This window comes from Epinephelus lanceolatus, chromosome 1, assembly GCF_041903045.1.
Source record: "Epinephelus lanceolatus isolate andai-2023 chromosome 1, ASM4190304v1, whole genome shotgun sequence".
NCBI classification, from domain to species: Eukaryota; Metazoa; Chordata; class Actinopteri; order Perciformes; family Serranidae; genus Epinephelus; species Epinephelus lanceolatus.
The window spans coordinates 17,035,069-17,165,877 of record NC_135734.1 but is presented as its reverse complement, the minus strand read 5'-3'; the positions used below and the strand labels follow the sequence as shown (position 1 = coordinate 17,165,877).

Sequence of the window (130,809 nt, the reverse complement as noted above, 5' to 3'; positions counted from 1 at the left end):
ATCTAACTATTTATTTTATATTGTGCTCAAATGGTGCACATTTCCAGTACAACTGTGTTTAATCAGAGTACATACAAACACATCATTATCATTTCACAAGAGTACTGGTTACTCTGGATTTATTGGGAACTTGAAGGCCACCAGGCACATACATGCTGCACAGATGGTGTTATAATGGGAGGTCAGTAAGGTCCCAACTGCTTTGACAGGTAAATCCAGTTATGACAATGACTGGACCCCTTTGGAGTCAGTGAAAGCCGCAGGTCTTTGCAGTGTTGTTGTAAAATAACGGCCATGAGAGAACTGTGTGTATTTATGTGGTAAATATTTTAATTTGCTCGCCAAAACACACCATATACACAGCGAATATTATTAGCTGCTGACAGTCTTCACACACTCCGCCCCCTACAGCTCAACTCTGTTGGGTCGCTCCTTTTCGCGCACTTTAGAGTTTCCACATTTCCGACAGTACGTGAACGCAGCTCATCTCTTGAGTGGTTAGCAACATGGAAAGAAAAGGTAACGTTATAACTCACTTTAAAATGCTTTTAACACCTAGTACCCGACACACACGCATTTCTTCAACACATTTCTGTGGCAAAGTAATTCCCATATTGGTTTTAACAACTGTAACGAGCCACGTAACAGTTGATGAAAAGTAAGAGTGGACCATGCGCTCTGCTGTGTGTGTATGTGTGTTTTAACAGTAAGCTAGCCCGAGCTATCAGACTAACGTTAGCATCTGATTGTGGACAAGTGACGTTATGCGCCTAAACTTTTATTCAGGTTTAAAGCAAAAAATATCCCACGGTGTCCCCAAAATTATCAACAAATTTACCAGGGCTCGGTGTGATAATGGAAAAAACCTGTGTGATATTCGCAGTGAAAAGCACCAAGTTAGTGTTAGCGGCTAACTTAAACTACCTCCTCTGTGGGGCGACACACCACCAAGGCCGGTTTACTTCACGTTAGCTTAGAAGAGGCGTTTACTCCAGCTAAGTTACCTGCTAATTAGCTATTCACAGTTGCTAATGTAACGACGTAACTAGGATTTCTCCTTTACACCTGCTGCCTGGGGCGCAACTGTACTGTTCCTCTAAAATTACCACATAGTCATGAAGCTCTAATAAACAAAACAGCGAATTATATAGTCAAGTATTTTTGCTATAACTTACTGTTTTCTGTCTACTTTTTAGTACTCGCAATGCAGGCAAGGAAGAAGAGGACGAAGCCCAGGAAACCTGGCAAAAAGTAAGTAGAAAAACCTGCTTGTTTTCTTGTCACAGTTTACCCTCTCTGGTCCGGAAACACAAAGCAGGAGGTGTAATTGCTCTGAATCACAAAAGGATTGACTGCCAAGTAGGTTTTCACTTACAACGAATGTGCTTTGGTTTGTATGTGCATACATAAAACATACAATAAACTTATTAAGATGAATAAAAAACAAGGCAACGTACTGCAACACACAAGAACATAGATATAGAATCGAAAATATACAATAAAAATAAGACAAAGATAGTTTTTAATAGTACTATAACATAATAAGCATGGTAAATGGACCTGCATTTGTATAGCGCCTTTCTAGTCATCCGACCACTCAAAGCGCTTTTTACACTACGAGTCACATTCACCCATTCACACACACATTCATACAGTGGTGATCGAGGCTACCATACAAGGTGCCATCTGCTACTTTTTTTTTTTTTTTTTAAACTCACTCACACACCGATGGAAGCATCATCGGGAGCAATTTGGGGTTCAGTACCTTGCTCAAGGATACTTCAACATGCAGACAGGAGGAGCCGGGGATCGAACCTCTGAGCCACAGCCTATGAGGGGTCGGGTATAAGAATCCATGTCAGTGGAGTTCGGACCTTGCTGATGAGGCGCACTGCAGTCGGGAAGAAACTGTTGTACAGCGTGAGGTTTTTGTCCCTGATGGACAGCAGCCTCAGAGGGGAGTGTAACAAAGAGTTTGTGTCCAGGGTGGAGGAAGTCGGCTTCAATTTTTCTTGTCTGCCTCGGGGTCCTGGAGGTGTACAGGTCCTGCAGGGACAACAGATTACAGGCAGTCACCTTCTCAGAGGAGTGAATGATACACTACACTCTGCCCTTGTCTTTTGCTTAGCTGTATTTTCTCACTTGGCTGTAAGTTTGGCAACTTTTAATCATCTGCCAAAATGACATCATGTGATAAGGAGTTGTCCCACTTAATATCATGCAGCTGTTAGTGTGTGTTGTTAGGATAGAGTTATTGGCAGATCTAGCATCACAGTGTATCTGCATGTTTGTGACTTGCACCTTTACATTATTATATTATATAAAAAAAAGACGCAAAAAAACAGAAAGGAATATGACATTGAAATGCTCAAGTACGTTTTTCTGTATAGTAAGGAAGTCATTTAATACTATTTGAAACCGTGTTGATGCTGTCAGTTTGAGTGCTTGCCATAATAAGAGCCACTTTGAAAATTGCTTACAATGGTTCTATAAAGTGGACTCGAGTTGACATTTATAACACAAAAGATGAAGGAAAATTGATGTAGGTTTTGTTTTTATTTCAAAATCATCTGAAGTTACGTAAGCCTGCAAAAAGGGGAAAAAAGCCTTTTCAGATGCTTAACACAGGTGGAGACAGCAGGAGATAAGGGACCTTTTTGTTGAATGCAAATTGGATTTAAAAGCCTGTGTAAATAATACAAATGGCCTCAAGGCACCACACAACAACAAATCTTTGTGGCTGAATTTGTTCTGACATTATGAAGTCAGTTCAGTATTACAGCAACTCAATAAGTGGTGCAAAGAGGCTATATTTCACTTTGTGTGTACAATCGAAGCACGATTATTCATTCATTCATTGTCCGCGCTCCTCAATCACTTATCCTGTTCAGGGTTTCGGGTGTGCTGGACCCTATCCCAGCGGATACTGGGCGATATGCAGGGCACACCCTGGACAGGTCATCAGACTATCACAGGGCTGACACATAGAGACAGATAACCATTCACGTTACATTCACATTTACAGGCAGTCATCAGTTAACCTAACCTGCATGTCTTTGGACTGTGGGAGGAAGCCAGAGAACCTGGAGAACACCCACACACAGACCGAACTCTACACACTGGGTTTCTCAGTTTATTGTTTGTTATTGCTCTGTTCCTATGTGTCTGCTGCTGGGATGTCTCGGCTCTATTTGCTTATGATCGCCAAGCTCTTCTCAACATTTGAGTCTCTGACGCGTCGCTAATGCTGTTAAAGCATGAATTGGGAGACCCGACTGCAAGCCTCCCTCCTTTGCTGGCAGATATTCCATCTTACCTGCGCCGCTCACCTTGCGCCCCTCCCCGCAAAAAACGTCGGAGAAGACGGGGTAAGCACAGTGGTGTATTGGTGAAAGTCAAGGCTTATCTGTCGCTGTCCTGTGTGGCTGATCCTCGCCTCCTTCGTGGTGGATTTTGCTACTCTTCTGCCATCAGACGCTCAATACAGCTCAGAGGACCGTGGTTACGGATTGTCATTCCCAGCCCTCCCTCTGCTGCTGTTCCTGGCATGACGATGCCGCCTGGCACGCCGATGGATGCTGCTCCTGCTACTTCGCCATTGAGCTCTGCTTCTGCAGGCCGGATGACAACGCCAGTTCCGCTCGCTGTCTCCCATGGATCGTTGGCGGCCCCTGCCCAGTGTGGCCTGATGTCGGTGTCTCTTCCTGGGCAGCTGCGTGTGCCCAGAGGCGGCGTTGTCCACACAAACCTTCGCCCGCTAAGACGTGCCTCGACCAGCATGACTCCTAACGTTACCTTGAGGATGGCCTTGATCAATGCTAGATCCCTAGCAAACAAGACCTTGCTGAATGACTTTTTCACCTCCCGTAAGTTGGATTTTATGTTCGTGACGGAAACCTGGCTGCATACTGGTGAGTCCACATCGTTTTCAGAACTTCTCCCTCCTGACTGTACATTTCTCAGCTCCCCTCGGACCACCGGCAAGGGTGGAGGGCTAGCCTGTGTTTTCAAATCCAGCTTTCACTGCCAGCAGATACCATTTGTCACTTACTCCAGCTTTGAGCTGCAGCTTTTTAAACTTAATTCCTCTCCTCCCTTGCTGTGTGTGGTGGTATATCGTCCACCCAAATACAATAAGAATTTTATTCAGGATTTTGAAAACTTTCTGTCTGGAATTATGGTGGATTTTGATCACTTCTTAATTCCCGGTGACCTGAACGTTCATGTGTGCTGCGAAACCAGTTCTCTGGTCAAAGACTTCTTGTCACTGATCGACTCCTTTAATCTCACACAGTGGGTCTCTGGCCCGACGCATGATAAGGGGCATACACTTGACGTAGTGCTGTCTCATGGTTTGTCTATCTGTGTCAGTGAAATTTGTAATAGTGCTTGTATTTCTGATCACTTTCCTGTTATATTTTCTGCTACTGTCCCCTGCTCTGTTGTCGCTGCTCGTCCACCTGCACGCTGTTTTCGTGCTACAAATTCCAGCACTACGTTGCAATTTTCTACAGCTTTTAATGTTATATGCATTCTACTGTGGAGGGGTATGGTGCCCTTAGTGCTGAAGAGCTTGTTGCTCTTTTTAACTCCACATGCACTAGCATCTTGGACGCCATCGCTCCCTTAAGCATCAAACGCCCTAAGGCAATTTCTGAACCATGGATAAATGTCTCTATACGTGCTCTCAGACACCCTTGTAGGCGTGCTGAGAGAAGGTGGAAGAAGGACAAGTTGCATGTCTCCGTTGGGATTCTACGGGAGTGCTTATTGGAGTATTAGAAAGCGGTGAAAGCTGCTAAAACCGCTTACATCTCGCACCTTGTCTCAAACAACATTGATAAACCAAAGGTTCTGTTTAATGTTTTAGATTCTCTTGTTAACCCACATGCTACTGCTCCCATTGTTCCAACACCTGCTCTCTGTAATGATTTCCTCAACTTTTTTGTCGAGAAAATCTCTGCTCTTCATTCTGTACCTTGTCTTGCTGAGCCTGATCCCTCTGACCCTCCCATGTGCCCAGCTGTTTTTGACCAGTTTGAGCCTATATCACTGTCCTCTCTGTCAGATATAGTTCGTGGGATGCGGCCCACAAACTGCCTCTCAGACAGTATTCCCTCGCACCTTTTTAAAGAGGTTTTTGATTCAGTTGGATCTTTTATTCTTGTTCTGATTCATAACTGTTTTAGTTCAGGGTGTTTTCCTGCCCCTTTTAAACATGCTATAGTGCAGCCACTCATTAAAAAGCCCAGCCTGGACCCCTCTGTTCTCTCCAACTTCAGGCCCATCTCCAAATTACCCTTCCTGTCCAAAATGTTAGAGAAAGTAATTGCTGTACAGTTGCAGTTATTTTTAGTACAAAATGATATCTATGAGAAGTTTCAATCTGGTTTTAGGTATGGTCACAGTACTGAAACTGCTCTTTTAAGAGTGTTTAATGATCTTGTCTTAACTGTGGACTCAGGATGTGCTGCTATCCTGGTGACCTTAGATTTGACGGCTGCCTTTGATACTGTTGATCATAGGACCCTCTTATCACGCCTAGATCACTGTGTAGGCATTAAAGTTGCTGCCCTCAAGTTGCTACAGTCGTACCTAACCGACAGGAGTTTCTCTGTCCATCTGGGTGAATTCTCCTCAAATGTGGCCCCTCTTACCTGTGGGGTCCCCCCAAGGCTCCATTTTGGGCCCTTTATTGTTTTCTTTATATATGCTGCCCCTAAGTTCCATTCTCCGTAAGCATAATGTTTCTTTTCATTGCTTTGCAGATGATGTCCAAGTGTACCTTCCTTTAAAATTAAAATGTAAGGACTCTCTGCAGCCTCCGTTAGCTTGTCTTAATGACATAAAAACTTGGATGGGTCTAAATTTCCTGAATCTAAATGATAATAAGACTGAGGTTATTCTATTTGGATATCTGGAATGTGTAAATGACTCTGTTGGTGCTCTGGGCCCCCTGGCTTCCAAAAACTGTTCTTTTATTAAAAGCCTTGGTGTTACTTTTGATAGTGCTTTTAAGTTTGACAGGCAAATTGGTTTTGTGGTCAAAGGTGCTTTCTTTCAGCTTCGCCTGCTCGCCAAAGTAAAGCCCTATCTCTCACCCAAAGACTTGGAGAGAGTTATCCATGCCTTCATTACGTCTAGGCTTGATTACTGCAACTCTCTGTATGTGGGCTTAGATAAACGTTCTTTGCGGCATCTGCAGCTAGTGCAAAATGCTGCTGCTCGCCTTTTGACCAGCACGAAAAAACGTGACCACATCACACTGGTTCTGGCCTCTTTGCATTGGCTTCCTGTCCGCTACATTGATTTTAAGATTTTGATGTTTGTTTTTAAGATATTGAATGGTCTGGCCCCCCAATACTTAGTTGAACTCATCCATGTTCACACACCAGCTAGAGCACTGAGGTCATCAAATGAGTTGCTTCTAGATGTCCCGATATCTAGGCTCAAAACTAAAGGCGACCGAGCCTTCGCAGTGGCTGCCCCAAAATTGTGGAACAGCTTACCATTGTATATTAGATCTGCCCAGACTCTTGAGATATTTAAGTCGTTGCTGAAGACCCATCTCTTCTCGTTAGCATTTGACGCATGTTGAGCCGAACATTGCCGATGTATGGACTGTTTTTATTGAATTTTGTGCCTATTGTGCACTTTATTTTGTTTTCTATTGTTACTCTTAATATTTCTATGTACTGTGTGCTCTAATACTGTATTTTTCTATTTCTATAGTTGTATTTTAATACTTCAGTGCTTTCTAGATTGTACAGCACTTTGGCAAACCTCGGTTGTTTTAAATGTGCTATATAAATAAATTTGACCTTGACCTTGACCTAACAAATGTCGTAGCACTGATCATTCATAATTCATTTACAAGTTATCACCTGTTGCTGAGTCCTATAAAGCAGCAACAATGGACATGCTGAATCTTGTTTAGCAAGCCAAGGTTGAGCTGCGGTCAAAAACTGTAGGGAATTTATAACACCAGCAATGGCTTTACATGAACCATCTGTAATTAGAATAAAAATCCATTTACGCATCAAAAGAGATCACTTAATTTTGGGAGCATTCAGTGTCTCTGATAAAACAGTTAGCTACTGTTGTAAACAAAATGTTTGAATAAACTAGTATTAAGAAATGAACAGTTATTGATGACATTTCTATGAGCAGGTGTCAGGTGCACCTGTTAAGTTAGATATTGTGTTTATTTTTTGACACCCAGTATATCATTACTTCTGTTGGTGTTTGTATGTTTTCTCAGGCTAAAGTGGTCAGAAACATCTTGATGGGCCAGAAATGAACAGCAGCACATTAAATTCATCATGTATGACAACACTGCCAAAAACTGAAAGCAAACAAAAAGACCATTCAAACTAGCCAAAACACAAACCCACTGTGGTCTGTGTCCTGAAGTCACCTGCTTGTCCTACCTGCCTAACTTTGATTGATGACCTGCAGATTATGTTGATGATGTTGAACTCCTCAATTATTTCACCTGTCTTTTTCATCAACTCCTTCATTTTCTTCATTGATTACCACAGTATCTCCAACTAGCAAATCCCTGCTCATGTTGTCATGATACTTGAATTTCTAACTTCGATTCAATATCTAAAAAATATTGATAGTCAATACCATTTTCAATACCAAATTGACATTGAGGGCACACAATTAAAAATGTTTTTAATAGGTTGAATATAACAGGGCTATAACATGATTTTTGGACTTTTTTCCTTGGTTAGCAGCAAAGAACAAGAGAATGATTGTAGTTATCATTAACAATAATTAAAACTTTACATTAAGGAAAACCGTATTCTTCTTGCAGTAGTGCACATTTTTCAGTCTATGAAATTGTCACAAATTCAAAATGCAAGTAAAAAACAACACAGAATGTGCCGCAAAAGTCTATGAGTGAGTGAGAAAGTAAATTAATACTATTAATACTGCAATAAATTAGCATTCAAATTTTCAGAATTGACATCAATAAATGAATATGTCTGACAACTCTAATCTCTACTATTAGTCCTGTAGGTGTCCCTCTCACCCATTTACAGCCATCTCTTCCCACTTCTCTACATGTTATGAGACTCAACTCTCACCTGTCTGTGCTTCACTTAATTTTCAATTACCCTCACCAGGAGCAAGCCACATGAATATACCTCCATACTTTGATTCCTCTCACCTCCCTTCTCTCTGCCACCATGCCAGCACGCCTACCTCTTTTTTTCTAGATAGCTTTTATTTTTGCGTAGTTACTTAACAGTCTCGACAGTTGTCTCTTGGCAAATGAGGGGATCACAATATTAATCTCTTGGAAAGGGTTTTTTTTTTTTTTTAATAACTGCATGGCTTGACGCAGCTGCCTCATCACATGCTAAATTAATACTCACAGCTGGAGGACTAATCTCTCCAGCTGTCAGAAGGCTACTGTTTCTCTTACTTGACTTAGACAATGTTGGGAGGGTTAGCTTTAAAACGTACTCCACCATAGTTTACTGAATACATGCCCTAAAATCAAATTTGGTACTAATTCCATTAGATTACTTAAACTAAGTAGTGTTTTCTTTACTTCACTCATACTCGCCCTCTGTCCACACTGAATCCATTAAATAAGCTCTTCTCTTATGTCATGTAAACAAACCATTCAGGCTATCTATCAGCTGTGCGCTTGTCTGAGTACTTGTTATCTTTCTACGTTTGTTCTTTTTAAACATAGGTTTTATATTGTGATATTCACTGGAATTGACATACAATAAAGCCAACAGCAAGTAGATTGTTATTAACGTTGGCCATTTACTAGAAACTCTGTTTTCTTGCGATCTCCTTCTGACCAGCTGCCTCCTTTAGGTTTTTGTAGTTAAAGAAGAAGGTGCTGTATCAATTACTGAATCAGCCATTCATCATCATTCATCATTCATCGCCAACAAAAAAAGGTGGCTCTTAAGTAGTGATATAAAGGTTTCTATTGTTGGAGCAGTTTTTATGTGTATAGATAAGCTGTTCCAGAGCTTAGTGGCAGCCACTGCAAAGGCTTGGTCACTACTGTTTCAGTGTCTACTTTTGGGAATTTGCAGGAGCACCTGACTGGGCAACCTCAATGTTCTAACCGTAGCATGAAGATAGTTCTGCTAGATAAGGTGGCGCCAGACCATTTAAAACTTTGAAAACCAGTAGGGATAGACCGATAAGGATTTTTTTAGGGCCGATTCGGATACCAATTTTTTTACATCACCCTTAGACCGATTATGGACTGCCGATTTTCTTGAGCCGATATTTGGGGCCGATACTGCTTTTGCTCCCTCTATTTACATCAAAAAAATGACACAATGATAACAAATATTACAGGTCTCAAGTTTAAAATAAGAAACATTTATTGAACAGTAAAAAATACTAACACAAGATGGAAAGTTGAGGTAGAACAGGTAGAATATTATTATTATTATTATACATTCAAATAAAAAAAAGAGTTCAGTGCTCTTAAATCTTCCAGTAATGTCTTTATAAAATAAACAAATATTTAAGCTGAAGCATAAATAAAACAACAACTACTGTACACAGTAGGATTCGCTGCATGTGCGCTGCAGGGTCTTTCGGCAACACAGAGCTGCCCGTGGATGCCTGTCTGTAAATCATGCCAGGGAAAAATAAATCCGCGAACCCACGCGTGTATCGGCCAATGCCGATACAAGTAAAAAAACTCAAATATCGGCCTGATATCGGCCGGCCGATTTATCGGTCTATCCTTAAAAAACAGTGCTAAAACAGTTTTAAAAGAGAGTATCTGCAGTTAGAATTAGGGCTGCAAATTGTAAGAACTTTCTTACTCTGGTATTGATGAAATTAACAAACAGTCAATCAGTTGATTTAAGAAAAACATAAACTCTGCTTTTACCAAACAATACCAAATGTTTTTTTTTTTCAGTCAAAGCTCATATACTCTGACAACATTGCATAGCCTGTTGGATGAATAATTAAATTTCAAATGTTGATCAAATTCTTAATGACCAAATAATCAATCGTACCTTAATTGTTATCCTCCCTAGTCAGAATACTTAATACTTTAATTTAAACATAACTGTAATGAAGTACAGTCACTCATAGTTTGTGTTTTTCATACCTGACTTAGTTACTTGTATTCTATTACTTCCCAACCCTGGACTTGGAGCAGGGATTGTCCAAAGTCTGTCAACAACCTCCACCCACTGATGTACAGACAACTATCACTGCTTTACTTTGACACTTGAAATTTAAAAAATTGTGACGATTTAAAGGCAGGTTGTGGAGTTAAAAGGAGCATCGTATTTCTGAACATTTATGCACAATGACGATGGAAATTGGAGATCATGTTGGAAAGTATAAATCACACTGAATCTAAAGTATGAATTATTAATGAATGAGTTATGTCTGTGCTCATATTTGTCTTAGTTATTATGACTCAGAAAACAAGTGCGGTTTGTGATGCAGTCAGGAGCTAAGGGTTGTGAGGTACCTTAATTGCCTCCATGAGCTGCTGCTGACGGGGCCAAATCATCAGGCCAGACGAAAATAACTCCCTGTCGTTTTTCCGACATTAGCATGCACCTGTCTCTTTCACCTGACACAGTATTTTACCCCTCTATCCTCTTGACAGCGATGCTGTGCAAGATTTTGCAGTTGAAAATGCATAATTTCTGTCAATGACCATCAAGCAAGTGACGAGCATCCAAGCATAACTCGACTCCTCTCTCTCTCTCTCTCTCTCTCTCTCTCTCTCTCTCTCTCTCTCTCTCTCTCTCTCTCTCTTCTTCCTTCCACCCATTGCACTCCTTCCCTCCCTCTCTGTTGTGTCAGTCGCTCTGTTGTGGCTGCTGTGCTGAGAGGACGCAGCAGCCACACTCCAGTAGAAGAGCCAGGGGAGAGGAGAGCAGATCTGGTCCCAGACCTTTGCTTTAAAGTGCCACTCGTCTTTGCCAAGTTTAGTTCAGTATAGACTAGCGTGAAATAGCTGAGGCCAAGTGTCTTCTGGGTCATGTGGCTCCTGGACTGGATCTTCTCCATCAATACAGCTGTGGTGAAGCTAGCCAGCGGTCTCACATGCAAGTGAGTAGTGCATTAGTGGCATGTTTGTGTATGACAGAGAGAAAGCAACATCGACGGAAAGAGATATAAAACTCAGACTTTGCCCATGTCTGTGGTGCTTGTTGACTCTGTGATGAGGGGAGTAGTGTTTTGGTTCGTACATGTGTGCGCCAGATGCCAGTTTACACAGAGTTTGGCTGACTTATTGATGGGATGATCCATTTTTCATTAAGGAGCAGATGCTGACTGTTGCTGCTCTGCGAGGTACCTGACTACCTGCTCATGTGTTTTGCTTTGTGTGTGTGTGTGTGTGTGTGTGTGTGTGTGTGTGTGTGTGTGTGTGTGCGCGAGCGAGAACAGGACTGACGGTGTCCCCGGTGGATTTGCGCTGCCAGCTTTTGAAAGAGCTTATCGCCCACTCAATTGTTTTTTACTTTATTTCTGCATTACATTATTTTTTTCAGACACGAAACCACTTGTTTGTGTAACTTTTATGACTCTGATGTAATTTTGGGACTACATGTTTACTCAGGAGACTGAACAGGAATAGCCAGCATTGCAGAGTATTTACCAGCGCAGTTGCACTCTATTGTATTTTGCTTTTATCTCTCTCTCCATAGCTGCAGTTCATTACATAACCTATCAAATCTTTTATCATCTGCAGCCCACTGCAGCTCTGTGTCCCTCTGTTTCCCTTTTTTGCTCTTTGTCCTCACCCTGCAGGTTAACCGCTGCCCTTCTTTCCCATCCCATCAGTGGCAGAAATATATAAATATATGGGTGTGTTGATTGTGAAGGAGAGGCGCATTGCTCCAGGCCATGAAGATGTTGATGATTTTCAGCATTGTGAACTAAGAAAATCTGCAGTGGTTTAACTGGTGTTGTAGCATACAAAGCTGCAGTGTCCTGTCTGTCTCATGTTTTGGAAGTAAAAAAGTGTTGATTCTTGTATGACACAAGCAAACCTCCCCCAGGTGTTGGGGTGCTAAAGTGAAGGTGCTGCAGTACACTCATTTACGCTTTGTGTGCATTGCACCCTCAGTACAGTTACCTAGTGCTGCTGTTTCATTCTGCTGCCCAGGCACTTGTCATTGATTTTATCTGGAGCAAGGGGAGGAGGGGGCGACGACGTAAACTTTTTGGCCGCACTCCATCCCCGAGAGCTCTTTCCTCCCCTGTGCCCTTGTTTATTTTGCTCTACAGATCTGATAGGGCTGGATGGGTGGAAACAATGCAGCCAGGAGAAACCAGGAGACACTGACACACTCTGTCATGTAAGATGTGTGCACAGGAGTGATGGAGATGTCAAGTGGTTGTGGCTTTGTGTTAGATTTAGTTACTTAATTAGTTAATGTCTTTTTGAAATGTCGCTCTCCTTCACTTAATGTTTTCATTCATGTCATTGTAAAAGAAAAAGAACAGAAGAAGGCTAAACGGGACAGTGATAGGGCTCGAGCCCAAACACGTGTAAACCTCCGTCGGGCATTCACCAAGTGGAGAGAGCTGAGAGATTTGAAAGTTTTTAAAACTGATCCCGAGTTGGCCCTTTTCCTAATCGACAGGTATGTAATTTTTGTTTTTATTTAGAGAATATACCGCAACTTGTTAGACATTGTTTTACTTAAATATATGACGACATGGAAGTTATAAGCAAGCTAAATGTAACGTTAGCTGATGTGAACCGCTTTTGTCTAGTAATGTTACAACAAACGCCACAAAATTATCTGTGACTGTGACCATGAACACAAATATACAGCAGGCAGTTGTCCTCAGTTTATAAGAAATTCAGAGCTACACCAGAACATTTATGATTTTCCTCTCGCTCTCCAAAACAAATGCATGTGGTAATTGCCGGTTGCAGTCAAGATTTTACGAATGAAGCCGAATGCCGGCTGCAGTCAGAATTTTACGACACCAGGCTGTGGGTGCCATACCGCTTCGACCAAAGGGGGCACTATAATCAACGAAAACGTAAAGTTCTGCACAGCTGCTTTAAATATGAATGAAGATCCTGTTACTACTACAATAATTTCCCACCTAAAAGAAGAAACAACTTCTAGTGTAGTGTTTAGCGCCGCGGCAGTTTGCATGCGTCGCTCAGTACTACATCACATTTGTCTGATTGGTCTATCTAGTTGTGTCCAAGGCATTTTGCTCTGTGCCTGTTGATGCATCTTGGAAACTAAAAATGAGCTGAGAGGTTCTAGATTAGTCTGCTAATGCCAGGTTAGTAATTCTTCAGAGATAAAGTTTTTCACTTGTTAATAAATACATAAATAATGGTTTGGATTGACCAAAAAGTGTAGTTCTCCCAGTACACCAGGTCGTTTGATGCACAGGTGTTGCTTATCTGCAGAAGCTGAGGATTATCAGGACAATCAGTATTAAGTGTCTACTGGTGTTTTGCAGGCAGAGCTCACAAGTTTTAATCATTCTCCTTTCTTTGATAAAACTCCATCAATCACCGCCAGAACTGACATCACAAAAATTGAATCTAAGGAGGAGTGGCTGCACTGCATTAATTTAATTTATCCAATTTCCTATCTTGAATACATCAAAGATAGATGTTAATTTAATTTGATATGTTGCTGTGGACTAAAATGGACTTTAAAACTCACTGATAAGCAGATCAACATCAACATCACCATCAGACTCCACTGATAGCATGGCAAAACCTCAGACGTACCAGTCATATTCATTTAATGGCATACTACTGACAAAAACATGAATGACTAACGTGCTCAGATTGGTACTTGATCCACATAAAGAAGTACTTGGTGTTTTACGCTGGCTTTGATTGAGGATGTGTTTCACTCTGCAACCCTCTCTTCAAGTGTGTTAAGGCCAAAGATAAGGATTTATTCATCTTTTTTTTTGTTTTTTGAATAAATTGCTATTTAACTGAATGAATGATCCATGGCAGTGATTCAGTGATGAGGATGGGCAAACATTTGTGCCTCTGAAAATTACACAGGGTGCAGTCAGGAATTGTGTGGAGATTGAAAAGCAAGCATCAGGCACTTTTTTTTTAATAAACGCAATCTAATTTCGTCAATGTCTCAAGCGTGGAATGAAATTGTCAAATAGCAAATAAACCATTTCTAGCTGTGGGTTCCCTGCAGATTCCTCTCCTACATCTACGGGTTCACATCGTCTTGATTGTAAAGCCGAAATCTCACAACATGGGCGACCTCACACCTTAACATGAGGAGCGAACCCTGCAGAGGTTGGGGTATGATGCGCTTACAACAGTCTTGAGTAGTATAGCTGTTTCAGAACAGCAACAAAAAAAAAAAGATGAGTGAAACATTGTTGGAATGGCAGGCATACGTGACTGGGTTGGGTGGGGGTGTTCATGATGATGATGATGATGATGATGGACAGACAGAGAGAGGAAAGAGGAATGGTGTTGTTTTGGTCAGACAAGGAGGAGGGGTGGGGGCTGATGTCGTCCCTCACCTGCAATGCAGTGCTGGGCTGCATCACCCAATCATCTCCCAGCTGTCAGTGAAGGGGGCAGGGCCAGCGGCTGACGACAGCCAAGGAGAGTTCTCGGTCAGACAGAGAGAGGAGAGGGAGTGAGAGAGAGAGAGACAGTGAGTGTGTGGGAGAAAAAGTGAGCGAGAGTGTCAGCGAGTGTGCTCCAGGACTCAGCCTCAGTGTTCAGCCTGCAGCAGAGCTTCCTCATTTCTCCTCTTCTTCCTCTCCTCTCTGCTTGTCTTCACCCACTCTGCCCCTTTCACCCTCTTTCCTCCTCTTTCCCCTCTTCGCATTCTGTTTGTCACCCCTTCCTTTATAATCTCTGCTTTTCAGTCATCAGCACAGATCGCTCTCTGCTCCTCTACTCTACTTTTCAGTGTCCATCCTTCTCCCTTTCCTTTTTTTGGTTCTCCTTTTTTTCCTTGTGGATGGAGTGAGAGGGTTTTTTAACACCTCCACTCTCCTGTCCTCCACCTTCTATCACATGGGTATCCGTGCATCTTGCAGGTAAGAGCAGGTTTTGTGTGTAAGAGTATAGGCAGGCAGGCGTGACAACCAAAGGCAGTTGCAAGTGTTTTGAGTGTTACAGAAGTCCTTGAAGTATCCTGCTTTTTGTTCATGTTGTCTGGCCGTCAGAGGGCATTGAACTGTCCAACTGTCGACGTACTGCAGCGAGAGAAAAAAACTTGCATGCACGATCTTCAATGGCACGATCGTCTGCTGTCTTTCCGTGTTAAATGAGAGAATGCTCGTGCGGGGTTCAAAATGGCATTTTTATGTCATGCATATTTGCTGAATATTTCTCCCTAATTCTCGTGCTGACCCATCATTCTGTCCTTGCATCTCTTTTTCTGCACTCTACTTACTGTAAATAGTATTCATTTTGGTAGCTATATTTAGATCTAGACCTTGTCCTGTGATCGAAGGCCCATGTGTCAGTTTTTTTAAGCTTAATTCCGTCATATTTTTAAGGGATTTTAGCGAACAAAAACTCTGACATAGTTAAAGAACTATGAGTTTAATTTTAGTTCTTGAAAACACTTGAGATTTTTGTCATTTGTTTTGTTGTTAAGTCAAATGAAAGTTTGTGAAAATTTTTCCTCTTGTTTTATTTAGACCAAATATTTGAACCTCTCCATATCAATCCACCATCCTCTCACATTAGCCAGGCCACAAAGACGTACAGTGTATTCAGTATCGACGCTTTTCTGTCAGCCCAGCAGGTGCTACAGAAAGGAGGTCAGGTGCAAAGCACTAGGGCTGTCCCAAATACCATTTTTTAACATTCGGACCTTCGGCAGAATTTATAACGAATATTCAAATATTCGTTCAGGACCTAATTGTATTGCGGAGTTTTGCACAGCGGCGACAGGATCTTTGCTCTCAAACCACAAAAAAATCTGATGTCTCCTTCAGTACATTATTCTATGCTTTCTTTTGATTTTCACATTGGCTAGTCATCCTGTTTAATTTGTCTTCTGATTAAATTGGAACCGTCGAAACAAGTTGTAGGAAGCCTCTGCAAGTAATTGGTTGCTGGCAGACACTCTGTGCTGCAATAAAATGGTTAATCAGCAGTGCCGTGCACTGTAGAGCCGATGCGCTGCTGGTTCTGCCGGCCTGAATAGAATATAATGTCTACTGTTGTGTACAGCATTTATAGACTGAGCTGAGTAGTGATGCGCGGGTTGACCCGTAACCCGCGGGACCCGCAAATGGACCTGCAGGTCGGGCAGCAGTGATCGTCTGTTAAATTGGTCTGTAAATGATATTTTGACATTATTGGCTATTACTGTCATGGCATCCGAAGGTACTGATGCGTTGAGCAGGTTACAGTCCGCGGTCATTTTCAAAACTCACGCACTCCAAAAGAAACTTGTTGAAACTTTAAACAATAATTTATTGTACAAAACAGGGGAAACAAATGTTGACAAAAACGGTCCCATAATTCATATTAAATTCAAAAGATAACGAAAAAACAGCTACAAGCTAGAAGGAATAGTGATAAAGCAGTAAAACTTGGCATTGATCCACAGCCTCAGACGGATGTGCTCATGCGTGCTGTGCGCACAAGCTCAGTTGGTAGGATACTATATTTTCAAATTTTTAACAATGCAATTTAAAAGTTTTGATTTTTATTGATAACCTACATTTACCAACAACAAAAAGACTACATTTAGTACCAAAAAAAATGTAAAAATAAATAAATAAATAAATAAGTAAATTAAAGAACAAATATCGAATACCAAATTTTTATAATGAGTACCCTACCCTATTTGCTTTGTTTTTTTGGCACTGAATGGCCTGCACCTTACCTTTCGTTGCACTTGTTGCAATGACAATAAAGAAAATCTGAATCTGAATCTGAATCTACCCATAGAAACGAATATTTGAATATCCGAATATTTGGGTACAGCCCTACAAAGCACAATGAATGAAAAACAGCCAACATCTAATGACATGGATTAATGGATGAACATGATTCTTTTTAAAAACATGCTTTTTAATACATGTTAGTGGCCTTGTCTTTTTCTTTTTCTCCGTTTTTCTTCTTTAGTCAGTTTTTATCCTTTAGCTTGTGGCCCATATTTTCATTAGCAATAACATGAAAAGATTCTGTCACTTTTTGTTGGCTAATATTAATGTCAGCTGGTCATTATCTCATGTTCTAGAAGAGGTGTTGTAAAGAAAGGTGCTTGACAAATGTTTTCACAACTTTTTTTCCACAAAAATTACTTCTAAAGCAAAGTTTAAGACTATTTTTTGTTATTGGTCATTGCAGTCATTCTTACTTCTATTAAAGAACCTATCGGCTATCAGTCTGATGACGGTAAACCTCTGGGGGCAACAGCCAGTATTTCAGGGGTTGGGTCTAGCCAGCAGATTGTCACTATATAGACTCTATATACAGATATCTGCATATGAATACAGATAAATAAAAAAAGGCAAAATAGTTGTCTAACGATAGCCGATGGGTTCCGAGATTGCATTTCGGCCAATTCGTTCTGCCTCTTTTGCTCTCCACATGCAACTGTTTACCTGTTGCTCAAACATGATTGGTCAATACTACTCTGACTACAAAGGAAAACCAAAAACCTTTCGGATACTAAAATCTTGTCCCATCGCCTACAGATTCTGTTTACATATGCAGAATGTGTTGAAGAGATGAATGCCACTTTAAAGCTTGTTAGAGATGCAGTGAGCTGGACAGCGAAGAAGAGAATTGTCTTTAACATTTGAAGCACTAGAGATGAGGGAGGAGAGGAGGCTGACTTAGGCAGCGTTTCAGTATTTTTGTGCACTGTGTGCATGTGAGTAAATGAATAAATGCAGTGTTGTTTGGCCTTTGCCACGCAGTGTGTGGGCTGACAAAGTTCCTGCGAGTTAGCGCCACAATGACTTGAGCTACAATCACAGGCGAGCCCAGTATAAGACTGGAGGCTGCATATTCATCTTTAAGTAAATGTAATAGTATAGTGAACAAGAGCACGAAATGTAAAAACATTGAAGCAGTTATGGTGTCTACGCTCTGAAATGCTGCTCTCAAATGGAGGGAGACCCAAACATTTTCCTGGTTGAAAACATCCTGAGCAAATGATAATTTGAGTGTTCCCAGTTCTTCAGTGACACCTTTTCTTCTTTGAGAAAAATCTCACAGCAGATGGGTGAATATGTAGAAGCAAAACCACAGAACGAATAATGAGCAAACTCTTTTTGTCTCAGCTTTTTCGCCCAGGAGGATGCCTCCTACATGTATGAGCCAGACAGATATTATTGGCTGCTATTGGGATTATTGCAGACATATCTGATATAGTGTATAAATTGGCAGAAGTGCAAACAGAAGCTGCTTTTTATAAATATTTTACTCTCTAATGTTATTTGTGTTTCATCAAATACCCTGAATTGGTCAGACTCCAAAAAAAAAAAAAAAAACATTTTCTTTAATTCAGTTTAATCGAACTTTGAATCCTGTCCTGTCAAAATAGCAAATAACCCAATTTATTAATTCATCTCTTCACCCCTGACTTCAGCTCCACATTGTTAATTGCCTTTCCCCCCTTTAGGAGCTGTAACAAACAGTTGAGTTCTGCAGGCAGCTGAGCATGACACAGCTTTGTAAGCATACGAAGATGCATCCAAAGTGATCATTCTGCTGCTGCTGCTGCTGCTGCTGCTTAGAGTTAAGCCAATGAACTGATTAGCTAGACATGCTAATCCTAATGACTTTTCACAACAAAGCACATCACAACAAAGTACAAACAACCAAAGCAATCAAAGCAATCAGACTGTTTTTTTGTTGTTGGTGGTGGTTTTTGGCCTCCACTGTCACATTTCAGAAGCAATGGCTGTTCACACAGTTAAGAGTAAACAGTTTCTTCAGAGGTTATGTGGCAAAGTCAGCAGCTTAGACCCTCTCATAGCTCAAGAGATAATATGTGACTTGCTTTAATTAGCTCTAAATCCTCCTCAGCACATTCCAGTGTTTACTGTTCGACTCAGTAATTTAAGCTCAAACACCAAGTCCAAATTTGGCACACAGGACTGATGTGCTCTGTAAATGGCTCTGACAAACAAATCTGATTAGAACAATTTGAATGAGAGATTTCGTATGTAAGACCACCGTGTTGTTTACTTGAAATGTGTGTGAAGAAAAAACCATTTTGTTTGTGAGGCAAACATCTGTCTGCCCCGCATGCAGAGAACTGGATTTATTGCTGGAAGCTGTTCTTACCTCCACAGTGCACCACCATCAGCTCTCTGCAGTAATACAGTGCAGCATCAGAAGGACTCACGATCTTCCTTTTCTTCCCAATAAAAATGAAATAGTGGGTTAATAATGTTTTGTGTTAAGGCAGGAATGTGTGCTTGTTTACTCATTCTCGATTTTTCCAGATTTTGTATTTTGAATGAAGGCTTTCTTTAGTTTTTGTACAGCTTCTAGTGTTGAGACACCATGACAAAGCAAATAACAAGCCACATAGTCTATTTTGTTAAGAGATAAAAGAGGAAAGGTGTTTGTTTTCAGCATGAAAAGTTTATTTGAGGAATTTAGAAGATTTATGATGAATACAAGATGTCCATCCGTCCAAGCCGGTGATTGAATTTTGGCAAAACATGTTAATGCATTTATTGTGATGCTCTTCAAATTGGCTTCTAGTGGATGCTGGTGAGTTTCTTTGGCTGTTAGTGATTGGTTGATGAGTGCAGACGTGAGGTGTGTGGTGTTTGATGACATGTTTGTAACTCTGCGGTTTGGATTCAGTGGGAGAGATGGTGACGTGCTGTCTCCTCTTTCAGCACCATGGACAGCAGCAACAGAGCATAGCTATTCAGTTTGTCCAGAAACAAATAATTTATTTAATAGATCCTGAACTACAGAAGCGATGATGATGATGTGTGACAATAAGTCCCTTATGGCATGCTTTAATAACTGACGCAGGTAAAGTCGTGTTCCTAGTGAATAGTTTGTGCAGCTGGATGCTCTCCTGTGGCGCGCTAGTTGGAGTTACATGCCGCACCTTCATCTTCATTTCTCCTCTCTTGTTTTACTTGTTTGATTTCCAACTTGAATCCTGTGTGTGAATCTTTTCGTGGAAACAAACACAGTCTCTGTTACTCTCCAATGAGGTGTCCTATATGAACAACTCACCGGAGGATTGGTTTAATAATTTATTCCACTTTGTTCAGATTCACACAACACGGCATGCTCATTTAAGCATTGTGCACCAGTCACCATCAGTTATTCAACAATGCAATTAATGTTTAATGAAATTAAGTCTTGGTCCAAGGAGTCTCTTTGTTTAATAGCCTACTACTTGGTTTTGTGGCGATGTTCCAGCTTTAGTTGAAGCCGTTGGGACTTATTATGGAGCTGACTGACACCACAGATTTCTAAGCTTTAAAATGTACTTCTTCTCACTTTGGTCATTGACGCAATCGTACTCATTCATGCTGGTTTAAGTGAATTCCAATTCTACTCCAGGAGTGTGCTTTAGTGTGTGTCAGATTTAGGTATGATGAAAGTATTTCACGCTTGATTATACTTCAAAGCAAAAATGACTACAAGCTGAATTAAAGCTAATGTGTAGAAGGAGAGATATGATGTAAGGTTTTATATATAGTAAATCTGGATTGAATACAGGGAAAAAATGGAAGCCAGAGAAGAATATTAAATGGAAAAATGAAAGGTGTTAAAGCAAAAGCCCTCAGATTTTATAAAAGATAGTGAAGCTAGATGTTCTCTTCTTACAATCAGGGAGAGAGGCGTTAAAAAAAGTGTTCAATGAGTCCACTTTCTGCTCTTTTAGTGCAGGCTGCCATTTCTGTAACGGCTAAAATGAGTTTGGATTCTCAAGTGAGGAGAGGTGAGAAACAGTTTGAGTTGAAAATGGTCTCTTAACTCAGACTATTAGCTGGTTTGATCCACTAAGATTCTGCAGTGTTTCAAACAAGGTGACCGGTGTCTGTGTACCAGGCTTCCTGAGTTTGCATGTGCATACACACCTGTAGTGCATAATTCTACAAGAAAAAATGTCGGTACATTTCCTGGTACTTTTTTGTGACATAATTAGGGCTGGACGATTATGGCAAAAATAATAATCATGACTATTTTGGTTGATGTTGAAATCACGATTACTAAACACGATTATAAGTTGATTGTGTTGCCTTGGGGGGCAGACACGACAGCGTGACAAACTTTGCAAACAATTTCCTTTTGCTCGACGTCCGTCAACTTGAAGCCAAAATGTTTCCAGATGACTGAAGTTGTCCTACCTTTCTTCTCAACCAAAGGCTGCCTTTGTTCTCAATCGCTAGCTCCACATATTATTGATCCACACACGTCACACGCTTGCTGCTACTGCACAGGTGCATTCACGGTGCTTTTCCAGCACAGGAACTTACATACAGGTGCATTAATCGTTTTTCTTCGATTATAATGTTTTTATGATCATGAGAAGCCAAAATCGAAATCATGATTAAAATTCGATTAATCGTCCAGCCCTAGACATAATCCACTCTCTTATGAGTTTTTCTGGATGAAACAACACTGTAAACTTTTTGATAAAATGCCTTGCCTCTTAAAGTAGCACATTATGGAAATTGCATTCTTGGATGTCGACTATTTCGTCTCAGTGTCACACGATTTCTAGTCTCTGTGAGTAGAAATCCTACTGTCACTCTTCCTCCCTCTGCGTTGCCTCCCTTCCTTCAGTTTAAGCTGCTGTCTTGCCTTTTCTATTTCTTCTCACTCTTACCATCCTTCTGTCTCTGTTTGTCTTCCCCAATCAGACCAGAGCCTCATGGTCGTGGAGGCGGCTCTCAGCCGGGCCAGGCAGACTCTCCGCTCCCAGAGCAGGATGAGGAGATCCTGGGCTCTGATGATGACGAGCAGGAGGACCCCAACGACTACTGCAGGGGTAGGTGTTCAGTGTATTCAAGCCAATAAGACAATTTTAGTACACCGACATAGACCTTAATGTTTTTGTGTGCCTGTAAATGTGTGTAAATCCACAATCCTACGTTTCTCAAATCCACTTGCAGTCCAGCTTTGATCCATGTGAATACATTAACTGTCATACACATACAGAGTACATACTTGAACAGCATTGTCTGAACGTCTCTGCATCTGTCTTTGGTCAGGTGGATATCACCATGTAAAGATTGGAGATCTCTTCCACGGGAGATACCATGTGATCCGTAAGCTGGGCTGGGGGCACTTCTCCACTGTGTGGCTGGCCTGGGACATCCAGTAAGTTTCAGTCCTGAACCTGACTATATTGAAATGTAGATGATGATCTGTAAAAGTCATGAGCTGATTTCACCAAACCACAGCTGCTGCTACATTGCAATGAAGTGTGCTTTCTTAATATTGTAATACCTGGCAAAAAGAAGGGCCTTAAATAGTGTCTGGATCTCTTAATAGTAGCCGAGGAATACAGTGTGCATGCATAAGTATGTAATGTCCCGAAGCGAGGGCCAGGAGTTTCCACCCTGCCGCTGCCTATATATGTGTTATTTATAGATATATAGATATATATATGCTTAAGAATTCTGTAACCCTGAGCAGCACGTATTAAGTATCAGGGACCTATTAAAAAATAATAGTTATAGGTTCTAGTAAAGGCCTGGTGCCTTTTTTAGTTTAATGTCGTCGGACATTATTAGAATTTTTATGGAGGTTTGATGTTACTGTTATTGATATTGATACACATTTCAAGACAAGTTCATGCAGTTGTGATGAGTTAAACCACTGACTGTGTGTGTATGTCTTTCAGGGAGAAGCGCTTTGTGGCCATGAAGGTTGTGAAAAGTGCTGAACATTACACAGAGACAGCACTGGATGAGATCAAACTGCTCAAATCTGTAAGACGCACACAGTCACCAGGACATAAATATTTTCACAATGACTCACACTTCAGTTATTCCAGGGTCCACAACTTTCACAACCCTGTTTGTGTGTGTGTATTTTCCAGGTGAGAAACACAGATCCTAGTGACCCTAACCGAGAGAGAGTTGTGCAGCTTCTGGACGACTTCAAAATTTCTGGCATGAATGGCACTCGTATCCTTTGTGTTCCTAAAATACTGAAATCCTCTGTTCAGTTTCTTTAATATGCCCTGCACGTTCCCCCACACCTGTAATCAGAGTGTGAATGGTGGAAACAGCAGCACATACAACATTATCGTCCACCCTTTGATCATGTGTTGATGAAGTTGCAGGTTTTGCAAAGCAACATCTTGTTTATAAGCTGAGTTGTGTCCCTAAAATGGTGCATACTGACTAGTCTTTGCTGGTCGGCGCTGTCGTTCTGTGATGGAAGGGAACAGCACAACAAGAACTTAAATGCTCGGCATCCTTCCATTTTCTCGTCCCTACTATGTCAGTGTGACGGCTCAGACATACTGATTACACTCATTCCAGGCCAAATAGCTACTTTTAGTGCTGAACATCCAAGGGTAAGACTGCAGCACCTCAGGCCAGACATTAATTTAGCTCATCCTTGTCATTGTGCTTGAAGGCCACATTTGTCTGCATTACTTTTAAAGATTACCATATCTCAGCCAGATCTCTACCGCAATTATTGAGTTTGAATGCAGCAGTGACAAGATACAGTTTGAGCGCCAGTCATTTGACAGTCTTGAGTCTCCAGCAATTTTATTACACCCCCAGATTCACACTCTGCGCTGCTATTTGTGATTCACAGATGTTCATGTGACGTTGGGGTGGCTGTGTGCTTTGGCACCTCTTGTAGCATCACAGTCCCCCGATGCACCGACACTCCCTGCATCCCTGTCTCTCCCACGCCATCCAGTCTACAGCTGTGTGCTCAGGCAACATGCCCAGACATCCTCTGGAAACCGGAGTTAACTTTTGTGGTGTACTGATGGATTGTTCAGTCATGGGAAAACTTGAAAGGACATTCAAGTCCAAAGATGTGGGCAATGATGTGTGTGCAGGAAGACTCTGACTGTGTTTACATACACAAAAGATTCAGTTTTTTTAACCTTATTCCAAAAAAACAAACAATACTCCTATTAAACTCTTTGCATGGCTAATGAAAAGAAATATTCCACTAATATTCCTGTTTACATGCAGCCATGCATATTCCGATTAATATGTCCTTACATTTCGTTTATTACATCAAAATATGGAGTAGAACAGCTGTTGCTTGTGCCATTTTGCTTCTTTGCATAGAAGTAGGAATTTTTCAGGGATTTCCACCAGTGACAGACTTGTTGGATCATGAGAACACATCCTCTCTCTTTCATTTCTTCAACCACCCTCTTGAAAAATGTCGGCATTATCATATTTACAAACATCCAAAAACCTGTTGTTATCCAAATCTTTCATAATGTATAAAAGTAGGTGAGTTTCTTCCTCTGACCATCAACATGGGCTTTTCTTCTGGGCATGTGTCTGTACCCCAGCCTTGCAAACTGTTTGCTAGTTGGTTTGTGGACAAGGTATCCATGACAGTGTACAGAGCTGACTGTAAACAGGCAAGAGGCTGTGATGCATATTCCAAATGCACTGTATACATGTCAAAATAATGTTAGAAAAACCAGACGAACACTGACGTCTTGATCAGAAAATGCCACATTTGGAAAAAGGCCTAATTTTGAAAAAAAATCCAAACGCAATATGCTGTATGAAATTCAGAATATTCACAATAATAGGTGATATTGATGTGCATGTAATCATAGCCATTGATGTTATTTCAGAGTTGTTGTTTTTTAATCAAATACTTTTGGTCAGTGTCTAGTTCAGTTGGTGAGAAATACACAACTTAATGTGCTTTATAAATTAGCTATCCCTCAGATAATGAAACTAATCTGCTTTTGATCAAGAAAAATGTGCAGTTCTGTGTATGTATTCATATGTGCCATTATAAACTTTATTGGCTTCGGTCCATTTTAGACTGAGAAAGCTTAAAAAGCTTAAAGTCATTGTAGAAGTTGTATTCTGTTAGTCCTTGACCTTGTCTTCCTTCAGATGTGTGCATGGTATTTGAGGTGCTGGGTTATCACCTGTTGAAGTGGATTATCAAATCGAATTATCAAGGCCTGCCCCTACCCTGTGTTAAAAGCATCATCCGACAGGTACTGCACAGCTACACCGAAACTTTGTCTTTAAAGTGGCAATCTTGAAGATTTTAGTCCTGGTCAATTGGGCAACACCTGTAGTTACTATGGTAACAGCCAGTGTGGTTTGATACTACAGGTCACTGAGTTCTGGGGGCAGCAAAACAAATTTATGTCATTTTAATGAAGTCAGGCAATAACTGGCCTTATTCCATCATCCTGTGAGCAACTATGATCTAATTTAAGTCTGCAGACAGCGGGACAAAGTGAAAAGAGAGGGTTTCCCCAGTTCACTCTGGCCGCCATCTTCATGTTCTATTACTCTCAGCAATATTTCAAACTGATTCGCTGTCAAAAAATGCCCAATGACCATCTTTTTTTTGTACATCCTTTTTTTCTGAACGATAATGATACTTCTAATCTCACTGACACACACATTCCATTTCCTTTGACCCCTTCATAGTAAAAGTCAATTTGTGTTTCACCAGTTAAATGCTTTTAATGTGAAAATTGTCAGTTTGCATTACTTAATACAACATTTTTTCCACAAATATCAGCCCATGATACCCATTTAATTATACTGCAATTACATGAATACGCACATCAGTGGGCCATAGGCTCAATCACCGTTGTGTTACCTCATTCCGTGATAGACAGTGACTTAACAGACATTTATTTAAATAAAAATCTTCTCAATTATAACTTTTTATTTTTTTTATCATTATTATTAATAGAAAAAAAATGATCACTTCATATTTTTATTTGAATGCAGTGTCAGTTGAAACATTTGGAAGACACGTACTGGTGTGTCATCCTGAGACAGTTACCAGTTTTTCCACACAGCTGGAGACACATCAGAAATTACTTTGCTTATTCAAGTGTAGGATCACAGAACGTCCGACAGGTAGACAGTGATGTATTTAACTAACTAACTAACTTTTACTGTCTTTTCTGCACTGCAGGTTCTGCAGGGTTTAGACTACCTCCACACCAAGTGTAAGATCATCCACACAGACATCAAACCAGAGAACATTCTGCTGACCGTCAACGAGTCCTACATCAAGAAAATGGCTGCTGAAGCTACGCAGTGGCAGAAGACTGGCGCTGCTCCTCCCTCGGGTTCTGCAGGTCACAACCATTTTTATTTACCCTCAGCATTCCACTAAGCAACTTCTGTGGTTTGATGGGCATGTTGCTGACAACAAAGAGGTTTGCTGTTTAGATTTATCAGCAGGTCCCGTGCCTTTTACGAATGACTGGCATACTACTTACTTGGTGTTTACAACTAACAGGCGTTTTGATTAATTGATGTTTTTAATTGGGCTTTGTTTTAAGATTGTATTGTCAAGAGGCACAAACTGGACATAAATTGGGAATACCCTGACGTTCCAGCTCTGGTTTGATCCTCTTGTGTGTGTGATTTTAGCATTGAGAGACTTAAAGCATGTGGAAGTTTCTAATAAAAGGGAGAGCTTAGCCGTGTGTCAGTATGACTCACCACTGGATTGGTTATGGAAATTACTGGCTTGCTCAGACGAGTGTGTTACTCCCGCTGAGCCGGGTGCCACTGCAGAGACAGTCTATTAGTACAGCTCGGTGTGAATCAACTCAGCCACCCGAACAGCATGCTAATTATAGAGAAGCGAAGGATCTGCCACATGTCGTTCACTAACATAATCCTCTGATTTTTCCTGATTCCTACAGTGAGTACGGCCCCAGCAGCCAAACCAGTAAGTTCTGTTTTGTTTTGGTCTTTTTCATCAACGTATCTGTCATGTCACGATACAAACTCTGATTTTTTCGTCCCCTTTTTCAAGATGGCCAAAATGTCAAAGAACAAAAAGAAGAAGATGAAGAAGAAGCAGAAGAAGCAGGCAGAGATGCTGGAGAAGAGGATCCAGGAGATGGAGGGAGGAGCAACACCTGAAGGAGGAGAGGAGGAGGAGGATGAGGAGACAACAACAGAGACCACCGAAGACACGACTTCCTCAACTACCCTGTCTATGTCTGCCACATTGCAAGACATTGCTAGCCGTACTATCACAGGTGAGCGAGAGATGGGGGAAAACTGTTTGAGTTCAGATGTTTTTATTGATTTATTGGTCTTAAAAAAACTGGTTAGATGGTGTCCAATGTGGAGCTGCAACAGTTTATAGATTAGTTGTCAACTATTAAGTTCATCTCCAACTAATTCTATAATTAATTGAGGCATCTGAAATCAGTACTACAAGTTTGGGCAGGAGTTGAATAATCCCTGTTGTATTTTACCACAGACTTGACTCCCGATGAGCAGCCCCAGCAGATACTTGAGACAAACGAGCGGAGAGACAATGCAGCCGAGCAGGAGAACAGGATGGAGGTGAACTGCAATGGCCACGCTTCCACACCAGAGAGTGAGGCCAGTCCAGAGGTACAAGGGACCAAGCAGTCGACAGAAGAGCAGGAGGACCAACAGAACGCAAACCAACCAGAAACTAACACAGAGACCCAGGACACATTAAGTAACAAAGAGGAGCATCAGACCTGCAACGGTTCACCTGGAGAACCCGACACTGATGTGCAGCAGCTCCCTGCCTCCCTGAGCCCAGACTCTGTTACTGTAGAGCTGAAGGAGGGAGACAACGAGGAGAAGAGGGAGGAGGAGATGGACACTCAAGGGGAGACCAAAAGAGGGGATGACGATCAAGGCAGCCAGGATGGTTAGTTAAACTTTTTCCCTTTCTTTTACCAACAGTATGGTGATACAATATCTATACAGTGTATTATGCATCTTGTGGTTCCACGACTTGTAGCCATATGAAGTAGGAATAGACCAATATGGATTTTTTAGGGCCGATGCCGATACCGATTTTTTTCCATCACCCTTAGCCGATGACCGATTATGGACTGCCGATTTTCTTGAGCCGATATTTGGGGCCGATACTGCTTTTGCTCCCTCAATTTACATCAAAAAAATGACACAATGATAACAAATATTACAGGTCTCAAGTTTAAAATAAGAAACATTTATTGAACAGTAAAAAATATTCAACAGCTTTGTTCAACTTTACCACACATACTTTCAAATGAAAAAAAGTGTTTGGTGCTTTTAATTATACAAGTAATGTCTAAGAAATAAAATAAAAAATATTTTAACTTAAGCATAAATAAAACGACAACTGCTGTACACAGTAGGATTCAGCTTTGTTCAACTTTACCACACATACTTTCAAATGAACAAAAAGTGTTTGGTGCTTTTAATTATTCAAGTAATGTCTAAGAAATAAAATAAAAAATATTTTAACTTAAGCATAAATAAAACGACAACTGCTGTACACAGTAGGATTCAGCTTTGTTCAACTTTACCACACATACTTTCAAATGAACAAAAAGTGTTTGGTGCTTTTAATTATTCAAGTAATGTCTAAGAAATAAAATAAAAAATATTTTAACTTAAGCATAAATAAAACGACAACTGCTGTACACAGTAGGATTCAGCTTTGTTCAACTTTACCACACATACTTTCAAATGAACAAAAAGTGTTTGGTGCTTTTAATTATTCAAGTAATGTCTAAGAAATAAAATAAAAAATATTTTAACTTAAGCATAAATAAAACAACAACTACTGTACACAGTAGGATTCAGCTTTGTTCAACTTTATCACACATACTTTCAAATGAACAAAAAGTGTTTGGTGCTTTTAATTATTCAAGTAATGTCTAAGAAATAAAATAAAAAATATTTTAACTTAAGCATAAATAAAACAACAACTACTGTACACAGTAGGATTCAGCTTTGTTCAACTTTATCACACATACTTTCAAATGAACAAAAAGTGTTTGGTGCTTTTAATTATTCAAGTAATGTCTAAGAAATAAAATAAAAAATATTTTACTTAAGCATAAATAAAACAACAACTACTGTACACAGTAGGATTCAGCTTTGTTCAACTTTACCACACATACTTTCAAATGAAAAAAGTGTTTGGTGCTTTTAATTATTCAAGTAATGTCTATAAAATAAAATAAAACAACTAAAACAAAAGTACTGATCCAGCTGCTGAGTAAACTGCTGCTCCTCCTCATCAGTCTCATCTGGGGTTGGTCCATGTGCCCCAAGAAGGTTGGCATACATCTGCTCAAGCATGTCTGATGGACCAGTGACTTCCTCCTCTTCTTCCTCTGCCCTTTTCCGTTTTGGATCTTCTTGGCCTTGACCTTCTGAGGAAGCACTTTTCTGTTTTGCAGCCTCAGACAGAGTGGCATGCTCTTCCTTGATCCAGTCCTTTGCATTCCTCAGTGTGCCAGGAGCCAAGGCATGACCCTTGTAACGAGGATCTAGCAGTGTTGCAAGGACCAAGCATCTTGTTTTCTCTGCCTCCTCAAATCTGGCCTTTAGGCTGTTAAGCATAGTCTCTCGGAGTGTTCCGATTCCTCTTGTTTTGGCACCTTCAGCTTCCAGCAACATTTTCAGCACTGTGATGCAGGGAATGATGCATGAAATTGTGGAGTCAGATCTACTCATTTCGAGTGTAATCTGTTCAAGTGGGCTCAGTGTGGCAATCAGATTGTCCACAAGAGCCCACTGATCTGCTGTTAAGACAGATATTTTTCCATGTTCCCCTGCATATACATTAAGTGCCCGCTTCTGCTCCAGCATGTTCTCCAACATGTGAAGAGTGGAGTTCCAGCGTGTTGGCACTGACTGGATTATTCTGTGCTGGGGGAGGTCAAGCTCTTTTTGAATGTTCTTCAAACGCTGTTTGGCCAGCACTGAATGGTTAAAATGGGTAGCAGAAGATTTCAATTTGGCAACAATGTCTGCCACTGCTCGCTGGCTGCTGATCCCATCGTTCACCACCAGCTGAAGTGTGTGAGCACTGCAGCTGAGATCGGGTAGTTCGGCGAGCCTCATCCCTTTGATCATGTTGGCACCACTATCACGAAGCACAAGCACAACTCTCTCTGTTTCGATGTCCCAATGCTTCAGCAGACTGAGGAACATATCGCTTATGTATTCACCTGTGTGAGAGCCATCCATGGTTTTAACATTGAGGACAATTTGTTTCCTTTGCCAATCTTTGTCAATGAAATGACAGGTCAGGCTCATAAGGGATTCTGTCTCCCCAGACCAACAGTCCGCTGTAAATGCCAAATAAGGACCTGCATTGTCCAACGTGACCACCTCCTTGATTTTGTTCTCTACCTTAGTGTGTACATCTTCAAAAAGGTCAGTGCGATAATACTTGTCAGTTTTAAGGGAGTATCTGGGCTCCAGCAATGCCACCAACCTTTTAAAACCAACACCAGAGACAACTTTAAATGGTTGATTGTCTGTGGCAATCATCTCAACTATGGCAAGATCCACCTTTTTTGACCTGGTGTCAGAATTAGGCCATTTCCTTTGGGCATCGAACATCTGTACAACAGTAGGCTGTGTAGAACTGGCTGCTGCTCCTCTTTCATCCCTTTCTTTTACTGCTTCATTGTAGGCCTCAAGGTGGTGACGTTTCAGGTGGCTCCACATGTTTGAGGTATTTTTACCTTTTCCTTTTTCAGCCCCCATGCTCACCAATGAGTTGCATATGGCACACCGAGCCTTCCCTGAAGTGGGCTCAGTGAAGTGTTGCCACACTGGATTTTTGCGTTCAGCCATCTCTATAAAGAATAAATAAAAACACAGATTAGTATCAATCAGTATCAATCTTTTTGCATCATCTTACATTCATATCACCCAATATCATCACCCTTTCATCAATATCTACAACACAGCCTTGATGATGCATTGCTTGCTGACATTAAAAGACAGATATAATCTACTCATCGCAAAATGTCCTTTAATAGTTTAAGAGAAAACAATAAACCTGAAAAGTTGTCATTGACATAAAGTGCTTGATTTGCTCCTCCCCCACTAAGTGAGACGCCCCCCCCCCCCCCCTCTAATTATATTTGCAAGCACGTGTATTACATGCACTTCGCATTCATGTTTCAAATTTCAAAGTGGGTGGCAATATTTCAACTAAGTTTAACAGTTAAAGGCTTTGAAAGTTTAAAACTTACTGTTGTCCTGAAGCAGCTTCCAGGGCTGCTTTCACCACTCTACCAGTGGGGGAGGGGTAACGCTGCATGTGCGCTGCAGGGTCTTCTGGCAACACAGAGCTGCCCGTGGATGCCTGTCTGTAAATCATGCCAGGGAAAAATAAATCCGCGAACCCACGCGCGTATCGGCCGATGCCGACACAAGTAAAAAACTCAAATATCGGCCCTATATATCGGCTGGTCGATGTATCGGTCTATCCTTAATATGAAGCTTGTATTTAGTATTTCTTCTGAATATTTTTTCTGGATATGAAATCATATCAAATGTAGATATTTTTGATTTTTTTCTGCATCAGTTTTCACAGTGTTTAACAAGTATACAAGCGTGCGATTAAACACTTTACACTGAATTATACAAAATGGTTCATAATGAGATCTACAATTTTCACACTTTTGATCACCTTTAACAGCATGAAATTATCAAGAGCACATTAGTGCATATGCAATCTTAGAACCCGTCAGCTATCAGTCTGACGACGGTAAGCCTCTGGAGGCAGCGGCCTATAATTGAGGGCTTCGGGTGTAGCCAGGGGATAACCAGGCCAAGACTTCTTCTCACTTGTGCTGGCCATTTTGGCTAATTTCTGTAAACAGATATCTTCACATGTATGCCGATAGATAATTTTAAAAAGCTAAATCATCATCAGACAATAGCAAGAGTGCATTTTGGCCAATGTGTTTCACCTCTTTGGCTTTTCACAGACTGTTCACCTGCCACTCTAATGTGATTGGTCAATACAACTCTCAAAATCTTGTCCCAGTGCCTACAGGTTCTGCACACGTGCAGATATGTATAGAGATTAGTGCACATGAACCACAGTATGAACCAGGATTTGCTTTAATATATGCACACTAATGCAGTACGCATGTCAGTGACAGTAAAAACATCCATAATAGTTTTAACTGGAGTGGCACAGTAAGCGTGGGCTGTACAGCGTGTTCAGTAAGCACTGTAGGTGAGCTGACTGCATCAGAAAGAAGTGCTTATACATATGCATATGTGATGCATATGGATTATCTCAGTACGTCACTAACAGCCTCTGCTAAATAATTACCCAGAGGGTACCCTGTAGTGTTACACATAATAAATCTTTCACTGTAAACTGTCACACCTGCTACAAGAGCAGCCTCCACTCAGAGATACAACTCTGAGTCGTCATATTTAAAATGATCCTTCGAGTTTTGTTCTCAGTTGTTGCAATGACCCAGCGCAGTTATGAACAATCTGCCAGCTTAGATCTTTTTGGTTGTCTTCCATGTGTTTTAATTTTTCTGCCATCCTCCCCCTGCTTCTCTGTCTTGTCCTCTTATCTCATTGTCTCCTTCTCCTCTCTTTAACAGGAGCATCAGGCAATATGTTAGTAAACCCCCTGGAGCCTATTAACGCTGACAAGCTGCAGGTTAAAATTGCTGATCTCGGCAACGCCTGCTGGGTGGTGAGTACAAATTTACATTCTAATGAAGGGACTCTTATGGCATCCTTGAAAGGTTTGTCGACATTTTACCTGTGCTTTGAATCTGACCTTTAAATGTACGTAAACACCAGCACAGGTGTTACTTTGTACCTCAGCAGTCAGGATTTCTCTTCTTTTTCTTCTTGCAGCACAAACATTTCACAGATGACATCCAGACGCGGCAGTATCGTTCTCTTGAGGTGCTGACAGGAGCTGGCTACAGTACACCAGCAGACATCTGGAGCACTGCCTGCATGGTATAACAGACGCACAGAGCACCTGTAGAGCTATGAGGAGTTGATGTCATTAACACTGACTGGCAAGACAAACTGTGAAGTTATTTTAAGTGTTAGAGCCTGTGGAGTTTCACTGTAATCAGAGACAGTTTTATTAAGTTAATTTGTCATCAGAAGACAATGTGTGTGTCCTTCAGGTCTTATAAACATATTGAATGCATTTGCTACCACATAAAATATTTACAGTGCCTTTTTTTGTTGGAGCTGCATTGTTCATGTCAGCCTCCAGTTTTCTTCTCCTCTTTTATTGACTGATTGCTACTTGTTACTACAGCTACTGCTGCAGCCTACACTGTCACACACACACAGACTCAGCTGTGAGCATGTATATACACACATAATGTAAGATACAGTAAGCCACCATTAGTGAAAACAGGAGATGTTAGCTGACCCACAGAATGACTTCAGACCCCAAAAATATTAAGTGTTGTGACAACATTGACATGCTTTGAGATAAAGGAAAACAAAACATGACAGTCAGGGAATCCTTGACCTCACTGACCACACGAATGCATCTGTATTTGATTAAAACCCATCCATCCACCACTTATTGAGTTCATGTGTGTTTTTATCCTCAGGCCTTCGAGCTCGCCACTGGAGACTATCTGTTTGAACCCCACTCTGGAGAAGACTACTCCAGAGATGAAGGTCAGTGTCTGCTTCCCCTGAGACATCTGTTCCCAAAATGTTAATTCCTTAATCTAGAATTAAGACTTAAATCGGTATTAAAATGTCTTAAATCAATCTTTCAAAAGTCTTAAAAAGCTCAGACATGGAAAGTGGGATTTTATGAATCGTTACCAAATACCTCTCTCATTTACATCACACAGATCAGGATAGTGGAAACAATACTCATATTTTGTTTCCAGCTGGGATGCTCAGAGTTGATGATCTTCTGTCTGCTCGCTAGATGTAGCTGTATCCTGGACTAAATTGGGAAGTGCTAGTTCAACAAAAATTGGCTATTTAACCAAGATTTTGCAGCATGGCTGAAACCGGTACAAGGCAGTGAGGCTGGGTGTATTTTATTTAAAAAAAGTTTTTTACACTTGGCATGATGGAAATCAACGCGGTGGAATGCAACACAGAGTCAGAAACACAAAATTGACAAGAAAACCTGGCAATAAATGCCTATTATATCCAAAAAAAAGTCACGTTTTATGTTATGTTAAAATAAAATTTGGGCAAAATTGTCCCTAAGCCTAAGTAATTAATGTCATTTCGGTTAATTTCTTTATAAATTGGTCTTAACTTTCACTCCAAGTGGCATTTAAAAAAAAAGAAAAAAACTTAAATCTAACTTGCCTTAAGCTGTAGGAACACTGCAACTAGAGGGCTACTTCAATAGACAAGACACCCTGAAATGAGTATGAACTCCAGGTTTATTTGGGAAGGTGTAGACTTTATAGTGTAAATTGTTCCGAGTCCAGCACTTCACATTCATTGCAGTCGTCCTGTTACCCTTCATCAGCTGTGTTTGTATGTCTCTCTGCCTCCCTGTAGATCACATAGCGCTGATCATCGAGCTGCTAGGTAAAGTTCCTCGGAAGCTGATCTTGGCAGGCAAATACTCCAAGGAGTTTTTCACCAAGAAAGGTAAACACGCCCGCCCTGCCACCAGCTGTCTGCTGCAGCTGAATCCAGTTCATGCTTAAAATATGCTCAGGTGTGTTGGTGCAAAAGTTACTATTTCAGAGTGAGCACCTGATGGCTCAAGGGAACAGCCATCTGCTCAGTTTGAAGGGCAGAACTTGCAATGTAAATTTAGTACAGCTATTTCCAGTACATAGAGGTGATGCAGTGGAGTCATGCCAACCAAAAACACACATTGCTGATATAAAACCATAATTTTTCACTCTATATAATATGCAGTCTGCCAACACTCAGCAGTGTAATTACTGAAATGTAATATTTTCCCCCAGGCGAGCTGCGCCACATCACCAAGCTGAAGCCATGGGGTTTATTTGACGTGTTGGTAGAAAAGTACGAGTGGTCCAAAGAGGAGGCCCACTGCTTCAGCTCCTTCCTCCTGCCCATGCTGGACCTGGTGCCTGAAAGGAGGGCCACCGCAGCCCAGTGCCTCTCCCATCCATGGCTCATATCCTAAAGGCCAACTGTGCACACCACTCTCACCCCCACCCTCTTATTGTGAAAGGATAAATTAGGTTTTGGAGATCCTGGGCTTGGAAACAAAGTAAACAAACACGTTCATGTCCACGAGACCCTGTGACTGCATCGTACCTGCATCCTCTCATCATGGCTCTCAGAGGCTACCCACACACTCTCATGAATTCAATAGACTGCTGCCTGGTTTTTGTCCTGCTTTGGACTACGCTGGTGATAGAATACACTCATGGTCTTCTTCCTATATTTATGGCTCTGGCGCTGTATAGGACTTATCAACCTTGCTCTCTTTTTTCTGGACTCTAGCTCTTTCTCTGCAGCACATTATTCTCTGTATTTTTAGCTTTGGATAATCAACTGTCCGATCTGAAAGGAGGTTGCACTTGTCTACAAATGCAGAAAGCAGGAAGAAACGTAAAGACTGCCATCAAAACCACACACTGTTATCATTAAGGATATTAACAAGCCAAACCTGTGTCTGTTTGCCAGTCACCATGTTAGCCGTGCCAGCTTTTATGCCTTTGGCTGTCAAAATGTGTGCAAAGTGCTCAGAATTAATCAGTGCGTAATGCTAACAGCCGTTATGAGAGAATAGAAATGTTCTTAGCACTGTTGAGTTAGCTTTATCCTAACAACACTTTTGTACATTTGTATACAGGCAGAACTACATGATTAGAAAGCAGATGTTTCACTGGCTCATCAGAAATCAAGCTCTATTTTTTAATTAAAACCAAACTGTGTAATATCAGATTTTTCAAGTGTAATAGTTTCAGTGCTATCTCATGTCTTAAAAAAGCACTTATATGCACAAAACAATGTGAAAAACAGTTTTTTTCCTACTTCATACACGAGAGGATAACTTCATGCTGTTTCATACTGGGATCACTTTTTGCCTGTTCAGAAAGGCTTCATATAACATTTACCACATTAACAGTAAAACTCTGTGGATCGACACCCAGGGTGCAGTGCACCAAATAGTTGGCCTTCAGCCCCCCCCCCCTCTCTGCAGCAAAAGCTTTGCACAGCTCCTGACTGTCAGCAATGTAAAGTGAAGGCACAAGCTGAGAGGTTTGAGCTGTTTTGTTTTTTTTTAATAGGTTTTAGAAATGCCTCGAAGAATGTTGGTGGTAATTAAACTAAAGCTTTGTTTCAAGAGTTCCCACTGCACATGGAGGTGTTGGATTTGAAAATAATAGATTGTACTAAAAAGCAGATGCTGTAATAATGCTTTGAACCCCCTCAAAACCATTTTGTTTTTCTACAAAGTCTCCTCTCCCTCTGTTCATGTCTCCACTCTTCATTTGATTGTTCATTTTTTTTCTGTAGGTAATAAAAATAAACATTTTTCAAAACCGAACTGGATTGTGTATTGCCTTATAAATGTGCCACTGCAGTGCGCAGTCCTCAAAGACTCTGTATTAAACACATCATCATTAATCTAATGCATCATCAGGACATCTAGAGGGGAGATACTGCAGAGTGGTATCAGATTGTATTTTCACTGAGAGCTAACAGCTATGATTCAGGATTATATTGAGAAATGTTGGACATTATTTATCAGGATGTCACACTGGAATCACTCCAAAGGCTCCTTACATACATCACGGTTATTAGTTTGCATATTACATGATAAAATACAGCATTATAAAATGAGTACTGAAATACATATTACATATCTAACATCACACGGGGCAGTTTGCTCAGCTTTTATGACAATTCTCTCTCCAGGGTAACAAGGAGCTTCTCTGGTCATTTTGAATAATAAAATACCTGAAGGAAAAGTCGATTAACAGTCCTAAAGCTTTCAAATACATCGGAACCCCTCGAGTCAGTAGTGTTCCTCATAAAGCCTCATCCATCTCTTCCCTCTGTTGTCCACAGGAGGCTCAGGCGTTATCTGTAGATGAGACAAAAACATGACTTAAAAAAGAAGCTGATGTTACTGTAATTATCAGTTCAGACACTGACAGATTTGTGTCAGTAGCTCAGCTGGATTTCAACATATACACCTACTATTCAACAAGACCCAATAGTCTACAGTCAGCATGCTAACATGTTGATGTTTAGCAATTAGTATTTTCCATCTTAGTTTAGCATGCTAACAAAATACAGCTGAGGCTGATGGAAATTCAGGGTGGGGAAAAAATCGATACAGTATAGTATCGCGATATTTTGTGTGGCAATATTGTATTGATACACGGATGTCAAGTATGGATCTTTTATTATTATTTTGTTACTAATAAAATAAGCATTTTCATACAACTTTTGGCACTAGAAAAATAAAATCTATTGCTTTTTCAGTCCACTAGATGGTGCTGATGTCTTTTTCCTGGTGAGGTCAGCAGCGGTCTCAGCAGCATTTGGCAGGAACTTCATCAAAACAAAGACGGAGGTGCCGGAGAAAAAAATCAGAAATGTGCTGTTGTCGTTCATATCAAATGTCAGGACTTACTTTGGATTTTTTAAACGCAGATGAAATGGAGGACTTGCACATGGCACTTGACACATGCAATTTGCAAGCAGTGTCACATCAGAAGAAAATACTCACCCCACACTCCACCATCCAGAGGTAGCGTTAGCCGCTGACGGCCAAGTTACTGGTAAAGTGCTCCACCGAAAAATCAACCAACACTGGACACACGTAGCTTGACAAAACTACCATCCAACTCTGAGAGAGCTAAGAAAACAACATAGTCCATCACCTACTTCATGTGCAATCAAAAATATCATTGTAAATATTTTGTGAAAGCACCAATAGTCAACCCTACAATACCATGATATGGCGATATCAACATTGAAGTATTTGGTCAAAAAATATTGTGTTACTTGATTTTCTCCATATCACTCAGCCTTTGATTAAAGGTATTACAGTTCATCCTCTGAGGAACAAGAATGTCTGTATCATATTTAACGTCAATCCATCCTATAGTTGTTGAGAAATTTCAGTAAAAAAAATATCAACCTCGTGGTCGGTAAAGTAAGTTAAAGATCACCAAAGTCAGCAGGGTTCAGCCTCTGGGAACCGTGGATGTCTGTACAAAATTTCGTGGCAATCCACTCAGTCATTGTAGAGAAATTTAAGTCTGGACCAAACTGCTGGACTGGACAACACTGCCATCCAATTTCCTCAGTTCACTGAGACCTCAGTGAGTCATCACTTATACAGAGATCATTGAGGTTTCAAGGGTGCCCAGCCTCTGCTTCACCTCTTTCCATTTTCCCTGCACCACTTAAGCCAAGACTGAACCCTCTGAAACCTTTACCTTTCCTCCTGCCAACTCTATCATGCACCCTTTTCCTCCCTCTCTCATCTCAGCCTCTCAAATGAAACCCTCCATTCTTCATTTTCTCTCCAGCTAAATATTATCATCTAGCCTGCGTCATCCTCTCCCACCCCACCTATTTTTCCACCCTCCCTCCGCTCTGTTACCTTTCTCCTCCACCTGAAAGTCCTCCGGCAGCAGCTTGTCCTGTCGGCTGCCCAGGCTGAATGCGAGGAAGGAGAGGATGAGCGAGTCCATGATGCTGATGATGGCCAGGATGTAGGCCCAACGCACCGTGCAGTTGCCCAGGGTGTATTTGTCCGTCCGCTGGCCACACATGCGCTTCACCTCGTCCGAGTCCCAGCCGTCAGGATAGATCATACAGCCAATCACCATGCATGTGCCTGATAGACAGGAAGCCACCGTTAGTTTATTCAAATGCACAAACTTTAAACGATCTTGATGTGGGAATGTTACAATTACAAATAGTATGTATACTCAAGTGAAAGTAAGAGCTGCTTCCTTTTCATGTGACTAAATATGACTACTTTATTGCATCTCAAAGTGAAAAGTTGCACTTCCAACTGCACATTTATCTGATAGCTTTAGTTATTACATATTCACCAATGAAGATTTTTGTGTGCAAAACATCTCAAGAGCAGAAAAATAAAGGTCCAGTGTGTCGGATTTGGGGGCATATATTGGCAGCCCATATATTGGCAGAAATGGTATCACATTCTTAACTATGTTTTCATTAGTTTATAATCATCTGAATCTAGGAATCTTTGTGATTTCATCACCGTAGAATGAGCTGTTAATATCTACATAGGGAGTGAGTCCTCCTCCACGAAGTCTGCCACATTGTTTCTACAGTAGTCAAGAAGGGGCAAATCAAACACTGCCTATAGATAGGGCCATTCATGTTTTTCATTTTAGCTTTGGCCACTGTAGCTCTCCCACACACACCTGGTATGCAGACGTTTCAGTCTGCAATCTCACCACTAGATGTCACTATGTCCTACAGACTGGACCTTTAAAGGGCAACTATAACTAACTTTTTCATGTAAAAACACCAAACATTTCATGGTTCAAACTTCTCAGATGTGAGGATTTGCTGCTCTTCTTTTTCGTATTTTAATTTATTCTTTTACAATTGTGAGGCTTGGACCATTGGTTGGACAAAACAAACGTTGTGACGATGTCACTTTGGGCTCTGGGTAATTGTGATGGCTGTGTCTCACTATTTTCAGAAGTTTTTACCACCCAAACAATATTGAGAAATTAATCATCTAGTTAGTTTGCTTTACCTCAACCGAATACAGCAGTGAAATGCTGATTACATGTCAATTAATTAGGAATAATAATCTGATGATATACTATACAATTATATAACTCACAGAGAGCATTTTAATACTTTACATACATTTACCTCATTATAGTTACATCCTTTTTTCTCAGTGACATTTTTAATTTAGGACCTGTAATGGAGTGTTTTCAGTGTAGTATCATTACTTTTACATAAGTAAAGCATCTGAATACATCCTTCACAGCTGAATGTTTGTGTTTTATATAATAAAATGTTGGCTTGTAAAAGCTCATCTTGCTGCTGTTCATGATCAATATCACAAACCACCTCCAATGTTAGAGCAACAAAACAGCAAGACGGAGAAGTCACCAGAGAAATAAAATTTATATTCATTCAGGTACACACACACACACACACACACACACACACACACACACACAGGTGAGTTGCCTAGCAACTCCAGAGCATCTCAACTCCAGAAAGATGAACTCGTTCATCCATTATTGACTCTGCAGAAAGACAGCCGCCCTCGTGCCGTCCCACCTCAGCGTGCAGAGCCACGTGAAGTATCAGGTGATGAGATGAAACGTTAACACACAAACACACACTTTCACTTTCTTAGCCTCACACACGCTTTCACCTTCTCAAAAATTCTCACCCTCTCAAGTCACTCCCTTATTTCAAGATAGATCATCATTAAACTGCAACGCTCTTATCTTCTAATACAAGAAATTACATTTTCAGACAATTTAAAAACAATTAGGACTCCATTTTTTAATTTCTTAATTTTCCCCCTCACTTTTATCGTTGAGCTGGCTCAAATTAACTCTCAGAAAAAAACTTAAATATTCTTTCACTTAGGCTAATTCAAAGGGAATAGCTCATTGTATACAGCACATACCTCAAGATTTACTGATAATTTTAACTCAGTGTGTCTACCCCTCAAATGCAACATGGGGCCATATGAGTATCTTTAAAAACAAAATCATTTGCAGAACTTCTGCAATCGGACTCCAAAGTAAACCTTTCAGACTAATTTAGAGGCTGAAACAGCTGAAAAAAGATATGTATGTATGTGTAATATATGGACATAAAAAGTCTGGCATTCATTGAAGCACACGCGCGCGCACACACACACACACACACACACACTTAACAGCAGGTGTGAGGGGTCTGCAGAGGAAGAGGAGAGAGTGTAACAGCACACCTCCAGGTTAATCTCATTATTTGTTTCATTACAGGCTTGTCCTTTCACTTGCAGCTACATCTGTTCACAAGCTGCTTCATGTTTCAGGAACAGTGTCATGTTTCACCTCTGTCTGTGTGTGTTTGTGTTTGTGTGTGTGTGTGTGTGTGTGTGTGTGTGTGTTGAAGGGAACTGCTGAAATGTTGCTGGATGATCGTTCATGGATATTTCACTCTAAGGTCATATTTTACCAGACAAATCCTCTATTATGCTTCTGCATAACCTTGAGTTGTCTTGTATTTCTGTTTGAGGCCTGAATGTGCTCATGTTTCCTCTCTGTATAAACAAAGGACCTGCAGTTAGTGCTGCCAGGTGTCCTGAGATTTGGTTTAGCTCACTGTTGTGTCTTTCTACCCAGTGGTGGAAAGTAACTCAGCACATTGACTCAAGTGTTCCTTCTTTCATTCTGCTTTACACTTCAGCTGTACCAAAACAGAGGAAGAGATGGATTTTACTCCATGACATTTCATTGACAGCAGTGTGCTTAAAACCTCTGACCTCTGAATTTTGAACTGATATATTATTAAACTACTAAACTATGCTGTATCATTTTGAACACAAGACTTTTACTTGTGACAAAGTATTTCTATAGTGTGTTATATGCTACCTTTATAAAAAAGATTTGAATTCTTCTTCCACCAGTGTTTCCATCATATTCATTTTCACTTCTATGTGTCATTGCTTATTAATTAGACCAGGTTTTCCTGTCTTTTTCTTTATGTCTAAGTAATTCAGTATTTGTATAGATGACACCTTACACAACTTTTTCACAACTTCATACCACTGTTGTTTTACTGTTTTTACTATCTTAACTTGAATTTATTGAACTTGCACTCCATATATCTTAGGTATGCAGGGACTGTGTTGTGCCAGATAAATGTTTGTGTTCTTCTATAGTGTTATTTATTAATGTTGCAGCTTGATCCCAGAGAAACATTCTGCCTTGGACAGATATGTATTGATAGATTCATTGATTTTAACCTCCTGAGACCCTGTGCTCTCATATGAGGACATCACTTTTTGGGTTTACTTGACCTTATACTCCATTCTACTTAACTTAGACCTGTTGTCCTCGATTGTGGACACATTGTTGTGCCATCAAGTGGTAGTAAGAGCACAATATACTCATCCATATAAAAACAAGATGGCAGCCATCTCTGCTAAATCAGTCTGCAGCTGATCCTGACACAAAAGTGGACAAGGTCCAGGACCTGATCACATTTTATGGTTAAACTCGTTTATTTATGATTAATAATGCTTGTAGTTTGATATGGCAATGAATTTGACCAATTTTAGCAACAGTCACATTATTAATTAGGAGGTACTGGTTTGAAAACATTGGGGCTTAATTGTTGTTTGACCATGTTTAGTTTTCTATCAGGTCCTACTGATCCCTAATAGCTAGGAGAAATTAAAGATGCACACTAATTATATAGCTGATTAAACATCTCGTTTTAAACTCAGAAACTGGAATTTCCTTGGAGTTCATGCCATGTGAATAAAGTTAGACACTATGGCAAATGTTAAGTGTTAAATGAGCAGATAAGAAGCTTGTATGAAAAGTATGCTTGGCGGCAGGCATGCAAAGAAACTCAAAAAGAGAGACACATAATTTCTGAGAATAGGCCTACTTTGTAGCAATGAAAGTGTATGTATTTTTGTTTTATTTTTGTACTGCATTCTGAACAGATTATATATTTAATGTGCATCAAAATCTATACTGCAGGATTATGGTGCTAGTGGTCTAATCAGAGTGTGATTTAAGAGATTATATGTGAGACTAAATACATGCTTTTTTGTAGCAAGCAGCGCTTTTTGTGTGCAGCTACAAACTTTGGAGAGACCCTGGTGCTCACTGGAGGCCAGCTGCATCCAGGCGCAGATCTTGTAGACGCTCCCGGCGTTGCAGAAGAAGAAGAGGCTGAAGCAGACGATGCTGCCCACCACCAGCAGCATGGAGATCCCCACGAAGAACATGGCCGTCTTGAAGGCTCCGGATGGGATGGAGCCGAAGTCCAGCGCGCTCCCTTTGCAGGTGAGCTCCGAGGTGAGCGCGTTCCCAATGCAGTAGTGGAAGAGGCCAAAGTATCCGGCCTGCGGCGTGTTGACGCTGTCTCCGATCCAGTAGGGCTGGATGAACACCACCACGGTGATGACGGCGAAGGTGATGGTGAAAACCGTCCACAGGACGCCCACGGCGCGCGCGTTACGCACGTAGTTGGTGTGGTAGATTTTGGCTGCCTCCTGGGCCGGCAGCATGGCGACAGGCAGGGCCTCTCAGAGGTCTCTTGGATGATCTAACAAGTGGGAAACTTCTTCTCTTGAATTTTCTTTCCTCTGTAAAGATGTTAAAGAGTCACCAGAAAGAGCTCTTGGTTTCCTGGATCAAATATGACCGTGGACGCCCAAGAAGTTTCCTTGTTGTTAACATTACAAATGTCGCCTCAGATCAGTCTCCATAAGGTTACTGGGTACCACAGCATCAGTAAGCGGTTTCTCCAGTGTGTTCATGGATGAATGTTTCTCCCTTCTGTATCAGCTGGCAGTGTTTCGTCTCCAGGGGAAGCTGCAGTCCTCAGGTAGGCTGATGAATGATTTATGGTCAGATGATCCGCAGAAACACAGGTGGCAAGTAGGACTATTCTCCTTTCACTTTCAAGTCCATAAGCTGTAATCACTTTCCTTTATTTAATTTCTTTCAAATTTCTTTCTTTCCTTTTTTACATAGAATATTTGCTCAGATAAGAAACAGTATTCTAGATGCAGGTGTTAGGGTCAGACATAGGCCCACTAGTCCCTTCCAGTAGGCTCCTCTAGTTTCATGTTTTTAATATCTGTCAGGTCTTAAAACAATACTCATATAGGCTACCCATGTGTAATTGTTGCTCCTTGCTGACGCACTGCAGATGGATGTAATGGGTTTTGAACTAAAAAGACATTCACTTTAAAACATATCAACTTGAATTGACTGAGTGGATTATGTCCCCCATGTGAGGCAGGAATCTCCTCTCAGCCAGTAACCAATAACTCTTGACATGTGGGTATGTGAGTATTGATTTATGAAATGTGAACCTATCCTTTCAGTTGAAAGTAAAGACTGAGCCAGTGATGGAGAGAGAGACCCTGTGACAGTCTGAATAACATACTTGTATGTACTACCGCTAAACACTAGATGGAGCTGCAGAGCTTCAGTGTAACTACATCACCAGCATTTTCCCCATTTTGCCCCCAAATCACTCTTAAGAGAAGTCCTACATTTGAAGTAAACTGGAAGGATTTGAACCTTGTACTGCTACCAAACAGGCCAAATGTGGAGTTTTATGTGTGGTGTGGTGGTGGCACTGGTGTTGAGGGGAGGGGTCAAGTGTCAGCAGTTCGGTGTTGTTGTTTTTTTTTTTACTTTTGTATGTTAGATTATCTACTAATACATAAAGACATTACATTTTCAGACAATCTGAGACAATTAGGGCTCATTTTTTACATTTCCTCCCCCACTTTTATTGTGTCACTCTCTAGTTCACACCTTGAGTTGGCCCTAATTAACTCTCAGAAAAAACGAAATATTCTCTCACATAGGCTAATTCAAGAGAATAATTTACTGTATACAGTGCATACCTCAGGTTTTATTTATAGTTTTAACTCAATATTAGATTATATTGGAAATGTACATTTCTATACTATACCATAAATCAAGAAAAGTACGTAAGTATTTTTGGTGAAAACTACTTAAGTGTCAAAAGTGAAACTAGACTACTAGACTACTAATTATGTAATGCAAACTGCTTACTTTCTAGAGTGTTCTAATCAGGGAAGCTGGGGATGATTGTAAAACAGAAATAGTGGTAACACTTCCAATTTCTCCAACCAGGAACAGGCTACAAACCACCTGATTCACTCTGCATATGTTTAGTTTAGTCTTTATTCTTCTTCAGGTGAGGAATTAACACCCTATGGCACACACAGCCAAGTTTATAAGGAGAAACACTAATGTTGTGGTAAGAAAGTATTTTACTTCATTTATTTTAGTAATAACAGTGCATACTTTAGAGTTAATTTTATCAGATTTAAATATCGTTGAATACGTGTCTTTGTAGGTATCTTTCATGCAAGTTGGTAGGGCTACACACACACACACACACACACACACACAAGAATGCAAGACGAGTGCAAACACATACACAGACAACACATATGTAAGTGAGTGTATCTACTGTATATGTTGTTGTCGTTGTTGTTGTTGTCGTATGTCACTGTCATTATTGTAGTTGTTATTGTGGTTGTTGGTGTTGTTGTTGCTTGTTGTTGTTATTATTGTTACTATTATCATTACTATTGTTGTTGTTATTACAGTATTATTATTATTATTGATATGCGTATTGAGTGAACAAGGGGTAGGACCAGATAAGTGTATACTTCTTCCTACTCCTTTTGAACATGTAAATGAGATGTGAATATATTGTTTTCTTCTCTTTCTAATTGTTTTAATCAATTGCTTTTTTTTTTTTTTTTTTTTTACATGTTCAAATCAAATCAAATCAAAGGTACACACACAAACACTCAGCCCCGCCCAACACACTCACACAACAGTTATGTCACACATTATTTAAGTGTTGAATTAAAAGATTGCAATGTCTTAAGTTTAGGTCATCACCCTTATTATATAACGTAACATTTTACCCAGGCTGTGTTACAACTAACCTGGACTATTGTAACATTTTGCTTCTTGTGTTTGAGACCAAACCAAGCATTTTCTGTTTGTGCTACACAGATAACGGCTACACCATTTTGTAGCAGACACATCTAACTTTCATATATCACATTTTGAATGCACTGGCTTAAAAGGTTCCAAGATACTGACAGAAATGGTAAAAATGTTACAACCATCCCAAATTTCCCCTACATTATTGTATTAATTTTATTACTGATGCATGTGCAAGCACTTAAAAGTTTTAAGGGGTCAAAGGGGAGCTAACTGCAACTTTATATGGCTGTGTGGTTAAATCTATAACAATAAATCATATTTCATAAACTGATGATTTGTTCTGTAAATCCTAATCTGTGAAGTGACTATCAGCTATAGCTGTTAAAGAAATGTAATACACAGCACAATATAACCCTGTCAGTATGATCAGTTTTCTTCCTTGTTTTCCCGATGCTTTGTATTCACCTATTTGTATGAAATGTGTTTTGTGTCCTGTTCAAAATCCACATCATCAATCCTGAAACCAAAATCACCTGATATCTCACATCTTATGCCTTTATTGTGGCAACATTAAATGCTTATGTCAGATCAAGTACTTTGAAAATGCATGTTTGTGGTGCTTTGTTACAGTCACATCATATTATTATTTCCTCCATGCTTTTCACGCACTCAACAGCAGTGAAGTTGTGCTGCCGTCTGTAACGTAACACACTTCACTGTCACAGTGTTTTTCCACGTCTGTTCAGTGGTTTTGTTCTCAGTGTTGGCCCACATGAATATATTGACTTAAAGATGCCCTTTCACATGCATAATGCTGATACATTTGACCTTTTGGTTGCTTTCAGATTCTAATCATCCAATACTGAGGCCCACAAAGCTCCTTGCTGACTGAATAATATAACAATCTTAGAGCCTGATTTTCAACCTATTTAAAATTTAACCTGATACCTGTCTGTGATGTTTAGTTGCTCTCAGTTTTGTCTCACTTTCTTTGTTTTCTTACCGTTGATCTGGTACATGTAATAAGTTGATATATAGATCTGCAGCGGTGTGTTTGCACATGTCTTTGTGTGTGTATGAGTGTGGGCGCCGGCGTGTCAATGCACTTAGCTTTATTAAGTGATACGGCCCCAGAGTGAGAGGGAGGTTGTTTATAATCAAGTTATTCTGGAGCAGCAATCCAATTTTCCGATACAGAATGGAGTGAGATTTCATGTGTGTGTGTGTGTGTGTTTGTGATGCTGGGATTTAATGCATTCCTTGTGCATGCATGTTTTTGTTGTGTGTGTGTGTGTGTGTGTGTGTGTGTGTGTGCATGTCTGGGTTTCTTCTATGAATGCATAATGTGATCAGACATGTTAGTCACAGCTCTCTAAGTGGATACATTAACTATAATGTTCCATAACACTGCAAAGACAGTAAATCATGAGCAAGGCCCTGTTGACACTGGTCTGCTCACATACGGTAGACGTTATAGATAAAATGAATACATTCTATTCTACCACTGAAACACTTTTAGCAGAAGCTGCCTCCAGAAAGCGTTGAAGTAAAAACAGTGTAAAGCTGTGTAAAGTTGTAAAAGCTATCAATAGAGCTCATTCTATGGTTTCAGGGGGAATTCAGGAGTCTGGTGATGCTCCTTACTTTATCCTCCATCTCGTCTGAAGTGGAAGCTGTATGTATGTGTGTGTGATTAACCTTTTACACCCTCTTTAGGCTGATTCGCTCTATGAGCCTCTGAGAGCACAAAGAGGCTTTTCTGCTGTTTCAGCATCTCTTCCTGTCCCTTTCTGCACGCCTTCTTTAGAGGCTGTTTCCATAGAAACGAGGTGCAGGATGCCGCCAGTGAGATGAGAGGGGAGGTGATGGGGTAAGATGACAAAGAAGTTGAGAACATGAAACTAATTCAGTGACATGTTGCTACTAGAATGAGTGAAAGCTTATGATATTTTCAAATTCTGGTTCAAGGAAGTGGATTTTTTTCCATCTACAAATGTTATAAACACATTCACACAGGTACAAAATGTGTACAGAATGGACACCAAACATCTGAGTATCATGTAAATTATTAATTTTTATGTTTAAAGTAATCGTGACAGCTTGTTCCTGGAGCTGTGGGCGGGGCCACTGTCACAGATGGACTCTATTAGTCTTTTGTGAACATGTGAGTAACAGCATGCAGTGGGCTTTGGGCAGGGGACCAAAGAACAACCACTCCTTGTTGACCCCCCACTCCCCACCCCTCCGTCCTCTCATCTGACACACATACATACACACTCACACACACTCTGCCCTGTGATGCAGCACAAAATCAGTCAATGAGTGTCACTGCCTCTCCCCGAGGCTGCAGCAGCCACTATAACCCACCAGCCTCCATCCCAGCCGCCTGCCCACCCTGTCACAGCCCAGCAGGAAGCACCAGAGCTTGGGCAAGAAGCGGAGCAAAGTGTGGGTCAGCGTGTGCCCTGGGGAAGGAGGTTGGAATGTAGGTCTGCTCTACAGGGGATCATGTTCATGACTCATTACTGATCACCCACCATGGTTATATCCTTCTGTGGCTGGTAATATGTGAATACATAAATGCTCCACATGCAGGCTCCTCTGGACTCTCATACATACATCCTTAAAGTACAGTATATTGCTTTTTCAAAGCATCCTTCATGAACCCCAAACATTTGCAGAATGTCATAATGTTAACATGAACACATCCTGAAATTTGAATGTCATTGGACATTTAAAGTATTGTCAACTCGACTTTCATACCTACCAGTATGTAACGTCTGTCTGACGTAAGGGTCCAACGTCTTTCTGATGTCATTTTGACATCTGGTGCCAGCATGGTTAGCTTAGCGTCATGTAAAGACTGGGAACAGGGAAACAGCTATTCTCTGTTCGCAGGTGACAAAATCTGCCTACCAGCACCGCCAAAGCTTAGTAATTAACATTTTAAAACGTGTTTACCTATATATATTCTATGTACATGAATATTATGATTTATAATTATGTTTTTTTAATGGCAACTGAGTGTTCATGTAGCTATATAGGCCTATATGTGTACTAAAACTTGTGTAAAACTGACAATTTGTGGTTTCAGCTACAGCTACCTTAGTTGTATGCTAACCTCACAGAGATGACAAAACTCTAGGATTTATATATATATATATATATATATATATATATATATATATATATAAAGTGCTAATTTGTGAGCTTGAGAAGTGTTTGTAGGTGAATTTTGTTTCTTCTGGACAGAGCCAAGCTAGCTGCCCCCCAAACATGCCAGCATCAATTTGACATACAATACAGACGACAAAAGATTTTGATATTTTGTCGGTTTTAAGAAGTGCTGTTAAGTAACCAAAATCCAACATCTTCCAAATGTCATGCCAGTGTCATCTTAATGTAGAATACTGACATTTAGCCTTGAGGTATGCAAAACAAAACCCATCGTCTGCAGAATGTCATAATGTTAACGTCTACACAACGTCAAATTCTAACATTGTCAGACATTTTAAATATTGTCAACCCGATTTTCATTCCGACCAAAATTTAATGTCTGACCGGACCAAAATGAGTTTCCTCCGTGGGGTGGCTGGGCTCAGCTTTAGAGATAGAGTGAGGAGCTCAGACATCCACAGGAAGCTCGGAGTAGAGCCTCTGCTCCTTCACTTTGAAAGAGGAGTCAGTTGAGGTGGTTCGGGCATCTGATCAGGATGCCTCTTGGGTGCCTCCCGCTGGAGGTGTTTCGGGAACATACCACTGGTAGGAGGCCCCAGGGCAGACCCAAAACACGCTGGAGGGATTACATATCTCATCCGGCCTTGGAACGCCTTGGGGTCCCCCAGGAGGAGCCGGAGAGTGTTGCTGGGAAAAGGGATGTCTGGGGCGCTTTGCTCGGCCTGCTGCCCTTGTGACCTGGCTCTGGATAAGCGGATGAAAATGGATGGATAGATGGACCAGTGTGAGAGTCTAACGTCTCTCTGACATCATATGAACGTCCGGTGCCCTCTGGGCTTGCACTACCTCCACTCACATTCCCACACATTGTAAACTATCATGTTTTAGGACTGAGTGCATGTACTTTGGTAATAGAGACAACAGAGTGCATACTTGCAAGATGGTGCCTGTGTCTCACACGAAGTGACGTACCTTCACGTTCCCTATTGGCTGCTGAACCCAAACTTTCATTACATGGTTGATATTAAGATTCTGAACAAAAACAATTGTGATATTTGAAATATTTAACATCACTGTGCTGACAGTAAAGGCCTCACTACTTTCCACTGTAGGCATGTGACAGCCGAGCTCTGCAGGGCGATGGGACAAAACACTACGGGGGGTCCAGCACTGCCAAGAACTGACAAGGACCTGCTCTGCTTTACGCCACTGCAGCTGACACACATAAATCTAAACCTCCTAAGCAGCTCCTCTGTCACACACATGCAAACATAAAACATAGACACCATCAAACATCTGTGCATGAACTTAGGCTCAGTCATGCAGGAGGGAGGGAAAATAAATAAATAACTAAACGTGAAACAACTGTGCATAATTCAAGTTCTCTTTTTGGCAGTGCACCTCATGTGAGCCGGTGAGTCGTCAAATGTGTGTTTGCGTAATCCCGGCCAATTCAAACAGTTTTGTTACGATAAAGAATGGGGGATTAGATTATGGAGCTTCAAAGCCAAATATAGAAAACGCATGTGAGGGATTAGAGACACATCAAAGAATAAGGATGGAGAATACATTAGGGTGCAGTTTCATCTTCCATCTCCCTCTCTCTGTCTCGATTCTCATCTTCTTCATTGAAAGAAGCAACGTGACGCACAGGTTTGAGCAGTTAAAAGAACATTGGACTCCCTTGGCATTAAACATCTCATCTTAATTCAATACACAAGGCTGACACATGGGTTATACATGTCTCAGTATATGGTGGCGTACTGTGTTAGAAATGTGGCGGTGGATGATTTTTGTATGTGTGCATGATGTATATTGATGTCTTTTGCATTATTTTCCATCAGTGTGGCTATAATTATGTCTTATTTCAGAATAATATACTCAACATTTAAAAAATAGCCACAAACAGACTGCGTTACATTAAAGTTATGAATCATAATTCTTGTTTTCAGGTCAGGGTATAATCACATGCTGCAGAAATGAGAAGATGGGCCACAAGCAATATTCATGAAGTGTATCTGTGTGTGTGTGTGTGTGTGTGTGTGTGTGTTGTTGGAAGAAGAAAAGTGTCATATCCAAAGAGGGAGAATGAATTGCTGACTCCACCGTGACTGACAGAACCCGAGGGCGGCTGGAACGATTGTATTTGAATGCCTCTTATGTAATTAGGGTGCTGTTATTTTGACTATATGAAGCCCTAAATGCAGGGATTATGCTGCAGTTTGGCAGTTGCAATATTAAAATATCTTCAGGGTTTTAGTAACCCACACAGTACGGTTATGAAATGTGCTTTTTACATTGTGCTGAGGAGGAGGAACAAATCAGCCAGAGTGGATTTGAAAACTGTAAACATGCCTGTAGAGGAATAAAAAGCACTTAACATATGCTCAGGAACACAGTGCAGCCTAATTGCGTGATAGTTAGTGTGGTCTTAAAAGTTCACCAGACGAAGTACGTTGAGTGTGTGCATTTGTGTGTGAACGCCATCCTTGTTTGTGTGTTTTGTTGTGTTGCGGTGGCTGGTGGCCAGTTCCCAGCAGATCTGGGAGGATTGTAGCTTTATCCTCATAACTGGATGTTAATCTTGTGTGGAATCCAGCACTGCTTCCGGGGAACAGAGTCTGTGCAGCACTAACATCGCCACCTGGTCCTCGGGACACAGACACACACACACACAAACACACACTGTTATGGAGTCATAAGCTGCTCTGCGCACACAGAATGGGTTTATAGTTCATGCAATCATTTGCAGACTGTGTTTCATTACATAAAAGTGATTGTTGTTTGTGGCTGTGCGGGGACTATTTTCTGCACTCAGACAGAGAGCAATGTGTCAGCTGAGTTGGCATCTATGTATCACACAGGATAAGTAGGAAAAAGCCACCTAGATAAAGTTGTAATTGTGAAATAGTTAACTCAGCTGTGTTGGTGTTAAATTGGGAAATAACGTACAGCAGTTCAGACATGACTGTTCATAGCAAACTGTCAGTATTGAGCATGACTCATAGCTAACAAGAACGATGGGGATTTGGAAAAGTTGGAGTTTTCTCTGCAAGAAAACACTGCCAACATCACTGACAGCTGTAGTGGCACTGAACATGTGGTAAAGTCACTTTGCATGGATCAGTTAAAGCAGTCCAGCAGAAACCTGGCTGTGTGTCTGCATGTTGGAAAAAACACACTTGAGAAGGGAAACTGAGAAAAGTTGCTGGGACGTATCCAGGAAGATCATCATATCTGTTTGACTCAACTCAAAGAAAGCATTTCAGTTTCCTCTTTTTAAGAAATCTGACTCAGCAGGACAGGGAAGTGGGCAGAGAGTAACTTCCCATTCAAACCAGGGCAAATTAACTCCATCTTCTGCAGGAACATAATAACCTCTGTATGAAGTTCAACCTTTGACCTTTGAGGCGTTTCAAAGCGGTGGCCCCTCCTCTCCGTCATGGGAACAGTCTCCCCTGTTTATGGGAGTTTAACGGACCTCAGATGTGCCGCTGGCAGTCGGTGAGCTGTAAGTGTGTTATCTTTGCTGCCCGCTGTGGGTGTGTCACTGGGCGGGGCCACACAGGCTCATCGAGCCTGCTGATTGGTCTCTTTAATTCAATAAAGGCGGGGCTTATTCAGCAGTTGGTCCAACTGCATGTCAGTCGAATGCGATTATGCTGCGTTCAGGAGCTCCTTGTATTATTGTGTTGTCATGAAAGGTGCAGTTAAATTACAAATCTAAGCACATTGACTGTATTTAAGTACAATTCTGAGTTACATTACTTGTTTAGGCTACTTCTATTTCATGCTACTGCCACTCCACTATATTTCAGACACAAGTATTCTACTTCTCACCACTTCACCTCATTTATTTATCAGCTATAGGTTCAGAATCAGCTGTACTGCTCAACTACTAGGCATACAAGGAATTTAACACCAGTTTATGTGATGGAAAAATAGCAGTGCACACTACTCCAGATGCGTCACATCACTTTCACAGATGTGTAGCTGAACCACGTTTGTTCCTGTTCATTTTGCCCACATTAAATAAGTAAATTTATCTGTGAATGCTGGTGATCTGTTTGTTTTAACACCACTTTATAAAACAATATACAGTTATGAGGGACCATTCTGCCTCTGACTAAATATGTTTGATACTTCAACTTGGCTACAGTCGCTAATAACTCTTGAGTAGTTTTAATTGTGATATAGTTTTTTGTATTGTGGTATTGCAATACTGTAAAGGGGCACTCCACACCAATTTTACACATCAAGTTCAGCTTATTTTTCAGGGGGAGTAGGCTACTCAGGCTAATCAAAGTTAAAAATGGTCTTTTGTGGCTCTGCAGGGAGTTCTCCAGAGTATGAAAAATAACCCTGATGATGTCATAGGGGTTATATCAGATTAGTCTGGAAACTTGAATCTTATACAAAAAGCATTTGGAGTTTGAAAGAAGTGGCCATTGGGGATCTAACGAAAGATGCTATTCAGTTGTATTCCATATCTGGCTTAAAGGCAGATTATCTCAGACTTTGCTGCATCTGCTTTGACCACTGTTGTTTTAATATATCTCATGTGAGCCCCCAAATTTATGGAAATGCTATTTTATATTGCTGGAATTGCCTACCCCTTTAAGTAAAGGGTCACCATCCTTCTATGCCTTTGTGTGCCTATATAGCACATTCTTCTTGTTTGGAGATGTTTTGCATTTGCACAATACAGAATAACAGCAGCTGAGCCAGCATTGCCCCGACTAGAATCCATAGTAATGGGTTGAGTGTGGCAATTGGTAAATAATTAGCCTATTTATTTACAGTTTTCCATTTGAATTGTATTTCTGGGTGAAATTATTCTCCATAACCCCCTGTAGTGGACTTTTAGTTGGATGGAGTTGATTTTGGACAGAGCATAGTCTTTTGCACCAGCGCTTCAAAGGTGTATCCAATATTTCCGATAGCCCCTGAAGGCAGCATTACCCCCTCCAGTTTACGGTCTCAGCGCCGCTTCAACGTGATCGCGTCTCTCTCACAGAAACTGTGTGGTTTCTGAGCAGCGCTCACACGCCTCGCTCATACGCACTTTAAACAGGATGTAGCTGCTGAGACAGACTACGGAAAGACAGAAAAAGCGGGTTAAACACTGCGATGTGACAAACACCAGTGAGCCAGAAAATGCCCACCACAGCGGAGGAGAAGAAGACAGGAGGAGTCCCGATGAGGCAGCTCACCGCCGGCAGGTCTTGACGGCTGCTCCCGCTGACCTGAGACGCCCAGCACCGCCGCAGCACCGCGCGGTCTACACACACTGAAAACCCAACATAGCCGAAACACTCAACATCCCATCGGTGAACCTTATAAACGACAATGGCGAGCCAGGGCGACTGCTGTGTGAAGGTTGCACTGAGGTAAGCCTCCGACGTCTGTCTGCTGGAAATCTGCCGACCTTAGCAGACCATATTGTGTCTGTGCCTCCTGGCGATTGATTAAATGCATCCTGCACACCTACAGTCTTATTTCACTGCTTACGCTCCTCACTGTCTCTGATCAGTGCAGGATCAGCTACACAGAGGAGCATTACACCTTGTTTTGTAATACATGGGTGGTGCTCTGCTCAGTATTGATAAGGCAAAGCATGTGCCAGCACCACGCTATCTCCATATGATTGTCTTTATATTGGGGGGCATAAGTCCTCCCCAGCATTAGTTCATTGTATGTGATGCAGGGAGCTTGCATTCATGATTAACATTGGGTGAAGTGACAAGGGCAGCTGCAGCCAGGTGCAGGGAGGAGAATGGGCGTTTCTCCTTAAACCAATTTTTGGATTATTATTCTCAAAGGCAACTACCTGCAGTCTCACCTTATCATAACCGAGGCTTGTTATACATCCAACACGTGCATGGTTCAGTGAGGTCCACAACCAGCTTGTGTGTGTGTTTTTTTTACCCTGCCTCTGCAAATGAATCGAGCACAAAGAGATGCTCTCCTTCAGAGCTGTGTCATTCACTGCCTTTGTTGGAAATACACCCAAAAGCTCGGGCAGCAGAGCAGCTTTTGGATTTGTGTCAAGAGATATTAGCAGCTCATCGATTGTGTGTGCCAAGAGAATAAATGCAGATAGAGAAATCACATAAATGTGCATGTGCTGGCACTGGGCACCACTAAAAAACTCATGACTTGAGTGTGATTGGGGCTGCATCTGTAATCATGCTCATTTTGCAGTGTGTGGAGCTGAGGCGGTGGTCTGACAGACCCACTGTCCTTTAACTCAGACCCTCCCAGATTCTGTCACATCGGCTAATGAATCCCACTTGGTTATAATGAGAGTCCTTTATAAGAAGATTGAGAGAAAATAGGCCCACACCCTCTCTCATTATGAAAATGTAAAGCAACTGCAAAAAACTAATAGTGAAATTTAACTGTTCTTCATCGTCCTCCAGCCCCAGTTTGGGAACCATTGATTGAAGTGGGGGGTTGAGGATGGGGTCGACCCAGTGGTGCAGCCTTTTAAGATGAGCCTTACAACCGATGGCCCCATTTCCCCAGGGGAGGTTTCAGAGTCACTTGTCAATCAGCCGCTGAGTGAATCTCCTTTGTGCTTGTTCACAGCAGCAACTGTAACAGGAAGTGGGGTGATGTGGCGTTGCCAAAAAAGAGTCAAAGAGGAAAGGTGAAAAGAGAAGCTACTGAGGCAGCTGGTGGCTGCTGCTCAACTCAAGTTATTGATCACAGTCTGGAGAGCAGAGGCTCATTGTGTAAGTGTAACTGAATGAGGGAAGGTGACGGATATCGCTTACACACACCGCACGTACGCCCGCGTGTTTAGCTGTCTTCCCTTTTTTTTTTTGGTGATGCAATATTGACATCATCAGTGTGTAAGCATATTGTCAAACTTGGCAAAAGAGGGTCAAGTCAACACAGAGCGTTATCTTCATCACCACAGTACCTTTAAAGAGCAGTGAGAAGGATTTAGTGGCATCTAATGGTAAGGATATCAGATTGCAACCAGCTGAAACTTCTCCCAGGTGCCAAGTGTTAACTCCTGGTTAGGATTCCTTTTTTACCGGGAGCCGAATTATCCACAGAAGTCTCCTCTTCTTCAAAACAAGGGGATTAAACCTGGTAAAAACACTGACTACAGCAGTTTCACAGATGGGCCGCTAGCCCAGCACATGCTAATATTTGCTTGCCTTTTTCCTCTGGTAACTTAAGATCCAGATGTTCAGGAGGTTTTAACCAGGAGCTGAACTATCCGCAGAGGTCTCCTCTTCTCCAAAAGAAATGGACCCGGGGATTTAAACCAGTAAAAACAATGAATAAAGCAGTTTCACGTTAAAAATCAGTGTTTTTTCAGTGCTGTTTGGCTCATTGCAAAAAGGCTGCTCACTACAATGGTGGCAGCGAAAACTGTATATTAAATAAGCTGTTTCGTTTGTCCGTTCTGGGCTGCTGTAGAAACATGGTGGTCCAACATGGTGGACAACATGAACTAGGACCCACTCCCCATGTACATAGATATAAATGGCTCATTTTAAGGTAACGAAAATCCAACAATTCTTATCTTATCTAAGGTGACTATATATTAAAGGAAACATACTTGCACTTTGGCCAATATATCCTCCCAAATCCTACACACTGGACCTTTAAACCAGTTTTATTAGCCCATACTTCACATTGTAATTAAACAGACTTTCCATAATTACATGACTATGCTGGTGGGCGAGCTCTCTCCTTTTCATCATGTGTGATCTGTGTGAGTATTTACATGCCCTGTGAGTGCCACCAAAAGCGTCAGTGTGTTTGACAGGAAATGGGAAGCCCACAAATAAACACACGGAGAATGATAACTTCCTGCCGCATAAGGGACAGTTTTCCCAATGACCGCTGTGTGTCTTTTTTTCTCTCTCCCTGAGAAAGTCGGCTGCTGATAAGAGAGGATGGTGTTTAATTGCTCCCATGTTGCGCAGCCCTCGGGCACGCCGCATAAAGCTTGGGACCCTGTGTTTGTGTGTGCATGTGCGAGTATGCATTTGGAGGGCAATGAGGTTGTCTTGAGGGCCAACCAACACACACACACACACACAGTCTGAGTCGCCAGCATCCATTTCCTGAATGTCTGCGCTGCCTTCCCTAAACAATAGCCATGTAACCAGTGACATGACCTACAATCCTGCATTCAGACTGGACTGCCTGAGGAATGGACGTGGATATGCCACACACACTAACTTAAGTCAGTGGGTCTGCATTGCAGTCAAGTCAAACATGACGACATGCATGTAATGTAACTCCGTCCTAAGTGGCGGTTGTTAAATTGCTTCTGGCTTGGCTGTTTCATCTTCCCGCAGCTGCCTTCACTCAGAGGAAAAGCTTAGTCTGATGCAAAGAGGCTATAAGAATAAGTAGACTCCTACATTTCCTGAGTCTCACCCATTTGAACCCCCACTCACAATCACATCCATACACAGACATACGAGCGGTTTCACTTCACCTCGAGGGTGCCTCCTCTTCTCGTTGATGTTGCCTTGAGTGCTGCATTTGCTCCGGATTGAAAGCTTTGCATTAGGGCTGGCTCTGAGCGTGCATGTGCTGCTATAAATGTCAATAGTCCAGCTTTTGTGTGTATGCATGTACTTTGGGTGCGACTTGACATGAGAGTTACGAGCAGTGTGTTAATACCTATTTGCATATTGATCTCTGTCTTGCTGTTTCTCTGCACCTCTGCCACTTAGTCATTTCAGACCGCCAAGCGACTCTTGTCTTCCACTAAAGTGCTAAGTCAGCCTCCATGGCTGCGTATAAATAGACACAAAGACCAATCTGTTTAGTGTGGTTGTAGTCTTTGACCTTGTGACTGCCGCTTGATGTTCTCACCTTTACAGAGTCTTCCTCAAGGCCTTCGTCTCTGTCTGATTTGAGATCTGAGGAATCACCAATAAATGATTCTACAGTCCTGTGTACTTCATGCATTTAATGTTCAAGGTGATGACAGTAATGGCGCAAAATGAAAAAAATAACTTCTGCCAACAGAGCACAAAATACCCAGTGTTGTTTTAGACCCTACAGGTGGATGACCGTGATGTTGTGGTGGAAAGTTATGACGCAGAGCATTGTAGCTGAAAGGCAATGGGAGTTCAGCTGATATAAAGATCAGCTTTTATCTGTACGGTTGTCAGCTAACATGCTGATCAACCAGTCCAAAAATATTGCTTTGCAGAAACACACAAGTTTTTCATGAATCCATAAAAGTGCTGCAGAGTTTTGCCACCCCGTGACCAAAACACTGACTTCAAAACAAAACAGCAGTAGCGGAATACAACTGCGGAAGAGGCCCCCTCACAGCTGATACACAAAGGCTTTAAATGGGAGTTTTTTTGTTGTAGGACGCATGTCCTGTGTCGGCTACCAGTCTCGCCTGTTTCCTGTGTGTGTTAACGGTTTGCTACACAGGCTCTGTCTGGGTTACACACCTCCCCAGGGGGTTGCCTTTAAAATGGCTGGACTCTGGTGGGAAACGGCGTTTATCATGTGTGTTACTCGGCTATCAGCCTACAGTATGTGCCAGTCACAGGCTAGTGCTGCAACATAATCTCCTCATGAGTGCATTCTTACACTTGGTCTCAACATTTATCCCCCTTTTGACTGGCTCGCTGCAGATTTACAGCCACCGGTCGAAAAAAGTGAAAGCAGTTTTGCTTTGTTGTTGGGAGTGGCCACTAAAGTTGTTTCTAATGAGTGATTTGGCCTCAACAAAGGGAAGAGGAGCAGGAAACATGACAGAGAACACACCCATGTTGGCTGTCCACAGCTGTGCATCGCTTCCTCCTCATGCTGGCCTGTTGGTCACATGTTTTTTTTGTTGTTGCCCTCCAAACCTATTGAAACTAACAGTTCTGTGTGAACGTCTTTTGTAGCAAGAGTGCGAAAGAAGTGGTCTTGTGTGTAGGGTACAGTATGTGTTGTATAAGCGTGTGCCACTGCAGTGTATATGAGAGAAACCTCTGAAAATTGGTCGGAATATCATGTTTAAACCAAATGACAGGGTGATGTGTAGATGCAAGATCATTTCATAACAGTATCAGGCTTTAAAAGATTAGTACTGTGTTTTGTTCATCACCTATAGTAACTGTTGCATAATCAGGCTCTACAGGCTCAGGGGCTTTACACACAGATTGTGGCTAAGGAGGTGAAAAAAGCAGGACAAAGATGTTAGCGAGGTTGCCAGGCTACAGTTTTAAATCCTAGTTTCCAAACAATAACACATACAGCATCTCCTGATGACACACCTGACAATAGGTGTTTAATGGAGATATTTCATTGTGCATCTGAGATGGCCTGACTGTCAAGGAAGTGGTGCTTGTGTATAGACTCTGACAGGGTGGAATTTATCACCCTATAGCTTGTGTATTTAAACCAATGGATCAGAAATATAAGGGACTCTGCCCAGGCATTAAATAAGTTGTGCAACCGTCTGGTCTGTTGATGAACTTCTCCTTGTTAAGTGCATCAGCACTCCCAAATGGTGTGCTGCTGTTGCAGAATGACTTCCTGTGAGGCCGCCGCTGGACTATCCACACTTCCTGCTCACTTCCTGCTTTGTGAAGCGCTGATGAGCCCGTTGACACGATTCAGTTAAAGCTACAGTTGGAAACTTTCATGAAAAAAACACGTCATATTTGCTGAAACTGGAACTGTATTCTGAAAGAAGTACATAAGACAGATAGTCTATGAAAAAAATATGTCACTCCTCCTCTTCCTATGGCTTCTAATTGCTTTTGCTAAAATGAGAAGAATTTTAGTGTAGTGTTCAGCTGTAAAATAAGTGGCCAGGTCACAAACATTCTCATTTTCCAGCTAAACGATACACTAAAATATGTTTGAGGTGAGAAACAGGCACTGCAGTAACATAATCTTGATTCATATTTGATCAGCGCTGCATAGTTTGACAGTTTAACCACAGTTCACGAGCAGCGATTGACATGATTGACAGCTGTAGAGACTCCTCGACTCTGATTGGTTGTGTTTACCTGTAGTAAAGCCATAAAGAGAGGAATATGATTTTATTCCCCACAGATTAGCATTTCATTCAGTGCTGTGTGAATACCGAGCACATATGACAAAAAGTTACTGCTATAAAAGTTATCAACCATAGCTTTAAGACCAGCTCCTCAGTGAGAGCGTGAAACTGAAAGAAAATGTACTTGAAGTTGAGCCTCGGGCTATTTTTTTTTTTTAAAAAATAAACCTTCTTGGAATCAGTTTTCTGCTCTGTAGTCTGAATGAGAGTATCACTTAAAGCCCCACTCTATATAAAAAAAACAACAACATTTTCTGCTCCTCTAAGAGGAAAAAAAAGGGCCTGTTGTTCCTGACTCAAAAATGGAAAACACACATTGATCCCTGGTGTGTGCTAACCGAGTTCTCTGTTGACGACACGTCATCTCAAACTTCCCTCTGCGTGTTTGCATCATCCTTTTATTTTGTCTTGCTCAAGCCCATCTGCACTGTGCAGCGAAATAAAGCTTAAAACTGTGACCAAAATGCTGGAATGTCACTAGCTTTCTCTTCCCCCCCTCCTCGGCTCTTTCCACCTCCCTTCGCCCACTCTTGCACATGCACACACACGCACGCAGACAGATCTGTATTTATTTGAATTCATCCATTTGAATTCAGTGGGGACTGAAAGGCGCTTCAGTCTGAACATTTGCATTTTTCTGTTATCAGGGTCTCATCATATGTCAGCTGGAGCCGGCCTTCTAAACAGTCCTAACTATAAGCATTCATGCTGCTTGGACACAAGAAAACCTTTTTTAACGCTTTTTATGGTCAGCACAGAAAATGTCCTCTTCTTTAGCACTGGGTGAGAGTTAAATACATTTCCTTTCAAACCTTCTGCATATTGTGATAAACCATACAGCTGATGAGTGTGTTTTGACATTGTTGTGGTCATCTAGAAATCACATGGGATCTGCGTGTGTGTGTGGGAGGGGGGATGAGGCGTAGCAGAGGCCCTTTAAACAGAGCACCTCTCGGGTGAGTGTAGACAGAGGACACAGTGTGAATGAGTCTGATGTCACTGCAGGTCTTTGTGCTCTGTGCTGAGTTTGCACACACACACACACACACGCAGATAAAGACATACTGAGCAAGGGCAGAGCACTGGAGGGTAAATGGAGATGAAGAACAGGCTATATTTTTTTTAGAGAAAATGGTAGATAGGAAGGGGCGAGAGAGAGAGAGGTCTGCAGAGTCAATTTTCTGATGTCGTCTTTGTTTCATAAACTGCTCTCCCTCCTCAGAAAAGAGCGATGCTTCCTGCGATTCAACACAACAAATACAAAGAAAAATCAAAGGGGGAAAAGGGACGGGCACGGGGGGGGGGGGGGGGGGGGGGGGGTAGTGGAAAAAGGAGCAAGTGTCTCTTCTTCTGTTGTCAAAAGGGCTACTGTAGCATGCAAATATGAGCTCTTGGCCAAACCCGCTATCAGTGTGTGTGTCTGCCTGGGTGCGTCCATGTGTGCGTACAAGCGTGAGCATGTGTGTGTGTGAGTCTGAGCATCGTGTGTATGAATAATTTGGGCACAGCTGCACGTGTTTGCCTTATTCCCACAGAGGGAGGAAGAGACAGAGATGGAGGTGTTGTGTCTAGACTGTATAGTTTATTTACTTCTCTATTTTAATGTTGAATGTTGTTGTTTATATGTAACCATATAAAACTATATTCTCTTCTGCTTCTCTAATCTGTTAACTAGAAATATTATGTGGCTTGCCAGTAAACAAGTAATAAGGGTGTGTAATTCAAGAGTTCCCCTTCCTCCCACTAAAGCTTGTTAATCACTTTATCTCTTTTGTGCCTCTTTAAACATACACTTAAACACACACACACCTTTCCTCAGCCTGTGACATTGCACCCTATAAGCAGTTCAGTGTTCCTGTCTGTGTCCATCTGCAATGGGGATTTATTTAAGTGAATTTTATTTAGATGTGTGTACCATTCCTGGAAAGCAAAATTGGATTTAGCACCGTGAGGAAGTGTAGATATTATGGACGAGACAAAAGATGTGAAGACCTCTGAATTTGTGCCAGACTGTACACTTCATGTTTGTGTGCATGCTTCAGTAGAGCTGCTGTCAGTGTCTGCTGTTCAGATATGAAGGGGTGTGGGTGTGTGTGTGTGTGTGTGTGTGTGTGTGTGCGCGCATGCGACCAGCTGGCCCATAATCACCTTCAGCGCTAAGTAGCTTAATCACTGCTGGAGTTTGTGTCTCTGAGTTTGTTTCGTGTAGTTGGGTGTGAATGGAGAGAGATGACAGCAGGACGAGGCTTTAAAATGGCTGATTTCAGCACTAAATAAATGATGAACTGAAACATATCTACTTTAAAGGGCGGGTCCATTTATATTCTGATGTACTGGTATCACTCTGTAGCTTCCCAGTATTGTTTCTTATGTATTCAAATCCAAAACGTCTGATTTTGATCTAAGTATGTTTAAGTGTTAAAATCCTAAGCCCCTCTAAAAACTTTTCTCCACATGACCTGACGTAGGTTTCTGCACGATGACATTGCTACATATAAACCCATGTATTGCTGTGGACGCTATGTTAGTTCAGTTCTGAAAATAACGGTAGAATGTGGTAGACCATCAACTCCCATGTGCTGTCTGACAGTAAGGTAACGTTAGAGTGGTAAAAATAATATAGATATGGCGTACACTTATATTGATATTGATTTTTTTTTAGTGGGTCCTTTTTATGAAGTTGTTTTGTTTGTGTCATTATGTGACTTTTGAAACAATCTAACATGGCGTCCACAGAGGTACATTGCTAAGCTTCTGTGTGTCGGTAGTCCTGTCCGCTTCTCCAAACTGGAGCGTGCTAACCGCCATCAGTAGGTACTAACTATGGACCTATGTATAATACAGTACATATGCAGTATTGAAGCTCAATCACTTCATAGCATCATCCTCTACTTCCAACCTCAAATCTTTCAAGCTAAGACATTTACCTTCCTCTCCATACTTCCACTGTCAGTGAGTGGCATGTGAGGGGTTTGAGGGAAAGCATCGGTGCCGAAACCTACGTAACTGCTTTTTGCTAACAGCTGAATGGGAGTCTCCATTTAAAAATACATTGAGAGGAATGAAAATGGACCCGCCTTTGTTCTGTCCTTTGGTGTATGACAAATTATGTGCAAAACGATGTGCCACACTTTGTGTTCAGTGCTAATTAGTAAACTTTAACATGTTAACACAGTAAAAACTATACCAGCTAAACACCAGCATGTTAAAATGGTCATTGTTAGCATGTTAGCACACTGATTTAAGCATTCAGCTCAAAGCCCTACTGTGCCTCTAGGCCAGCCTCACAGAGTTGCTAACATGGTGGTAGACCCTTTCTTGACAGTTCTGTGTGTTTTAAGAAGTCAAATACACAGAAATTAGGCTTTTTTGTGTTACAGTGATGAATAGAAAGTCCAGGACACAATCTAGACCGTTGACCATTAGCACAAGATATACACTATTAGCTAGTCCTGTACATAGTGTCAAAGAAGCTAACATCAAAAATGAGCTAATAAGATGCAGCAGTTGCTAACGTACACCACAAAGCTATTGAGAAAGTATGAGCAGTTAGTGTCATTTACATCAGCGACGTGTTAGCACAAGAGGTATCCCAAATACCAGTTTTTGGGCATTGAAGCTTCAGTGAGAAACATCCGCGCTTAACTGAAGCTTTGCCAGGCAGGGGTCGAGGTGGAGGGTGTATTGAGAGACAAGGACATAAGTCAGACTTTTTTTGAAACATCAGTTTCAGTGAGTGCTCCTGAAAATAACATGACATTTATTCACTTTGTTAGCATGCAGGTCGCAGTAACATTAGCCATAATAGCTAATAGCTAGCCTGATTTACGAGATGGCTAAGGTTATTTGCCAAGCTCATTGTAGGTTTGTGATAGGTCAGTTTCCTTCGGCATATCTGGCACTTGACTTTTTGTGGGTCATCTTTACAAATTCTGAAACTATTCCAGTCACTTTACTTTTTGGACATCTCGCCAGTGTAGGCTGTCATGTGGTCAAACTGTCCCAGTTTCAGTGATGCTGGACTGCTGTCGACTGATATTAGACTGACAAACTAATAATGAATAATGTTTGATCTGGCTACTATTTCTAAATTTATGGGCTATTTGGGATTTTTTTTTTGAGTAATACATATAAAAATGGAGCTTAATACTGAATTAGACTTCAGCATTGTATTATGTGATTCTACTACAGTAATTAGCAGTTATCAGTTTGTGAATTGTTTAGACTAATTCAGAAAGTGTCTTCAATGGACATAAAAGCATTGGAAATAGCAGGTAAAAGCTGGCCTTAAACACCCCTTCTGGTAGTAAATTAGCATTTGCCAAATTTAGCTGTAGCTCATTATCTTGTCTGCTCCAACATTCATCAGAATACTAATCGTCATTCCAATGTAATAGCCCATTTTTTGATATAGCACCCAACCTCATGCAGCTCTGAAGGCATCTAAGGAGAATACATGTGTATGCATGTACCTGACAGTAAAGCATAGTCTTCAGCCCCTAGCCAAGTTCACATACCTACAGGCAGGCAGACAGACAGACAGACGTGGTGGCTGGCTACATTAGCACTCGTGCTAAATGTTGTCTGACAGTCTGGGAGGCCGGGCTGGTAAAAACACTAACCAACCCCCCAGGGAGGCAGACAGACAAGCAGAGTCATGGCAGCAGTCTGCAGCTCAGCAGCGTGTGTTGTACACTGTATGTGGGTAAAAAAGGTGAACACAGTCATCGGTTGTGGCAGCTGTGTGTTTGTTTGACTTGCGACCTTTATATTGCTGAAATATATACTCTACAACATACAAATATTGGATGATCCCTAGTATTTTTTTGTGGTTGTTGGTGTCTTTTTTAAAGGATCTCTTGGCCTGTTTGTCTGAACTATCAGAGAACATGTGAAACGCCATTTTACATATGAATATTTCCCATATGGGTTGATGTGATTTTTTTTTTGGTATTTCTCACGTGAAATGCAAAACACAACCATTGGAAACATCACTTGTGGTTTTGAGATGTTTCACACATGAAAATTTTCCATAATATGGTCCCATATGTCATATTTCACATGTGAAAACATTTACTTTGCATGTGCTTTTGTTGTAAGGGTGCTGAACCCTGGATAATTAGAAACAAAATGTTTACCAAACCACGTTGCTCACTCTTCGTCTTAATTAGGAACTGCTTGCCGTTGCTACTTTGATCTTTTTATGGACTCTCAGTGGGTCTTACAGTGCCACTGCCATAATTTAGCGTCGCCACGGATCAATTTTGCATTATAGTTTGTGGTCTGTCAGTCAAGTATATGCCTAACAGTCTCCAGACTCTGTTCACATGGTGGCCCACATACTCACATGTACACACTCATGGCACTAACAAACACTTTGGCTAAAAGCATCCAGTATCTATTAACTAAAACAAATGTTATCTTAATGGCCCGTGCTTCCTCTGTCAGACCGTTGAAGTTAATTGGAATCAAGCAGAAATCGGCTCGCACCTCGCTGACCTTGACAAGACCGTCTGTCATGAAAATGAAGGAAGGAAGCTAATTTGATTCTTCCTTGTGTCTCCACCTCCCCCCACGGAGCAGCAGACAGAGCAGACGAGGGGGGAGGGAGGGGAAATGAGGTGGGGGATAAGGAAGTGGGGTGGGGATTGACCCAGAATCGGCTTCGATGATGCGGACTGATGTGCCCTTGTAACAATGAGAGATGCTCATCTGAAATTGAATGATGGTTACTGGTCTTTGACAGTAGTGTGAAGTTAGTTTCTTACTGGGTGATGCAGTTTACGCTGTGAGGATCGAAGAAATGAAAATTGCACTAGTGTTGCAGTGATTGAATAACTCCTTGTTTTTACACATTTATTGCTGTTATTAGTATGAATCATGAATGAATTATAGTATTATATACTTACTGATCTCAGACTCTTAGATTCAAGACCTTTAGGTATGAGGGGTGTTTTGTCTGTGTGAGTAGCCTGAGGGCAGCTACACTCAGACAGTAAATAAATCTTTGTTGGAGTGGTTGTTATAGGGCAATGTCTTAAACAGCTGATGTTGTTCACCACTGTGTGCTGTATTCCAGCTTCATGTGTAGCCATGCAGCTCTGTCCCACTTTACCTGATACCATCAGCAAAAAAAATGTGATATTTGAGACCCTGAAGTGTCCCGCAGATCTCCCTCTGAAGCCTCGGCTTCACTCCCCGTTTACCCTTGATGTGCTGTTTTGTTGTCACGGGACACGGCTGACTATTCATCTTTCATTTTCAAGGACAACAGACAAAAAGAAAGCAATGAGGCCACAGTTGTGTACTGAGAAAGACCTTAAACTGACAATGACAGTGTATGTCTTTAGGAAATAAATTCCTGATGGAGGCAGTGAGTTGATCTTTCTGGAGCGGTTGGCCCAGCCCTTTCCAGACAATGTAGGACAACTCTGTCCTTGAAGTCTGGCTCAGTTAAGAAAACGCTCATGGTAACATCGATGAACCAGTTCGCTCATTTGTGCTCCAGTGTGTGACACAGCATGCTAACACAACCAGTCAAACCAATGAGCACAATGTATGTGAGCCCTGCTCTCCCTTTTCGTGAGTTTCCAATCAGCAGCAGTGCCCCGGGCCACAGGGCCGCCAGTCTGTGAGGCTAGTTCCATAGATAAGGTTAATACAAAGGCCATGAGCAGTGGCTCGCTTCATATATTGTATGTCTGAGTGTGGAGGTGAATAGACCGCTAGTGCAGCATCAGATGAGTGTGTAAACATGCCTTTCAGTGTCATCCAGAAAGCAGAGAAAATCATGTCAGTAGTTGTTTGTGTGATGTTTTCAGTTATCACTCTCCATGTTACAATGACAGAGAGTTTTTGTTGTGTCCACGTTGGACATGGTTGAACACAGTTTATAGAATTAGATAGTTGAACTATCGACCTCCACAATTCAGTACCACACAAATATCAGTCTTTTCACATTTTTAGCAAGTATTTTCTTAGTGTGTTTAGAAAGAAATCACTGATTTTGCTTCATCCAGAATTTAATGCGCCCATTTCAGCCAGACTGTAATCCCTGCTTCATACAAAAAAGGCCAAATTATGTTATTTTTTTTATACATTTAAAATGTAAAAAATCAAGGAAATTTGTCTGGTATTTCCATCTTTTTTTTCTGTATTAAAAACGTACTGAACCATGACAGCAAACCATGAATTTTGTGAACTGTTATAACCCTACTTTTTACATAGAGATCCCACAATATTGCCACAACAAAGACCCTCCAGTGTGTGATGGAACGCCAACGTTCTGGAAGCAAAAGAGGCATGACAGGTGTGATGTGTAACACAACAGCCTAGGCCTCTAGTTTGACATGTAACATACTCATCGGCCTGTGCTTTCTGAACAATAACAATGGCATAACAAGACAAAGATGATCATTTAACATCCCTATGGTGAGTCGGCTGTAGTCAGCATTGGATCAGAGGGTAAAGTATTATTAATGGTAGGGCACTTGACGCTTTTGTTGGGAGTTGCTTGACAGAAATGACATATTTTCAACAGGAAAAAAGTGTTTCTGTTTATTGATTCACTGATTTTATTTCCCAACCCACCGTAGTGAGTGTGAAAAATCTGCTGCTCACAGACAGACTGGGAATCAATCAATCAATAAATGTACAGTTAAGTTGAAAACACATATACAGCGGTATGTTTGTGTGATTTAAACAGCTGTCTGTGCAGATTACGCTTCACTAAACAGGACAGAAATAGATTCAGAGTCACACAAATGCTTAAAGATGAAACAATCTGTCCCCCCATTGTGTGTTTGTACCTTTTATACAGAGCGGCAAGGTGCAATCATGATGTTGCATTCCCACCTTGAACAGGCTGTGTAAAATCGCTGTTATAATTGCATGACAACTGGGCAAACACCATTTGATGATGATGAAGATCACATGATATCACTGAGAGCAACAGCTACTAAACGGATGTGAAATTCTCAACTATAGATATTCCTTCACTGTCACATAAGACAAAGAAAAGCAGAAAATCCTCAAAGTTGAGAAGCTGGATGTGGTAAATATTTGACTTGAAAAGTAGCAGTTCTACAAAGTAGTCTGCATGAGGATGATGCTGACATGACATCATTTTTACCTGGAGTATGCAGTCATTACAGCGGCCTTGCACCAGGCACATTGCCCCTGGGAGAATCGGCACGTGTGTGTCAGCGTGGCGAGACAGACGCCAAATGAGACTGGCAGAAGGTGTTCACTCCGAGTCTGCCTGCCACCACCTGGGTGAGCCAGCTGTCCACGCCTAGCGCCAGCCTCCTGTGACCACTGTCCCACTTCCTCTGCACACTCTTGCTTATAACGTGCGCTGCCTTCTCTGCTTTCCCGTTTATGTATTCCACACTTAGTCAAATTTCCTCTCCATTTACTTCATGCATCACTGCTTCATTTTGTCCAAGTGTTCCTCATTAGTGCCCTCTCTTCCGGTGCTCCCACCTGAGCCAGCCATTTACTCTCTAAACCCCGCTGCCTTTGTGTCCACTCAGCTCTTTTTTTATCCTGGTATTCTGTCTCCCTAAATCAGAGGTCAAGGCTCGCTAAATGCCATTTCTCACCCCTCATTCACTTTCATTTGATGCCAGCTTATTTCATTCATAGCTAACATGACCTTACCTTGCCAGGGACAAAGCACAGTCAGGTGCCCATTGCTTATTCCTGCCATCCCCTTACAGAGTGTTGGATCGGCACATGAGCTTCTGAATGTGTCTGTATGTGTTTGGCTGCCAGCCTCTTAGCCTGCTGTGATGTCGGGCCCATGTGGAGGATTGGAAACCAAAATGAGAGACAGATTTTGTAGTGAATGGCCTGCTTCCATAGCCCATTATGGGAGAGTGTGTGCTGCTATTACACTCATGTACATATGCTTAACTGATCAGTATAAGAGCATGGCATAGATGTTAAGTGAAAGGTGTCTTAGATGGATTGTGATGGATAGAGACCGAGAGATGAGAAGGTTGATTGGAGGGAGAGAGACAGTTGATGGTTTTATGTGCGGAATCAGTGCAGACGGCTGATCCAGGAAATCAATGGGAGGGCTGATTAAATGGGTAACAGGGTAGAAATGCCTACTGTAGCTCAATAATCAAAAATGGAGCCTTTCAGCTGCACTGTGCTTCCTTTTATAGAGACAATTGGTATTACAGTAACTCTTTGATGAATAGGTTTTAATTAATGAAAGCTTTAAGATGTGGGAAGATGATCATTAGTGCTGAATAGATTTATGTCAAGGCGAGTATCTGCAATCAGAAATCTTAATTTCCAAGCCAAAAAAACAACAACCCTGGATTGGCTAATTAGGATGTAAAGCACTTGCTATAAATATTCATGATGTTTGCGATTACATTTAGTCGGTGACATATTTTAAAATACTATACAAAAAATATATATATAGGTACTTTCATATTAAAATGTTATATTTTAGATGCTAGGTTTACAGTCGGATACCGTTCACATATGATTCTGTTACCTGGAATTTGGTACCAGTACCCAGTAGTACCTTTCTCAGTACTTCCCTTTCTCTGTAATAACAAAATTTAATTTCCGAAGAAGCTGCAGTGGTGACGTAGTAGACTAAAACACCATTTTGCTCCTCTGCTGTTTTCCAATCACACATAGAGCTGCTCCTCTGTCTCTGTCTGTCTCTCTGCTCATGTGTGACGAGAATGAGGAGTCCAAAGAGGTTTGTTTTAGAGGTAGCCAGCACCTTCGACTCTAACCTAGAGGAGGCCTCTATCACCAAGGTAATTAAATGCAAATCTCAGACTGAGGTTATAGGTTCAGATTACTTGTTTTTGTATTTGGTAGTCCAGGACACATCCACAGGTTAGTCATAAGAGGGCTACAACAACTTGAGATGCCCAACAAGAGCTGAATGGCCTGCAAAGTACTGCACTGTCTCTGCTATCATTGCCAGTTGCCATGTATGGTAGAGACAATGCTTCTTATATCTCTGACAGCTGAATACGATGTTTTCTTGTGTGAAATCCTATGTCACCGGTCCACGGCTTGCAGATGTATTCTACTGCACTTCGAAAAGTTGTGTCCTTGAACAAATTCTTTTTGTGTGGACAATAAATAAATTGTTAAAATGTGTGTGTGTATGTATATGTATATGTGTGTCTGCACATCTAGCAGTGATATTGCTATTACTAAAATAATAGTAATAATAGTTTTGGCTCACTGGGAAGAGGGGAAGCCGGCTGTGGAGCTCTCTGGCCGGCTTCCCAGCTTCTGTGCTTTGCTTTGCTTGGTGGAACATTCACCTCTTGCCCAAACCTGCCATTCTCACCCCGATGCGCTCTCAGATACCATAATGCGGCACTGATGGATTTAACAGAATCAGTACTTTGTTGTGCTGACGTAATTTGTTCAGCAACCTTGAAAGTACCGATTTTGGTACCCAACCCTTGCTAGATACCAGAATAGTTGACTTGTTGTAGGTCAGTCTATAAGTCCATGTTTTTGGTCCAGACTGAAATATCTCAAAAATGATTGGATTGGAACTATGAACCTTCCTTTTAACAGACATCCATGGTTTTCAGAGGATCAATCTATTCAACATCAACAACTATTGGATAGATTGCCATGATGTTTGTTACACACATTCATAACCCCCTTAGGATGAATTGTAATAACTCTTGCCAACTTTTAGTGCAGCGATATCATCAGGGCGAAATATTAATTTGTAAAATACTTTGGTTTATGACCCAAACCCTTAAAGACTAATCCAGCCCTGGCTGTTCTTTGTGTTTCCGGCTAATTAGCAAATGTTAGCATATGTTAGTTTAGCCAGCTAGTTTAGCGTGCATTATTCCTGTTAGCATTAGCATTTAGCTCAAAGTACCACCTCACAGAGCTCCCAGCTTGGAGTCTTGATATTTTCTATGAGATGTATGTAATCTATGAAGTGACACTGACATAAAATATTTTCAAATTGCGTTTTAATCGTCTTCATGTTTTATTATGTGTAACAATGTCTGCCATAAAAATCAACTACTTAAAGGAAATTTCCAGTTTAATAGAAGACCTCCCCATGCATGTCATTATTAAGATCTAACATATTCGGAAGTCTATTAATGGTACACATTATCTTGGGTTACTGCCCTTTTGAGTCTTACTTGTCAGTTAATCTGCTGTACAATCTCCTGATCACTTGACCTTGAAACAAATGTACCTTTTCACATCCATTTTGCTCTATTACTCATTTTGTTAAATGGTTTTTCTCCCAGTTTTTGACCTTAGCAGCCACTGGTCTGCCTCCCCTCCATCCATCGTTGCACCTTGGGGCCTCTCTCATTTCATCCCACAGTCACTGATATGCCCAGAGCTCCTAACCCAAAATAGGCCAAGCCAATTTCCTGAGTTCTCAGGGCTTTTTATGTCAAACGTGACAATCTTCATGAATTGCCATTTTATCCCCCCTCTTCTGTTCTTGTTCTCATTTTCCCTTCCCTCTTGTTCCCTCTGTCTTTCCATTTGTGTGACTTTTTTAAGAGTTGAACAAGAAAGAGGCCGATAAAGTGAGAGAGCAACAGGGAGATAAATGGTTCAAAGAACGGTAATCAGCTCCACCTCGACAGCTTTTCAGCAGTTTTGTATCAAGTGTACAGCGCGACAAAGGCTGCTCCCGCATGTTGCCACGGCACTACCAAAGACATCCTAATGTCCTAAAGAGGTTTAAGATGCTGATCATTAAATGAGTCTGGCAAAGGATTAGCCAGAGTCTTTCCCCCTGTCATTAACTTACTTTTTCTTGGTGAATACACATTTATTCAGATTGGGCGTCATTTCCATAAAAAAGCACTATTGTAGTTTTCCAGTAAGAAGAGACGGAGTAAAATTAGTGTCATAATAAATATTTTTAAGATAGTATTTTTCCCCACTTGTGTTAACTTCTTTCTGAATATCTGCTGAGTTATCTTGTCCTGGTTGCCATGGGGACATGACCTTAACATGCTCACATTGACAGTGATAAGAGCTCAGCTGGGTTTGTCACGGCAAGTCAAAGAAAGAGAACACACAGACGTTAAGTTCAGTTGGACTCTTTCTGATCTTGAAAAGGACGGTGATTTTTTTGAAGTCTGACTAAAATGCTTTCAAGGACAGTACGGCATCATACCCACTTTTTATGAATGCTTACCACACTGAGATTTTACTATAGTCTCTATTTCTCTCTATCTGTGAGAAAAATAATGCACAGAAACCCTCATACTTGAAAATGCGTTGCACCCTCTGTGGTGCCTGCGCACATACTCACCGCTGTGGCAGTTGGGTTAATCCTAATCTGAACTCTTACAATGACAAAGCACTAATCGGAGGTATGGTACAAGCAAACAGAACAGAACCAGATGGAGACACTGTGCTCCTGTTTATGTAATCTCTGTTGGGCTGGTTGCATGAAAGTAATCTTTTTCAGAAAGGGGAAGACAGTTCTGTTCTGAAGACTGTCATTGTATTAGGTTTATGTCAGGTGCGGCTTGTATTATTGTTATAAGGTTGTAAACACCGTGCTCATGTCATCTTACTTAGCATGTTTGGTAAGACAGAAGTAAAAAATAAAGAATTGTGAGTATTCATCATGATTTTATAGTGTGTTTATGACTGGATCAGTTACTGCAACATGGTTTCTTTGGTCACTGGAAGGTGGTTTTCATTTACAACTTTGAGTTTGGCAGCAGTTCAAGAAACCATTTTATAATCATGTTCATTTTAAGATCAATTTCAGTGTTTGATAAATGGATGCTACTGCTACAAGTGTCTGTGCATTATTTCATGGTAAAGTGCCGTTAGGATTTACGAGAAATCGGGCCTGTTGTGTGTATGTGGAGCCAACACCCCTCAGCTGATAGTGTGGTGAGGCTGTGGTATGGAGAAGTCAGCAGGGATGCATCCTGGAGCAGTTTTGGAAACCACTTGGCTCCCACGACAGGCACCGGCAGGCCTGGTATCAGAGGGCAGCACCTTTTAGTACAGTTAATGTTCTTTAGAAAAATGATTAAAGCTGGCTTTGACCTGTGATGCAGTGCAGCACAACACTTACTCAGATGTTTCTGTGGAAAGTGAAAGTGTTTGTTCTTGTCACGCTGTGTTCTCAATCTGAAGGACTTAATAACATAAAAGCATGAGGCCGGCCTCCATTTATTTAATGATGAATATACAAAGTCATGGGTTGTTCCCGCCTGTCAACCTTCTCCCACTGTAGACGTTGTTTTGCACTAATAATGAGCTGTTAGACAATATTGTGCAACGGACACTCCTGGTTCAGTATTTAGGAGACAGTGGTGTCTGCATGAGTGCCAACAGTCATTACACAGAGGAAATGAGGTGTGTTAGAGAGAGGAGAGAGGAGAGGGGATGCGATGACAGCTTTGACACTCGTCTCTCTGCTGAGTGGTTATTAATGAGTCGGATGACAACAGGGGGATATTAAGTCTCACCACCTCCTACTTTGTCAGCCCATGTAGAGAAGAAAGGAGAGAGCAGGGCATCAGTGTAGGGCGCAGTCTGCTTTTAGCTGGCAGAATTATTGCATCTATATATCCCGAAATAAAAGTTAAGTCTTTGGTTCACACACATTCATACCAAAACTATCTCATTGTAGCCAGTTTTTCCTGCAAGCAGGAGTGCAGAGATTTTTTTGTGTGCCTTTATCCAATATCCATCCCTCTTTTAGCACTTTTTTGGTCTCCACCAGCTCCTGAGGGAAGTAGGTGGCTCTTTAGCTGCTAAATGATCCATATGTTCACCTGCTAGTGAATTTGTCTGGTGCTCAGCAGGTAGTGCACAGATTTATCAGAGCTTTGTCACTGAAAACAGCTGCACGTGCACCTGAAAACTCGGAATGATGATAAACATCGACCTTAAGGAGCCTTTAGAGTCAGGTGATAATGATCTGTGGGTTTGTCTTTACGAACCACTTTTTCCATGGTCTCTCATAGACTGACCTATCTCTACACCTAGTTTTAACTCTGTGCCAGCACCAGAGAAAGGTCTCACTGAACCCATCAAACTTTTGTACTAAAGGAAAGATGCTCTGGGATGTTTCTATAAATCAATCACAACTGTCATGGGTAGCGCTAAGTCCAGGATACAGTGGCAGTGCTCTTGCAAAACAGTGTTGAGAGGGTACTTGTTTTGGTTGAACATTTGCTTACACGCACAATCTACATCCTGTGAGTCAGACCACTTTTTCTTTATTACACAGCAATTTTAACGATCACTAATGTTAAATCAAAAGATTAGTGCAGCTTTAATGCATTAGCTTCTGTCATCCTCACTGCATTTGGCTTTGGAAAATCAATCTTTTGGATGCAGACACGCCACTCCCATCAACACAGAGCTCTGCTTGATTGCCTTCGTCTGTTTCACATTCATATGTATGTGACATGAATAAGTACAAAGAATGTGTGTCTGGCTTTGTTTGGAAAAACAGAGCTGAGAGATAAAATATGGGACAGGGGGAAGGAAACAAGAAGAAGTGGCTGTTGTCCCTCATCAATCAGAAGAGTTCAGCCTCTGATTCTCATGAACGAGAGGATCTTGGGATCAGTGCACCCCCTGCTTCCTATAATCTGACCCTAAAAACACAAAATCAATTGTAATTTACAGCTTTCCTGTGCAGACATAGTTTTCTACTCCTGTATCTTCCATTCTGCACTAATCAGTGTCTTTCCAGCTCTGTTAGTCACCTGTAGAGCTTTAATTCTCTACCTGTCAGCACAACCTTTCCTGGATGGAAGACTGACTGTTGAGGCGTCTGTCAACAGTTATTGGATCTGCTGTGTAATGGAAGAAAGGGGGTGACTGTGTTTGCATTTAAAACAGTTGTTAAGAACCAGACACATTGCCCTGCGTCTCACACCGAATGATGGATATGTGTTTTTCTATTATGAAGGCGATATTTGATCGATGGAAAGACAGAGCAGCGGAGGGAGAGGAAGTGGCGGCGAGGAAAAGTCCACATTAGCGATTAGTCTCTGCTTGTTATCAGGGGAAAGAGGAAATGGAACAGGCCCCTCTGCTGCTTCTGCCATTCAAGCTTTTGTCCCAACAGTCTTGTTTTCACTGGCAACAAACTGTGGGAGGGCTGCGAAACGGGCAGAGGTGTGAGGAAGAGGACAAGAGCGCAGAAACAAAAGAAGAGCCAAATAACGTTTTCCCGTACAGGGGTGATAAAGCTAAAAACATAACAAATAACAGGGGGGGTTAACGAGGGAATAACTCTTGATTGGGAAACCTGATGAGAGTAGATGTTGTTCCGTGATAAATGGTAAGTGTTAAAGGAAACGAGGACGCAGCGGCTGGCTTCCTCCGCTGGCTCTGTGCCAGAGGAGAGACAACAGAGCTCTGAAACACTCACAGCGCAAGAGAATACGATTAACTCCGTCGCTTCATGTGTGTGTGTACTGTGTCTTTACAGGAGTGTTTGCATTAGGGAAATGAGCTCTTTGGCTATCACCGCCCTCTTCTTTGAAGGCTGAGTGAGCATGACCACACACACACACACACACAGTGTAACACAGACACTCACACAGGCATTACTGGCACTCGCTGTCATTGGCAGCGATCGCAGCGGGCTGATTTTATTGGTACTCTGGGCTTGTTGGTAACAGCCTTGGCATTTGGTCCAGGCTATTTTCTGGATCGTGATTGGACAGCAGGTCAATAGTTGAGTTTTAGGTGAGGATTACTGTATAATTGGAGCATTAGCATTTTGTAATTCACAATTCTCACACCACTAGAAAGCTGTTATGTTTCACTGGGGTAAACACACACACACACACACACGCAGCTGCTGCACATCAGCAGTCTCTGAGCTGTGTGTGCAGTTCCCAAGGAAACTGGACCATCCTAAAGTTTGCCAGCTAAAAGAAAAAAACTGGAAACTAGAGTCTCTATTTCTGTTAGCATTCAGAGTGTGTTAGTGTGTGTCCATAGTGAAAATACTAATACTAATGAAATGTTTCCTTCATATCCAAAAATGCTTTTTCTACAATAAAAATATTTCAAAATCTCAAAAACTGTTTTAGAAGACAAAATTTTCAAATTAAATAATGTTTCATGACTTCCTGAACTAGATCAGACAAATTCTGATTGAAATGTGACCAAACATTTGATGCCAGCATTCAACACTTGACACACATTGATACTTAATGCTGTAGACCTATTTCAGCCTGTAAATTGTATAACATTATGGACGACATGTGTCCACTACCTCCTCCTATGAAAAAATTAAGCCAAAATATTCCAGATACAGCCACTGTCATCTTGCACTGGTGATGTCATTTGGAGCCAGAGTCTGCATAGTAGCGATCTCCATGGTATGGAGTTCCTGCCCATACATCCGTGGGACCAATTGCAAGCAGCACCATTTATCCCAAGCAAGGTGATTGGCACACACAGCTGTCAATCGTGACGTCAGGCCCCCTTTTTATACCATCAAATAACTAATTAAAACTAAACCTATCAGAAAATCTTACACTTGAACACACATAAGCATGGTAAGAACTACCTTAAAATGACAGAACCTATCTTTGGGAAAAATTATTTGACGTGTACTTTGGGTTTTTAGTTTGTCCCATCTAAGGGGAACTGGGATGTTTTGGCTTCACTTTTGGGACGTTTTCATGTCGCACATCATTATTGCATAGTCTATGTTTCAGCCCTACACACAAGCCACACATCTGGCATCACATGTTGCTGATCCTCCGCTGCTCTTTTCTTCCTCAATTTTTACCTCATGAGCCACCTCTACTTGTGCTTGCAACACAAAGTGACACCATCTTAACCCCATCTGTACATAAAATGTGGCACTCCTGTCATGGGGGTACTTGCGCCTCATTCTGCTCAGTGAGACCGGTCTGGTTCAGAGGCAGCAGCGTCTCCATGAGCCTCACAGTATGTTTTGTGATGTGAGCTAGATGTGGGAATGATGGAGCCTCACAATGGCAGTAGGATACCCTGCTGTTTCCACATTAAGGAGACAGGAAACAGCACTTCCAAAAAAAACTTTACTACAAATACACCTGTCTTATTTAAATCCATTCGTACTCATTCATGTTTTGTAGTGCTTTGCTGCCTGATGTATTACACGCTGGCGGGTCGGATTTCATGGCACAAGTTCTTTTTTTTTGTTTGTGTGATGATTTCCCCCATTCAGCCTCATTCTGAATCTGCTTGTTTCCTTGCTCGATGAAATTTAAAAGAAATCTTAAGTCTTTTACAATTTGATGAGGGATGCTGTAAATGTCAGGAAGGTCTTGAGGACAGTGTTTAGTATTCAGAGAGGTCGCCGCTTCCCTCATGTTGCAGATTACTTCACTCTCAAGTCACGCATTAATGACTTTTGCAGCTATCAGGGTTTGACATGGCAATTACTCTGTGTGTGTACGTGTGTGTTTGCGTGTTTGTTTATGTTTGTGTTTTTTTATAAAGCCTTATTAGCACTATTGGGTTTGATAATTATTGTAATAAGTGAATTCCCTTCAAGCTTGTGGATAATGAGTTTATGACTTGTGTGTGTGTGTGTGTGCGTGTGTGTGTGTCTGACAGAACTAGGTTTAGGGTCCTGACAATAGACTGGGGTAATGAGTATTGTATCTATACATTCATCTGTATATAAAGAACACAAGTACCAAAAAAGGTGTGTTTGTGTGTGTGTGTGTGTGTGTGTGTGTGTGTGTGTGTATTGTTTCATTCAGGGTTTGTGTTTAGTCTCCAGGGTATTTAAACCATTTTCCTATTAGTGTGCAAAGATGAGGAGAGATAGACGCCTTAATTTGCCGCATCAGGGATCCACAATCTGCTTCTATGTGTTTCACTCTTCGCCTCTGCCTCATACAGACATTTAATCACGGTGTTGTGGGCTATTTTTAGCTGCCAAATGTTCTTCAGTGGGTGTGTGGTCTGGATCTCTGTGTGTATGGTGTGTGTGTGTGTGTGTGTGTGTGTGTGTGTGTGAAGTGTTTGCTGTTCCGATCAATGTTATGGATCCCATCTTTTGTTGGCGCAGCTGGCTTAAATGTTCATCCAGCTGAGCTGTGTGTGTGTGTGTGTTTGTGTGTGTGTGTGAGAGAATTGATTATTTATAGCTGTTCCATTTCTTCTTCCTGTGGATCACTGACAGGCTGTCATTGTTGTTTCTGTGTCTCTTTGTTGTGTGTGTGTGTGTGTTTTTCTATTCTCGTTTGATGCAGAGCTTGTCAAGATGTTCCTGAATTCAGCTGTACATGTCTTGGGAATGTTTTACTCCTCTGTGATAATGTAGAAGACACTCAGAAGAAGCGTGTAGAGTGCTAAATCTAGACACATATTTTTTTATCACGGAATATTTAGGCCATCTGCCAGTGCATATTTTCATCATTATGTGGTCTTTCTCTAATGTTTTGGATCAATTAATCATTTAATGTATAGAATGAGTAAATAGTGAAAAATATCTGTCACAATTTCCCAGAGCTCCAGCCGATGTCTTTACATTTTTTGTTTTGTCTGACCTTCAGTCTTAAAATCATCACATCTAAGAAGCTGGAACAATGTTTTGCATTTTTTTATAGGATAAAAAGAAAGATCAAAATTGCATGATCATTTTGCTTGTGCAACAGCTAATTAGCACTAGGAATATATCTTCATATGGATCAGGGGTGTTGGATCTATTAGACAAATTTAAATATGGCACATTGGCCAAATGCCTGCTGACAACACCACACATTTACACTACATGTACGTTTGTGTTTCTACAAATTCTAAATATACAAGAGAACAAATTATCAATGTAGCCTGGAGGTTAAAGATTTTTTGTTAACCATGTTCACCATCTTAGTTTAGCGTGTTAGCATGCTAGCATTTGCTAATGGGAACTAAACACAGACTACAGTTAATTAGGTCTGCACGTATTTGGAAGTAAAATTCTTACCTGATGATACTGACAGGGGAAAAGAGGGGGATACACCAAAGTCTGTAGGTGTCATCCCCTGAGGACCATGAATGAATGTCTGTACAGAAATGTCATGGATATCCAGTAATTGTCGATAGATTTCAGTTTGGACCAATCAGTCAACAGACACTGCCATCCATAGAGCCCTGCCACTAAGATGACAAGGCTAGCATGAAGAAGAGGATATACTCTCTATAGGATATACTCTATTGTTTTGGTGCTTTGCTGAAGCACATCTGCAGTGTCCAGGAGGTGAACTGGCACCTCTCCAGCTACCAGTCCACACACCATATTTGGTCCAGACGGGGACTTGAGCCAATGACCCTCCAATTCCCAACCTACAGTAAGTCCCTATGGACTGAGCTTTTTACGTGTTCTGGTCTCAGCTAAACTCAACCCCACAAAAATTACCTAGTACTTCCATATCTGGAATGCTTAAAAAATGTAAAATCGAATCACTATGTTGGCCTGACATAGACATTATAAATTGGCAGGGACTTAAGTGTCTGTACTGTGTCAGAGATTTGACAGCAGAGACAAATCCTGCTGTGGCTCCCCAATCAGTCAGCCAGTGGTCAATGTGAGATGAGGGGAAGTAGAAACAGAAATGCACTTATTGTCTGCAGGAAACAAGCCAAATCCAAAGTCAGTGGTAGTATTGCTGAGATGTCGTTTTTGTTACTGTAAGTGATGATGAAAAGTTAATTATCCTAATGGGGAAAGGACTGATGATAGCAGTACGTGGTGCCTCGTGGACATTCTGCGTATATAGATGTGATACTCAGGTTCTTTCTTTATGTCTTTGTTTCTGTTTTTCCCTCTTTCTTTCTTTCTTTCTTTCTTTCACTCTTTCTTTTGCTCTTTCTTTTAAATGTCAGCTGTCAAGTGTTTCACCTAACACTTCTGACCTATAAATATTGCAGACAAAAGACTGACAGCATTGAGTGTAAACAGAGAGAAAAGGAGAGAAGAATGACCTCCAACCCTTTTACGATACAGCTGCAGCTCTCTCTCACACAGACTCAGACACACACACACACACACACACACACACACACTGTTCGTCTTCTGATAAGTCCATTGTATAGAGCCAATGCACTCCTCCTGCTATATCCACTTTATGTTAATAATTGGCTTAAACAGCACTCATGTGGGATCTGTGGTTTTAGATACATTAACCTCCGTGTCAAGGTCACCTCCACCAATGAAAAGGACTCATCTGTCTGCAAGCTGCTTTCTGTGTCACACTGTTTTATTAGGTGGTTCGGGTTAGTATGCTGCTGCTGAATTGGACTATTCTAATGTGTTTAATTTCTTCCTGGAAGACCCCCTTTAATGACGCCTCAAGGCCTGAACGAGGGCCAAAAAATGCTGTTGTCAGCTCTGTGTGTGTGTTTCCGCAGCACTATAACGACGTGTGGTGAAAGGATTGTTGTGTGTGTGTGTTAGCGGTGGGTGTGGTTCTTCATGCATGCTTGAGAGAAACCATGTGTGAAGTGAAGATAGTACAGTAGGTTGTTTTTGCACTGTGTGTGTTTACAGTATTTGTTTCTAGAGTCACTGTGTGTGTCTTTGTGATGTGTCCACTATCATGACAGCAGCTGCACATGGTTGGGGATTTCTCTTGCCTTTTTATGACTCGACTCTACAGTATACAGCATATGTGTGTGTCTTTGTTGGAGCATCCCATAGGGAGTCTGTGGTGCAGTCTCACTGTGCGGGGGAGTTGATTTGCATCCCCTGAAGATTGAACTAGGGGGGTTAGCATGTGTAGAGGTGGACCCAGTGCTCCGATACTGCTGGCTCACGGCTTTTTCCACAGCTTAAAGTGATTACCTCCCCACTGTGTCCACACTGTGCCTCTGAAAGCCTAAGATTAACTGTGGTGCCGTGTGACAGATCTTCTGTTTTATATACATTGCATACACCCTCAGTTTTCTCTGCAGTGTTTTCTTGTAAGTAATCGGCCCTGCAGCACGAGCAAGTAAAAAGTGTCACCTCTTTAACAGCTACATCTCCTCTTATCAGCCACCCTGCCTCCGAGGCGTTCTGCCGTTCTGCTGGCAAACATGTTAAAATGATCCTAAATTTAAATACTTGGCCCTCATTCTGTCACCGAGTTCAAAAATGTTCAGGCTGCTTTCCGTTGCACTCATCTAATCAGGGATTATTTTACAACTGGGATGTCAGGTGAAAGCAATTAACTGCAATGAACTACCTGTCAGGATGGAAAGCCCAGCAGAACTCAGAGTCCTGAGCAGCAGGATTAACAGCCAGCGATGACTTATCAGCCAAAGTCTGCCACATCGTCACCAGTGGCCTTATGTGTGCTAGTTTCTCTCAGAAATGTCCTTTTTTTATGCCTCGTTACTCATTTCCTACACATTCTCAGACTTTCTAAATCAACAGCACAAACAAAGTGCTGTTGTTTATGTATGAGCTTTGTCCTCGGGGTTGTTCTTCTGTTACAGATTTCTGTTTAGTTCCACTCTATAAAGTTGTGTGAATGTCTCGTTTGTCCTTTACGTATCTAACACACACATTTAGCTCCACTTTCATCCGCCAGTCAATCAAAGTGATGGCTCATTTGGATGAAACTCTGTTTGAGCAAGGTGTGAACGGGTGGACACATGTTATACGACTGGGCTTTGTGAGCCGGCTCCGGACCAACGGTTGCCACATGTCTGACACTGTCTGGCCTTGATTTAAAAGGGTGGACATGGGTTTCTGTTTATTGTTGTATTATTTATTCAGATCCCCATCAGTTGTTACCAAGGCAACAGCTACTCTACCTGGGGTCTACGGGTCTGTAGTAATTGTTTTGGATGATAATGGTTTCTATAACAGTAGTATGTAGATGTTTAAGCCTCCTCAACCATATACATTCTCTTCTTCTCAATTGCGGAAACACTTTTATAAGGGAACAAAGCGATAAGTCATAAACTTACACCACTTTGGCTCAACTGTCAGCTCAAACAGACCACTCTTAAAGGGGAACTCAAACTATTTCACAGAGTCTGTTGGAGTATGACTGCATGTGGAAAAACATAAATAAAATGTGATAAAAACCACAACATGTATGTTAAAACACATATAAAGCATTTTGTAGCTTCAGATGGAGCTGACAAAGTTGAATACATTTCCTCAAGTGATGTCACTTGAGTCAGTTGGGCCTGAACACTATCCGGGGGGGTAGCGTTAAAAAGAAGTGACCTTTGTAGTCTGTGGCCTAAAGCCTAAAGCTAGCTACCTGCTGCACACCTAAATCTGTACAGTTAAGTGAAATATTGCATTGTGGGTAGTGTAGGCACCAGATTTTGACAATGTATGCAGTATAAAATACTATACCTCTGATTCCAAGGAGTCTGACATTGTTGTAGAAGCATAATGCTAAATTGGTGCTGTACACTTTTAATAAACTGAAGGTCTAAAACTTTGGCTCTGGTGTAATTCTGTGGGTTAGCGGTGATGTTTGCAGACCCAGGTATTGCATGAACAGTGATAACCTAGGTAAAAGGAATATTTCTCTGAGAAGTGTCAAACACACTCACAACATGTGGATTCACAACAGTCACAGTGGATTTCAGTGGAAACCAAGTTTCATGGTGAATACAAATGAGTTTGGATTTATCTTGCTAGTGCACTCTTCTATTAAATGTCTACTATATTAAAGCATAAGGTGTTTTTAAGGTCATATTTTTTTCTCTGCCAAAGAGGTTATGTTTTCAGTTCGGATTGTTTGTTGGTTTGTTTGTCAGCCGGATTATGGAAAAACTACGGCCCGATTTTCATGAAATTTGGTACAAGGGTGGAGCATGGGCCGGGGAAGAACACATCACATTTTGAAACAGATCCAAATCACGGGGTGGATACAACATTGTGAGATCAAGCATTTGGCCTTAGTGAAGGTTTGCACCCTCTGAGTGCTTTTCTAGTTTTTTACAAGATAATTATTTTAATGCTTTAGATTTGGATGTTTTCCAGTATCCCGCTTGAAAAGTTTACACTAGAAATGACCATGAGGTCAAAGCAGAGTGTGACTAGTGCGTGAATCAGAATGTCATGCATGATCTGCACTGAGCAAAAAATACATAAAAACATTTCAAGCTGAATCACACAATTCATGACACCCGTTTTACATGTTTGATTTATGATGATGTCTTCTCATCCATTCACTGTCTGTCTTTCACCTTTTCTTCTCTTTTCCTCCCAGGATTCGTCCTCAGATGGCCAAGGAGAAGATAGAGGGCTGCCATGTGTGCACGCTGGTCACACCTGGAGAACCACAAGTCCTCCTGGGTAAAGACAAAGCCTTCACCTATGACTTTGTGTTTGACATCGAATCAGAGCAGCAGCACATCTACCAGACCTGCGTGTATAAGCTCATCGAGGGCTGCTTCGAGGGCTACAACGCCACAGTGTTCGCTTATGGTCAGGTATGACATTGGGGCTGGGGTTTTAATATTCATGGGTGTTTGATGATTAATTTATAGGATAGGAAAAGTTTAGTTTAATTAACTTCCTCTACACATATGTAAAAACATATTTCTGTGCATAGATGTAGGATGTATGATGTTTGGAGAACACGGGAAATGACATCTCATTATGTTTGATGTGATGTGTTTCAGACGGGGTCGGGGAAGACCTACACCATGGGGACGGGCTTTGATATGAGCCTGGGCCAGAAGGAGCAGGGCATCATCCCACGGGCCGTTCACCAGCTGTTTGAGGGAATCAAGAACAGGAGGGTGCGTGCCCAGGAGACCGGCGGCCAGCCACCTGAGTTCAAAGTCAGCGCCCAGTTCCTTGAGGTGGGTGACGTACACACATAGACATGACTGGATGTAGAGCATATCTCATATTCTAACAGTTCAGTATTGATAGTCTTTCTCGCAAATATGCGTGTGTGTAGGTGTGTGTGCGCTGGGATGGGTGTTGGTTCATATTAGCGCTAACCAGATGGGACAAAACAGGGAGACTAGAGGATCAGCCCCCTTTTCCACAAACAGGAAGTGACAACCCAATGACAGATGGGCAGGAATGCCTGCTTGTGCTTTGTTGGTCCTGATTAATGTTGGCCATTACCTCGGACATTATTCCTCATCACTGTGGGGCAGAGGAGGGATAAGAGTGAGGGATAAGAGGGAGGCAGGGATGCTTGTGTAGGAGCAATGAGATAATATGACAAGTAATTATTCCCTCCAGAGGTTGCTGGCAGGCAAATGTTTAGGTTGTCTCTGGGGGCAGACGACTGTATGTATATGTGTGTGTGTGGGGGGGTGTGTATTATCTGATTACTTTAATAAGCTTTACAAAATGATATTTCTTTTGAGCTTTGTCTTATTTCTTTCTTTTTCTGTCTGTCCTGCTCACTGTTGTGTGTTTTGTACATTCTCAGGTCAAAAGGTTATCTTTGTTGATGCTAAACAGATGTCTGTGTGTGTGTGTGTGTGTGTGTGTGTTTGGCAGTAGGTGGGAACAGCTGAGCTTTCAGCTGACCTCTGTGGTCCTTGCCCTCATTGGTTTCTGAGAGGTCGTTCTTTTGACCTGTGTGTGAAAATAAGACAGACAGCTGTGAGAAATGTTGAATATGAGCAGAATATGTAAATCTGCTTATTAGATCATTACATTAATGGTTACATTATGATCAGGGTATTGCCATAGTATTGGGTATGTATAAATTGTTTAATGCAAATGTGTTTGTGGCTTCTGTTTATTGCAGTTGTACAATGAAGAGATCCTTGACTTGTTCGACGGAGCCAGAGATCCAGAGAGTCGCAGCAGGAAGTCCAACATTAAGATTCATGAGGACAGCAGCGGCAGCATCTACACCACTGGAGTCACCTCTAGACTGGTGCAGTCAGAGGAGGAGGTGGGTGTGTTTTTATCATATGTGCGTCATCTGCAGTCATCATCCTGACATTTTCATTGTCTTTCTCAATATGTAGTATTTTGGTACACTATATATTCTAAAGCAGTTACTCCTCTGCTGACTTTTCTTGGTCCAAGGGTCATAAAAGTTTAGAAAGCAATTAAAAAAATGTCAGATTTTTGTTCAGTTTAACATCCTGCACTGCTATGGCTCGATCTGTAGCATATTTGATACTTATTCTAACACAGTATCATTTTTTCAGAGCTTACTTTTGCTTTTATTGTTTACAAAAGCACATTTAATAACGCACTCATTAAGATTCAGTCTAGTAATTTTAAATACCTTCAGTTAAGTAAGTTCAGATCACTTGCTCAAAAAATAAGAAAGCTGGAGACTTCAAAATTCCCATCATAAATGATGTTTTGAAGTTTTCTGTAACCATAGAGTCCAGTTGCATTGCAAGGGGTTAACTGTGAAACCATGAATGAATGCTGACTGGTTGAGGCAGAATGTGGGAGCTGCCACAGATCCCCAGCACCCCCAAAAATCTGACAAGAACCATGTGGTGGTCAGTCTTTAAAAACAGGAAACAGGTCGAGCATAATAAGGGAGGCCTGGCACTGATGTGCTGCCTTTAAGTCAGACTGGTTAAACATGAGGCTGTTTTGTGTGAACAGTACCAGTCTGTTTTAGGGTAGCTTTCTTGAGAAGTTGCCAGACATCAGGAGTAAGTGATGGTTGCTTAGAAAGGAAAGAGATCAGCAGTGGCAGTGTGGAAGAAGGAGGATGTGATTGGGGTCAAGAGGGCAGGAGAAATGTCTGCTAGTGGAGATGTGACGAGCCAGAGGTTAACAGGTGGTGATTTAGGGGGAGGGCTACAGTAAATGCTGGCTGGGACACCTACGGTTTTATTCAGCTTCTTCTCACATAGATGAGCAGTGAGAAAGATGTGAGCAGACTGATGAATGGAAGCAGAGAGGAAGGAGAAGAAAAGCTAAATTTGGGAGAGGTCATGCATGCATTAAACTGCAGAAAATTCAGACAGCTGAGAGGAAAGCAGAGACAGATGGGCACTCCTGTGGAAGAGAGAAAATGTCAAAACAGGGGCAGGGAGGAGAAGTGTGGAGGCGATGGAGTGTGGAAAGAGACAAGGAGTCAGGTTAGGGGTAAAAAGCAGGAGAGGACACATCAGCAGAGAGGACAAAAATAAAAGAGAATTGCAGTTTGAGTTTCCCGTCTACATAAAATATGCTGACATGGGTGTTTTCAGAAAACATCTCAGGTGGTGAACCAAAAAACCCCCATGGTTATCCTTTGTTTTTGTTTCTGACTCTACATCTTTTTTGGATAAAGTTTTCTCTTCAGTTCAAACTGAAAAGTCATAACCAAATGTCCTCCACATTTTGTGTGTGCTGCAGCTGCTGCAGTGCCTGAAGCTCGGTGCTCTGTCCCGCACCACAGCCAGCACCCAGATGAACGCCACAAGCTCCCGCTCGCACGCCATCTTCACCATCCACCTCTGTCAGATGAGAGTGTGCCAGCAGGCTCAAATGGTGAGATTTGGGGTTTAGATGGTGCAGGGAAAACTGAGAAATAAATAAATAAATATCGTATTAGTCATAATAGCAGCAAATGTGATGAAATAATTGCTATTTCCGAGTAAGAAGCTGCAGCTCACGAACTCATTTCCAATTTTTTTTTGTCCACCTACACTAGCAGAATGGTGGAGGAGGAGGAGGAGAGAACGGGGAGGTGAACGGCGTGGACTCCAGCCCCATCGCTCAGCCGGAGTTCGAGACGCTGATGGCCAAGTTCCACTTTGTGGACCTGGCCGGCTCTGAGAGGCTGAAACGCACAGGAGCTACAGGGGAGAGAGCGCGGGAGGGAATCTCGATTAACTGTGGACTGGTGAGACAGACACGAACACGAAGTGTGTGTGTGTGTGTGTGTGTGTGTGTGTGTGCGTGTGTGTGTGTGTGTGTGTGTGTGTGGTATGAAAGAAAATATGGAAGGTGACAAAGCATAAATCAGTTCTTCCTCTGCCGTCTGTACCTGGATGTTTTTAAATGCTGTTGCATACTTCTCTTCTGCTTTCTTAAATGGCAGCATGTTAACAGTACTTGAAAACTAGTTTGTGATCATTTTCTGAATGTCTGTGTGTGTGTGTTGTAGCTGGCACTGGGGAATGTGATCAGTGCTTTAGGAGACCAGACTAAGAAGGGAGGGCACGTCCCTTACAGAGACTCTAAGCTCACTCGTCTGCTACAGGACTCACTGGGAGGCAACAGGTACACGCACACACGCACGCACACACACACGCGAGCGCACACACACACACACATTCTTGTACTTCTGTCTTTGTGAGGATCCTTATTGATTTAGTGCATTCCATAGCCCCTTATCCTACCCTTAACCATCACGACTAAATGCCTAACCCTAACATAAACCCTACTTCTAACCTGAACCCTAAAAGTCTTAACCCTGAAACAGGCCTTTGAAAAAAGTGAGGACCAGTCAAAATGTCCTCACTTTGCAAAAATGTCCTCACTCTGTTGCTAAAATACAGTTTTTGGTCCTCACTGTGCAGCATGCACAAGTGTGCACACACACAGGTACGTACAGAAAAATGATATTATATTTATATTGTAGGAAAAGCATTTAATTCTTGAAAAATCTTAACATTGTGGAAGATTGAGAAGCTTGTTGCATAAAGGGAAAGTCATAATTGATCAAGGCCTTGGCGTTCTGTGGAGATGAAACATTCGTCAGTTAATCAAAGAGGGTTGCAAGAAAATTTATCATCCTCTATTTTGATAGTCGATAACATTAATGCAATTTTTTTTATAGCAAAATGCCAAAAATGTTATGGTTCCAGATTCTATAAAATGACGACATGATGCTTTTCTTTGCCATATGCGATTAAAAAAGGAAAATTGTTATAAACAAAATGATTTACCAAGAATATAATCAGCAGATGAATAGATAATGAAAATAAACATTTGGTTTAGTTTATTGACCGAAGATACAGAGTTTTAAGCCCACAAACACACCAGACACACTGTTAAGTTGTTAATGCCTGATTATCAAAAGAGCTTCTGTTATGTCCATGCTAACAAGACACCCTCAACATTGTTGTAGTGTATGCACAGTTTTAAACAACCTTTATGTTTCCCTCCTTTCCAGTCGCACAGTGATGATCGCCTGCGTCAGTCCATCAGACCGGGACTTCATGGAGACACTGAACACACTGAAGTACGCCAACCGTGCCCGAAACATCAAGAACAAGGTGGTGGTGAACCAAGACAAGACCAGCCAGCAGATCAGCGCCCTGCGTGCCGAGATAGCCCGACTTCAGCTGGAACTGATGGAGTACAAGGCGGTGAGAGATGGATGGGACATTGCGGGGGAGAGAAATGAAAAAAAGTTTTAAAAAGATAAAGATGAGGAGGTGCTCAGAGAAAAAGATAAAAGGGGCTGAATGACAGGGGGGAAGAGATGAGTAATGAAAAGTGGCACGTTGAAGAAGAGAGACAACACATGGCTGTCAGTGTAAGTGATGCAATGAGGCGGTAGGAGAGTTCTGACATGATGGATGAAATTGAGAACAGTAACTGAGCAGAAGAAGAAAAAAGACAACACTAATAGGAGTAAGAGAAGATGGTCCTGGAGGGCGAGTTAGAAAAGCACAGGCCATGTCTGCAGCAGCAGCGAATTACTATATCAAATTAAAGATCCTTACTGGCAGACACACATCCATTTATATCTTTACTATAGTGCATGTATAGAGAAGATTAATCGGTGCAACGACAGCATTTCCCAAAGTAATGCAGAGACAAATTGATTCTGTAGCTGAATGTGCACTGTGTAACATGGTTTACCTAATATTAACCATTATACATTAAGAAGACTGGAGAGTGAAGGATGATACAAGAAAGTGTGACAAGAAATAGGCAGAAAATTCAAAGAAAGTCTGTAAGGAGTCTCCACTTTTTCATCGGCTTTGACCTCTGGGGCAACAAGAAGCGAGCAATCATTTAGCAGGGTTGTCAGTCTATTATGCGATTAAGGGGGTTACTACAGTTACTAGAGGGAGACTGAATGCATGACTATGGCGAGGGACTGCGAGCTGACCTCGATGTGGTAATAAGGGATGTGATGTGACTGGAGTCTGGAAGTAATGGAGTGTTGGATTGGTGGAGGTAATGATGTCTGCGGGCTGTGGCTGGATTAAATAGTGACTCTCTGTTTCCAAGTTTAACAACAGGATTTTTTCTGCGTTAAGCATTCAGAATACAACAATAGCTGCTTGAAGAGCCACGGGCAGACCAACTCACTTAAACAATGGCATTGTGTTTGGCTGGACTGCAGCATCAAGTGTATACAAGAGTGTGGTTTTACAGTACTGAGGGTTATTGTTATTCACTGTTTGCGTCTCCGTGCAGGGGAAGCGTGTGGCCGATGAGGATGGTTCAGAAGGCTACAGCGACCTGTATCAGGAGAATGCCATGCTGCAGAGAGAAAACGACACACTGCGCCTCAGGGTGAAGGCCATGCAGGAGACCATTGACCACCTCAATACACGCGTGACTCATCTGCTGGCCAATGAGGTCAGCACTCTGCTGACCAAGTCAAGTACGTGTGGGAGATATTTAACTGTTTAAAATGTTTAAATACTACATGAACTCTATTTCTCTTGAGTCTCAAATCTTACTTTACCTTAGCCTTCTTCTACCTTTGTCCTAAAGGTGAGGGCAACGAGGAGATTGGGGCTTTAATCCAGAACTACATCCGAGAGGTTGAAGAACTTCGGTAAGAACTCTAAACCTTTATTTACAGCCATCACTTGTAGTCTTACACTGAAACCCCACTGAAATTATCAAACCTGATACTGATGGGACAGTAATTACTTTACAGACTTTTTTAAAATTTGGTCTACAATACACAGTATCAGTAATATGATAAACATATAAATTAATATATGTGAGCAAAATCTGATAGACATTGTCCTGATTGCAAAAAGAGAGAAATAAATAAATAAACCCACAAAATTCCAAAAGACAGTAATAACCAAGATAGACAAAACTAACAAAGGTTGCAGTTACAAAGCCACACAACTGGTTAAATTAGTGTGTGATAAAGGCTTCTGTACTTTGAAGAATGTCATTAGCAAATCTCATTCTCTTGAAGTTCTATTTTAAAAATTCTGACCTGACTTTGGACATTTCTTTTAAGGAACAGTTGACTTTATGGGAAATACACTTTTTGCTGAGAGTTAGCTTAGATGATCCATACTACCTTAATTTCTGTCCTATAAAGATCTAGTGTGTAGGATTTAGTGGCATCTGTAGTAGTGATATAACAGAGGTTAAACTTCCTGTTGTCCAAGTGCATAGGTGAACTACGGTGGCCGACACAATAAACGCAAATGGCCCCATCTACAGGCAGTGTTTGGTTTGTCTGTTCTGGGCTACTGTAGAAACAACATAATGGACTCTGTGGCAGAGAATTCACTTCGTATGTAGATATAAATAGCTCATTCTAAGGAAACGAAAACACAACGATTCTCAGTTTCAGGTCATTATAAACTAATTAAAACATAGATATGAATATTATATTCAATTTCTGCCAATAGATGACCCTAAATCGAAAACACTGGGCCTTTCAATATGCCAGTGGAGCCAGTAACCAGTTTGCTAAGCTTAGCACAAAGTCTGGAAACAAAGGGAAACAGCTAGCTTGGCTCTTTGTGTAGGTAAAAAGTCCATTTACCAGCACCTCGAAAGCCCAGTAATTACTACATTAAATCTTGTTTAATTCGTACAAAAACAGACATCTAAAAATGGCAGATTTGGTTACCTTTTGGTAAGAGCTAGGCTAGCTGTTTCTCCCTGCTTGTTTGAATGCTATACACGCTAAGCTAAGCTAACTATCCCCTGCCTGTAGCTCCATATTAACCTGACAGACATAAGATCGATATCAGTCTGATGTAGCTCACCATAAGAAAGCAAGTGAGCGTATTTCCCAAAATAGGATCTATTTCTGTTTAGTGGCATTTTCCAAATCAGTGAATCCTACCTTTAAAGTAAGACCACATAACTTTTGCATTAAAGGAGACAACAAATTAGACAAGAAAAGAGCTGCACAGCAATATTTTTCTGAAGTTTGCTGTGTTAGCTGGGCTGCCGTATGCTACTGGTCACACCAAACCAAGCAAGGCTCTAGAGGTAAAACCCCTGGGTGTGTTGATTTGAACAAGGGCTCATTTTATTGCCTTGGGAACAGAAGAATGTGTTATACCTTCTTTAAAGTTTCATAATGATTGATAAATCAGAATTCATGCCTTTATTTAGCTTGTGTCAGTTTTCCCCCTTCTCAGAGCCAAGCAGGCAGAAATTATGAATTAATAACTTTTTCTCACCCTCTCCTCTTTGTCTGTCAGAACCAAACTTCTTGAGAGCGAGGCCATGAACGAGTCGTTGCGACGGCAGGTGGCCCGACTTTCTTCACGTTCCCCATTCCCTCAATCCACTCTCAGTCCCGCCCCCGGCCACCCCCCTGGCTCCTCCCCTGCTCCTATGTCCATGGAGGCTGAAATGACGGACGTGTTACGCAGGGCCAAGATGGACATCGAGAGGCTGAAGAAGAAGGAGAGGAGGCAGAGGAGAATGAGGTGAGGAGAGGAGGACACATCTGAAAAGTTACTTCATATTTATGTGCTAGTTAGAAAAACCTTTATCCAGAAGAGTCCACAGAGTTCCAGGAAGCTTTCCTGTCCTTGTGTATCCAAACATCTGAACTTGATGTAAATTTAATTTCTCATGCGTCCCTCTAAGCCCTTATTAGTGAACCTATGCATGTTTTAAAAGCCAAGTGAGCATGATGAGTACATTACTGTTCATGCCCATATACTTCTCCCTCCTCACTGCTTCTCCCCTCCAGCTTAAGAGCCACATCACAAGTCGATTAGTGCTTTGGGACGGCCAGTTTCTGAATAGAATTGGGATGCAGCCAGTGCTGAGTAGTAACGCTGGCTCGGACGCAAAAGGGTCTAATTCAGTCGGCCAGTGGGTCATGAGAGAGGAGAGTACACAGCCTAACAGGCTAATTGAGGTTTAATGGGATAGGGATGGAGGTGGACGGGAATTTAGAGATGGGACGGGTGATAAGCAGAGTGGCTGTAAATGAAGGAGCAAAGGGGCGAATAAAATTGGCAATAAAATGTTAAGAGCTAAAAGGGCAAGACAAGGGGGTAGATGAGCTGAGGAGGACTTTGCTAATGACTTCAGAGGTCTGATTTTGACGTGAGTACATCACTTGGCAACACTCCCAAAGCCTTAATGGTGGTTGTTAGGAGTGTGTGACATCTAAATTACATGAAAGAGAGTGTTTGTTATAACTGGTAATGGACAGAAAACACTCATGCTGCTGCAGTGGAATTGGATAGACCACTAACCACAGGTGAAAATGGTCCAGGAGAAGAATATGATGATACAAAATATATTTACAAGTGATATTATTTATGTGTTTTCTCAACAATCGGGCTTTTCTCCTGCTGTAGTCCCGAGCTGGAGAAAGGTATGAAGAAACGAGTGAAGCTGCACACTCATGAGAATGGAGAGAACGGGCAGAGTGGTGAAAACAGACAAAATGGACAGAATGGAGAGATCGATTCAGACGACAATTACACCGAGGTAAGGCACACATGTTGGCATTGATTTGTGTTTAAAATAATAATAAAAAAAAACACAACAAAGTGTGATGTATCTGTGTGCTTCTGTGTGTAGGACATCATGTCTCCACTGCAGGAGGAAAGCGGCTGTGATGAAGATGAGGGGGAGGATGAAGAGGAGGGCAGGGAGGAGGAGGATGGGTTTGACAGTGATGAGAGCCTGGTGGATTCAGACTCAGACTCTGATGAGAAAGGTGTGTTTCTGACAGCTGCTGTTACAAAATGACCAGGCCAGTTTAACCTTTTGTGCCCTGTTTTTAGCTGCATAGTTCTATAGATAGCAATGTCTGTCTGTCTGTCTGTCTGTCTGTTGGTCAGTAACTATCTCAGCAACTATTGAATATAATGCCATGAAATTTTGTCCAGACATTCATCGTGCCCAGAGGATGAATCCCAATGACTTATGTGATTCCTTTATTTTTACTCCAGCCCTTCCAGCTGGTAAATTTTTGATTTATCCAGTGAAATGTCTGAAACATCTATCAGACAAATTAGCACAAAGTCTTGCACAGATATACTTTTTTTTAATAATATAAATAAAATTGATTGATTGATTGATTGATTGATATACATGATTTCTAAGTGATGTATCATAATGACCTTTGAGATCCCCTGACTTCCCCTCCCCGCCATCAAAGGGTCTAAATTTCAACGTATTTACCGTTTATGACCAAATCTTTGCAAAACTAATCACATTTCCATCAGCCTCAGCTGTGCTTTGTGTTTAGAGCTAATTAGCAAACCTTTGTATCTACAACATGCTAAACTAAGATGGGGAATATGTTAGCATGTTGATGTTAGCATATAGCTCGAAGCACTGCTGCACCTAAGTAAGTACAGCCTTACAGAGAGAGAGTAAGGACATTATGCAGTTTGCCAGATGACTGACAGTGAAGAGAGCTGGAGATATTTTATATTGTAGAGCTGAATTTGAATCTGCAGTCTTATGGGCGGTCTCTGAAAGAAGCACAAAGAAGCAACACATGAATCAACCAGTGCCTAAGGTTTAGGTTTGATGTCAGTCGGAATAAAAAAAAGGCGATAAATTAAGTCTGGCAGCTTGTTTTTGACTTCCTGCTATTTATTTCATCATCCTAAAAAAGTTATATTAACTCCTCTTTAAGCTCTTCTTTGCACTCTGTCTGACCTTATCCCCTCCAACCCGCAGCCAACTTCCAGGCAGACCTGGCTGACCTGACCTGCGAGATCGAGATTAAACAGAAGCTGATAGACGAGCTGGAGAACAGCCAGCGGAGACTGCTGATGCTGAAGCTGCAGTACGAGGAGAAGCTCATTCTGCTGCAGAACAAGATCCGAGACACTCAGCTGGAGAGGGACCGTGTACTGCAGAATCTGAGTGAGTTCATGCATCATGGGACGTGTAGTTTATATTGATGGTTGGGTACTTTCTGATCAGTAGAAAAGTAAAGTGTCATTAAAGGTGAAGCATTCCGACAACAGGTTGTTAACGTTATTACATGGCTACACAGTGTCCATGGAGAACTACACAGAGGAGACGGCCAACCGGATCAAGCAGGACTACGAGAAACGTCTTAAGGAGATGAACCGAGACCTGCTGAAGCTACAGGCGGCACAGAAAGAGCATGCCCGTCTCCTCAAAAACCAGGGGAGGTACGAGCGGGAGCTGAAGAAACTCCAGACAGAGGTCAACGAGATGAAGAAAGCCAAGGTAGGAGGAGAAGAAGAGTGAGGGGGGAGGAGCGGGAGCATGGATAAACAAGATTGTTTCAGCAGTAATACTAGTGCAGTTTAAGAAGCCTGACCTCGCTGCTGTTTCCAGGTGATACTGATGAAGCAGATGAAGGAGGAGCAGCAGAGGAGGAGGATGGTGGAGGCAAAGCGGAACCGTGAGATCGCTCAGCTCAAGAAGGAGCAGCGACGACAAGAGGTCAGATTGCATCTGTGTGTGTTTTTTAGGACAGAGATATTCAGCACTGCTCCATTCTTCTGAAACATTTAGCACAGTTACATATTTGCTCCAGTGCTTCAGCTCCCTCTGATAATACACACAGAAATAGAGATACTGGAAGCTAGGTGACACCATATGAGCAGTGTTGTATATAAGCCTGTTTTGTCTATGTTATAGCTGTTATCAACATTGTCCAATTTTTGATTTAACTCCTGTGTTTAAAGAATGATTCATGCTGATGAGTTGGTGTATATGGCTTGCATTGCTCCATCTGTTTGTCAGCCTGGCATTTTAAAAGCCTGATTTATGTATCATCGTGTACATTCTGCTCACAGATTGTTGGGATTACTTTTATGTTTTAAAGATTAGCACACACCCTAAATGTATTCATTTCCATCTTTATTTGTTTTCCCTGGAGGAGAGTGCTTATTAATGAGCATGGAAACAGTAACACCGTCACACTGTGGGCCTCATTCGTAATCCTTTTATTTAGGGTTTCGTCTGAAATCTTAAAATCCTCTCATGATCAACACTTTGTAAGCCTGTTGTTCAAAAAGCGGTCATGTTCGGCTAAAAAAAATGTTTTTAAAAAAAAATGTAAACGAGGACTGAATAACAAATTAAAGACCTGTTTGTCTCCCTGCTGGCTATCAGTACCAGATCCGAGCGCTGGAGTCTCAGAAGCGGCAGCAGGAGCTGGTGCTGCGCAGGAAGACCCAGGAAGTGACCGCCCTGCGGCGCCTCACCAAGCCCATGTCAGACCGCGTGGCTGGGCGTGTGGCCCGCTGGAACCAGACTCCTCCAGTTACAGACTCTGGAGCTGAGTTATCGGCCAGCACTACTGCAAGCAGCTCTGAACCCGAGACTGGGAGGACCGTGAGCGGGCTGGTGAGACAGTGGAACAACAAAAACAATGTGTTCGGATACATGGCAGAGAGTGAAGGGAGCATGGATGGAACCAGGGTCATTGGGTAAGATGGGTTGATGCAGTCAATGTATAACCTCAAGACATACACTTTAAAAAGCAACTGTACACTACTGACCAAGCTCCAAACATCAGACAGACACAGTTAGTGACGAGCTGTTATTTTGTTTAGGTTCTTAAAAAGTTCCTCTCCTCTCCCTTTATCTCCTCTCAGCAGTAGGAAGAAGTTGCAGCGTAAGCCAGCAGGTCTGGGTGTTGGAGCTGCGAACAGAGCTGGCAGCATCTCCAAGTCTGCGCGTCAGAAGTGGCAAGCACTCGAACATCGCATTATGGACATTGTCATGCAGAGAATGACAATCGCAAATGTAGAAGCTGACATGGATCGCCTTATCAAGGTAGGCTCGGCCTTCACAGGAAATCAGTGATGTGTAAGGTGGCGTTGTTTTGGGATTTTACCTGGTTTAGTGTCTGTAGAGTTAAACCAACTTGAGAGGGCATGGACAAGTGTTTTGTGATACAATTAGCCAAAAGCAATATACACTTTGAGATGTGCAGCTATATTAGCAGTGATTAAAAATCAAACATGAGGAATCAAAATTATACGTGTCCATTGTCGTGACAGCAGCAGCAGCAGCAGCAGCACTAGGTTACATGTTAGTGACTTTTCGGCTCGCATCATCTCAGTATTGTACAACTGAAACCACAGTGAGTGAAGCTCTTCCTCCTTCTGTCAAAGACAGACTGTTAAAATTAGATGGAGAACAGTCCTTTTATATGAATCTGTAAAATGTTAGAGCATATATTAAAATATGTTCAGTTTGTATTGCACTTAAAGTAAATAATGTTTTCAAATGTTGAAGTCACTCCCCGTATTTTATTTCCTTATCCTTGACATTTGCAGATGTTTTAGAAAGTATCGCTCTGACTGTTTTTGCTGTGTGGGCATTTGTGTTTTCGATGAGTCAGAAGCGAGAGGAGCTGACAGTCCAGCAGGAATCACTCTCACATAAGAGGGAGGTACTCATGGCAGATGGGGAGGGACCAGAAGCAGAGGACCGCCTCCTCCAGGAAATTAATGAGGAGATTGAGGTGCTGAACGCCAACATAGACTACATCAACGACAGCCTGTCTGACTGCCAGGCCACCATTGTACAAATAGAAGAGACCAAGGTATGAACACACACACATGCACACACAGCAATGCTGTTCTCCCACTGTAAGAAGTGACAGGAGGCCTCTAATTATGACTCTGATGGTGTTTTCCTGCAGGACGAGCTGGACTCAGTGGACACCTCAGTGGTGATCAGCTCCTGCTCTCTGTCTGAAGCGCGCCACCTGCTGGACCACTTCCTGAAGGCTTCCATAGACAAAGTGAGTTTTCGTTCACAGCCACTTAAGTCCATAGGTGGGTTGGTAGCCTTAGAAACATCTGTAAAATCAGTAGCGCTGAACTATTTAAATCTACACTCTTGGAGATGTGAAAGAAAATATGGCACTATAACAACAACAAAAACAGACATAAAAGCATATACACACCTATTATAAGTGTTTAAAGACAATAAACTAAAAGTGCTTTTTACTGTTATTGTAAGATGCCACTGGCAAACAATTTATATGTGTTGGTGTTGCAATGCCCTGAACAGTCAGGTGCACTTAATATATGGATTATGCTGCCATCTAGTGGTTTCTTTTTGATAGGCAAACTGTTGTCTGGGCTGTATTTCTCAGTACAAACAAAAATCAATAATCACCATGCAGACAGTTAAAACACTCTATTTACTAGGTTGTCTCATTTCCTGTTGTGTGATTAAAGGGGAACTAGTATGCTAATGTTTAGATTTATACTTGTCTTTTGAGTGTCTATTAGAACATGTTAGCATGTATTTATGGCCAAAAAAGCCCAGTCTACTCTCATTAGTCTGCGTCTCTGAGAATTATGTGTTTTTAGCGGCTCTGAAGCATCATTGCAGCCAATGGAACAATTGTAACAGAGAACTGCAGTACTTTCTACCGTGAAAAATCACCAGTAAAGGCTTCAACCAGACATGTTCCAGCAGGGATATGACCTGAAATCGAAGAGAAATTAGCAACATCAGCAACCAAGATTACATGTTTCCCTGACATTAGCATGTAGCTTCATGTAGCAGTATAGGCTACGCAAAGTAAACACTTGAAATAGCCTGGAGCAGATGACCATATGAAGACATAGGTCTGGAGCTGATGTCAGCATATAGCCAAAGTAGAAAAAACATTTCTCCTGAAGTTTTTGCTCACAGGGTTTACTTTTACATTTGTTTTCCTCATCTGAAACTCTGGCCACATTAAATACAATAAACACTGTATATAAGCAAAAGTATTATATGCCCTTTTATTACCAAGTCTAAACATTGAATGCTATAGCACTCTGTATGTGTATGCGTGTGAATTACCACTTCTGATTTGTCTGGTCACTGTGTGCACACAGAGTTTACAGGTGGCTCAGAAGGAGGCTCAGATCCGACTACTAGAGGGTCAGCTGAGACAGACAGATGTGATTGGCTCGTCTCACAATCACATAATCCTTGATGCCCTGCGAGAGAAGGCCGAATACATCCCTGAACTCCAGGCGCTCATTCACAATGTACAGCAGGGTGGGTGGTGCTTTTTTTGTTTGTGTTTGGGTCTGAGTGACAGTGTGTAAGACTTCATACTGTGTGTTCCCTTGTTTTAATCAGCTTTGGAGAATAAATTAAAACTGAAACTGCAGTGACACTGGAAAATATGGTCATAGATTAGCTTGCGCCACTGACAGACTTACAGGGAAGCACTATATGTTAGAGTGTGAAAACCTGACCTGAGCCCGAAGGGACCTGTCGGGACTTGATGGGTTGGGTTCAGACAAATATTTACAAATGATGTTTGGGTCAGATTTGGGTGGGATTCGAGTAAGGGTTAGCTGAAGTTCTTTTTTTTTTATAACTTAAATTTTTATTGAGTTTTCACATGCATATAGACAAAACAATACAGCAAACAAGGTACAAATTAAAATAACAATAGTAATAACACTAACAAACTGTCTGGAGATGAGCCACTATTGAGTCCACTGTTCTATTTTGTTCAGTTGGTGTCACGTCTGATATAAATGTTCCATTTTTCCCAGTTCTTTTCAAATACATTCTCTTTGACTCTCAAAAGGTATGTCAATTTTTCCATAACAAAGATTTCCTGGACAATTTCCAACCACTGTTCCTGTCTTGGGATATTTACACTGAGGCAGTTTCTTGTGACTGCTTTCTTACTTGCTGCGAGTATATTTTAGTCAAGTACAGATCTTCTTTCATTACAACCTTCTCAATATTCCCAAGATACATCACTGGACAAGTATTTGGGATTTCATATCCCAAGACATTTTTTACAACTAAATTAACATTTTTCCAGTATATCCTCATTTTTGTACAGTTCCAGAAGATGTGTGCATGGTCTGCCTCCACACTCCCACATAGTCTCCAGCAGTTTTGTTGTATAGCGAGTTGCCTAGATTTTATTTTTGGTTTTATAAAATAGCGAGTTAATTTTTTTTCAGCAGAACTCCCTCCATATCAGTGAATTTGTAGAAGCTCAAGTTCTTTTTAATGAAAACAGAGTGCAAAAACAAATAAAAATGATGGATCCACTGCCTGTGTTGGGCTGAGAAGTTGCATGTTTTGTGTGCTTCCAGAAAATGGCTATGCCAGCACCGATGAGGAGCCGTCTGAGTTCAGCCAAGCCTCTGACAGCAGGTGAGACTGTTGTTGCAAGTCACAGAACCCCTGTCTTCTTGCCCTAAACCATTTTTAAAAAGTATCTACTGTACCACAATGCATAAGTTGTTCTTATTTTGCAAAAAACAGTGTTTATCTTGGAAAATTTTCATCTGAAAATGTATTCCATTTCTCATTAAACTCTGTATCCATGTATATTTTTCTAACTCTCATTTCCTCTCTTTCTACAGTATATCTCAGATGAAAGAATCCAACAGCCAAGATGATTTCAAAATAAAGGTACAGCTGGTCTGTGTTACAGATTTAAATCCACTCTTTCTGTTTACACAACAAACACGTCCTTTCTCCAGATTTCTTAAATCCAGATTTTAATGACTTCAATCCTTTATATCTCAGAATAGCTCTATGTGCTCAAACCATCAGGTAGTGCTGCGTCTGCCAGTATCCAAGCCTGTCAGACCTTTATGAATCATCATGACGCTGCATGTTGTCAGAAGACGTTAGTAGATTTGCTGTAGTGATTGTGTTTGGACCCTTGCTCTAATTTTCAATGTCAACACACATGCCACAGTTTGTCTGTCAGAGCAGCTGCCATTTGAGTTAGAAACCATGAGGTGGCAGTATAAGCAAACACTTCAAATTCTTCCATTTCCTAAAGCTTGGTTTGATATTCTGAGGAGGAACCCCTTATCTGACACCAATCCCCCTTATCCTCTTGTTAATGCTGTGTTCTCTGTCCTTTATTGATTTTTTTCTTTATCCAGCGTTTATTTCACCACCACAATGGCCACTCTCATTTCTTGTATGTTTGTTTCCCTGTTTTTATATTCTCTTTGCTCATTTCCCCGCTGAATGAAATTTTCAGGCAGCGTTCTTAATTTCCTCTTGTGCCTTAATTAAATTCAATCTTTATCTTTATTTTATGTCTCAGTTTTTCATATCCCGCCATCCTCCTTTCTCATTTCATTCTGTCCTCTGTGGTCCTCTGTAACACAAATGGTGCAATTTTTTCAACCAGATGGAGCCTCGTCTGTCGGCTCAGATGAAGGCAGTGTCTGCGGAGTATCTGGGTCCCATCCTGGACTTGTCGGGTGGCAAGCAGCAGCACATCACCAAGTCTCTGGCCTCACTTACGGATATCCAGGAGGATGGCATGAGCCTGGGGACAGCGAGTCTTGGGCTCAGCTTGGCCCTACGAGACCCTTACCACAGGGACAGGGCGTCCCGCACCATCAGCCTGCCTGTCAGGGGACACACCTTGTAAGTGACTCATAATGAAGCTAGGGCAAAGCAGCTTTATTTATGTAGCATATTTTAAACACACAGGCAGTTCAAAGAGCTTTACAGATGACAATTAGTAAAGAACAAAATGAATAAAATCAATTAAGATGGAATAAAATTTAAAAAATCAAATCAAAACAAAATAAACATATATAAAATTGAATAAAATACACATAGAATAGACCAGAAATATAGTTTCAGTGCAGTGATAAGTTGTTATCTGCCCTAAATGCAACAAAGGAAATAAAAGTACAGCAGAGAAATTAGTCAATAAAAGGCACAGGAGATTTGGCAAGACATATTTTAACTGTTACCAGGAAGGGGGAATGATTGAGTTTTGGTTCTTATATTTTAGCAATGTTGAATTTGACAAAACCTCACAAGTAACTACTAGTATTTCAGAACCACTTCAATGGTCCCCAGCATTTTTTAGTCTGATGCACCCCCACAGGCCTGTCAGATGAGCTCAAGTATATCTTCATTAACATTATATTTACCTAACTACTGGATCTGTGTGTTCGTTACTTTAAGGTATCTGTTTGGACTTTGTACTATAAGCACTGTAAATTGTGTTCAGGTGTAACAGCCGACAAAGTATGTGGACAGACATTTAATGAAATGGTAACTTCTATTTTGACAAACCATGGCTACTATACCAGAGATTTTGAAAAGACTAAAATAAGTGCTGGTTGACGGCTCAGATACATCTTGAATTAAACACTGGCTCCACAGTCTACGAGAACCAAGAGTCGTTCACATTCTATCGCCTTCTTAGAGTCCCCTCCATGTTTACTGTCTGCCAAGTTTGCTGCTTCCTGTTTGGTGTTGGAGAGAATGCAGCTATTGGTTATTGACAATGATCACAGCACTGAGCTTCTCTATTTGCATGAGCCAAGACTAAAAATGTAATAATATATAATATAAATGAAATATTATTAAACATGTCTGATATTGTTAGAACATTAAGACATGTAAAAGACTGACTTAAAACAGTCGGGACTGAGTTATATGACAACCTAACACCAAACAATGGAGATAATGGGAGTGCGCCACAGCTCTAGCAAAACTCTCATGAGTTTAGTTCGACATTGGAAATTTGTCTGTGTCAGTGAAATCACTTGAAAAGTCGTTTGATTAAAGCCAGTTATTAGCTTGAGCTTGGCGCCTGCAGAAGTACTCTCTGGGGTACAAGTACCTCTGGTTAGGAATCACTGCTCTGCTGTGTGGGACAGCAGGGTGGCCTGTCTCCTATCACACGACCTCATCTCAGATCCCCGTGTCGGTAAATATTTGTTCTGCTGAAGTGCCCTTGAGCAAGATGAAGAGCAGAGTCATTGAATGCCAGTGAGCTGAACTGGAACCTTTCTGACGATTTAAGCATAAAACAAGAGATAAACAAACAAGCTGGATAGAAACATCAGGATAATTGCATAACCATACACCCTGTGGAATATCACAATCAACAAAAAAAAAAAACATCTCTTTGCAATGCATTTCCTGATAATGGAGACACAGTCATCAAGAGTTTTTGAGTCGTTTTCCTACTGCACACTTCCAAATGAACAACCAGTGGAAAGCTGCCAGAGGCCTGATGTGTTTTTGGGTTATAAAACTGCTTCAGGGAGAGAGAAGATGAAGCCTATGAAATTTGCATCAGTCCTCGGGGATGGGAAGCTTGGTTATGTGTGATTATTTGATATTTAAAGAAATTAGTCTGCCAGTTGCTTTAGTCTGCTAGAAATGCTGTTAAATTGCTTAAAACCCTTGTTCTGCATAGATTCCCAACATAGATGTGTATCATCCTCCTGTGCACTCCCCTGAAGATTTGCTTAGTTTGCTTTTGTGTGTGTGTGTTTGTGTGTGTGTGTCAGTCCCAGGCAGTCTCGAGGTTATGACACTTCCCCTCTAACAAGGAGGAAATCTTACGACCGCGCATACAGGTACATGCATTGTAATGCTCACAGTGAAGCTACTTTGTTGGCAGACTGATCACATTTTTTGACTGTGTAATGTAATTTTCAGACTCCCTCCTTGTTAACTTGTCCTTTTCTTATCCTTAACCTTCCTCACCCTCCCGCCCCTCATCAGGCCCACTGACGGCTACACTCCCCCGTCTTCCCCTCCTCTGAGGACAAGGAACGACCGCAACGTCTTCTCTAGGCTCACCAGCAACCAAACCCAAGGTTCTGCTCTGGACAAGTGAGTACACTCTTGCAAACATACATCCATTCACACACTGATTCTTGTCCTTTTGTCCCTGCATTCTCATCTGATCAATTCAGCCTCACTTTGAACCATTCTTTTCTTTTCTTCTCCTCCATGGTGTAAGATCTTTACCGACCCTGTAGATAGGCTGAAGGTCAGGCCTTTTGAGAGGAAAGTGCTTTTGTCCACGGTGTAGTAAGAGTGTGCTATTCCAACAGTTTATGCTTGGATGAATCCCACTCTTAGACAAAAAGACTTTTCATCTGGCATTAATGTATTTCCTGGGAGGACAGATGGTGCAAACATTCACAGAATCCAGGTGCTGAGTGCACTTCTGAAGCATTGAAGATCTAATCATCCACACCACAACCACAGGCTGCATTTAGCAACACTGACAGCAAGGTGTAATTGCAGTGCATTTCCAGTCGACATATAGGAGTTACCAGGAGACAAATGCAAATTAGAAGGGAAGCAGTTCAGATACAAACATCATCTATAGAAGAAATAAACAAGATGTGGTGTGATATGTCTGTTTTCAGATGATGTGATGTGCATGATAATGATGATGATTTGCATATGGGCAAGAGACAGAGAAATCATCTTGTACAATCTAATCTAATCCAATAAAAAAACAGCCCTGCAATAAATCTTATCTCGTAATATTCAGGTTTGCTGACACTGTGTCAGGGAGAATCAGATTCAAAGGTATGGTAATTTTTGAAGCTGTCATTAGTCGCGGTGTCCAAGTGGCCTGTTTTTAATGTTATTTCATCCTATTTACATACTTAAAGGTTAAAAGAATGTTATAAATAAGTGTGTGGTCCAGCTACATCAGATGGAGACACAGTATGGATATGAGATGCATGTTGTTGTCAGCTGCAAAGGTGTCTGGAATGAGCAACTGGCCTTTTTTCTCTTCCTGTTCCCAATCAATTGCAGCTTTCCGCTCTGACAAATGTCAGCAGTTAATTTCAGCCAGCGTTTGGCTGTGCTCTAAAGTTATTTGTTTTGTAATCTTTATAAATCCGGAACATTTCTCAGCTTTATTGACCCTTAATTGTTAGCGAGAATGCTGTGTGAGATGAGTTAGGGTGTTGTGTTTGTGCGTGTGCTGTATGTGTGAATACTTGTGTGTTGGAGCCTGTGGGTCTTCATTATCTGGAGCAGGGGTAGGTAAATGAGTTGGCTCTTGTCATCTTTCCATGCAGCTGTTGTGATTGGTAGCCATTTTGAATTAACTGTGGGTGGCATTGTGGAGGGATATTTATGTTTAGGGTCGCGTTTGTAGCTCCCACAGGAGAAGCCTTCATAAAGAGCATGATGCAGAAGGATGAAATGTTTTGTTGTGGGAAACATTTACATCGTTGACATCTGATGGAAGGTATTAACAGCATTTTGTCATTTGCACCTTTTTTAAGTGAGGTTTTGTGTGGGTAAATGTTTTGTTTACAGAAGGAAACACTGGTTACAACGATTTTTCCCCCAGTTGTTCATCATTTAAACTATCATTTTCACTTTGTTTGGTTTCATTGTCCTGACATTACTGACACTGACCTAACTCTGACACTTAATTCATCATCACAAGCATAAGTGCAAAGCCAAATGAGGCCAATTTATTAAAAAATAATTAGAAAGCTGGTCTGAATCGTCTGCATGAATTCTGTGTAATTGAGTGTCAAATGAGAAGCTGTCTGCTATGCAAAGAAAGAAGATGGTGATGTTCTCAAGTGCATCCTTGTTTCAAGTTCACAAAACCTATTAAAAATGCAATAAGAGTTTTTCTTTTTTTTTTTTTTGCAATTGTGACGGTATGGATGCATTCTGCTCCTGTTTTTCAAGCTATTTATGTCTGAATAGATTGGTTGCCTATGAGACAGGGATCAGGCCTTTGACACAGATTTGAAAGACACATGAGAATGAGGAAAAATGAAAGTTTTCTTGTTGTCTGATGGGTACAGAGGCTTTGAATCCCAGAACCATTTTTTAATCTTCACATTACATTTGCACCCTCCGAAACCAATGAATTTTAAAAGGATTTTGTCTTGAGAGTCTGAAAGAATAAGCGGATATCACTATGCTAATAGCCACTGTGGCCAGCAGTAAATAAATACCAAGAAATGGAGGAATTTCTGTCACCCTTTAACACTGTAGTTCACTCCAGACGTATCCAGAATCATTTTGTTTTATTATTTCATGCTCAGAGTATAAAGCACAGGCTCTCTTGGTGACAAACCTGAGGCTATAAAATATTTATAATATAATAACACTTTTATTGCACTGTTACACACAGTAGAGCTACAGTATTGGTGTGGTCTGGATTTTTCCCTCGACAGCTTTGAGCAGGCCCGCCTGTGAGTTGGACTGACAACCATATCCTCCATTCTGGATTTTCCCCCCGTTAACCCTGATTGCAGCCCCTTGTGTTCTTTTCTGCACTAATTCCCTGTATATGGCTGGAAAGGGTAGACATGGGAGCCGACACTAGCACCAGGGGAGTCATACATGGAGGCTACAAAAATGTAGAAATTGTAATGCGCAGTTCTTTGACCTCTATGACTATCCTGGCATCAGTGTTTCCTCCTTGACTACTTCCTTCTTTCTGTCAGTACCTGTTTTCTGTCTTGTTCAATGAATAGGTTGACAGTTTGGCAAATATGCCTTTTTACTTTTTTGTTGAGAGTTAGATCAGAGGCTTGATACCACTTTAGTGTCTGTACCCCAAATATGAGGTACAGCTAACAGTCAGCTAACTTAGCTTAGCATAAAGACAGGAACAGGTAACAGAATCCTGCTTTGTCCGGAAGTAAAGCTCAATAATGAACAAATCTTGTTTATCCTGTAGAAAACTTTGTAAATATGACAAGTTGTGGTCGTAGCTTAGCATATAACTATGTAAAAACTCAAAATGTCATCTCTACAAATCTTTTTTGTTTTAAATTCAAGGTGAGTGAGTTTCAGAGGTTCTGGTAGGAGAATTATGTTACCAACGGACAGAGCTAGGCCAGCTATTTCCTTGGATGGAGCTACGCTAGCTGTTTCCTCAGACAGAGTTTGACTAGCTGTTCCCTTGGATAGAACTAGACTAGCTGTCCCCTTGGACAGGGCTGTGCTAGCTGTTCCCCTGGTCAGAGTTTGGCAAGATGTTCTCTTGGACCGAGCTAGGCTAGCTGTTTCTTTGGACAGAGTTATGCTAGCTGTTCCCTTGGACGGAACTAGGCCAGCTTTTCCCTCAGAGAGAGTTATGTTAGCTCTTCCCTTGGACAGAGCTAGGCTAGCTGTTCCCCTGGACAGAGCTAGGCCAGCTGTTCCTTCGGACATAGCTAGGCTAGCTGCTCCCTTGGACAGAGCTAGGTCAGCTTTTTTTCTCAGAGAGAGTTAGGCAAGCTGTTCCCCTGGACAGAGCTGGGCTAGCTGTTCCTTCGGACATAGCTAGGCTTGCTGCTCCCTTGGACAGAGCTAGGCCAGCTTTTTTTCTCAGAGAGAGTTAGGCTAGCTGTTCCCCTGAACAGAGCTGGGTTAGCTGTTCCCTCAGACAGAGCTAGGCTAGCTGTTCTTCTGGGCAGAGTTTGGCAAGCTGCACTCATGGACAGAGCTAGGCCAGCTTTTCCCTCAGACAGAGTTAGGCTAGCTATTTCCTTGTTTTGTGTTTTTATGCTAGATAACTAACCAGCTGCTGGTGTGATCTCATATTGAACGAATAGACATAAGAAGTGGTATCAATTTTCTCATCTCGGCAAGAAAGTGAATAAGCCAAAATGTCAAACTATTTCTTATAACCTTCAACCTTAAATGTTAGCCCTGACACTGCTAGGGAAAGTTCACTAAACCAGCCATTGCTCAGTGTGGGTGTACCTCCAGTAAACATGCTTTAGCAAGGAAAACATCTGCCGACAGCAGTCAAAGAATACAGCCTGCTCTGTGGTTGTCTTGGGAAGAAGCACATCTCATGGCAAACTGCCTGATAACCACTGGACAAGCTTTGTTGTTTGACAGAGGCTCTCCTGCCAGTTTGCTCACTGCTTTGTATCTAAAACCCTTCCTCCAGTCACTCCTCCCTTTAACCCTTTTGCCAGTAACCCCTCTGTCTTTCCTTAGCGTGGTTAACCCTTTCCTCTTCCTGCCCCACCCCTCCCCTCTCCTGCTCCTCTTCTGCCTCCAGGTCGGATGACAGCGACTCCTCGCTCTCCGAGGTGCTCAGGTAGAGGAACTGTGTTTGTCACTCTCTGTTTTTCCCATTTGCCTGTTAACTCACCTGGTGTCATCTCATCTCCACCGGTAGTCAGTGCCTCGTCTGGCCTCTCCTCCATCTCTTTTCCTCCCCCCTCTGTGGGTGAGGTCGCTGTGGTGCATGTTTTAACCACATGCGGCTTTCTTGACCCAACGGCCTTTCCCACCTGTGATGTTGTGTTTTTCTGTGGTGATGCTCACACACAAGACCTGAATGAACCTTACCACTTTAAAGCAAGCTATTAGAAACTGCAAATGTTGTTTAAATAAACACTAGGACTGTCGTGACCACGTGATATTATCACCTGTTAGACAACCATGATCAGTAATTTCCAAGATAAGTAATTTTCATTCATTTCCAATGAAGACTGCAGTATTGATAAAGGTCTTTATGAAAAAACAATTTGCTTTCCTGTCAAGCGTTAGGGTCAGACACACCAAACTGACATCAAAGAACTAGTGGTGACAAAGGTTGACTATTGCGTTGCGTTACAAAGACTACAGCCAACGACCAACTAGCATGAATGTTTTGCGCCTGCATGAGAGGAAATAACTCTCCATGACAGCAGGTGGCGGTAAGTTGTCTTTGTCATTAAAAACAGGGAAACTAGCAGGATGAACGCTATTTAGCCTGTTAGCACATTGATAACAATCTGTAGTTGAAAGAACAAAGCATATTTACCATGCACTTGTGAACAGTAACACAATTATGAACTGTTTCTGCCAAAGAGCTCACTGGCTAAAAACATAATCCAACCTCACATAAAAAGTTTGTTTCAGTCTCGCACCATTCTGACTTAAGCCTATTGCTTACTTTCCTCACTTCTGTTTCTCTTCTTGTGCTGAACTTCCACTCAGAGTGATTTCATTCACTGATGGGCTCTGCCATACCTTACACAAATTCTAAATGTTGAATTGGCAAATAAAAGACGACAAGGGCAAAATACGGCCAAGGGTGTGGGACCCACTGCAAAAACTAGGGTGACAGATTCTCACTGGTGGCTCAATGTTGACCGAGGGCCGACAGTCAGCTCGGTGTGTTAGGCCCCTTAGATGAGAATATCGGTGTCACTCTGACGTCTGTCTTTTAAATTCGTAGCTGTAGCCAGTAGGCAGTTAGCTTAGCTTAACACAAAGAGTGGAAACATGGAAACAGCTAGCCTGGTACTTTATAAAGGTAATATCTAGCTCCCAGCATTTCTAAACCTCACTAATGAACATGTATATCTTGTATGTTTCATCTGTACAAAAAGTAAAGTGTAAAAACGGTTTTATGAGAGGTTATGCACTGGACTGTTATTTGACTTGGTGCAGTGGCTTTAGTTTTTAATCTTCAGTTGTTGTACATACTAAAGGCAGTACAACATGTTAATGACTTTGTTACTTATATAGTGATACCATTGGACAGAGCCAGGCTAGCTAATCCACCCTACCTCCAGTCTTGATGCTAAGTTAAGATAATTGGCTACTTGCTATAGCTTCAAATATAACGTACAGACATGAAAGAGGTATCCATCTGCTCATCTAATTTTAGCAAGAAAGCAAAGTGCATTCTAAAAATGTCAAACTAGTCCTTTAAGACAAATAACAGAAAACTGTATAATTATGATAAAAACAAAATGCCGTCCTCTTCTTCCTGATGAATCTATTTTTGCATATTTATCTCACACACTCGCACATACAAATTGATGCACCTCTCACTGAGGCTCTTCTGCCTGTTTTTCTGTGCACTGCAAAGAGCACACACTGATCTCCCTCCATGTTTTCATTAGTCTGCTGGTCTCTTGGTGCTTGGCCCTGCAACATCCATTAGCAGCCCTCACATAGTGCATAACACAGCACACCATGATATCTTCCACAGATGCTGATAGAATGGGAACACTTTCTGCCATTTGGACCAGCGCCGTGCTTGAGAATTAGAGTGCTGCATTAAGCAATATTATAGTATGTGCAGTACATGTACTTATAGAGAAAAACAAAGGAGGAACTATACATAAAGCATTCAAAATAATGGCACATAGTGGTTTACTGGCAGGTAAACAGAGTAGCCTGCGTAGGGGATCTGCAAAAATATAATAATCATTTTAAAGCTAAGTATATCATAGCTTTAACACCTTTCTTCACCTGAGCTCCCAATTTAAGGAATGAGGATGGAGCGTAAAATGACAGGGTTAACAACCTTCAGAGTGATAAGGTTCATTAAAAAGAAACTGCACCTCACATTCTCCTGTTTTTTTATTATCTTCCTTTCCCTCTAGTCTCCATTTATTTAAAAAAAAAAATCACATTAATAGAACTGCTGCATGTATGGTATCCCCCTCTTTTCTTATCAAAGAATTACCTGCATTCTATCATCAGTCTTTCCAAAATGGAATTGGACCAATAAGAGGGTGGAACAGACTCATGTGATGCTGTGTTCACTCCATGCACCTGCCATCACAGTCAGGTTGTACAGCTCTGCCAAGGGGCAGAAGCTGATAATCTGACTATGTTATCGACTTGTTACACCTCTCCACTTACCCACACGTACCACATACCCTTTTCCCCGGGCCACAAAAGGCAACTGGTTGTGGAGGTGCTGAACTGAGAGTCAGCTCCTACCGTACTGGTGGAGAATGGATGCTGCATGTGGTAATGATGACGTTTCAGGACGTTGTGCTGTGGTTTATTTTTGAGTTGTAGGCTGCTGTGTAGTTGGTCTTCCAGGCTGTGGCTGCTGTGAACAATTGTTTTGGGCTTATTCTGCACAAGTCGGTTCTGTTTTGTGTTTCATGAGACTTGGCAGACATGCATGCAATCTTTTTTCACTGGCTGATGATTGGCAGTTTTGATTTTGGTTGGCATTTTTTTATGCACTATAAAAAAGAGGATACACAGAAAGTGTGGTTTAGTGTTTAATTTTTGATTTGACGTGTGTATTTGTGTGCGTGCTGGGACATTAGCGTGCAGGCACAGAAGAGGAGCATGTTGCCATCTTTGACAAGTTTCAAGCACACCCTTCTGTATTTTTCTCACTCTGTGCAAAAACAAAACCTGTCCCGAGTTTTGTGTGTAATCACAGATTCTCTTTTCCTTCCTCACATCCTCCGGCTCTCCCTCACTGTTTCGCTCTGCACCTCACTCTCTCTCACACACACACACACACACACACACACACACATACACACTCACATACACACTAACCACCACTGGTGTTATTAGGAAGCCCACTGGGGACCAATTTCCCCACATTCCTCCCTCTTCTTCTCACCCTCTGCCTGCTCTGTCTCACTCTGCTGACTGCTCTCCAGGCATTCTGGGACTCTGGCCTGTCAGTGGGACATAGATTGTGGGGGATGGGGGGGAGCAGAGGTTCAGCTACAGAGTGTACATAACACAGAAGAGGTTGTGTGTGTTTGTGCACGAGTGTGGGTGTGTGTGTGAGAGAGAGGCGGGGGGGACAGAAAGACAAGTTAAATAGGAAAGCAGCTTTTACTGTTGTAGTGCCATAATTGGTCCGTTGCACAAAAAAGGAAAGCAGCGAGGGGGAGTGAAGGCAGGCCAGAGCAGGTGGGCTTAGAAAACTGACAGGATGTGTGTGTGTGTGTGTGTGTGTGTGTGTGTGTGTGTGTGTGTGTGTTTGCATATGCGCACAGTTTTTTTCTTGGAGTACATCATCTTTATGTATCCAGAGAGGTTTGTATGGGTTTGTATTATATCTGTATATTGAACAGAACATTTGTGTTTTTGTGCGCATGTTTGTAATTGGCCTGTTTCACAGTGCACACATCCTATGTGGATAGAAATCAGCTGATCACTGATTTATATCGACTGTGACACTGTATATGTGTGTGTGATCTTTAGGGGTGTGATCAATCCCATCGGGGGTGTGAAGGGGGGTCGGACGGCGCCCCTGCAGTGTGTCTCTGTAGCCGAGGGACATTCAAAGCCAGTCCTGTGTGTGGATGCTACAGATGAGCTGCTATTCACTGGATCTAAAGGTACCCAAACTGCACTGTTAGTTCTTTCTGAAAATGGTATTTACCATTTACTTTAAGTAGCCTTAATGGCTGATGTTTGATCAATAGTATATTTCGTTACATATGATTTTTAAAGCTTTTTTAAATGGATCTTACGTATTTAAGTCAAAGCAAATAACATTATGAGCTAAAGCTTGTCATTACACCACCAAAGGATTAGTCATGTAATCAAGCAAGTGTTAAGGAGATAGTTTGGATCTTTTGAAGTGGGGTTGTATCAGGTACTTATCCATAGTCAATGTAGTGCCTACAGTAGATGGTGGTCGACATGCCCCCCACTTTGCAGAAGCAGGCAGGTGTACACCCATGGAAGATTAGCAAAATGTACTGCTGTGGAGGGGGGCAGCAACAAAACGTCTTTTAGTCACCAAAAAAAAATCAATATCAGTCTAGTGTACGCTTTATTTAGAATATTTTCACTCCTTTACCTTCACTTCAGACAGGCCTTTACAACAGGGAACTGAAGCTGGTATATCCATCTATGCTCTCTTCAAAGCCAGACACCATTGACAAAGATACAGTAATTTTACCTTGCAGAACACGAGAGTTGCTGGTCTACCACTGCCTCAGTCGGTCAGTTTGTTTGTGTTATTGTGTGACTTTGATGTTTTTAAGCGTTAGTTTGGATTCTACTTCTAAGTCGTAGCTCACAAACCAACCAAACAAACAAGGCAGCGGTAGATCAGAAACTCCTAAGGTCTGCAAGGTAAAATTAATGTTTTTGTCAAAGGACTCTGGTGGCTTTGAAGAGAGCATATGTAATGGCTTAAGTTTCCCATTGGAAGGGCTGTTTGATGTCAAGGTCTAGAGATGAAAATATTCTCAATATAGCCTACACTTAAACTGATATTGATCTTTTTAGGTGGGCCTTTTTTGGGAGGCTAAAATATGTTTTCCTGCTGCCTCCATCCACAGCAGTATATTGCTTAGGTTCTGTGTCAGTACTCCTGCCTGCTTCTCCAAACTACCACCACCACTTCAAAAAATGCAAACTATCCTTTTAAGCCAAACAGTGTTTGAGCTGCCCTTCTTTGCTCCTCCAGATCGTACCTGTAAGATGTGGAACCTGGTAACGGGTCAAGAGATTGTCACTCTCAAAGGCCACCCAAACAACGTGGTGTCTGTCAAATATTGTCCATCCTCCTGTCTGGTCTTCTCTGTCTCCACCTCCTACATCAAGGTGTGGGACATCCGCGACTCTGCCAAGTGTATCCGCACGCTTACGTAAGTTTCCTCCCTGCAACCAGAACATTTCAGAGCAGTTAAACTAAAAAATTGCAGCTGAGCAGGTATTTGATAGAAGTGATTTGGGAATATTCTTTCTCAGTTCAGTGGTGTGTTTCAAGTTGCAGAAAAGTGACAGATTAAATGTGGAAAAATATGATGTGAAATGCATCCAGAGGAAATGAAGAAAAGTTCTGCTCATTACACTTGTCTCTGTCTTTCCACCTCCTGTCCCCCATTTATTCTCCTCCCATTTGTCCCTCTTTCTTATACTTTATGGCTTTGCTTTACCCCCACAGTTCATCAGGACAGGTGGTTTCAGGTGATGCATGTGCGGGCACCACCACCCGCACAATAACCTTTGCACAGGGCGAGTGTCAGATTAACCAGATAGCCCTCAACCCGTCAGGATCTGTGCTCTACGCTGCTGCTGGAAATAGTGTTCGCATGTGGGACCTCAACAGGTACATTTGTTCATTCATTACTTTAGTCATAGATTAATTTATTCATTGAACAACTCATCTAATTGTTTGTTTAAGTAGACGTATCCATCTGTACATATTCATGAATCCTGCACTGATTTAAATGCATAGCCATCCCCACATGCATTGGTTCAGTCATGCAGATAGTCAGACAGCTCTAAATTATTTTTGATGTGGAGGATGTATATTTTCACTTGTCAGATGTTAATCAACCAGAAAGATGATTAACATGTGACTTAAGAGATTAAAGGCTGTCAAAAGAAAGCGCAGGAACTGAGCGCTTGTGTGTACGTGAGTGTGTTTCCTACAAGGTGCCTGTTTCTGAAATCCAGCGGCATCGCCGTCTCCTCAGTTTTTATGCTTCTAGAGGGAAATGATTAACAGATTGGACCACCAGACAGTTTATGCTGAAGGGCTCAGACCTAATTAATGATGCAGAACAACGCCCAGAAATAAAAAATGAATGTATTAAACATTTCTTCAGTATCATCTCTGCCTTTGGCATCGCAGTGTCTCAGCAGTTTTGCCTTACTCGTGAGACCGAAAGTGATTTCATTCAGTGAAACCTTGAAAAATAAAATTCTTGTAAGTAATGAATTTCACAGGCCTTGCTTCAACTCCTTTGCTGCTTGTTTGTGTGTGTGCATGTGTGCATGCGCGCGTGTGTGTGTGTGTGTGTGTGTGTGTGTGTGTGCGTGTGTAGGATGCAAGGAATGGGGAAGCTGACAGGCCACATCGGTTCTGTCATGTGTCTGACAGTGGGACAGTCTCTGCTGGGCAAAGACCAAGTAATCACTGGCTCCAAAGACCATTATGTCAAGGTACAACACACACATTTGTGCAGACCCTGCCCCAGCATCACAGACACATCCTTTAACAGTCTCCTGCACCTCGTCTCTCCTTAGGTCTTTGATGTGGCAGAGGGAACTCTGGGTAATGTAGGTCCAGCTCATAACTTTGAGCCACCTCATTATGACGGCATCGAATGTTTGGCTGTACAGGGAGATGTGCTGTTCAGCGGGTCGAGGGACAACGGCATCAAAAAATGGGACCTGGAGCAGCAGGAACTCACTCAGGTGTGTATGTGCGTGTGCCTGCATGTAGAGTGTGTGTCTTTGTTAAGATGTGTGATATGAATGAAGAACTGGCTTTTTCTTAAAGCCTAAAACATATCTCTTGTACCATGCTGCAACAAGCCAAAGGTTACTTAAAATTAAGACTGCATGTGTTGTATGTTCCTGCACAGTAGGTCAGTGAGGTCAGCAGGTTTGAGTTAAGCAGGAGGCAGAATGGTTTTCTATTCATGTGGATATGGAGTTCATACATCAAAGTTTAACACCCTGGCAGCGCTTCAGCACTGCTCTCGACTTTATATGCGGTGAGCCTGTAGTCAGAATCCATCGTTCTCTGAGGCTATTAATTCAAGATCTCTGACCCTTATCTTGTGAGCAATGCCACTTTTTCCATATGGTGCATGTAGTGCAGAGAAAGTACAAACACAGTATATAAGGGCTTTGGGAGGTAATTGAGGGAAAATTATTCCTATCTGTAGGTGGCTTTATTTAAAGGACTGCTTCTAGTGTGGAGTGATTTTGATAATCAATATTGAACTAATTTATCAAGCAACAAGGCTGTAAAGAACATATAAATACACTTTACTCACTACCCTAACAAAGCCGTAACATTTAAGGTAAGCCAGCTAAGATAACGTTTGATATCATGAAGACAGCAACATTAAAGAGGTATTTCAGTCTTGATAGGAAGGTCTTTTAATAAAACTGAGCTGTCTATGTAGTGGAAAGATTGAAACTCTTTTGACATTGGTGCTACATGATGACCTGAGGAAACAGAGGAAAAGAGCTGTGGCATTCATGTTTTTTCAAGAGGTAGAAATCCTACAACTACCAGAACTCACTGTGCCGTGCCAGACCAAATTAACACTCCCACTGGTGGGTGATGTAAGTTAGTTTTGACTCATTCGAAAACAACATGGACAGAGCAGCACACAGAGGCTCTGCTGGCCAACTGCTGCGACACAGTAGCAGTGGTTTGCTATTGGCTTTGCTAATGTTTACTTGCACCTTCAAAGACTATAAAGCAGGTATGCCTGGCGTAGTATACTGCGTCGGAAATTGATTTAATAGTTTCATACCACATACTACCAACATAGGCGTTATACAGTATAGTTAAAGTGTTAGCATGCTAGCAACACAAAGCATCGCTGAGGCTGATGAACATGGCATTAGTTTAGAAGGTATCATTAATTAAAAGATTGGCCTGAGGGTGGTGCGAGATCTCCAAAGTTACTACAGTCTATCCTGAAGGACACGGATCTCTTTCATGGCAATCTATCCAATAGTTGTTAAGATATTTCAGACAGACTGACTTTGCCATTGCTGGAACCATTCTACTAGCTTGGCTAAAAAAGCCAAACATTTAAATCTTCTCAGATGTGAAGATTTGCTGTTTTTTTTTTGTTTATTTCATTATGAAATAACCATTGATTTGGGAAAAAATTTGAAGATGTCTTCTTGGGGTCTCAGGTACATTATGTATATGTATTTTTTACTGTTTTCAAATGTTTAAAGATTTTGTGTTTAAATGAATAATAGCACTTAATAATGCAACTAAATAATTAAGAATAAAAATAACCCAAAGTTGTGGCACTATCCTAGATATCTGATAGAAGAAAAAAGGAAGCAAAGTCATGACAAAGCACACACCTTCCATGCAAACAGCGACTGTATTTTACTCCTTATCTGACACTGGCTTGGCTGTGACAGTTCAAAACCGCTTTGCCCGTTGAGCATTCAGTTGGCGAACAGCTCCCTTCATGTCTCTCTTTACCCAGAGTGCTCTCTCTGCAGAGAAAGTCAACAGAGTGCCGTCATGTGTAATGTGGCAGGAAAGCACTGTGTCAACACCAGGGCGTTAGAGCCCACACGCATCAGACAGAGCCACAGGTACCAGAGAGGAAAGTCACTGCGTGTGTCTTTGTATGCATGTGTTGACTCCTGTGGTGCCTCTTGTGTATCCTCAGTTGCTGCTGCATATGTTAATAATGCATAATATTGCACCTTGTGGGTGGATGTGGCTTACTCATTTGCATGCACAGTAATATGCATATTAAGCAGCACTTTTTTGTTGTTTGCATAAGTTCTATTTAGCCTTTGTTTATCAGAGCAGAGAAAACAAGAACATAAGGCATTATTATTTCCATTCAAAGGCTGAATTAAATCAGCTCAGTCTGTACTGCGGTCTGCGGCATATGACCTTAACCTCATTTGTGAAGCAGCCAACACAATCCATTTTACAGCCTCTCTAACTCAGTAGTCTCTGTCTAATTGTGTAATAGGATCAAATTGTGGCTTGGGGTACAATAGAATATATTACAGTAGGCTCTGCCTCCTCCAGGATTGCTGCTGCGAGCTGTTCTGCTCTGACCCCTCTGCTAAAATGCATACGCCATAGTGTGTTTCTTGGGGGACTATGCGAAGCAATTTGTTTATAATTACTCAGCACTGTAGTTTAATGATTCCCGGTTGCTTGATAAATAACATACCTTCCAAAAACAATCTCAAGTTTGTGTGTGTTCAACCGCTTTGTCGACATGCTTCTTATATGGTGAGCAACAGCAGTGTGGTGGTGCTCTCTGTGAGGTGTTGGAAAGCACTGACACATTTTACCCACTGGTGTAAAGTCGTTACAAATGGCGAGGAAGATGTAGTATATGTGAGACTTTGTCTTTATTTTTTTGTAGTTGCCATTCCCCTTCCACAGCTCTTAACTTCCTGTGGATTTCGAGGTAGGGGAGAAAATTGCCTCTTTAAAGGTTTCCTCCATTTTCCTTTAGTGTTTAAGAAGTATTTCCCAGCTTTGAAGGAGATCTTTTCATAAAACTGGACTGTATATGCAGTAGAAAGATGCAAATAAATTTCAAATTGGTGCTATATGACCAGAAAAGCCAGAGAAAAAGGGCTGTGGCGTTCCCTTTTGCTCAAGAGGTAGAAAACCTACACCTGCCAGATTGCACAGCACCGCACTGGACTAATAAAGGCTCCTGCTGCTGTGTGACATAATGTAAGCTTGGCTGTTTTTTCACAGGAAACAATATGGCGGCAATTACAGTAAGCTAAAATATGTTTCTGAAAACATCTGAGGCAGTGCAGTTGCAAAATCTTGGTTTATATATAATCAGCACTGTTTAGTTTTACTGTTTAATCTCATTATCTTCACCCTCTGTTATTACAATAAGGGAAACAGTATGGCACCCACTTGCTACTCACAAATTCTCCTATTACAGCTAAACAGTGCACTAAAATATGTTTCTAAAGACATTTCAGGCAAGAAATTGGCAATATAGTAACAGAACCTTGGCTTATATTTGATCAGCACTCCCTGGTTTTACAGTTTGATCTGAGTCTGGCTTGAATTTGAGAGAGACAGAGTAGGGTGGCTGTCTTTCTCAAACAGCTTCTATAGTCTTTGTTTCCATGGTAGCGGACATATGAAAATGGAGAAGTACAAGCTAAAGTTAGAGCAACAGCTCTAGCGACAGCAAAATTTCGTGATTTGAGCTGAGAGATAAGCAGAGGTAAGATAGAGAGGGAAGTTTACCACAGTTCATTCACACATACAACCCACATAGTTATGATACAGAGCTGGTTTAAAATCAGCAAAGTATCCCTTTAAGGAAGGATTTTTTATTCTTCCTTATCTGGCTTAGAAACCCCAACCATGGATAACAAAACTCTGCTGACCTCCAGAGTTAGGGAATTATAACTATTGAAAAAGCCGTCCATCAGTTAAGTATTGAAGTAAATGGTATAAAAACTTAATGATCTTATACATACTTAACTGTGCTTTCATGCCATCATTTTTCACACTGAATTTCTTAGCTCACAGTGGGCTTGAGTAGGTCTTGAAATGTACTGCATTGAGAATTGCTTTAAATTGAATTGTTAACCCAAGAAGCTCAATCAAATCGAAATGTGAGATGCAGCAAGATTCACACGGCTAATATTTCTATTTAGTCAGTTTAAAATGCATGTATATCAACATTTAGATTAAGTTTTCACAAAGTGAATGCAAATGATGTTTAATTCATAGAAGCGAAGAAAAAGTAATCAGCTTCATCTAGCTCTGCATGTAAATTAACAGCTTTGTATATACCATCCTATAATGACTGATGCCAGATCCAGTATCTATGAAACAACCAACCTGCTGACACCTCCACACTAAACAGCACCGATAAGACGATAAGAAAAGAGCCCAATCCATACTGGATTTTCAAGGCTCTTGGCAATATATACATCGGAGAATTAAAAAAAATAACAGAGGATATTCAGTTTCTTACATAAACACAACATAATAAAAAGAAATAAATCTAAATGGATTGCATAAATTTGTGATATTTTAACAATAAAGTCGTCGGTACTCTCTGGTGGACAAATTACACAATGGTAATACAGCTTATAAATTACCTCAAATACATCTTGTACACTTCTCCACTGATATTTCTTGTTGCTAACAGATGAATATTTCAATACCGATATACTGACGATAAACTAATATCAGACTATCCATCAGCCCAGTCACTTTAGACTATTTTAGTCCAGCTCATGCTTTTGTGTATGCAGCATACCTCCAGGAGTTAATTCTACCTGCTGTCTACTCCACACTGTTGTCTGTGTATTGTAGCCAAACATTGTTTCTGTCCATCTGTATCCATTTGTGTCAACAGTTGTCCCTCTCTGTGTCTAAATGGATAGTGCCAGTGGGAGAATGTGTTGTCTCAAATAGTACTTTTTGTGTTGCACTGTAAATCATACATTCTTGAGAGCTACCCAGTCATGCTATTTTTTTTATTTGTTTGCACAAAGTGATGTGATAACTCTGCTAGATGTGGTAGATAACCAATTAAAGCCATTTGAATAATGTCACTCACAGTATGTCAGTCGTTCTCAGCTCTCAGACTATTGTTCCATAAGCCTCACTGAGCAGAAAACAACTTGGAGCTCTGTTTCAAGGTGAAATCACCTTCAGTAAAATAAGACTTGTTTTCTTCATTGCTCAGAAAGCTGAGGGGCGAAACAGTCTTTTAATTTGTGGCTCCTCTGTTTAGATCACAACAAATAGGCCTGAAATAGACCTGCATGCAAATGAGAAACAGATATAGGATTTGTAACTCACTGCCTATACACATTAGAAAGAGAGCAGCCTAACTGCAAACTGCAGTGACGACAACATGCACAGAAAGAAAAACAAATTAGTATGTGAGGTACCTGATGGAGACAATAATGGAACTTAGCAGTGTTATTTTGGGTGAAAGCTAATCTCAAAAATGCAACATGAAAATAATTAATGACAGAAGCACATCAAACACAACATGAAAAAAGTGACAGATAAAGGTAATAAAAGTTATCTCCCTGCGCATGTGTTCTTCTGTTTAGAGATGAATTAATCTGCAGCCCAGTTGGTTGAGATAAACAGAATAAATCAACAAAACCCAAAGTGTAGGCGTGATAAAAGTCTGTTAAAGCTGCATGTAAATCCAAATTGCTTTCTGTATGTTTGTTCTGTATTTTAAGACACTTGTTTAATTATGTTTAACATCTCACCTCTGCAGTGCTGCGTCATCATAGACACCGTTCTTCCTTTTCTCCTTAATGAACACAAAAATGGGTGATAAAAAAGCATGATGTCAGTTAAGAAGCTATTTGTCAGATGTTTTTGTTGGTGTGTTACAGTTTGTTCCTCACAGCAGGCGTGTGGAGATGAGCTGCAGGAACAATTAATCCAATACAATAGCAGAAAATAGCACCATTTGAATCTCTTAAAGGTCATACAGAGATTAGGTCTGCCCATAGAGCTGAAATTACTCAAAAATTAGCCTTCACGCTTTGCCAAAATCTTGCTCTGTAATTTGAAATAAAGACGACTTAAACACTTACTACAAACTTCTATGATTCACAAATGCAAGCCACAAGTGCACATGTTTTTACCCTTCCCTTGCCATTTCTCTCGTAGCTTCTTCATGAAACAGCCGCACACGTCAGCGTGATTATCGTAGTAAACATAAGATGGATGAATCAGTTCATGAATCATGTTTGAAGCCATTATAAAATACTGAACACACGGAGACACATGAGCTAAGAATAACTATGGCATTGAATCTCAATACATTATTACTGAGTATGTTGCCTAGCTACGATGTACATTTTTCATTCATGAAATAAACGGCTTTACTGGTGATGATATACAGCCATTAAAAATGAAACACTTGCTATTTTAAGATTGCAATAACCCTGATGACTCACATTCCTGTATTTTTATGCAAAACAAGAGATGTAATAACTTTTATCTTCCTCTAACTTAATGTCTCTGCTCTGACTCCACAGCAAATCCCCAACGCCCATAAGGACTGGGTGTGTGCTCTGGCATATGTCCCAGGCCGGCCCATGCTGCTGAGCGCCTGTCGGGGCGGCATGCTGAAGGTGTGGAACGTAGACAATTTCACCCCCATAGGAGAGGTCAGAGGTCACGACAGCCCCATCAATGCCATATGTACCAACTCAAGACAGATCTTCACTGCATCCAGGTAAAAAAAAAAAAAAATTCTTTATCTGTTTGAAGGTATTAATGGGCAAACAGACTAATTCTTTTAGGAGGTTATTACCTCTGCTGAGAGTTAAAAACACACTTTTGTGTCTTAATAAATGCCATTTATTTATTGATTTATTGAATTACTGTTGTGAAAGCATGTGTAGATTAAAGTTCTGTCAGCATTCATTTTATATATACACAAGCAACAAAAGATATCACTAGTGATATTCTACATTTTTCTCTTTGGCAATTAATTCCATGCAAAGACCAAACCTACAATAAACTGATCCTGCTAACATGTATTGACAGCCTAGTACATCGTATTCCTCTGTGACACAGAATTTGATTATTGTCCAAAAATGATTAAAAAACCATTATTCATTAATTACTGTGTACACTGCTGTCAATACCATGGATCTATAAAGGGAACATGATGCAGCATTGGACTTCCACTCTAGTCATTTCATGGGGGAAATTTTTCTTTAATATATAATAAGGCAGAAGACCAAATTGAGTGTTTTTGTATAAGTTTATTATATTTTGGGGCAGTGTGATATTATGCATTTGAATACTACTTTGCCATTACTGCATAATTACTTCTTCAAAAAAAAAAATTTTTGTTATTACATGAACTTTTTGTCGATATTCTAGTGCCTTAAAATGCCTCAAAGAGAATTTGGGGTCATCTTTAATGTGGATGCCTAATTTTGTTTACGTATGTAGCTTTTCCTTGCCTCTTATTTATAATATGCTAAAATGTTTTAATGGTGTGGCTTTTTTAGACTTTTCAAATGTTATGGGACCAAATAGATCAAATCCTGATAGTGAGACGAGTCATTTCAAGAGGGCTGTGACACTCAAAAGAATTTATCCACTGATTTACAGACGTCTCTTTCACAATATAAGTAATGGGAAAAGTCTTTTTGGGCCCAGCGGCATCATGTGACAGACTTGGAAGTTGTAATTCCACTGTTCAGCCACTATGAAAATTGGCTTAAAAGCCCAGTGTACTCACTAGAGCGCCAAATGACTGTGTTAATCCGCTGCTTAAAATAGTCCCCAAGAAATACACTCTCTACCCCTGTTTGAGTAATGTTTGTGTTTTAGAGAAGTTACTTGGCCTTTTTTTAAAATGAAACTATACATTTTTGAACCCATTTTAAGATTTATATCATCAACAGGAACAAATGTGCTTTGAGTTTAGAGCCATAGACGAGGTAGGAAAGTCAAAAAGTATTCAGAGATGAACTTACGCATCGCTGGTTTTGAACTTTTCATGGAATTTTTTGACAATAGCAAAAAACATAGTATACCGGCCTTATCAGAAGGTTGTTTGGAGGTTTTGGGGTTGATATAACAGATGGTTCATATTTTAGTTTTTGAACAGGTGCAGTGGGAGAGGGCCTGTGTGTGAAATAATACATTATGATTCATGCTTGTTTCATCTCAAGCATTAATGTGCAAGTGTGTGTCAGCCTCTGGAGCTCGGAGAGGGTCATACTACATCCTGTTTGTCTCAGAATCTGTTTGGCTGAGCTCATAGCTGCATCAGACAGAGATAATGGTTGTTCACTCTTTGTGTGTATCAGAGTGGGACATTCTACAGCCTGTGTTCATTTCCACTTCTCGTTCAGCTGGTGGGCCTTCGTTAAAGTTCACTAACTTTGTACTTTATCCTCCTGCTGTCCTCTCCTCTTGTTTCATCACTTCTTTAATCTGTATCATCTCTTTTATCATCATTCTCCTGTTTGGTCTCTTAAACTCCGCCCTCCCTCTCTTCTCCTCTTGTTCCTCACCATCCTCCTCCTCTTCCTCCACGTCGACCCCAGTGACTGCAGGGTGAAGCTGTGGAGCTATGTGCCAGGCTTGACCCCATGTCTTCCTCGACGGGTCCTGGCCATAAAGGGCCGAGCCACCAGCCTCCCATGATTGCCTCCTCTCCGCTCACCAACCCTCCCTTCCTCTGGTACTCTCTCAACTAATTTCCACCTTCTGTTTCCTGCTGCGTTTTCTTTTCTCCTACTTTTGAATTTCTTTACCTAGGAGACACCTGCAGTTTTCTGTTTGCTGTTTCAGTTTCTATCTTTTTCACTTTTGCTCCAGTTCTTCTATCATTCTTTTCTGCTGTTTTGTTTTTGTTCTTTTTTAACTTTCTGCTCTGTTTGACTTCTAATTTTAAAACTTTTATGGTGGTTGTTGGTTTATTTGCAGATCACTGCCTCCACTAAGACAAACAGCTTCTCACTGACTGAACAAGTGACTCATAGTTCTGCTCAGAATAACTTTTTTTCTCATGTGTGTAAATCATGTGTGTTACTCTGCTGCTCCTGTTCTACTTTTTTTTTTTTTTTTTTTGGCAAATACGCTTATGCACTTTTTCCCCCCCAAAGAGTTATAAGAGAAGATCAATACCACTCTCATGTCTGCCTGTTCCATATAGCCTAGGAACCAGACACATCTCTGAGCTCATGCTTTATTTGCTCTGTCAGATACATTTGTTCACACAGATATCCACTTGACCTGGCCCGAGTTGGGCCAATCACAACCGTTAATCTTATATGGGGCGTGCTTGAGACGGTGACTGCCCTCGCACTTTAAACATAATATGTGATGATTTCATTTTTGGCTGATGCCAGGGCCACTACGGCGAACATAAACGTAGCTTAGTAAGCTAGGCTGATGTGGTGAACTTTGTGTTAGAGTACTATTTATAAATTTAAATGGCCACCATGGCAACACTCGTTCACAGACATAATGGGCCTGATTCACCAATATCTTCCCAAGTCTGCCCTTAATAACAGGAAGAGGAAAAAGTCCCTTAATGTCTCTGTAAGTTACTAATAACGTACTTGATTGAAACGCTGCTTTGTCAGTTTTCCCCGCCAGTCGGTACGTTTACATGCAGCTTGAGGAAAACGAATTATTGGCTCAGTCTGACTGAAACCAGACTTTTAAATGCATGTAAACAGTTTAGTCCAACTGAAACTAAACACACCTAGATGATTCGATTGAAAATCAAACTATATGCACCACTTTCTCTTTCGCTAGCTTTCACCCAGAAGAAGAAGGAGATGAAACAACATCCATCTCCGTCATCTTCATTCTGCGTTAGCTTCCTCTTGGGGTCAACTGGAACTAGTTCAATACGCACTATATTAAAAAGGACACAGCGCCACCTATCGAGGCGGAGTCAGATATAGTCTGTCAGAAATTCGATTTTCTCTTCTGTATACTCAGATGAGACAAGAAGTCCGACTTGACTGACTAGCCGAGCTAGGAGCTTAGCTCGACTACTGCGTGCATGTAAATGTACTTGAAAGTGAAATTTTCTAGTGTGATCAGGCACTAGCTATTAGATGGCATGGCTATCATTAACCTCATTGATGTGACATAAAGTGTTAGTATGGTGTTAAATTATCAAAAATAATTATTAAAAAATATTATACATAATAAATATTATTGTAATTGAAATCCTATAGATGTAGATGCTGCACCAGTCAGGGAAATGGACACAGTTTGGCTTTGTATTATCAGCTCTATTTACCAGCCGAAATTTCCCACTATCAGCCAATAGTCCATCAGCCATATATCATGCATCCCTACCTGTTTCCAGTCTTTATGCTAAGCTAAGCTAACTGCCTGCTGGCTGCGGCTTCATATTTATCACACTGATACGAGAGTGGTGTCAATTATCTCATCTAACTCTGGGGAAGAAGTGTTTTTCTCAAGAAGTGAATCTATTTAACACCTTCAGCGTTATCCTTTCAGAAAGAGTCCACTCAGTTGACATTTAGCATCTCCCAACACCAACAAAAGAGCACAGCTAACTTCTTTTACTAGTGTTATTGGAAAAGGTGTCCTGGGTATTGCCTAATTGAGGTACAAGGTGTTATGATTAGCGCTGTGGGAATGTGCAGGAGAGTGAAAATTAAATTGCCTGCTCAGTTGGGAGTAGAGTTGTGGGCAGGTTGATTAGATTTTCTTGTTGCAGAGTTTATGAATTGTTCTCATTTCTCCACTTTTGTGAGAGGTTGGAGAAGTTTTTTTTTTTTTAACTGACACCATGAGAAGGGTCTTTAATGAAGTGTGTGTGTGTGTGGGTATGTGTGTGTGAAGGGTTCTTTGAAGTCAGCGTCTTTGTGTTGAATCTGATGTAGAATGGATTGTTTTGAAAGCGAAGACTGCCTGATTGATGCTCTGTTATTTTCTCCCTTTGCTGTGTTCTCCTTGCTTTCCTTCTCTCATCATCCCACCTCTCTCTTTGTGTCTCTTTCTCTGTAGCGACAAAACAGTGAAGATCTGGTCGTCAAAGGTGTGGAGGAAGAGGTGACGACCGTAGCGGCTCTTTGGTCAGCCATCTTGCCGCAACTTCAGCCACTGATCTGTGACCTGCTCGCTTCTAGTAATGAGACAGAAAAAGCCATTTTTAAGGCAATCGAGGTGTTTTTTTCATTGTCAAGGTGCAAAATGACAAAGCCGAGGCGGAATACCTATTCAAAGGCCTTTCAGATTTTTTTTTACTGCCAATTTGAAAGTGCCATTCAGGTGTGATGCTACTCAGACAAAATAAACCACATCCTCCCAGCGATGGATTCACCAGGCGGAACGATTTCTCTTTCCCCGCCATGGAAACTACCACAGCCTGGTATTAAAAGGAAAAGAAAAAGTGTCCTTCTGTTCTTCCAAGGTTTTAGAATCCTTGTGGAGCAGCGAGAGATGGATTTGCTCATGTGTCTTTTGACTGAAAGTCAAGACACAGGCCGAATTTAAATCCCAGAGGGACGTTACCTAACAACTGGGACAGCTATTTCCTCTTGCCCCTCCATTCTGAACTGTCAGTGTTCACTGGTGTTGTCACTGTTCTGATACTGAACATATTGGAGGGTCATGCGATGGGTTCATAGATCTTGGATCACTGGAAAGTTAAAAGAAACACCACTTGATATTTTGTTTTTCACTCCAGAAACGCCCTCCAATCACCTTTAGTTCAAATCGCTCTCAGTATGTCAATGAAACTTTATTGCGTTCCACAAGTCGTGTTAATTTTTTTTAATGACTTTTACTAATTTATTATTCTCCCTACCTCAGTTGTTTTGGACTTTGGCATGAGGTGGGAGGGAACATTTTTACGGGTCTCTGTGTACAAACACCTGGTGCTTGACATTTTGATGTCTTTATTTAATGCCTGGCTCTTCATCTCTGTGTGGATGTGTCCTCTGTGGCCCTCTGGCTATAAGACTGTCTAGCTGCTGACCCTGCAAACAGGAAAGCACACGTCCAGCAGCACAACTAAGGTAGCACTGGCCCCTGGAGAATCTGACCGGATTTTAATATCTGCTCTGTAAAGTGCTAACTGCAACAAAAAAGAGAGAAAAAACACCCCTGCAGATGCACATGACACAAACAGTACATACCTACAGCACACACTCCTAAGACATTTTTGAGTCAGGTACTTCATTGAGGCCAAAGTGCCAGATCATTATCTCTACCCTCCTACAGTGTGTGGCTCATACCTGCCATTTATCCTCCACGCAAATGGTAATATGAGCCCTACCAACTCCCCCCAAAACTCCTCCTGCTTTCAGCTCCTCTCTGATCTTTAAGGTAAGCGACTGTATCAGACTGACCAGCCTTACTGAAGAGTCCACCTCCTTCCCAGCTACTGAACTTCTCTGGGAAGCCAATTTAATTAGAGGTCCCGCAGCTCTACCGGCTGCTTTTCAGGCAAGATTACTCGGGTGAAAGTAGGTCATAACTGAGAGGGATTTCTTATTAAAATCCCAGTTTTTCTTCCACCCACTATTTGCTGCTACATTTAAAGAGCGGGAGAAACTTCCTGTACCCATGCACTGATGTACAAATCTGTTTATGTTGCGAATTATGTGTGGGCAACACACACGCGCATATGCACAAACCATGGACGCGCACACACACACACACACACAAACACACAAGATTTCAGTGGATGTTTCGGTTATCCATCTTGCCTGATGGGTCTTGGCATCCCTCACTGTGTTGATTTAGTGTCTCTTTAATGAAACAAATTCAGCACTGCACTGACACACACATTATGCACATGTATTCACACTCCTACAGGCAACAGTAATAACCCAAGTCTTAAAAATCAGTTCAGTTATCTTTGTGTTGTGAATATAGATAATAGCAAGCATTCACACCACTTTCAGTTTATGATCTTGGGCTTTTTTGTGTCACTTCAAAATGACAAGCAGTGTTTAAAAGCTTCCTGTCACACAGACGTTTCATGGTGTGTTCATACCAAACGCAAGGTGAATTTTCGCGCCGCGTTACTTGTGTGAATACGGATGCTGGAGAGTTTGAGTATTTTGCAACTGACAAATATTTTCCCGGAACAATTATGCAAACTAATAAGCTAAAGGCTAAGTTGGTTTGCAGTACAACCAACAGCTGGAATCAAGTGATGTCAACACGGTAAACACGGAGGCTCTGAATGCTCTGAACCAGCATGAACCAAGAAGGCATCACTCTTATTTTCCATACTGTCACAACAGCACACTACTACTCCACTCCTTCTATTTATACTTTCCACAATAAAAGACCAACTGACTCAGAGCATTCTGCGAAGGAGAAATTCAACAAAACGCAAGTCACAAATGCATATTTTCAGAACTTACATGTAGTCTTAAGGCTTCAGTAACTTATCTCCAAGGCCTCTCCTTGTTTTTTTCTGTCGTACAGTACAACATTAGTTGGTAGAGCTCTGGGTGCCTACAAATGGTGACACTGTTTGTCCTCCATAACCGTGGATGCTCTCAGTGTCATCTAAAGACTTAATACCTATGGCATCACAAATTTTAGATTTAGCACTCAAGCTTTTGGATTTAGGAGAGAGTTGCTCATGTTTCTGAATATTTTTGGACTGTTTTAGACCACAGGAATAACATGTATGCATTTTGAAAATATGTAACCCCGCTGTGCGAAACACTTGCTTTGCGTCCGATGTGAACACACCATTACAGCTTAACGAAAACATTCACCAATTCATGTCTGTCAGTATCAAAATATCACGACGCAGTTTAATTTTTTCAGCTCTTAAATCTCACTTCTTCTGTTGGAAAAACAAAAGGAAATTCAGTGAACTCTTCCGTATAAAAGACCCAGAAACATGTAGTTTAATTAAACAAAGTTAGGATCATAAAACAGCAGTCACAGATGCTGAAGTCAGTTAATACTTTAAATATACTTTCTGCAAATTCTCCTCTAAGAGGGAGTACACACTGCTGACTGTTGATGTAGCCAACATGGGTTTGAAGCTGCTTACATTATCCAAAAGCAATTATATGGTTTTTTTTTTTTGTTTGTTTTATATTGGGGGACGGGGATGGGAAGGGGGGCAGTGATTGCAAATGTATGGGGTAATTTGTTGAAGCGTTCTTGGTTTTAATATTTTGCCAGAAACTCAGGTAAAGGTTGAAGGATAATGTCAGTCATTACTTGACCTGTGATTTTAGGTAGCTCTTTGAATCGACCAAATGCCTTGTTTGAGAGATTTGTTTTTTCACTTTGAGAAAGAAGGTACTATCATGTATTACCCCTTTTTGTAAGAAAAAAAAAAAAAGAGTCATTTACATATTTTGCTTTCCCCTTTACTTATTATCTATGTAGTGTGCTTTTCTGTACAAAATGTACACATCTTAAATGGCATCTTCCAAATCTGGCCAAAGCTGAAAGTCTTGCAACTCTGAGAAGATGTGCACTGATTTTTGACCGTAATTACTTGTTTAAAATATGTATAAAATATGGTAATTGTATAGTAGTTAAACCTGAGTGTGCGGTACAAATTGTGGTCAGTAGGGAAATTAACCTCCATAACATAACATAATGGGTTATACTTTGACCTCGAGTGAGAATCCACTGGGCTCTTCACTGTACACTATGTATTTATCTGTGCTCATTAGCCAAACTGACCCTGCTCACCAGCTCTGTGGTGTGTTTCATGTGATAACAATGCTAAGACAGCCCTTATCGCAGTTTTTTTTATTCTCTTCTTCAGACTGCTATTTATTGCTAGAGAAGATCTCGTAGTACTGTAGCTTTAGGCGCTCTCTTTTAGGTGCCCTGTGCTTGTACATTTGCTGAAGGTTGCATGATGTTGGTGGTGCTTATCGGTTGTCACCTCAAAACATAGCAATTTTATTGGCAATTATTTCCCCCTGCTATTGTCAATCTTAATGCTTAACACCTGAGTGGATTTGCTATCAGAGTCTAGAGGTATTCAGCCTGTTGTTTGGATTCTGACACATTGACAGTCAAGTAAAATATGTAGCAAAAAATTCTGAACGTGCTTCGCATAAGATGCTTGCTTAGAAGTTTCATTAAAGCCAAGTAGAAGCCCTAAATTATTATCTGGCCTTGGATCAGCTCCACCCAAAGTTACCCCGAGTTCTGAGGCTTTAATTCTGCCGATGTCAGCACCACTTCATGACTTGATGATGTGTAAATAGGTGTGTCATACCTTGTTTAATATTACAGCGGAGATTCAGTCAAGGTTAGCTGACGTCTTCCTCATCAGCTGGCCTCACAGTAATCTCTGCAAGTTAGGATTTACTTGCACTTTGGAGAAGGAACACTGCTGTGAATACTCTGTGAACTGTTTTCCAGATATGTATTAAGCCTAGATGTAGACTTAGTTTACAAAGACAGAGTTTACGAGTCCCAAACGAGGCTTCAAGCTGGAGTGCAGGACTTTTGTCTCCCCCATGTGGCAGTGAAAGTAATTACATAATCACTGTTGATGCATGTTTACGACGTACACCTGCAAGAGCTCGCAGCATCTCCCCCGACCCCTGAAGCGCTCTCTTCCAGTCTTTTTTGATCGTTCCTCTGAACGCTGATTTTCTTTTTTATCTGGAGCATCCATTTTCTTGGCTGCTTCTTAGGATCTACTGCAGTAGCTTCCACCATACTCCTGGAGTTGCTGCTCCATCACTATGGTCTCTCCACCGTTCTGCCCCGTTTAGCTCTGGCTGGTTGATGTGAAATGCATCACCAGCGCAGGAAAGTTGCCACAAACACTGCAACCCCAGTATACTGTGAAATACAAAGAGCTTTCCCCTGATGACGATGGGCTTAATCAGCACTGTGTGAACTTGTTTGGTAAGGGCTTGAATGTAACGGACATTCATTTATATGTAAAAGTCCTGCACTCCATCTTTAAAGCACTGAAATTGTACCGAACATCTGTTTAACTCTACAGTAGGTTTAGAAGTCAATGATATTAATGTTTGTGCTGAGACAGTATGTAAGATAACAGTCAAGACATAGAAAGACAGTCCTCAGTACGTCCCTTCCTGTAAAGTTCCCTTTTTATAGCAAACGTTACCTGAGAATGGTCATTTTCTTTCTGACAGAGCAGCATGCACACCTTTGTAGACACTCAGGAGAGTCCATCTCCATCCTTATTTCCCTGGCTGTCTGCTGGTATTCGGACATTTTTCTTAATAATACTGACCACAAACAGGTCATATTACTCTATGAAAGATATAATCCGAGACACAGGATGACAACATCTAACCTTAATTTATTTCTCCTGCAACAATCAACTGCAGAAAAATCCCACCTGATGAAATGCCCATTCAGGAAGGGACATTATCACACTAAATGTGCCATGTATTCAGCATGAGGTATTGTTTGATTGGTAACCCTCTCCAATCCCAAATTGGTACACCAGCTGGTGAGAATGTCCTGTGGCCAAATGTAAAAAAAAAAAAAAAAAAAAGGGGGGGGGGGTCGGGGGTCCCCAAGCCTTTGTTAACACGTAGTTTCAATTGGAAAGCTGTTTGACCAAAGCTAAAAATCACTTCAACAGCTGCTGCCTTGCTCTTATAAGCCACAATGTGGAACTAAAATGTCTGAATTTAGTGCCCCCAAGAAGTGGTAAGCAACAATACACATGTGGATGTCACCTGGGGACACAGAATCAATTGACCATTTGCTAAGCCCCGCCTCCTCAGCTACTGTTGCTATGCCTGTCAAGATGTCCTTCTAGTACAGAACTTATGCATTTACAGTGGCATCTGTTTTACACAGACATAACAAAAGCAGACATATACCCTACCTAAAACAAACTTCTATGCCTTAGTGTTTGTATTTTCAAATGGTGAGCTTAATTTTGACCAAAGAAAAGGATTTTAGGATAACGAAAAACTGATCCATTTGGCAGACATTGATACTATAGGTTTGGCTGGAGTTTCAGGAGCATAAACTTCCAGTATCGATATTCAACACTCTGATGTAGTCAGGGGTTCAATTGGGTAGCACATAAGCTCTACTTGCCCACTAAAGTACATACAATCTGAATTCCAATTTTCATATCAGGCTGGTGGCCAGCCGCAATGCTGTAACCTATGTAAGGACAGCAACAGAAAGTTTGCTGATCCATTAGGGAGTCAGTATGATCTGGGATCAGTAAGTCTGGCCAAATTACCTAGCTGCGGAATGGTGCATTTTCAGCTGTAGTCTCCTAGTGGCTGGAGGTGAGGCAGAGGGAACTTAATCCCTGGATATAGTAGCACCACCCTCCAAACTCTTTATATAGCTATGGAGTTATGTTAATATTAGAGCCTCTGCACACCGTTTTGGCATGTGGAGGGAAAAAACAAAGCTTGACAGGTCCATGGTGCCCTAGTTACAGGGGGTGCGGGGTTTAGTGTATGGTCAATTCACTTAAAGCAAAATAAAGACTGCACCTATTTTTCAAGGCAGAAACAAAAAAATTCAATGTATAGTTGGT

At 41.4% G+C, this 130,809-nt stretch overlaps 3 protein-coding genes across 11 annotated transcripts; 2 read left to right on the top strand and 1 right to left on the bottom strand.

Annotated features, from left to right (window-relative positions):
• Nucleotides 1-411: 411 nt before the first annotated feature.
• Nucleotides 412-36,427, top strand: srpk1b (SRSF protein kinase 1b). 3 transcript variants are annotated; one of them, XM_033627213.1, is made up of 16 exons: nucleotides 412-519; nucleotides 1,197-1,251; nucleotides 21,826-21,953; nucleotides 22,177-22,285; nucleotides 22,812-22,899; nucleotides 23,010-23,097; nucleotides 25,030-25,136; nucleotides 26,081-26,246; nucleotides 26,823-26,848; nucleotides 26,936-27,164; nucleotides 27,392-27,817; nucleotides 32,538-32,632; nucleotides 32,800-32,907; nucleotides 33,525-33,594; nucleotides 34,450-34,542; nucleotides 34,869-36,427. In XM_033627213.1, the coding sequence occupies exons 1-16, from the start codon at nucleotides 507-509 to the stop codon at nucleotides 35,051-35,053; spliced, it is 1,986 nt and encodes a 661-aa protein (XP_033483104.1). In that variant the 5' UTR covers nucleotides 412-506; the 3' UTR covers nucleotides 35,054-36,427. The 3 variants fall into 3 exon arrangements, with proteins under 3 accessions (XP_033483104.1, XP_033483103.1, XP_033483105.1); XM_033627212.2 differs by lacking the exons at nucleotides 412-519; nucleotides 1,197-1,251 and adding an exon at nucleotides 10,847-11,076; XM_033627214.2 differs by lacking the exons at nucleotides 412-519; nucleotides 1,197-1,251 and adding an exon at nucleotides 14,666-15,042.
• A 73-nt stretch (nucleotides 36,428-36,500) lies between these two features.
• Nucleotides 36,501-45,160, bottom strand: lhfpl5a (LHFPL tetraspan subfamily member 5a). Its single transcript, XM_033627218.2, has 4 exons — nucleotides 45,145-45,160; nucleotides 42,742-43,146; nucleotides 38,501-38,737; nucleotides 36,501-36,967 (listed from the first exon to the last, which is right to left on the bottom strand). The coding sequence occupies exons 2-4, from the start codon at nucleotides 43,142-43,144 to the stop codon at nucleotides 36,957-36,959; spliced, it is 651 nt and encodes a 216-aa protein (XP_033483109.2). The 5' UTR covers nucleotides 43,145-43,146; nucleotides 45,145-45,160; the 3' UTR covers nucleotides 36,501-36,956.
• An 8,600-nt stretch (nucleotides 45,161-53,760) lies between these two features.
• Nucleotides 53,761-124,704, top strand: kif21b (kinesin family member 21B). Of its 7 annotated transcripts, none has more exons than XM_078166364.1 (35): nucleotides 53,761-54,154; nucleotides 83,013-83,235; nucleotides 83,428-83,610; nucleotides 84,522-84,671; nucleotides 86,090-86,224; nucleotides 86,391-86,579; nucleotides 86,844-86,959; nucleotides 87,855-88,050; nucleotides 89,114-89,303; nucleotides 89,417-89,480; nucleotides 91,111-91,341; nucleotides 92,230-92,362; nucleotides 92,456-92,594; nucleotides 93,569-93,757; nucleotides 93,891-94,090; nucleotides 94,202-94,309; nucleotides 94,985-95,301; nucleotides 95,473-95,650; nucleotides 96,222-96,425; nucleotides 96,525-96,626; nucleotides 97,720-97,885; nucleotides 98,953-99,013; nucleotides 99,226-99,274; nucleotides 100,014-100,255; nucleotides 102,148-102,216; nucleotides 102,365-102,475; nucleotides 106,641-106,679; nucleotides 110,552-110,688; nucleotides 111,771-111,951; nucleotides 112,251-112,415; nucleotides 113,137-113,254; nucleotides 113,339-113,509; nucleotides 119,834-120,033; nucleotides 121,868-122,004; nucleotides 124,320-124,704. In XM_078166364.1, exons 1-34 carry the CDS (start codon nucleotides 54,114-54,116, stop codon nucleotides 121,965-121,967), a joined length of 5,097 nt encoding a protein of 1,698 aa, XP_078022490.1. In that variant the 5' UTR covers nucleotides 53,761-54,113; the 3' UTR covers nucleotides 121,968-122,004; nucleotides 124,320-124,704. The 7 variants fall into 7 exon arrangements, with proteins under 7 accessions (XP_078022490.1, XP_078022485.1, XP_078022484.1 ...); XM_078166359.1 differs by having other exon boundaries at nucleotides 95,470-95,650; XM_078166358.1 differs by having other exon boundaries at nucleotides 86,388-86,579.
• The last annotated feature ends 6,105 nt before the right edge of the window (nucleotides 124,705-130,809 follow it).

Coding starts and splice junctions, on each gene's coding strand:
- lhfpl5a (XM_033627218.2), bottom strand. CDS start 43,144: ATGCTGCCGGCCCAGGAGGCAGCCAAAATCTACCACACCAACTACGTG. Junction 38,738..42,741: donor CTGGATGCAGCTGGCCTCCA/GTGAGCACCAGG, acceptor CCTGTCTATCAG/GCACATGCATGGTGATTGGC.
- srpk1b (XM_033627212.2), top strand. CDS start 11,006: ATGTGGCTCCTGGACTGGATCTTCTCCATCAATACAGCTGTGGTGAAG. Junction 26,247..26,822: donor TCCTCCCTCGGGTTCTGCAG/GTCACAACCATT, acceptor TGATTCCTACAG/TGAGTACGGCCCCAGCAGCC. Junction 33,595..34,449: donor AGACTACTCCAGAGATGAAG/GTCAGTGTCTGC, acceptor GCCTCCCTGTAG/ATCACATAGCGCTGATCATC.
- kif21b (XM_078166352.1), top strand. CDS start 54,114: ATGGCGAGCCAGGGCGACTGCTGTGTGAAGGTTGCACTGAG. Junction 100,256..102,147: donor CCTGTCAGGGGACACACCTT/GTAAGTGACTCA, acceptor TGTGTGTGTCAG/TCCCAGGCAGTCTCGAGGTT. Junction 102,217..102,364: donor TCTTACGACCGCGCATACAG/GTACATGCATTG, acceptor GCCCCTCATCAG/GCCCACTGACGGCTACACTC.